This window comes from Papaver somniferum, chromosome 4, assembly GCF_003573695.1.
Source record: "Papaver somniferum cultivar HN1 chromosome 4, ASM357369v1, whole genome shotgun sequence".
In the NCBI taxonomy this organism is placed as follows: domain Eukaryota; kingdom Viridiplantae; phylum Streptophyta; class Magnoliopsida; order Ranunculales; family Papaveraceae; genus Papaver; species Papaver somniferum.
Genome location: NC_039361.1, coordinates 144,876,630 through 145,020,808, shown reverse-complemented (window position 1 = coordinate 145,020,808; position 144,179 = coordinate 144,876,630). Strand labels below are relative to the sequence as shown.

Genomic DNA, 144,179 nt, shown 5'->3' with positions numbered 1-144,179 from the left:
ATGCATTATTGAAATATTGGGGAATGCATTGAACTATTCGAGTGACAACTTGAACATATCAAGTGGATAGTGATAGTATGCGTGTATAAATATTGTCGGTAGACGATAACTACAATGCATTGTTATAAGTCATAGACTTAGGGTTTTGAATTTTACTAGATATCCATAAATTTGTATGTTAAAAACCCATAAACAAATAAATAAAAAATCAAATAAATAAATTAAACCAAAAAAAATGAAAAAACGTAGTAACAACGTTATTTAGACCCGTTGTAACCGTTTTCACAGCTGTAATTACCGTTACATAGGAAATTCAGATCAAAAATTATTTATTTTTCTTATTTAACCGTTATCACACCCGTTATTTTAAAAAAACGTCAAAAAAACGCGTTTTATTCCTATATAACGCGTTTTTGACCCAAAACGTGCTCACACCCGTCAAAACACGTTATAACGGTCACGCCTAGTACCTGTGACCTGGGCCGTGACCCGTTTTTCGAACCTTGCTTTCAAGTGCTACTCTTATTAGCTTGGATTAGTCAGTTTTAGCTGCTTTAGTGTGCTGGTGAGTATAGGCTAGAGACTATATTCACACCCTGTCCTGTAATTTCACTTTCAGTATTTCCCTTTCTGTAATTTTATTTTATGAAGTTCTTAGCTAAAGACTCAAGGACAGAGATTGGATTCTGCTTCAAGACTCGATCAAAGCTAAAGACTCAATTTGAAGTTATGGATCAAGCCGAAAAACAAAAGAGTAGACAGATATCACTCGAGAAGATCATTACAGCATCAAGATACAACAACACAACTAGCATCATTAATCAATTGCATCGAACACCTTTACCGCCAACTAAGTTCTCGTTGACACTGTCATATCTACCAAAAGTACAACTTTTCTTGTGGAAAGAATTGACCCAAGGCCTTTCGATCTTCGACTCTAACACCCGTTCCCGATACAACTCCGGTTCGAAACTGCTATTCTGCTCCACTATCATGTTATTGTTTCATGGCTTATCAATATAATTGTGATTGATGAATTTTGGGGTATTATATATTCTCATGTAACAATTTCCTAGTAGTTTAATAAATTCTATGCTTCAAACAAAAAAAAATATTATCCGAAAATCCAAAAAGTATTGGGTTGTCAAGGAAGAGCCGCGGGCGGTTGAAGCACAATCGCTTGCGGTAGAAGAAGGTCATAGCGGGAGCAAAATTGACAAACTTATGATTTGTTCATCCGATAAGAATTACCCTGACAAAGTCTGAGTCCATAATTTGTTCCTGAAAGTTACTAGGGAGCCTAATGAACAATTCGCGAATTATACGCGAATTATTCCATACCAGCCTGCCCCGAATAATTCGCCCGTCTAATTGCAACTCCGACTCCTATACGGCGATTTTATCAGGTTACCGAACTATGCGCGAATTCCACGTTCCGAACGAGAGTCGGCGAACTGAATCGGCCCATTGTGGTTCCGTGAAATGCTGACCCAGTTTCTATTGGGCTTTCTTAATAGCACACTCAGGGCCCAACTAACCATCCCGTTCTTTTTTCAAAAACTCTTCGCGAAGGAAGATTCGAACCAGTGATATATCACTCCTATAGTCGTCTCTCGACCACTGGTCTGACGCTTCTATTGTGCTAACTACCCATATGTCTTGCATATATGGATTTTATACACACATCACATTTTTTCTTCCATATTTCAACTTTTCTTCCTATTAGTACATGTCGAATCTTGCGTACCGAATTCATATCTCTAAAACGAATTATACACGTACGTATACCGTTCCGTATCACGAACCATTAACCGGATTCTCGACCAAATTTGACTTTTTATAAATCCGTATAATACCCGTACGTATCCCGTACCCCGAATTGCTAACTAGGCTAGGGAGAGTCTCAACAACTGCCACCCCATTTCAATGTCTTAAAGAAACAGTCAATTATGGGCCTTTTGGAGGAGACAGTATCCATCTTTTATGTATGATGATACATTTTGAACTATGTTATACCGTTTACTATGTTATACCATTTCAGACGAACTGGAGAGATACTTGGTTGTTGTACAAAAGGGTTCGAACTCCACTTATACCCGGTGATAGATTATTATTTTAGTTGCCAAGTTAGTTACATGGACTTGTAGGTAGCAGATCCCTACTTATAAAAGAGCATTTCATAAATAAAAAAGAATAAGTATATGGGACTCATCTTGGTATCTCTTTATTAATCAATAGAAAGTAACTCAGTACCATGGACATTCCTCTGAAGGGGCCAAAGAAATTTTTAGGTTTGAAAAATCCATATAAACTACATGTTAGCCCATTTACAATGTGACGCCCCAAATGCTGTTTAAATCGTAGGATTGACAATTTCTAGATGATCGATTTTAAAAATCATAATTACATTGAGTAATTTAAAAGCCAACCCAACTCTCTCAACTCTCTGATATTATATTAAAATGAAAATTTCTCGAGTGATTGAGTATATAAATGTGTTGTTTTACAGATAAAAAAATATTATATATACAAAAGATACACAACATCTCTAAATTCGATAAATCTTTAAGCTACGATTCCTGTATTCCCCGTATCACTTACCAATAGCCACCACGAAGAATCTAGAATTATCGGTCTCTCTCTTCCTGACAACTGCTAAAATAAAGAAGTGGCAACCACCTTCCCGGCGAAGCAGAAAACAATGGCGCGTAATTAGTAAGACTAGTTGCCTAGTAGAGTCATTTCATCCCGGATTTTGATCAATAAAGAATTCCTCAACCTCCTAAACTCAAACTCCAGTCCCGATGACTTCATGTATACCATCTCTTCTGAAAAACTGAAACCGAAGTGGAAACGAGTGAGTGCATTATCCCAAAGGAGTCCTCAGTGAAAACATGTAACTCTTAAGTAACCATTAACATGCTTCACAGTTTTTTTTTAAATAACAATAAATTAAAGCATTCTGAAATTCATGCATCATGAAGCAAGTATTACCTAATCTCGTCAAACTCATTGGAGAAGACGATGCAAGAATAACCCCAATCAATAGTTATAACAGCGTCCACATAAAGTTCTCCATCCAAATCATGATTCAAGATATATCACCATCAAGACCAAGTAGTTAGACAATCAAGCATAATATGCACACTAGTGACTCCCTCAAAATAAATAGTATATACAATATTTAACCGGAGTAACCGACATCCTACTAAATAATATGGACACGAGTTATTGACTTGTTGCTAGCAATCCTTCCACAGTTTTGTTTTGGTGTTGCTGACGAGGTGCGATTGTCATTCGGGATTTTTCATATAATCAACAACTTTAGTGCCCGCATCGCTCATTTGGGAATCTTGCGATGAGGGTGTAGCTGGTTAGCTTGGTTGAGAGGCCTATTTAGCGACTCTGGTCTTTCTAAGAGAGGCTTTTGGCTGACGTTTATCAATTGGAGTATTATGATTTCTGAATCCACCAAACAACGATCCAGGTACTGTAGTTTGATTGGTACTTTGAAGATATCCTTGTTGAAAAGATATACCGTAAGGGACATTAAAAGAGTTTGGAATTTGATTTGCAAATGGAATTTTAGCAAATTGGCTTGGAGATGGATTTTGAGAAGTTGGGGATTGACTAGAAAACATATTTGGGACATTACTAGGATTTTGACTTAACAGAGGACATGCATCCTGATCCATATCTTCATCTTCATCCTATACTGCATTTCTAATATTTTTAAGCATCTCAAACTGTTCATTGCGAGTAAAGGTTTTCTTGTATATAGTGAAATATTATGTTCTCGCCAATATATCCTACACCAATGTAAACGAACCATAGGATACACATAAATTAAATTATTCACGTACAAAATATACAACAAGTGTTGTGAAAATAACATACCCGGTTATTAGAATCTAAGCATGGATTAATTTCTTTGACTCTTGCAACACAATCAGAAAATTTATTGACTTTTGTCTTAATTATTTTAAACCTACTACGAACACTTTTTATAATACACTTATATGGATTTCAGCCACAAACTTCTACAAAGTTTTTAAAAAGTTTTCATAAAACATATTCTTATCCGGAAATCTCCCTTCATACTCTAGAGCACAAAACTTAGTAACAATATGATTGTCTTCCAAAAAAATTGAATCTCTTTCTGGGTTTTGATTTCTCTATTTGAGATTGCGACATTATTGTCTAAAATAAAAGAGAGAAAAAAGGAACAAACTTTTAAAGTTAAGAAGATGATTTAAGTGATTTTAGTGGAAAAAACAAGTTGTAGGAAGATGATTTGGAGCGTATTTGTAGACATTTTTCTCAAATATCCGTTGGGATCCGACGACGGAAAAAATAGAGCGGTCGAGAATGATAGATGGTTACGATCGAATGTAAGAGGAATGTAACCGGAAAAAAAGTCAAACATATAAATTTTACGAGCGGAAACTCATATTATGGAACGAAAACTCAGTTTCAGTTTCCGTAAAGTAAAAAAGCACACGAAAACTCAGTTTCCATGTGATTTCCCTTCGCTACAAGGCACATCAGATGTGATCAATTTTAAAGTGTAGCTAAGTGATAACGCTACATTTAAACAATATGGTTGAAATACACTATCGTTAGTTTATGCGTTTTCCAAGTTAAGTTTTTTTCCTTTAACAATAGAACAAATTTTTATTGTTGTTTGAGAAAAGGTTTAAATTTGTTTTGCGGGAGTGTTATGTATAATTACATATAGTTCTCACAACCAAAGCTTTCTGGCTCCGGCAATGACCATGGTTGTTGAATTTTGTTAAAATTAAGCTATAACGAAATAAAATTGTTCACCATTGTGCTTGGCCTCTCAATATCAACATCTTTCTTACTAAAAATGAATTGTAAACTTTTTTTATTATATTATTTAATTATATTACTCCATCTGTTTTTGAAAAAGAGATACTTTCACTTTTTTAATTTAGCCTAGAAAAAGTGAAAGTATCTTTTTTCCAGAAACGGAGGGAATAAAAGAAAATTACGTAACAATTTATCAAAGAGATGCGAATTACACACCAGGTTATATTAACCCTTTCTATCGGAAAAAAAAAATATTTACTTTAAAAATAAGAATCTTTGACCTATCACGTACACAAGCAAATCATGCTCGCTTACTAGAAAAGAGAATCGGCCCAAACAATTTGGCACGGCCTTTTTAGAATTTTAGCCAGCCATACCCAGAAAAATCCTGGGTCCCGTCCTGCTCAAGACTCGAGAGACTTTAAACTTCTGTGAGCATACAAGAAGGAAAACAGAAACATGTCTCAACTTCTATAGTGTCATAGACTATTTAAAGTAGATACAAGTACAACCAACAGAGCTTCCCATTTATGTAAGCTTTCAATTCCCGTCAATAAATCTAAAAAGGATGAAACAGAAGGTAAATCGGGTAGTAGAATAGTGGGCATCACTTAATTCCTAGTAAATGAATACCAACCCAACTTTTAAACTTGAAGTCATCACACTCTGCATGTAAGGTTAACATGGTGCACCTGACCGACTAGCGCTACTTTCCGTGCCGAGAAATGCCTTCTTCTGGTTGTATAGCAACATCCAAATCTTTCTGGAGAATGAATGATACGAAGGAAAATCCCACTTTATGACCTAATAGAATAATCCGCAAAGGCCATCCAAAAATAAGACGATAGCACCGTGTTTGATTTATTGTGGAGCATGGAGCCAAGGATGCAATGCTAATAACAGGTATCTTCAATTGTTTCAGTTGTCATGGAAATTCACCGTAATGATAGCGCAACCTATCCCCAAAGATATAACTATACTTTTTTTTTTTTAATTATATGTCAGTTATTAACTAGATTTGTGCTCGTGCTATGCACTGGGCATTGTGTGTGCACAGCTTCACCCTATACGTGGCGATGTATTTTTGATTTAGTGTACGCGGGACTTCTCCCCGCCCCATGACGATGTATGATTTGGTGTGTGCGAGGTTTCACCATCCCCATAACGATGCATTTTTTATTTTGTTTGCCAGGGTCGGAGCTAAGATTTCTAAGAAGGGGTGCAAAAAAATACTTTGGGTAGGTTAAAAGTTTTATGGGTGCAAAAAACAAAATTAGGCTTATAGATTGTTAAAAAAAAAATTGTTTTAGGCCCAAATTAGGCTTTGGAGCCGGCTGTGCTGGGGTGCAAGTGCACACCCCTGTACTGGGCTGGCTCCGTCCCTGGGATTCGCCCCTCCCGATGGAGATGTATTTTTGATTTGGTGTGTCAGGAAATATACATTAAATAGGCGGAAAATATATGCAGATTTTATTTATTTTTTTCCTTTTAATTTGGTGTCTGCGTGGCTTTGCCCCGCCCCGCGGCAATGCATTTTCGATTTAGTGTGCGTAGGGTTTTTCCGTGCCCCGTGGAGATGTAATTTTGATTTGGTGCGTCGGGAAAAATACATTAAATAAGTGGAAAATATATGCAGACTTTATTTATTTTTTTCCTCTTAGCTTTGTGTGCGCGTGGCTTCTCCCCGTCCCGTGGCACATTTTCGATTTGGCGTGCGTCGGGTTTTTCCCCGCCCCATGGAGATGTGTTTTTGATTTGGTGTGATAGGACAAATACATTAAATAGGTGGAGGTTCTGTGCAAATTTTATTTATTTTCTATTTTTATTTTCGCAGAAAATATAAGGATTTTTTTTTCCCTTTATATATTAATTTGAAGAAAAAAATAGTACTAATATAGTAATTATTCGGTTTCCAAATTGAATTTGAATTTGGACTTCCATAAAATTCCAAACAAGGCAACTTATGTTTTCCTTTTAGGTTTTTAATTTTTAAATCAATCATACGATTTCCAACTGTCCTCACCTAAATATTGTCACTTCATGAATTCCAAATTTAATTTGGTTCCCTTTTTTTAATCTTTTCCTATTCTTTTTAATCCAATCATACGTTGGCAAGTATCCTCACCAAAACGCTCGTTTCACAAAACTCAAAAAAGACCTATTTCGGCCAATAAAAAACGAGGATTTCCTCACCATTCAACGTGTGAGCTTTATTTGTCCAGATCTTTAAGTCTTTAGAATTGGACATGTCTTTTGAATAAATCTAAGAAGTTGAATATTTGGAACTTACAACTGGTTAGAAGTGTTAGAAAAGGTGACAAAACCATAAATCATTATGACAAAACTCCAAGTTCTTGTGGGGATATACCAAATATCATCCCTGATGTTCCAAAGGATGGCATGAAGAGGGGAATTTCAGCAAGCAACACGAGCCAAGTGCTCGGCGAGTTGATGGTCTTAACCTTTAAAAGGGACACCAACAATGATAATATGGAGTGAAACTGATTACCTAAATGGTCTTAACTATGTTAATACATTTAATACATAAGTCTGTTCTTTTGCCAAAAAAGAAAAAAAAAAAACAAAACTATATTTTTGATCAAAGAAACACAAACTTAGTTGGCTAATATAGTGTGAAGGGCTCTCGGCGATCACAGCACAACAACGATACAAAAGGTTATTAAAATTTCTGCTATGATACGAAAATTCTTGCTGATGACTCTTACAATCAAGGAGATAGCAGGCGGGAAGTTAATATGCCTTATTGTAAATTAGATATCTTAATTTAAATATTTTAACCTTTTGCCTAGTGTCTATGAAACTAAAAACAAAAAAAAAGGAGAAACAAAAGACTTCTGAACCAAAAACAAGATAGTTCTCTTCAAACAGTTTATGTTCTAAAACCGTTCCTAACCACAAGTTTCTCTTTTTGTGTGTATACAACTTATCAAACCATTTGCTTGAGTTGTACTTCAGGGCCGGCGGCCACCAGTTTTCTTAGCAACTGGAGGACCTGAGTCCTCATCATCCGATTCAACATGTCCGTAACACCAAATATTCAGCCTCTCTTTCTTTGCTTTTTCCTGGAATTCTTCCAACTGATCTAAGGCTGTCTGCCTTTCTCTTCTGTCCCACTTGTTCCTCTTCTCTAACCTAGCAAGTCCTTCCTGTATTCATACATTAAGGTAAACCTCAGTAAGAAATCATACAACGACGAGACAAAAGAAGACAAAAAGGTTAAAAATGTGAATATTTGAACCTGGAGCATAGCCGCATTGATGCTGGACTCTGTTTCCACATCAACTAAGGTAACAATAAGCACACTCCCGGTTCCTTGCCCTTTTAATTTCCCACCTGAAGTATCCCTATCTTCAATCATAGCCTTGAGCTTTTTGGAACTATTTATGGTCCAATCACTCAAATATTCGGCTGCTTCTTGACCATAGTCATCCTCTAGGCTTGGGACCTTGATGAAAGCAAGGCTGCATAATTGAGCAAGTCCAGGTGCAGCGGCCATTGATGGTTCAATAGTCCGTAACCGGCTGTAAGGAACAACTTCTTGATTACCATAGTCAATATAAAAGACCTCAAAGCTATCTGTGGGTGATTCAACAGGTCCTCGGGGAGTGTTGACGATCTAGATTTAAATTAAGCATGAAAGTTAGTGATCAAAATTGATGGTGAATAAATCGATTCAAAACTAAACAAACCTAAGCTGAAATTTCCTCGCAAAAAATACGTATTCAACCCTCGAAAGGTTTTACCCAAGAAATCAGCAATTATGAAAGCCTACATTTGGAAACTATAAACTTAAAAAAATGAACCTATGTTTTTTGTTTTGCCAAGTTTAGCTTGTGATTCTTACCATAGCACGATTCCAAGAATTGTCGGCACTGAACTGAGCAAGAACAATATCGCCCTTCTTTGGATTAAAAGAACCAATAAGAGGTGCTTCTTGAATGTTCAATGAAGCAAGCTTCTGTTGGATAGAGGACACCTTCTGATCCTTGGTTGCTTGAACATAAAACTTTCCACCGCCCAAAACTTCTGTGACTTCAACCTGAACACAGAAAAAGGCAGTTCTTGCTCAAAAAATAAAATTCATATGAAAGCAGTTGAACAATTATAAGATGTAGTTTGCCCAAGCACCTCAAGAACTTCCTGCTTTCTGTTTCCAGCAGTTGAACCATTCGCAACTTCTTGCCCCTCAACATAGTTCTCCCATATCTAGGAACAAAACAAAATAGAAAAAATATCAAAACTAAGTTCTTCGAGGATGGAAAATATACATAATTTTCAGGGATCTTTACATACTTTCAATTTCTGACTCTTTGCGGCCTGCTCAGCTCGTGTAAGGAGGTGGAAGTCTGGAATCCTGTCAGCACCGAAGGAAGATAGCTTTGCTAAACCAGCTTCTAGAAGTGCCACAGCCATGTTGGTCTTACCCTCCCATAAAGAACCCAAAAACGTTCCAGTTCTATCGCAAGTTTCTACTTCAACCTGCATTAATAGAACAAAAACAAAACTACGAGTTAGCTAGAGAAAGGTGTGTGAAAGAAGCTTTGAGTAAATGCAGGGAAAGGAAACAGCACATACCTCTACATCCCTTTGAAGAATCTTCCTTCTCATCAAGGCAATGGCCTCCTGTGAATAAGGCTCATCGCGACCAGGGCATCTAACTCCAGATAATGCAAACGCGATGCTACAAGTCTCCTTAGGAATGAGCAACTTAAACCGGTGCCCGCTAAGAACATAATCCACAACAGCAGGCAGCTTTCTACTTCTTTGCAAGAATGGTAAGAAATCTTTGGCTTTCTTTGCAGAAGTCTGAGAGGAAAATCAAAAATACTATGAGCAAGCAAACCATGATGATAAGAGAAAACATGGGGCAAAGGTGGATCAATATCTGACCGTCATCAAGTCTGTAATGTGCATCACTGGAGGATCCCTGGCAGAATGGATTCCTTTCTTCCCAGCAATGGCACGCGATTCAGCGGCCAATAGTGAGTCATAATAGTTTGACCTTTCCTCAAAGTCTCTGTGTCGGATAACAGTCCCAAAGCCACGAGCTATAACCAGTTCACCGATGTTAGTCCCTGCTGGTTGGTTGCCCGTAGCTGGAGCAGGGGATGCATCATCACTGTCAACCTTTGATGAAGACACCAGAAAGACCGATCCAAAATCCATTACCCTGGAGTCTGCTGCCGCAGCTGCTGGCACAGGTCCGTCAACCGTGCCAACCTTTCTAGAGTACTCCATAGAAACATTCACCTGAAAAGCCAATTAGCAAAGAATGAACCACTGTAAAAAATATCAAAATCTGATGCATAGAATAAATTTACCGAGCACCTAAAAAGTGGAATAAATTGGGAAGAATATTGCAACAAACCTGACGGCCGATAAGGCGAGTACGCAGGAATTCCCTAGCTTCACGGGCATAAGGAGCTGGTTTTTCATCCCGACGAGGATTGCCTAGCTTTGGAGATCTGATACTCGAGAGATTGACGCGCCGTTCTGCTAATGGGCTACCAAACGGTACAGCATCATCAGCTACTATGATACAGTCTCCGCTCACAACTTCTACCACCTGAAGACGCCAAATGATCAAAGGCACACGAGTATGAGACAATACAATGAGCAGGTAGTACTCTTCCTGAAAGCATTAGGTTGAACACTAACCTTTCCAGTGAAATTCTGGTCATGAATTGCTTTTGAATTTGTAACTGGTGGAATGTAGTTAGTCCAGATTCTTAAACGATCCTTCTTTGCTTTAAGTTCAGCAGTCTTCAATGTTCGCTTAGCATCCTCCTCCATCATATTGGCACTCCACTCCACAAATTTAGCCAAACCCTAGGTGGGGAGAAAAAATACAAGAGAACATTATTCAGTATGTATTCTTCATGCACGAGACTAAAAATACTGCCAGTATTAAAATGAATTCATTTGCAAATAGAGGATTAGCTCCATGCTAAGCAATGTTGCGAACGGAACTAACAGATATAAACACAAGGTGACAGAAACAAGTTACATGTTCTACAAGCTCCAAAGCCAAATCCTTTGCTGAATCACCATCAGGATAGTACACGGATCCAATTAGATTGCTGAACTTGTCAACACCCTCCAAGACAATACGCACCTGCAAGTCGAAACATAAAGATCAGACCAAAAAAGTAAATAAGACGCTGACACATAAGTCACAAAGATAATGAACTCACGTCTCTGTGCAAAACACGAGTCTCCGTAAAGTGCTTTGCTTCCCTTCCAAACGGATCTGGAGCTACTTCATTAGAAGAGGCTGAAGAGGCTGCAAGTCTTTGTGCTGTTGTTAGAGGTCGGGGTTCAGCAGAAGCATCTCCGTTTGCTTCATTAGTAGAAGCTGCTTCGGGTTCAGCAACCGTTTCTACTGGTGCTCGTCTTCCCATGGATGGTGACTGAAAACCAAAAAGATAAATTAAGTTAGCAGCGTAAGTGGTAAGAAACAACACCAGGATGAAAGCAGAGCAGAGCAGTATAGAGCTAGCGATTAAGCATGGTTAATACCTGAATTCCGGCAACAAAAACTTGAACAAACTGGAATTCTGGAAGCAAGTAAACACGGACAGTACTTCCATCACGAACTTGCTCCACAATTCCTTGCATAGGCTTTCCCTTGTTTGCAGCCAATAGGGCCATAGCATCCAAGTTACTAGGATCTCCAATAGCAGATGGAGGTAAGTCCCTAATTGCAGCCTCAGAGGCACCAGGTTCCTGCAGAGCAGATTACAGCAACTAATCAATATAATGTAGAAAATTAGACGCACACCCAATGCTCTCACATTAATCTTAATCTATTAGATAGTTGGCATACACACAGGGATAATTTAATATTACAAAAGTTATACGTCATCAAATGCTGGAAAGTGAATATGCATTATTGTATAAGGCTCTCAACACTATGGCAATGTCACTTTTTCTTTTACATTGATGTGTTGACAAAGAAAAAGAAGAAAAATAAAAATAGAAAATAAACTTGCCTTGCTCCAGCGACCTAAACCTTGCGTCTTAGCTTGCTCTTCAAGGCGAAGAAGTTCGGTCAAATAAGGGCTAGCTTCCCCTTTTTGGTTGTTGCCCTGTTCTCTAACCTTTGCCCATCCTTCGGCAACAACCAGCAATGCAAGATTCTTATCACCAAGGAAAACTGAACCAAATTCCCTCCCTATGGATGGTACAGTGTAATCCACTCTAAAGGTAACTTCCTGCATCAACCAATAAAGTATATAATTAGATTAGGATGGCAAGAAAACCAGGACGACAGTTCAAATCAACAGTTTGCAGTTAAACCAAGACACTACCTTTCCAATGCAGAGCTTCCTCAAAAACTCTCTGCTTTCCCATGCAAAAGGCTCGTCGACACCACCTCTTCGAGCCTAAAGTATGACGAAACAGAACGGAATCAGCTGTAAGCGCATGTATAATAGAACTGCAAGGAAAATTGTGCCAGAAACTTTGAACTATTTAAGAGCCTACACTAACTAGGTCAGTTATATTCCCATCAGTGATATGGTCTATACCCAGACCATTTATAAATAAAAGTGGTTCTGACAGTTTTCTAAAACCTATCAAATTCAACTATTTAAAAATACTTCCCAAAGTTTTTAACTTTTAAGCTATCCCAGCAAGCAAATTCTTATTGCATGTGATCTAATTTGTGTAGCAAAGCAGCCTCCAACAAATTACAATAGCCGTAATCATGTATTCACTACTAATGTAAAAGAAAACCCCAGAGTAATCATGCATCCATATTGCTACCACATATTCTAGCCAATGTTGGACATCACAATATGGGAAAGTAACTCACCAATCGTGGAGCCATGAGAGATGACAATGTGATAGTCTTTTCAGGTGGGATCTCCGCCTTAGTATTTCCCATAATGACCAAACAGTCACCAGAAGTAACAGCTTTGACTTTTCCTCTCAGCCATCCTGATGATGATGCAGCTGCTGTCGATGCCATGTTCAACAGCTAATAATAATAACACCAAAACTCTGCACGAAAATTGAAGATACAAATCCAATTAATTACGAAACTGTGCATACATTACTGCATTACTACTAACTCAATAAAAACATGAAGGATTAACAAAACAGAGCATTACTCTATCAGATCTCAAAGTCAAAGTCAATTTTACCAAAACAAAAAAAAAAACAGAGAGAATAAACAAAAGATAGTTCTCCGATTAATTAATATCATGAGCTAAAATCTTTAATCAAAGAGATGATTTCTGTACGAATACAAATCAAATATCCCTTGCGAAACACGAAAATCACGAAGAACAGTTTTGATAGACTAAACGAATTTAAATCAATCTCGAGATGAATCAATCTTCTTCCTTCTACGTAGAAAATATCAAATCAAAAACGTTAATTAATAGATCTAACCTTATTCAATCAATGAAGAAAAAGAAAATCAAAAAATCACATCAGAAAGCGATATCGAATGCAATCAATTCTTTTGACAGATCTGAGCTTCGATTTGTTAAAAAAACGATCAATCGAAATCAAAAAAAGAAAGAAAAACAGAGGAATCAGGAGATCTAACCTCGATCCGAATCAGAAACCTTGATCCGTGATGTTTTTTGTTCGTGGTAAAATTGACGAGAAACAGAGAGAGAAATCTAGGAACGTATCTGGGTGAAAACGAGAGCTGTATATCTAATGAGGTACAACGATAGAAAAGAGGGAGAGAGAATCTATCTACCTATGTCCTCTTCTTCTCTCTGTTCTCTATTGAGGATGTAAAATAAGTTACTGGTGAATGAATTTAAGATAGAGAAACGATCTTTTTTGGCTTTTTTAAGAAATATATAACGGGATCTTTAAATATCACCCTCTCTTTCAAAAATATTTACTCTTAATGGAATTTTATTTTGTACTTTCCGATTTTTACTCGAACTATGGTCGGGGAGGATAAGAACCTTGTTTGGTTTGGGTCATCCATGCAGTAAAGCCAAAGATGGCCGAGGTTTTGCAGAAAGGCAAGTTCAGTAGTAATTATTACGGATTGGCGGAGAAATTTAGGAAAGACAATCTTTCTGTATTTTTGTGCTAATTAATTTGCAACCACGTCAAACTTTGGTGAAATTTATTTTTTCCTTCAAAAATTTGTTTTTGTCAAAGGGGAGATGCTTGTATAAAATAATGCACGTATTGTGCACTTAAAATTATGGTGCATGGACTGAATTCGATACTGATTATTTATAATATACATGAACTAATAATCTATGCACGTATTATCCACTACAATGACCAGTCGTGGGATTTTACATAATACAGTATGAAATTCTTTAGGATCTTTGTCAACATCAAGACATGATTGATTAAGCTATATAGGACAATAGCTGGAAAATTAACATTTTAAGTGGAGAAACTACTGTATATATTAATGTGATTTTGAAATAAAATAGCATCCAAATTTGGAAATGAAAAATGTGAATCTTTCTTTTACCATGAAAAAGAATTAAATAAAGTACATACATAACTGTAATCTACTCCGTCGTATTACCACAAGACTAAAAAGTAAGAAATTGGTTTCTGACACACTCAAAGTTGCTTGTAAGACGAGATGGAAGGTGTACTTTTGAATTTTAACCCTGCCTGAACTACCAACCACCAAGCCACCTAGTTCTAACCCTGCCTAAACTACCAACTACCAAGCCACCTAATAAATGGTTAAAAAGCTGAACATAAGACCATCTGTAACTACCATAAGCATGCCCAAATGTTTCGACCCTGCTGCATACCCCGCCCATACGGCCATACCCTCAAATGTTCTTCTGGAGCATGGGTTTATTACGTGGCTAAATTGGGGCCTATTCCAATTAATTTGAGCCTCCACTACAGGACGAAGAAAAATCATTGAAAAGTAAGAAATCACACCCCTTATCCAATTATTTCTAAAAATGGTTTATTTATCCTTGATTAATTAGTTTAATCAAATTAAATTAGAAATGAACCAATCTTGATTCCTCATCAAAATGTGGTTTCTTTTTATTTTTTGAAAAAACTCGTCCAGAATCCGTGGATGTTCATGCTCACATAAATCGATTTTGGGGATGAACATCAACCACAATCGTTTTGTGTAGGTATACCATATCTACCGATTTTGGGGAACATCAATAACAACCGGTTTATGCGGACCCTTAAATAATCCGATTGTGGGCATGGCAGTTAAGAAATCAAAGGTTGTACAATCGGATTATGTGGACATACATGTAATCAGATTCTAGCCAAAAAAATATATAGAAAAAAATGGTTCTCTTCCATACCAGAATTGGGCTACGTGGACATTAACATAGACCGATTCTGGTTCAATATTTCCAACCAGAATACACATTCAGTATAATCGGTCTTTGTGGGCATGAACAAAATCCATTTCTAAATAATATCTGTTCATAAGTACATTGACGTAAACCGATTCTAATAGACTCAAAACACTTTGATTTAGAAAAAAATCGAATTTTGAGTGATTGCATGTTGCTAAAACCTAATTTAGGGGGTTGGGTTGCTAAAAAAAATACTTGATACGTGCCATTTCATCTGTTTCTATGATAATCGAAGATGGTTCGTATTGGGGGAGAAGAAGAGAAGAAGAATCGGTTGGAGATGGAGATGGAAATAAATTTGATTCTAATTTTGATTTAAGTTTTTAGTTTTATGATTTTGATTTTAGTTATGATTTTGATTTTAGTTTTTAGTTTTAGTTTTATTATTAGGATTTAATGGGGACACGTTTGTAGTATTAGTAATTGATGAAGGGTAATTTGGTAGTTTCATCTCTTAATAATCTTTCTTTTATCCTGTAACAAAGGCCCAAATTAATTGAAGTAGGCCCCAATTTAGCTATCGTTCATTAGTGTTAGATTGGGTCACTAATGCGATAACACGTCGCAGGGGCAAAACTTGGGGGCAACAATTTGGAGGTATAAAGTATTTTCGTAAAGGTTTATCTTTTGGGCTGGATCCTACTGTGAAGAGTATATTATCCATTTATCATGTCAGGTGGTCTAGCAAATTCACTGCGCTACTGTGAAAAGTTTATTGAACGACCAAGTCTCAATCGAGTAGTGGAGATTACGCCGCCAGTCATAGAGAGTTGACCTCTGGCGATAGAGATTCCATTGCTCGGTAGAAAATCTACCTCCAACTTCTCTTTTTATATTGCCTATAAATTTGTAAATTTCAAACTAAATCTTACACCACAAATTTTACAACCCAAATTTCAAAAAAATTAAATGGCTGAATGTACAACCTAACTTGAATTATCTTGGAGTACTACCTGAAGGTGATGTTAGCAAGATACGTGATAATTATAAAAAAATAGGTAAAAAGCAAAGAAATCTTCAAATTTTTGATATTAACCAAATTAGATCTGCAGCTAAAAGGCAAACAAGAATTCGAGACAATGCAAATTCAAAAGCTAACTAAAATACAAGTCACAAAAATTAAGAATACTCCAATCAGGAGTCAATTTACTGGAAGTTGCGTGAAATCAAGAGTATATAATTTGATAATTTTAATGAAGTCTTTATCCTTAGTTATTATTGTCTAGTTTATATCGTGTAAGATAAAGCACAATATTATAAATTAATTCGAAATTTAGAACTAATTAATAAGAAATAAAGTTGAAGATTATATTTTATTTTTAGTTTATCATTACTTAGACTTACATTTAATTAAACCTTATATTGAATTAAGTGAAATTGAGAATTAGAAAATTAAACTTAACTTAATTAAAAACAGGTAACAAGTGTGGATTATAATTTGGCAACACTACAATAATCAACTTTTTTGTTTGAAATCTTTTCCATTTTTGTGGCGCCAAATTACCACAACATTTTTTTTCCACATCAACATCGTTTTCGTTATTCGTTCGGCTTCGATTGCCTTCTATTATAACAAGAACTTACAAGGTTACTTCCAAATTGATTAAGACGAATTGACTATATTACTTATTTGTGTCACAATTATTGCAGTTCATTGTTTATTCTTGAAATTTCTAAAATGTGTTTTCCCACAAAGTGACTTGTTGTCGTGCAACATTGATATTATCCTGTGTAACAAAAATATAATTCCTGCAAAAGCTTTCATCTTCAACTAATGTAGATTTACAACCCTGAACTGTCATATTACATAAAATTAGAAAATAGTGAATTGTCAAGAAGTTGAGAGTGAAAATTGAAGATGTGTGTTTATGATTCTGTGAATGTTAACGGAATACGTATCTACACAAGATATCGATCCGATTACTAATTAAGTTCTATCTCTTGACTTAATCTAATTACTGATCTTTGTTGGTTGACTACTTAGTTTGTTGTTCAGTTAGGTTTATTAGGTACTCTATAGACAGTTAACACGATTGAATTCTAATGGAAAGTTAGAGAGACAACAGAGAAAAGATAATTGTTATTGATCAAGTTAGACTGAATAATACGTTTTAGTTTACAAGGTTAGCCTTCGTGGGCTTGTATACAGTTAATTAGCATGTGATTCACAGCGTTTCATGCTAAATACATGTATATTGAGGGAGCACTTGTGTTTAGTTGACGGTGACGTTATGACCCACTCAGACTAGACTTCGTTAGTAAGTTAATATATCGACCGTGATCTTTATTACCTCACAATTTTTAGGTCTTGACCTTGATAGCCTCGGTTTTTCTTCGCTCTTGAGTTTTTTCTCAATGTATGTCGCTCTGTTAATTTTATGCCTTTGGCACCTATTGAGCTTCCTTTTTCTCAAGCTAGATATGCCTCAAAGCTTGCTGCGATAATTATTATACCCTTCTTTATCGTCCTGTGGGGAGACATTTTAATGATTATATCTTTATTATCGTTTGTTATTTTTAAAGAATTTTTATTTTCTCCTATTTTTCTTTTTTTAGCTAATGAACGAGTTTAACAGTGACATTTTTGAAACAAAGATGACGAAGCTAAAGCTGCAATTCAGATACTGCAGGATTTGTCCACTCAAGTAAATAATGAGTTTGGATCTCGAGAAATCCCGTAATAATAAGCTTTCTAAGCAATTGAAAAGATCCAAGAAGATTCAAAAGCTTTCAACTCTAAGTGCAGGGAGATTGAAGCTAGTTAGAATTTTATTAAAGATGAACTATCTCTACTAAGCTCTCAACTCAAGAATGTTCAATAGCAGTTGGTGATTCAAGAGCGAGTCGCCCTATCCATGGCTTTGCCTTTTCACATGGAAAGTTTAGAACAGTGCTTTGCCTGTGTTAGAGCCCTAGAATTTCACTTGTTGATTTAGCTACTACAGATGGTTTAGAGGGAACTGATGATTCTGATGATAAAGATGAAGATTCTGACTAGACGTATCTAGTAGTTGACAACCTATAATGTTTCAATTTTTATTTGATATTAATGAAATTTTACTTTTCATTTCACAAATTTTAGGTTCTTATTTTGTATCAACATTTTGCATTCCTTTTGTTACTCTCCCTTTTTCCAAATTAGAGAAATTTAGAGCTTGATATTCTGGTTTTCGAAAATCATCTCAAAATTCATATATATATATATATATATATATATGTATATATTTTTATTTTTATTTTATTTATGATTTCTCTTTTTTGAGAATAGAGCCTTAATATTAAATCGAGCTTTAGCTGTAACTAGGCCTTTTGGGGTTCGCCTGGGATAACATTAGTCATCTCGATCTGTCAAAGGTATATGTTTAGTTTTTAGACTCTCATGAGTTTGACTTTAGTCTTCACGGCATGCTAAACATTAAATCTTTAGTTTAAATTGTTCGACCTTTTATTTTTCCTTGGTCCTAACAAAGTCGTGTTCCAGTCTTTCAGTCCATGTTGTTTGACTTTTTGGTCTCTTGATCTCGAATATTTTTCCTTGGTTTATCGACCTGATGAAGTTGTGTTCCAGTCTTTCAGTCCATGATGTTTGACTTTTTGGTCTATCGACCTCGAGTATTTTTACTTGGTCTATCGATCCGTGGAATAATAATCATTGTCATGAGTTATCCCTTAGGTCGATCTATGTTCTAGGTCTTAGACCTGTTTTTTTTTTTTTAGATTCTCGATCTTGATATTTCTAACTCGTTAAATATTTCAAGTTTTTATGGATGAGGTAGCTTAGTCAGCTTAGCCATCTTCAAATAGCTTAAATAGATTAGTCAGCTCAAATAATTTATCTCTAGATCACTTATTTTGAGTTTGCTTACACTTTCTCTTATTGCCATTAAGATAGTGTGTTTTATGAGTTGATTACCTAACTGCTTGTGAGATGTAAGTTGTATCACTATATCAGAAATTACAGGGTCTTATTTGAAGTTACCTGGCCAGACTACCCTTTTGAGCCGATCAAGATACTGGTCTGGAGCTTAAGTAGTTGGTCTTAATGTCGGCATGCTTTCTCACAGAGATAAGTCTTTTACCCTCTTTTTGATATATTATTCCTATGGATACCTTTAACCATACGACTATGAAACAATACGTCACTACAACCAACATTTCGAGAATAAAGATTTCAGAGCGCTTTGGGTGAGTCTTAATACTTCACCGGATTTTTTGACGTTATCCGTTCGAGATGCAAATATAAATAAAGTTATGAATTTAGAAGTTAAGGAAAATACTTCAGATAGTATTTCATATTTAAAGATAGTCATACAGATCAGAAGCTTTAAAGATTTTATTTTTATGCTCCTTGGAGGTTGTTGTTCAGTTACAGTTTTACTTATAAAATTCTTTTGAGGTGTGATACATTGTATGGGTATACAAGCTCTTCTTATAACACATTTTTAATCTATGAGATCCTCGACCTATATTGACATATATAACAAACGGTCCTTCCCAGGTTGCTGCAAGTTTTCCCGGTTTGAGATAACCAGGTTGGACTAGGTTAGAATTTGCTAGTTGAGTATCAGACATTACCCTTGAAGACTGAAGATCGACGAAGACATTTGGAGAACTTCTGTATCAGGTATGTGAATACTTAACCATTATATTTTACTCACTATATTACGATTATATATTTTTGAGACGATGTCGTGTGACTTCTAGTAGATTTACAAAGAAAAAGTTTTGAGCCAAGCTTATCTTGTTAAAAATCTCGAAATATGATTCCAAGCAAAGATGTTCAACGATCCTTAACAATATTAGTTCTAAAGAATTTATTGTGTGAATTAATTTGTGGTTCAATTGAAAATTTCCCATGAAAATGATTTCATCATGCGAGAATGTTCCATAAGAGAAAAATATTGAACTTTCTAATATTTCTACTCAGGGTAGGTTGGCGAACCAGTTCGCAAACCGCAAGTTCAGTCGGGGATTGTCACGAACCAGTGTGAACTGAAATTTGAAAGTTGGTATTAAATGATAGAAGTTGACAAACTCGGTTCAAGAACCGTGGTCAACTGAGTTCGGTAGTCTTATAGGGTTTACAGACCCGGTTCATGAACCGTTGCACCCTGACTCATGAACAAGTCTAACAGTTCACGAACCGTTGCACCAACTGTCCCAGTTTAATATTTTAGTATATGATCAAACACTTGTTTGTTAAATATGTTTAGCATTACTAGAACTATCTCAAACATTTCTAAGACTTTATTGATCACTCAAACACTTATGTATATGTATCATGATTAAATTTTTAAGTGTTTAAATGAACATAAAATTGCTTTAGTTCTTTGGAATACTTTCCAAAATGAACAATCATTTTACACGGTTCCAGAACGGGTTCCTAATTTTATTCTATTTTCAAGACCTAAAAGTGTTTGCTTGATTCTCAAGTTATTTTAGCTTGAATTCTAAGCAACCCCTGGTTCATAAAAATCTAAAAACAAAGATGATATTTCAACTGGGAAAATCAATACCTGACACTTTGTGTCCTAGTTGATTCTACAGTCGTCCTCTATAGACCTAGGTTTCCTTTGAGAAACATAATTAGGTCTACAACTAAAAGACTTCGCTTTGGGGGTTCGTGAAGCCAGGTTCGAGTATTTTTACCTTGATACTTCGTGTATCTTGATCTTGCTTTTCTATTATCGAGGTTTTTGTAATATCTTTCAAGCAAGATAGATAGCAATCACAAAGTTTTCTTCGTCCCAGATTTTGTGATTCCTCAAGATAGATAGCTCAAAATTTATCATAACTGATCTTTTGAAGATTGTTCTTCAGAGGTGGTTAAGAATCTAGGCTGCTATTCAGGAGTCGTAAGTTCCGGTTTTATGAGGTTTTCTAGCTTTGTGTATTGCAAACAAATTTATTCACCTTGATATTCTATGTAAACGAAAATCAAATAGGCTTACATGTTAGAGGCAGATAGGTATCAAAAGTCTTCACTTACGTTGAAGCAATTCTTAGGTTGTAAAGGATGTCAGCTAAGGGAATCAATTACGTAGAGCCTTGCGAGGTTCAAGAGACGTAAGGAGCGTGATTGTAATTGAATCGCTTGAACGGTGGACTCGGTCTCAACTACATTCCAGTCTGAAGTCTGATAGTAGGCTGGTGTCTGTACCGGCTTAATACATTTCAGTATTCAAATTTGGACGAGCTCCTGAGGTTTTTTAGATATTGCGGTTTCCTCATTGACAAAACTTTTGGTTTCTTGTGTTTTTCCTTTTAAGCATTATATCGTTTATCTTTATAATTGTATTTTCACAGGTTTGTACGTATTCAGTCTAAATAGATACGCCCGCTTAATTGTAATCAAATATGAGACTAGTTTCTTGTAAAATTCGTACTCTGCTTAATAATCAGGTTCACGGACTCTGTGTCTATATACATACTAATTTAGTGAGGTTAGAGATATAAACTTTATATACATATTATGAAGGATCATTCAGTTGGTCTACTTGCAATTGTATTCAGTTTTGTCCATACAGGTTGCCGAACGAAAAAGTTAGGTTATACTTGGTACCCCTGCGTTTTCATATTTTTATGCCAAAAGTTAGGGACACACGAGCTCTGTTAGTGGAATTTCGACAAGGGTCATTCTGTGGTATATGAGTATCAACACCTTTAAGTTAATGTTTTTTTTTTATGTTAAGAATAGGTTAGAGGAAACCAAATATGGTGATTTTTTATTTTATGAAATAAAAATAGCTTTTAATATAATAACTTTATAAATTCGCCTTTCTATTCGTGGGACATAGAGGAAGTAACAGTTAAAAAGTTGAACAAAGTCCATACGTTAGGATTTCTTTTATCATCACTCAAGATTCAACACTTAGCATTGGACACGTCAGCGTGAATCAAAATCCAAGCGCTGTCGTGGTTCAAGGTTGAATCAAGTTAGTGCCATATGATTTACCACCAAGCGCCTAATGTTTTGGTGCAAAAGTTTAGAGCTGTTAATGTTATAGCATAGCTCGGTTGAACCCACCAAGCGTTGGTATGTCAAGTTTGGTTTTCATATTTTAGTGAATCAAAACTCATCTAAGAGTCGCTTGATTATGTAACTAGAGACAACTTCGTATAGGTTAGACTAGAAATTCTAGGATTGTGAGACATACAAGTATTACTCGAAGACCTGAAGAATGTGAAGAAGTAACAAGCTAAAACGACGACATCATCCTTCCTCTTGAGGTTAGTAATATTGACTTGAACTGTTTCATTCCTAACATATTTTTCAAGTAGTGCTATATTGAAAACATAACTGCGAAGCTATGAATGATTATACTCTAGTAGTGAGACATGATCACATGATCATAGTGTTAAGGAATTAAAATACGAAGTATAACACTTATCTTTTGAACTTCGTATATATGACATCGACATAATCGTATGAACACTATTGTGATTATGTGTTGGGTAAAGGTGAAGATTTCATCCTAGGAAACAATATTTACATTTGTTTAAAGGAAGTACATTCATGAACTTGTTTTATGAATCGAAAGGGAAATCGCTAGGCTTATTGGTATTGTTATTCATTGCATATCTTTGGATTACCAATATGTGTAAGTTAGTAGAACCTATCATAAATTGTTATGTATCTTGGTATAACTAATCACAGTGCCTCGCTTATTATTTGGTATGACTTTATTAGTGTAATCGATCTTAAGTAATCACCTGAGATTGTATGATCGATATTTGTAATCGGTGCGACCGATCCTAATAATTGGTGTGACGGATCACAAAAGAATTGTGAAATCGATCATTGTAATTGGTGTAACCGGTCCTAGTAATTGGTGTAATCGATCCTGGTAATTGGTGTAAGCGATCCTAGTGACTTGTGTAACTGATTACAAGTAATACCATGGGTATATGGTAACCGGTCCTGGTAATTGACGTAACTGATCCTGCTAACTGACATAACCTATCCTGGTAACTTGTGTGTTTGATCACAAGCAAACCATATTGAGGTATAACCGATCCTTGTGTTTAGTAAAACCGTAAACCCATGATTAATGATTTGATATTGGATCAATCACATAGTTGTCTTGGAATACAAATGAACCAATTCTAAACTTGTTTGGAAGTGTGGTATAATCGATTCCAAGATTGTAATATGAAAGAGTATTTACAAAGAAAATATGTCAACATACTTTGAACATGAACAATAACTCTTATCTTTTATTGTTAAAAGATATTCCTTAATAACTCAAGGAGTTCCCGGTCCGAAATAAATTAACAATCTTTTAATTAAGGTTGTTAGTTTTATATGCTTTAATTACCAGCAATTTTGCATATCTCTAGAAAATAAAAATTGGTAATGTGCATTTACTAATTGGAGATTTTCTATTAAGAGATTTTGGAAAATATTGGACAATGGGAAAGGAGGCCGGCAAGAAGCAACATGGAGTATGACAAGCCGACCACAGATGACGCCTGCTGAAGCAAATCGGTCGGACAAGTTGAAAAAGCGTGGGTCTAACAACGCCACCCAATATTTCGCTTAGCAATCTATATGGACAAACTCGAATATATTTTTAAGAGAATCAACAAGACTCAATCAATTAAAAGTATATCAACGAGTTTATATCTCTCTCTTGATTTGATTTACTCAAGCAGGAACTGCGAGTTCTAATCAAATACAAAGAATAACTTGGATGGTACCAAAGACCGATATCCAAGGATCAATCAATGAAAATCAACAACCAAAGGTTGGATTATTCTAATTGATGATCTAAACGCACAACATGTATTATTTCAATTATAAAGATAAAACAATATAATGCGGAAATAGAAATAACACAGACACCATAAATTTTGTTAACAAGGAAACCGCAAATGCAGAAAAACCCCAGGACCTAGTCCAGATTGAACGCACATTGTATTAAGCCGCTACAAACACTAGCCTACTCCAATCTAACTTCGGACTGAACTGTAGTTGAACAACAATCAGTCTCCCACTGATCCAAGGTACAGTTGTACTCCCTACACCTCCGATCCCAGCAGGATATTGTGCACTTGATTCCCTTAGCTGATCTCACCCACAACTAAGAGTTGCTACGACCCAAATTCGGAGACTTGATAATAAACAAATCTGTCTCACACAGACAAGTCTATCAAAGGATTAATCTATCCCCCACAGATAAACCCTAAAAGGTTTTGTTCCGTCTTTTGATAATAATCAAGGTGAACATGAACCAATTGATACTCCGGTCTTATATTCCCGAAGAACAACCTAGAGTTATCAATCACCTCACAAGAATCTTAATCTTATGGTAGCGAAACAAGATGTTGGGGAATCACAAACAATGAGACGAAGATGTTTGTGATTATATTTTATATCTTGCCTATCGGAGATATCAATCTCAATCCAATAAATATGATTGTACTCGTACGATAGAAGATGCAAGATCAAATCACACAACTACGATAAAATTAGGATCGGTCTGGCTTCACAATCCCAATGAAGTCTTTAATTCGTTAACCTGGTTTTAGAAAAAGAAACCAAAGTTTAAAGGAGAAACGACTCTAACACGCAAACTAGTATCACACGTAAGGTGTGGGGATTAGTTTTGCACATATACTAGAGTTCCCCTTATATAGTCTTTCAAATCAGGGTTCGCAATCCAAGTTACCTTGGTAACAAAGCAATCAATATTCACTGTTATATGAAAACCTGATTTAGATTCAAGCTAATATTTCTCAACCGTTAGATCGAAAACTTAGCTTGTTACACACAAATGAAATGCACGCTTATAGGTTTGTGTAACCGTACCCAAACGTGTACATTGTTGGTTCAACAATAGTTAACCCAATGGTTATCCATATGAGCATTTCATACCAATCATGTTCTTCTTCACCATAACTAGTTCAAATGACTTCAAATGAACTAGTTAGAGAGTTGTTCAATTGCAAGGAAATCTCATGTACTACACAAGACACAATTGAAACAAAAATGATTTGATTCACTTGAATCGGTTCATGAACTTTTATAGCCACGGTTTGGAAACTGCATTCCTTAGTCTTTTTAAAGTTAAGTTCAGAAATCATCTATAAATGTATAACCTTCTCAAGTTCGCAGACTAGGTTCGCGGACTTAAGTTACCGGGCAGAGTTTACAAACTTCAGCAGAAATTCTCGGGTATGAGAAATTTTCCGGTTCGCGGACTTAGCTTCACGCAAATAGTTTGTCAACTCCAGCAGAAATTCTCGGGTTTGAGAACTTCGGCAGTTCGTGGACTTGGCTCATGCCATTATTCCGGTTCTCTTGATCAACAAAGTTCGTAAACTTTGGTTCAAGGAATAAGAATTATCCATAAACGTGTTTCCACAACAATGCTTATGTCTATCATTGGTTATGTAATCTAAACTCTCATTCCAATCATTGAAACATCCTTAGAGGATGTTATATAGTTGTTACACCATTTCTCGTCAAAGCAATTTTCAAAGCGATTGAAACATATCATGACTTTCTTCACTAGGTAAAGATAAACTTGGTTGAAGAGAAAAGCTTACCAACACATATTTCGAGATATAAAAGGCGAGGTATACTCGGCTCGAAATACCAAATGTGTATAATCAAAGTCTATATATAGCATACGACTTTTTGTCTCAAAGAGTAGGAGATAGAGTAGATATACTTTTGAGTGATAGATATGTTCAAGTCTCCACATACCTTTTTGTCGAGAAGTTCCACTGGTTCCTTGAGTAGTTCTTCGTCTTGTATTATGAATCACCATGAAGTCCTTGAGCTCAACTACACTTTCTATCCTAGTCCGAAACTTAACTATAGTAGACTAGAAATCAAGACTTATAGTTTTAATCACTAACATTTACAAACATGCTTGAGATAGCAACGCATGCGAGTTCGACCGAGCAATGCTCTAACAATATCCCCCTTTGTCAATTTTAGTGACAAAACTATCAATACATATGAAATACAAAAAAGATAAAGAAACTTTAGTAGCTCCTATTCCACATGTCTAATCTTCAACATTCCTCGAAATCTTCGTCACTTCCAAGTACTCCAATGATCCCAAAGGTTGTAAGTTTAGCATCACCGTTGTTGAAGATCCGTAGCTATAACAATGAGAAAACATAATTCTCGATCATTGTTATATAGTGTCATAGTATTATTACACAGTGTCAAAGTTCAATTGTATCACAACTTCAACAATAAATACTATGGTGATATGTATCACTCCCCCTTAGTCAATACTCCATCTCACATGGAAACCACTCCCCCTTACATAATGATCCGAAAACCATATGTATTTGTAGTGTGAACTACATGTTAATTCTCCCCCTTTTTTTCAATAAAATTGGCAAAGGTACAAGAACGAGATCATAATGAAATTTCCGAAAGAGACATTTCATGACTAAAAGAAAAAAATACATACCAACTAATTTAGATGCAATCATAAAGCCGAAGCTAAATGCATTCATCAAGGAGTTTAAAGATGCAAGATAACCCCTCTAAAATTCCACAGCCGCACACCCCTCAAGATATGACCATTAAGCACAAGTTCAAAAGAACTCTCCCCCATTTGATGTCATTCCCGAAAGAACAACAAGGGCGACCTTAGTTTCAAAAGAAAAGAATGATTTTTATTGGACACCATAAACCATAAGAATGATTTTCTATATCAAAAAACTCAATCAAATTAATCACAAGTAAACCCATGATTAATTTAATCGGAATACGCAATCAAATTAAACACAAAAAGCGATCAATTTAATTGATTATGCTCAACATAAGTAAACTTACGGAGCTATGACTAAGTTAACCATACGGAAATGACTAACTTAATCGTTCATATACTCAACACAAGAAAAACTTATGGAGTAATGCAGTATATACATAAAATATGGATCAGGGATGATCAATACTGCGGAATATACGAGGATTCATTCTATCTTCAATCATTATTTGCATAACAACAATCAATAGACATCATCCTTTTCACAAAAGATTTTAACATATCTTCCATCAAAGATTGAAAATATAAGCTTAATTGTATTTGCCAAAAGTTTCTTTAATCAATACATGAATACCGATCATGAACGACTTTACTTTTGACAAAGTATGGGACAAACATGGTTCACGGACGTAAACACCAGTATCCCATAAAAAATTGCAATATATAAAATCATAAAGATTAATACTTCAAAACATCATCCTCCAAATAGTTTTAGAATTTAAACCAATAAACCTAAAAAAGAACAAGAAGATGAAAAATAATAGCTATGTGTAGTCACAATCATTGCTATTCAAAGCACTAGTTATTCTTCCAACTAAACCAAAAAGAAGACATACTAGGCAACAATGTCTTTGAGAAATTCTTTATCATTCCCGAACTCCTTGTCGTCAACAACCATTGGGAACATAAGGTTCGTGGAGAAAGAAGTTAATATCAACAACCCGTCTTGGATGATGATGTCGAACCAGGGCTTTCTGAATTTCCAAAGATCTTAAAACGCAGGCATTTATTTCATGAATCTCCTTTCTTACTTCCTTCAACTCATCAAGAACATCAGAAAACTTCTGAGAGTTAGAAGGGACATCCATTGGCTTTCTTGTATTCCTCTTCTTTCTTTTTAAGGATGGAGTTACTGGAGATTTCTCTTTTTCCTTGATTGATGGCTTAACAATCATGCTGACATCTCTTCCATCCAAAGACATGATTCTTAGAGAACAATTATAAACAACTGGTTTTTGTGAGTGGAATTCACAATTTCATCAAGCAGTCTTAAGATATAAAGGATATCATAGAGGAAAAAGGAATGTAGGATTCGCAACCTTTAAACAGGTTCGTGGACGTCCAACTCTAAACTCTATAAAGAGTAGAATTGTCGATAAGAACCCTTTATTTTATTTGACAAACAGGAAAACAAATCTAAGAAAAAGAACTTTTCCTAAGACCTGAGCGGTAAACAATCTTATCTCTTTTGATCAGGCACATGAGACAAGATTTACCAAACAACACAATTAATTTGTGTTATGGTGAACTACAATTTGTCCACCATTTTCCTCTTGAGAGGAATCCTCTGACTTCTGTCTATCAAAGCGATTTGACCATACCTTCTTCTCTAATGGTCTTATTTTGTCTTTGGAAACCAACTTCTTAGACGAAGATAAAATCCTACATACCTCAGCAGTCTTCTGAGCAAGTTTAAGCTTCCTTGCCAATCGATTTGCTCTTAGTTGAAGTTTGTTGGCGTGCCTCACTTGATTTTTGTACTTGTAACATCTTGATAGTTCATGACCCTTGTGAGAACAAAACGAGCACGTCAATCTTGGATAGTATTCATGCATCTGTGGTGTGAAAGTATCTAGACACATAGTAGATCTTGAAATATTATAAACAGAGTTTCCAAAGGATGGGTCAATTGATTCTTCCATCTTGATTGGATTCTCTTCTTCACCGAAACCATCAAGGTTGATATATGTATTGCTACAATTATTAAAATCAATGTTTTCACATAGAAGACCGACACTTGATTTCCTATCTTCATCAGAATCATAGATCTCAGACATTTCATCAAGCGTTACAACAAGACCTTTGTTCCCAGTGTATTTTCTATGATTTGGGCACTTGTTTTCAAAATGACCAAAAACTTTACACTTAAAGCATCGTGTCATATCCTCGTCATCAGCCTCGTCAGCATCCCTGTTTTTAGGAGGAACGCGATTGTGAGGTTTATCTGACAACCTAGGTTTGTCTCTTGAAAACCGTTTACTTCTCTTCAATAGAAGATCCCTAAATTGTCTTGTGATCAAGGAGACTAATTTGTCAAGATCTTCATCCGAAAAATCACCCTCATACTGATCATCCTCATAGACATAAAAACTTATACTTTTATCAAGTAATTTAGTGTTCTTCCGTGCTTTAAAGGCAACATCCTTTCCGATTTTGGATGTATTCTCATGATCAAAGATCTTTAGATTTCCAACCAATGTATTTCTGGAAAGATTATCAAGGTTATTTCCCTCAACGATGGCATGCTTCTTAGACTCGTATCTAGATGGCAGTGATCTGAGAATTTTCATCACAATGTCCTTTTCAGGAATAGTCTTACCCCAATGTAAAAGATGCATTAACAATTTCAGACACTCTGTGATTAAATTCATCAAATGTATCTTCATCTACCATACAAAGGTTCTCCCAATAAGAATTAAGGTTTTGAAGCCTAGCTTCCTTTTCACTGGAGTTACCTTCAAATTCGGTTTCTAAGATATCCCAAGCATCTTTAGACCTAGTGCAATTTGACACATGGTGCTGAGGATTTGGGGTAATGGCATGTATGATGGCATTCAAACCATCGGAATTTTGCTTTGTAGCAAGTATCTCGGCAGGACTATGTTCACCAATATTCTTGGGAACGTTTACATCTCCAACTGCCACAACGGGAGCATCATAGCCATTAACAACATATACCCATGATTGAAATTCACGCGCTTGAAGAAAAGCTCGCATAGAAATTTTCCGCCATAAGTAATTAGAACCATCGAAGACTAGTGGTACGTTAATAGAGATAACACCTTTGTCCATAGAGTCAGATCGCTACAAACACAGACTTGTAAGGTCTTGCACGTGTTTGAATGCTCTTATACCGATTGAAAAGGCGGGGGTCTAACAACACCACCCAATATTTCGCTTAGCAATCTGTATGGACAAACTCGAGTATACTTTTAAGAGAAACAACAAGACTCAATCAGTTAAAAGTATATCAACGCGTTTATCCCTCTCTCTTGATTTGATTTACTCAAGCAGGAACTGCGAGTTCTAATCAAATACAAGGAATAACTTGGATGGTACCAAAGACCAATATCCAAGGATCAATCAATGAAAATCAACAACCAAAGGTTGGATTATTCTAATTGATGATCTAAACGCACAACCTGTATTATTTCAATTATAAAGATAAAACAATATAATGCGGAAATAGAAATAACACAGACACTAGAAATTTTGTTAACGAGGAAACCGTAAATGCATAAAAACCCCGGGACCTAGTCCAGATTGAACACACACTGTATTAACCCACTACAGACACTAGCATACTCCAAGTTATCTTAGGACTGGACTGTAGTTGAACCCCAATCAGTCTCCCACTGATCCAAGGTACAGTTGTACTCCCTACGCCTCTGACCCCAGCAGGATACTGCGCACTTGATTCCCTTAGCTGATCTCACCCACAACAAAGAGTTGCTACGACCCAAAGTCGAAGACTTGATAATAAACAAATCTGTCTCACACATACAAGTCTACCAAAGGATAAATATGTCTCCCACAGATAATCCCTAAAAGGTTTTGTTCCGTCTTTTAATAATAATAAAGGTGAACATGAACCAATTGGTAATCCGATCTTATATTCCCGAAGAACAGCCTAGAGTTATCAATCACCTCACGGTAATCTTAATCGTATGGTAGCGAAACAAGATATTGCGGAATCACAAACAATGAGACGAAGATGTTTGTGATTACTTTTTATATCTTGCCTATCAGAGATATCAATCTCAATCCAATCAATATGATTGTACTCATACGATAGAAGATGCAAGATCAGATCACACAACTACGATAAAAGTAGTATCGGTCTGGCTTCACAATCCCAATGAAGTCTTTTAGTCGTTAACCTGGTTTTAGAAGAAGAAAACCAAAGGTTAAAGGAGAAAATACTCTAACACTCAAACTAGTATCACATGTAAGGTGTGGGGATTAGTTTTGCACAGATACCAGATTTCCCTTTATATAGTCTTTCAAATCAGGGTTTGCAATCCAAGTTACCTTGGTAACAAAGCAATCGATATTCATCGTTAGATGAAAACCTGATTTAGATTCAAGATAATATTTCTCAACCGTTAGATCGAAAACTTAGCCTGTTACACACAAATGAAATGCACGCTTCTAGGTTTGTGTAACCGTACCCAAACGTGTACATTGTTGGTTCAACAATAGTTAACCAAATGGTTATCCATATGAGCATTTCATACCAACCATGTTTTTCTTCACCATAACTAGTTCAAATGACTTCAAATGAACTAGTTAGAGAGTTGTTCAATTGCAAGGAAATCTCATGTAATACACAATACACAATTGAAACAAAAATGATTTGATTCACTTGAATCGGTTCATGAACTTTTATAGCCACGGTTTGCAAACTACATTCCTTAGTCTTTTTAAGTTTAAGTTCAGAAATCATCTTTAGATATATAACCTTCTCAAGTTCGCAAACGAGGTTCGCGAGCTTAAGTTACTGGTAAGTTTGGGAAACCTACAATAATATACTGCAAGTACACAATGTCTAACTAGTAGAACAACGGCAAGTACAGGTCATTCCCACGAGGAGTGTGAAAATACTCTACCAACTAATACCAAAACTGAATAATCAACAAGATGATTTTTTTAAGGATTTTTCAGAAATTCAAACAAGATGAAATAAAAATAACAAAGACGTAACCAAGAAAATGAAAGGGTTATTAGGGTCTTCAATTTTCACCAATACAATCATATAAAACTTTACTAATCTCTATTTATTACTCAAGACAAATATCGAACTCAATCTCATGTCTCGAAAGATGGTATATTAAATTATAATATATATTCTCCGTTGTAATCTCCTTCGCTTCATGGGTAATGATTCTAAAGCATTACCAATCAATCCTAAAGCATATCACGTCAATGATTTTATCAAAGCACGAAATATCAATTGAAAAGCATAAATAATCAAGAAAATCACATGAGCAATTAAATGCCAAGCAATATGAAGAGAAAATCACTACTCAATCAAATCATTATTAGAAATATCATCATAGATAAATAAATTGGCTTCTATCTAAACCCTACATGGATCTAATTAGCCATGGCTTTCTCAAAAGCCAAAAACAAAATGGAAAAAATAAAAACAAAACTCCAAACCCATTTTTTTGTTGCGGCACTGTGGTCGGGTGCCCCTTCATTTTCATTTTGAAAAAACACATAAATATAGCCCACAGATGAATTCACGTCGTCGCCACATCAGCTCCCAAATAGAAGTCTGCCACAGGTCATGAAATACAATCCGCCCAATAATATTGTGCCGCGTGTCATAATATGACGAAACATTGTAAAGTATCAGCGAATCTCCACTTTCCATAGTATATGAAACCACTAAGGAAATGAATTAATTTCATTTAAAAAAGCATGATATTTTCTTGCATGTGTTGGGCCCACCTTAATTGTATTTGCACAAATGACGTCATTTGGTCTCAAACATTCCTTCATATTCTTTATATATATATATATAGCAAGAGAACTTATGTAAGGACAAGATATGTTAATATTTCCCTTTTCTTCATTTGCACTTCATTTGCACGTGGGCATGGAGGTCATATTTTTCCATTCTTATGCTAACAATAATAAAGTCACTCTTGACCAATCTTAGGTGGCATTAGTGTGATGACGTCGACTCGCTTCACCATGCATTAATTGAAGAGCAAATTAAAACTTGTCTGCCATTGTGATCTCGGCTATGAAATAATTCTATGTTGCTGATATATATAGAGATACCAGGCCAACATAATAAGTGTTGCTGATATATAGAAATACCATGCCAACATATTTGATTATTGTGGCTGCTGATACATGGAAATACCATGCCAACATATTTGATCATTGTGGTTGCTGATACATGGAAATACCAGGCCAACCCCATTTCATCATTGTGGTTGCTGATACATGAAAATACCAGGCCAACCACATTTCATCATTGTGATTGCTGATATATGGAAATACCAGGCCAACCACATTTCATCATTGTGGTTGCTGATATATGGAAATACCAGGCCAACCACATTTTGCAATTTTCGTCGCAAACACCATTAAGTCTCACATTTTGTCGTTTATTCGCTGGATGATCGAATTCACTTGTACTTTCTACAAAAACACTAAAATAGTATTAGCAACTAAAACATTGTATCCTAGCTAGTATAAATATGGGTATAAAATGTAGCTTTTACATGCTTATCAACACCCCCACACTTATATTTTGCTAGTCCTCGAGCAAAACAGAGATATTATGCAATAGATTATTTATTTATTTTTTTTTAAAAAAATTTTCTTATTTTATTTTTATTTTTATTTTTTTATAAGAAAAATCCTAACAAAAGCGCCACTCCCCCACACTTAAACATTACATTGTCCTCAATGTAATTGAGTCATCCAACGTAGAAATTAAGGTGGGAAATTCTAAAATACATATGCAAAAACTAAAGAACTAAAAAAAAAGATAGAGTACAGGGAACAAATGTGATGGGTTGACTCCCATGGAGCGAAATGTGTTTGTTTCCCGACTTTCCAGTAGCACGTTCTCAAACAATGTGGGGTTGGTACCCCAAGGTAAGATGCGAATTATATATATAAAGCCTGAAGAGTTTGGATCAACCCAACTAATCTGATTAGTTGAAAACATGAACCTACAGTAAGAAAGATTAGTACCCAGAGAGATAAAACTGAATTCAATCTTATTTAAAGCATAATTCGAACCTTGAATATGAAGTAAATCAGGTTCGCAGATGATTACTAAAGATTGTCTAAATAATTGAACAGTTATTGTACTCCATAAATCTGGTTCTAAGTCAGCGGAAATAACTTCCACGACTGATATTTTTTCAAATTCACTCGCTGAACAAGGCCTCAATGGAGCAATAATATCACGACTCTTAGACCCATTATAATCTAAAACGGTTTCATTATGAATATCATCAAGACGAAAAAATTCATAACTTAATGTCTTATGGGTCAAGGTAGGAGCATTCTCGACTGATGGAACTAGTCGAGAATTAGAAAAAAACTAAAGGTTCTAGTTTGGGCTTCCTTTTAATAGTGTCTAGCAGCGGTGTGGAGTCCAACAAAGTATTGACTTCACAAGTAACACTATCATCATCAAAATCATACCCAAAATGAGCTAAGCAAACCTCTAATGCATCTTCCAAGTCGCTCTTGTAAAAGATTTGCGAGTGCATACTTTCTTTTCCCCCACTACTGGTTTCAATTGCAGCACTTCAATCACTAAGGTACCTAAAAATAAATAAATCAAAGAAACTGCGTAAAAAGAAACTAAAGAAAATCTAAAAGAAAAATAAAAATAAATTATGTACAAAAACTAAAACTAAAATAAAAATAAACTATATACAATGATATCAAATAGAGAGTATTTTGCAACCACTCCCCGGCAGCGGCGCCAAAAACTTGGTAAGTTTGGAAAACCTACAATAATATACTGCAAGTGCACAGTGTCTAACTAGTAGAACAACGACAAGTACAGGTCATTTCCACGAGGAGTGTGAAAATACTCTACCAACTAATACCAAAACTGAGTAATCAACAAGATGATTTTTTAAGGATTTTTCAGAAATTCAAACAAGATGAAATAAAAATAACAAAGACGTAACCAAGAAAATGAAAGGGTTATTAGGGTCTTCGATTTCCACCAATTCAATCATATGAAATTCTACTAATCTCTATTTATTACTCAAGACAAATATCGAACTCAATCTCATGTCTCGGAAGATGGTATATTAAATTATAATATATAGTTTCTCCGCTGTAATTTCCTTCGCTTCATGGGTAGTGATTCTAAAGCATTACCTATCAATCCTAAAGCATATTACATCAATGATTTTATCAAAGCATGAAATATCAATTGAAAAGCATAAATAATCAAGAAAATCACATGAGCAATTAAACGCCAAGCTATATGAAGAGAAAATCACTATTCAATCAAATCATTATTAGAAATATCATCATAGAGTTCATATAAATAAATTGGATTCTATCTAAACTCTACATGAATCTAGTTAGCCATGGCTTTCTCAAAAGCCAAAAAAAAAATGGAAAAAATGAAAACAAAACTCCAAACCCATTTTTTTGTTACGGCACTGTGGTCGGGTGCCCCCCATTTTCATTTTGAAACAACACATAAATATAGCCCACAGATGAACTCACGGCATCGCCACATCAGCTCCCTATAGAAGTCTGCCACATGTCATGAAATACAATCCGCGCAATAATATTGTGCCGCGTGTCATAATATGACGAAACATTGTAAAGTATCAGCGAATCTCCACTTTCCATAGTATATGAAACCACCAAGGAAATGAATTAATTTCATTTAAAAAAACATGATATTTTCTTGCATGTACTGGGCCCACCTTAACTGTATTTGCACAAATGACGTCATTTGGTCTCAAACATTCCTTCATATTCTTTATATATATATATATAACAAGAGAACTTATGTAAGGACAAGATATGTTAATATTTCCTTTTTTATTCATTTGCACGTGGTCATGGAGGTGATATTTTTTCATTCTTATGCTAACAATAATAAAGTCACTCTTGACCAATCTTAGGTGGCATTAGTGTGATGACGTCGACTCGCTTCACCATTCATTAATTGAAGAGCAAATTAAAACTTGTCTGCCCATTGTGACCTCGGCTGTGAAATAATTCTATGCCGCTGATATATATGGAGATACCAGGCCAACATAATAAGTGTTGCTGATATATGGAAATACCAGGCCAGCATAATAAGTGCTGCTGATATATAGAAATACCAGGCCAACATAATAAGTTTTGCTGATATATAGAAATACCATGCCAACATATTTGATCATTGTGGATGCTGATACATGGAAATACCAGGCCAACCCCATTTCATCATTGTGGTTGCTGATATATGGAAATACCAGGCCAACCACATTTCATCATTATGATTGTTGATATATGGAAATACCAGGCCAACCACATTTTGCAATTTTCGTCGCAAACACCATTAAGTCTCACATTTTGTTGTTTATTCGCTGGATGATCGAATTCACTTGTACTTTATACAAAAGCACTAAAATAGTATTAGAAACTAAAATATTGTATCCTAGCTAATATTAATATGGGTATAAAATATAGCTTTTACATGCTTATCAGTTACCGGGCAGAGTTTACAAACTCCAGCAGAAATTCTCGGGTATGAGAACTTCGCTGGTTCGCGGACTTAGATTCACGCAAATAGTTTGTAAACTCCAGCAGAAATTCTCGGGTTTGAGAACTTCGGCATTTCGCGGACTTGGCTCACGCCATTCTTCCGGTTCTCTTGATCAACAAAGTTCCCAAACTTTGGTTCAAGGAATATGACTTGTACATAAATGTGTTTCCACAACAATGCTTATGTCCATCATTGGTTATGTAATCTAAACTCCCATTCCAATTATTGAAACATTCTTAGAGGACGTTATATAGTTGTTACACCATTTCTCGTCAAAGAAATTTTCAAAGTGATTGAAACATATCATGACTTTCGTCACTAGGTAAAGATAAACTTGGTTGAAGCTAAAAGCTTACCAACACATATTTCGAGATATAGATAGGCGAGGTATACTCGGATCGAAATACCAAATGTGTATAATCAAAGTCTATATATAGCATACGACTTTTTGTCTCAAAGAGTAGGAAATAGAGTAGATGGACTTTTGAGTGATAGATAAGTTCAAGTCTCCGCACACCTTTTTGTCGAGAAGTTCTGCCGGTTCCTTGAGTAGTTCTTCGTCTTGTATGATGAGTCACCATGAAGTCCTTGAGCTCAACTACACTTTCTATCCTAGTCCTAGACTTAGCTATAGTAGACCATAAATCAAGACTTATAGTTTTGATCACTAATATTGACAAACATGCTTGAGATAGCAACGCATGCGAGTTCGACCGAGCAATTCTCTAACACAAGTGGCGCGGTGACGCTTCCTTTTTCCGCTGTTCTTACTTGCCACAGTTCCTCTTTATTTATTGTTTTATGATTTTTTTTAAGATTTTGCTCCTACTAGCTCCATGATGGATCAATTTCCTAGTTTTCCTAGGTTTAGTTTCGACCAATAAGGTTCGAAATATTGCGCAAGGCGCAAAAAACCTAATTTCGTAAATTAATAAAATTAGGTTAGAAGGATTGGATTTTGTGAGCTGGCACAAAATCAATCAATGTCTGGTGAATTTTGTGTGTTCATACAAAATCACTAATTATGTTTCAGAGGGCAGCATAACTTTGCGTGCCTCTAATTGAATATTTTCATGCATATCTTAATCCTGATACTTCGGGAAATTCTTTCTACTCAGTTGCGAGCGAATATTAATTGTCATGTCATGTCATCATTAAGAGTTTGGCTGGAGAACATAGCACAGAATGAATACTTGGCAGGCTTTGCCATTAGTGAGTAGTGAAACTAGGAGCTTAAATACTCATTAGGATCTATACTAGTGAACAATTCATCTAGGAGCTTGAGTTTCAGTCTAATATGAAGAGAGACACAACCACTCATCAGATTCTGATATATTCTTCAAATTCCTTGCGGAACTACTACTTCTGATGCCGGGTCAGGTAGATAGAATTTTACAGTTATCGCCCTATACTAAAAACCACCATCAACACTAGTATGCGGGACGTTCTGAACATGAATAAAAATATTCAGTACTAACAAGCCAATGGAGCATAAAATAGAAACATGTTTTGAAGTGATTATCAAAAACAAGTTTTTAACTTTAGACAGTGTTTAGAGCATAGCTCAGTTGAAATCACCAAGCTTTGGTATGTCAAGTTTGGTTGTCATATATTAGTTAATCAAAACTCATTTAAAGAGTCTCTTGATTATATACTACAGTCAACTTCGTATAGGTTAGCTTGAAAGTGTTAGGATATGAGACTTACAAGTATTACATGAAGACTTGAAGAATGTATAGAAGTATGGAGCTACAACGACAACATCATCCTTCCTCTTGAGGTTAGTAATACTTTACTTGAACTGTTTCTTTCCCTAAAGTATATTTCAAGTCGTGCGTATTGAAAACATAAATGCGGAGCTGTGTATGATACTCTAGTTAGAAATAGTATTAAGGAATACAATACGAGGTTTATTGCTTAACCATTAAACTTTGTATATAAGACATCGACATGATCATATGAATGCTATTTTGATTATGTATGGGTATGACTGAAGATTTCATCCTAGGAAACAATGTTTTACATTCGTTTAAAGGAAGTAAGTTCATAAACTCGTTTTGTGAATCTAAAGGGAAATCACTAGGCTTATTGGTATTGTTATTCATTGCAAATATATTTTGAATTACCAATATGTGTGTTTATTATAACCGCTCATAAACTTGTTTACGTATCTTTCTAAACTATTCACAAGGCCTGACTTATGTATTGGTATGATTTTTATTAGTGAAACTGTCATGCACCTCATGTGGAAGCCCTTACTAATATCTCGTGTGCCCTTAACACCATTCACATGCATTGCGTGAATGTCTTTTGTTGCTTTATAATTCAGACTATTCCTTGGTTGTAAGCTAGATAAGAAATATTGTTTTTATCTGAAACTCTTTTTCCTCCACATATTCTTTCATCTCTCTGGTCTAGACTTCTTCTTCTTCCTTCCTTCTACTTCCATTGCTGTTCTAAGTTCTGATTTCTTCTCTTTTCACCATTAAAACACTTCTCTTATTCATTAAAACTTGTTTAAGCTGAACTTTTGTAGTGAATGCACTACAATTGGTATCATAGCACTCGATTCTACGACTGTTCCATGGATAACAAGGCAGTAATTGATGAAATAAACCGGAAAATTGATGAGTTAGCTAGATCTCAGAATAAGTTAACTAGATCTCAGAAAGAGTATAACCATAGACAAGATGAGCTTGCTATCAAACATGCAGATCTGCTCAATAAAGTAGATCACCACTATGACCAACCATCACCAAGGTATTTACAATCCATCAGAGAATTACTTCGAGAAGGCAAGGAAGAACAAGTTCGACTTCCTGCTGGTCATGTTCCAACACCAGAGAGCTTCAATGGAATTCTAGGACCATCTCCTGATGCAGGCCATATACCTAGAACTGGTGAGTCTAATGATTCAACTCAACATACTGTTAATTCACGTACTTATATTCATGACCATCAGCATCATCAACCGAAACCTAAAGTAGAATTTCCAAATTTCGATGGATCTAATCCTAGATCTCGGATTCGAAAATGTAAAAAACATTTTATTATACATACTGTTGAGAATGAGTAGAAGGTTCATCTAGCATCATTATTTTAGAAGGTAGAGCTGATGTGTGGTACCAAGATTATCAAGAAGGTAAGCCATATGTTACATGGGAAGAATTCATTACTGCTGTTAGTAACAAATTTTAAGAGTTAGGACATGATGATATTGTGGGTGAGTTTAACAAGTTGTCTTAGGTAGGTACTGTATTATAATATCAAGAAACATTTGAAGAGCTTAAGGCTCTGATGCTAGCCAAGAATCGTCACTTATCAGGAGATTACTTTACTTCTAGCTTCATAAGTGGTTTAAAAAAAGAATTACGTATGCATGTACTGATGTTTTCTCCAAAGAGCTTATCTTATGCCATCTACTTAGCACGGATGCAAGAAGCTTTACTAGATATTGCAGCAAAGAAAGGCAAAAGCTCAAATAGACCTTTACCCATTTATACTCCAAACTACAATACTCACAAAAACATTACTTCTCCTGTAACTAGCCCTAAATTACCAAAAGTTACTACAACCAGTTCATCCAGCTCACAAACATCAAATCCTCTCATTAGGAGATTATCATATGCTGACATGAAGGATAGAAGGGATAAAGGACTCTGCTATAACTGTGATGAAGTATTCTCTGATGGCCATAAATGTGTCAAACAACAAATATTCATGCTAGCTGCTGAGGAAGAAGATATGCATAGTTCATCTGAAGGTTCTCCCTCTGACACTTCTTTGTCTCAAGATGCTGAGGAAGGTGTTGACATATCTGTTCATGTCTTATCTGGAAACAATACCATCAAGATACAAGGGGTTAGTAAAAAGAGGAAACTGACAATACTCATTGATAGTGGAAGCACACATAGGTTTTTAGATCCTGAAGTTGCTAAGATATGTGAAGTTTATATTGAACCAGCTATAGCTTTGCAAGTTGCTGTAGCAGATGGTAATAAGCTAATCAGTGAAGCTAAGTGTCCTGCATTCAATTGGCAGATGCACGGACACAAATTTCATTTTGATATGAGGTTACTTAAGCTTGGTGGATGTGATATGGTCTTGGGTGTTGACTGGATGAAAGAAGTAAGTCCAGTGGTGTTTCATTTAAAAAAATGTCAGTTACTTTCACTAAAGAAGGGCAAGATCTGGTATTACAGGGTGCAAGTGAAGCAACCAAGGTAACACAAATTTATAGTTCAGCTCTAAATAAATTTCTCAAGAAGAATAAGCATGGTCTAGTTGGTCATCTCTTCTCTATAATAGCTACTAAGGTAGAGCCAGAAATACCTCCACCAAATTCTGAACTACTCAGTTCGTACCCAAAAATCTTCAAGGAACCCACAAGCTTGCCACCACCCAGAGCTCATGATCACCATATCCCCCTTAAACCATTGTATACTCCTCCAAACCAAAGACCATATAGAATACCTTATGTTCAAAAAAAAGTGGTTGAGAAACTGGTTCAATAAATGCTAACTGCAGGTGTAATACAGCCAAGCCACAGTCCATTTTTATCTCCTATAATACTAGTCAAAAAGAAAGATGACAGTTGGAGTTTTTTTGTGGACTATAGGAAGCTGAATGATCTTACTGTCAAAGATAAGTATCCAATACCAATCATTGAGGAGCTGTTAGATGAACTTAAAGGAGCTAAATTTTTTAGCAAGATTGATCTTAGAGCAGGTTATCATCAAATCAGAGTTTACCCAGCTGATGTGCACAAAACTGCTTTCAAGACCCATCAAGGACACTTTGAATTTCTGGTAATGCCCTTTGGATTAACTAATGCCCCTGCTTCTTTTCAAGCTCTCATGAATGATGTGTTTAATCCCTGTTTAAGGAAATTCATTCTAGTATTCTTTGATGATATTCTCATTTATATCCCTGACATGGATACCCATTTACAACATCTTAAAACCACCTTGTCACTACTAGAAAATCATTCACTCTTTGCTAAAATTAGCAAGTGCTCTTTTGGGAAACCACAAGTAGAGTACTTGGGGCACATCATTAATGAACAAGGAGTTGCAGTTGATCCATAAAAAATTGAATGCATGCTTAAATGGCCTTCTCCTAACAACATTAAAGAGTTGAGAGGATTTCTTGGGTTGACTGGATACTATAGAAAATTTGTACAACATTATGGGATAATCAGTAAGACACTCACTGAGTTGCTTAAAAAGAATAACTTCAAATGGAATGCAGCAGCACAATCAGCATTTGATCAACTCAAGCATGCCATGTCAACAACTCCAGTACTAGCACTTCTTGATTTCTCAAAACATTTTGAAGTAGAAACAGATGCCTCTGATGTTGGAGTAGGAGCAGTTCTTATGCAAAACAAACAACCAATAGCATACTTCAGCAAAAGCATGAGAGTCATATTTTTAGCTTATCCCACCTATGAAAATGAGTTATTAGTCATAGTCATGGAAATCACTAAATGGAGATCCTATCTGCAAGGTAACCACTTCAAAATTTATACCGATCATCAAAGTATTAAGTTTTTCATGGAGCAAAGGCTACACTCCATGTTACAACAGAAATGGTTATCAAAATTACTGGGATATGACTATGAGTTAGTGTACAAGAAGGGTTCAGAAAATAAAGATGTTGATGCGCTATCCAGAGTCTCTCAACAACAGTCTTCTATTTGCCATGCAATCTCTGAAGTTCATCCATCTTGGTTATCATAAATAATCTCTAGCTTTGTTAAGGATGACCATGCTCAAGGCATTATACAGAAATTACTCATAGCAGATGACAGTGTGCCACATTATGGTTACTCTTAGGGAATACTCAAGTATAAGGGAAGGACTTATCTAGGTAACACTAGAGATCTCAGACAACAAATTATGGTTGCCATCCATTCATCATCCATAGGGGGGCACTCAGGTACACTGGAAAGTTACCATATAGCTAAATCTTTTTTTTATTGGACCAATATGAAGAAAGAAATTTTCAAGTTTGTAGCAGAATGTGACATCTGTCAAAGGCATAAAGGGTTTAACACCTTACGAGGAGGATTACTACAACCATTACCAGTCCCTGAGCATGCTTGGCAGCACATAAGTATGGATTTCATTTCAGGTTTGCCTAAGTCAGAGGGTAGAGAAGTTATAATGGTCATAGCAGACAGATTCACTAAATACTGTCACTTTATTGCTTTAAGTCACCCCGATACAGCTCACTCTGTCTCTAAAATGTTCCTTGATAACATATACAAGTTACATGGTCTTCCTCAGACTATAGTCTCTGATAGAGACAGTGTGTTTTTGAGAAATTTTTGGCAGGAGTTATTCAAAAAACTGGCCACTACACTTCATCCCAGTACATCCTATCATCCTAGGACAGATGGCCAAACTGAGAGAGTTAATGCTTGATTGGAGATATATCTCAGATGTATGACAAGTTACAGGACAAGTAAATGGGTTAGCTGGTTATCTTTAGCATAATGGTGGTTTAATTCCACCTACCACTCCAGTCTACATCTTACTCCTTTTCAGGCTCTCTATGGCTACTCTCCACCACAGTTTGGATTGATTTCTTATCCTCCAGCCACTAATGCCAAGGTTGATGATTAATTACAGCAGAGTCAAGCTATGAGTGTTCTACTTAATTCTACCTTGGAGGAAGCACAACATAGGATGAAGCAACAACCTGGCAAAAACATAATTGAAAGAACATTTCAAGAGGGGGACTGGGTTTATCTCAGGCTTCAACCTTACATACAAACTTCAGTTCAGTTGAGAAGAAATCTCAAGCTTGCTGCTAGATTCTTTGGCCCTTATCAAATCATAGCTAAGGTTGGGGAGGTGGATTACAAGCTTCATTTACTAGCAACTTCAAGGATCCATCCTGTGTTTCATGTATCACAACTCAAACTCAAGGTAGGCCACGAGATTACTCCTCAAACCACTCTTCCAACTCTTGATGGTGAAGGATGCATGAAATTATCTCCACTTCAGATTCTTGGATCAAGATTAGTCAAGAGAAACAAACAGACTATTGCTCAAGTGTTGGTTCATTGGTCTCACTCTACTCCAGATGAAGCTACTTGGGAGGACAAGGCTCTTATTCTGCAGAACTTTCCTAAGGAAATTCTTGAGAACAAGAATTATTTGGAGCGGTGGGCAGTTTTCATGCACCTCATGTGGCTGCCCTTACTAATATCTCGTGTGCCCTTAACACCATTCACATGCATTACGTGAATGTCTTTTGTTGCTTTATAATTTAGACTATTCTGTGGTTGTAAGCTAGCTACGAAATATTGTTGTTATCTGAAACTCTTTTTCCTCCACATATTCTTTCATCTCTATGGTCTAGACTTCTTCTTCTTCTTTCTTCTACTTCCATTGTTGTTCTAAGCTCTGATTTCTTCTCTTTTCACCATTAAAACACTTCTCTGATTCATTAAAACTTGTTTAAGCTGAACTTTTATAGTGAGTGCACTACAGAAACCGATCTTAAGTAATTACTCAAGATGGTATGATCGATGCCTTGTAAATAAAAACTTTTATCTAGCCGCTGGGAAACCGATCCTAGTAAGAGATGCAACAAATTTACAAGAGGGAATTGATCCTTGTAAGAGGTGCAACACGTTTTTAGTAGATGGGGGAACCAATCCTATGAACATGTGCAACAAGTTTGTAGTTTTGGGGGAACTGATCCTATGGACATGTGCAGTCGAATACATGTAGTTACCATAAGTTTTGGGGAACCGATCATAGTACCTAGTCAACCGAATTTTGGTAACTAGCGTGACTATGCACAGTACTCAATGGAGGTAGAACCGAAATTATTTTGGTAGAACCGTGAAACCCATGACTGGTGATTTTATAATATAATTAATCACATAGTTCTTGGAATTCAGATGAACCGATTCTAAATTGTTTGGAAGTGTGGCAAATCGTTTCCAAGATTGTAAGTATGAAAAAGGACTTGCAAAGTAAAGATGTCGACATACTTTGAACATGTGCAGTAACTCTAACCATTAATTGTTTAAAGATATTCCTTAATAGCTAAAGGAGAATCCCAGGATCGAAATAAATTGAGAATCTTTTATATAAGGTTTCTTAGTTTTTATATGCTATTTAATCTCCAACAATTAAGTGCATATCTTTAGAAAATAATAATTAGTAGTGTGTATTTACTGATTATAGATTTTTCCATTGGGATTTCGGTCAATATTTGGACAGTGCATTTCCAGGAGTTATGAAAACCGATTTTGTGTTTATTGCATATCTTTGAGAATATTCGATTTTGGAAATTCCTTGGTGTCCAAACTTCCTTGTATATAATATTGAAGTTTGAATTTCTAGCAAACTAGTCCTCAGAGCCAGCAAAACTACCTCAGTTATGTTGTTACTGGTGGAGCCGCCTATCGGAGAGGAGACTACCCTAATTAGGAGAAATCTCTTATTATGGCCGCTCGGTTTAATGACTTCTTTGGGATTGAGAAGCTCTACTAGTACCGTTGGTGGGAAACTAGATAATTTCAGTTTATTATTAGTTTTCGATTGATTTGATTGACTAACGGTTGTTGAACTTTGATTTCACCTAGTTTGTTTATGCTTGAGAATCTTCTCTTCTGATATAAGATTCACTCAAACTAGATCGAAGTTTCGACGGGGATCTTTAGACTGTTTGTAGATCTAATGATGTCTTGTGATAATCTATTGTTAACAGACTTCATTCTGTGTGTGATTGATCACAAGAGATTCAAGTTGATTGTGTGCAGGTGTTTATTGAAGATCTAAGAAGATTTGAAGACAAAGAAGACTTTGAAGATTTCTGATTTTGGGTTCATAATCTTTAGTGTGCACAATACTTGTTTCGACTGGAAAGGGAACCAACTATAATCGGTTTATCTTTGTGACATATTGGATTGATTAGTTGAGTAGATCAACACCAATACACTTCTTTGTGATTAATAGTATTGATTGGATAGTCTAACAATTACTTCGATACTTGTTGAGAGATTGATCTAAGGACCTGACAAAGGAGTTTATTGGTTAAACGTAAGAGCCTTTGTCAGATTCATATCACGTTATTTGAAAAGAGTTGTTACCGAACGGATTTGTAGTTCCTTTACTGTTTGGAATACGAACCAAACGAATTGTTCCGGGTGCGTGACTTATTTAAAATTGGAGGCGCAGGGATACTAAGGGAACTAGGTGAACTATAGGTTTAGTTGCTTGGTCTCAACTATACGAAGTTGGTTTGATTTTGTATAGCGGCTTAATTCTGAGAGTATTCAATTCTGGACCAGGTCCCGGGGTTTTTCTGCATTTGCGGTTTCCTCGTTAACAAAATCTTGTTGTGTTTTTTACTTTTCTATTTCCGCAATTATAATTGTTTTATTATAATTAGAAGCAAAATACACAAACGCTAATTCCTATTTTACTTGATAGACAATCCTTAGGGTTTGGTTAAGTCCGAACCTATTATCAAGTAAACATACTTCATTGTTGTATTGTCTCGATATCGTATCCATAGACGATCACACGAAGTGTGAACCGATTAGTTGTATAGTCTCGACTCAGTCCATACACAATCACTTTCGGAAGAGGACTTATATGTGGAAAAGTTTTAGATTGAGGTATATTTGGGTACCCTCGTCTTTTCAGACAGAACATCTTATCTCAATAAATAAATTTAGAGCACAAGATGTTTATTTTTAGACAACAAATCAACTGCCTTTTTAGAAACTATTTGAAGAAAAGACTTATTGAAGCTTCCCATTGCTTGCAAAAAATAGTATTTTTTTAACAAAAAGTTATTGTTCATTAATATGTATAAATATTAATTGGAGAAAGGCTCCACAATAAGATGATCGTTTTATTTTTATATATACCGGGAGAAGAAAAAAAGCACGTACAACAAAGACCACTTTGTGAAGAAGAAGATGTCTTCTCGAGACCTGTGCATCCTCAGATGGTCTCAATAGAGGAGAAACAGTCAAGTTGTAAGATGATGAGCATTTTTCTCATCAAAGATGTTGACTTTCTGTTTCTTTATTTCTGGAGAACCATCAGAAAAGTCAATACAGTTAGTCTCAAGAAGATCAACAAGAAAAGGATAAGAGATACCTGAAGTTGTTGCCTTCTTAATGCTGCGCTTGAGTCTATTGATACTGGTCTTGAGTTCCGAAATACAATTATTCATGTGAATGTATTCAGGAACGAATGAGCCTTTCAATCCAAAGCTTTCTTCAACCATAAACGAAGAGTTTGAAAGATATTCCTTTTGCATAAATGTCTTTCTTCTTATTGGAACACGAGGCAGTCATCTTAACAAATTATACCTTTGATAATTGTTACAATTGTGAAAAGATATTGTATTACCTTTACAAACAAAGATTGGATCATCACGTACAACACTTTCTTTGTCTAAAAGTTGGACAATTATAACTAGTAATATGAGATACAATTTTAATCAATTCTTTAGACATCCAAACAAGAATGTTGTGAAGGTTCTCATTCCGTAGACTAAAACGACATCTTCTTCAAGGTGACCCTTGTTTCCACAGTAATGACAACTGAATGGAATGCTATTACCTGATCTCATGTGAGCTATTTTTGGAGGTTGACGAACTTTCTTCTTTGTAACATCAGTTGATGGAGCTAGAAAGAAACTAATCTTACTAAACCTTGGAGCGTCTATTCCTTTATAGCCCAAATATTGTGTATCACGATGCTTTTTACATGCTCCAAACATAGTGGATAAATTGGTTGAGCTAAATCTAAACCTTTTCAAGTCTTCTTCCAACAATTTAACCTTATCATGAGCAGAAGTTTAGCCAACCTCTAATTGTTTTTCTCGAGAGTGAAAAACGTTTTCTCTGTCAATGAAACAACTTTTTTTGAGAGATACACATTGCTTCTGATTCTGCAAGTTTTTCTTTCAACACAAAGAGATTTCGACGAAGATTCTCTCATTCAAATTTTTTTGAGCGCACATCGTCTTTTTGATTTTAAGAAGGGATTGTAGGAGATCATATCCACAATCATAACCCTAAAATATTTTTCTCATTTTCTTGTTTTCTTGACAGAGAGGAGTCAGAAATTCAATCGGACATGACGTTGACTTTTTTTTCTTTATGAGATGGTCAAACAACTTGATATATTATGAGACTTCCTCATCAACATCATTTTCAACATCTGAATTAGTATAATATGAAAGTTCATCAAAATGTTTCATCAGGCATGTTTTCCAGTTATACACAGTCTCAGGCAGGGATGTGAGATTTTCCTCAAGTGAATCCAAGCTTTGAACTAAGTCTGATCGTTTCTAAACTGGTGATATGTCGTCGGAGATAGCGCTCCTGTACATAGACTTTCAAGGTAAACCTGGTCACACCCAATATTAGTCACCTCACAATAACCTAGCTGATTAACACTTTAGAAGTTATTGCGGAATCACAAGAGTCTGAGACGAATAACTGTTGTGATTACTTTTTTATATCTTACCCATCAGAGATGATTCTCGAGTAAATCTTAGAGAAAATAAAACTCAATACGATAGAACAAGTACGATCAGAATACGCAACTACAGAGAAAATAGTTGGTTCTGGATTCACGAATCCCAAATGAAATCTTCAAGTTGTTAACCTAATAATGGTTTTGGAAAAACCTAGGCTAAAGGAGAATCGATTCTAGTTTACAACTAGGACACACGAGAGTGTTTGGATTAAGTTTCCCGTCTGCTAGATTTCTCCCTTATATAGTCTTTTGAATCAAGGTTGCTTACAATCAAATCTAAGAAAGCTTAGTAACAAAGCAATTGATATTCATCGTTAGATGAACTCCTGATTTAAGATTCAAGAAGTCTGCTTAGAAACTAAGCAATCAATTTCCACTGTTATATGGTATTAGCTTGATACACATAAATGAAATGTACTTATATTTAGATATGGATGAACTGTACTCAAACATCTATACCTTATTGGCTCAATAATAGTTAACCGAAGTTATCCATATTAACACTTATAACTTAGCCATATTCATCTAACAATTCTAGATCAAATATGCAAAGAACTGTAACCAAGAAAAACACATTTTATAGAATTTGGAGAAAGTTTATCTGTTCTAAGATGAGCTAAATAAGGATAACAGAGAACACCAATTTTTTTTGAAAAAGAATAATCAGTAGCAGATCCAAACAAAACTTCAAAAAGAGATTTGTAATTCAGAATTTTTGTGGGAGTTCTGTTAATCAAATATGTGGCAGTTAAAAAGGAATCATACCACATTTATTTAGGACAAAAAGCATTAAAAAAAAGAGTATTACCTATTTCAGTAATGTGTCTATGCTTTCTTTCAACTAGACCATTATGTTAAGGGGTTTTAGGACAAGAAATCCTAACAATAATACCACTCTGTTCAAGAATTATTTTGAATGGACCTTTAACTAACTCTGCATCACCATCACTTGAAAAGAAATAATTTTTGTAGAAAACTGATTCTCAGTATGAGTTTTGAAATGAGTAAAACATTTAGAAGCGTCTGACTTGAGTTCCATTGGATAAATCCAATTAAATATACTAAAGTCATCTATGAACACAATATAGTATCTATAACCATTCAAAGAAGGAATTGTGGGACCCCAAACATCACAATGTATCAAAGAGAGAGGTTTATTTTCATGAGAAATAGACAATTGAAAAGGCAACCTTTTACTTTTATCAAGTTGACATGGATCACATAAAGAAATAGAATGAGGAGTAGTTAAAACAATATGTTTTGAAGAATGTAATTTTTGGACAATACTGTTTGATGGATGACCTAATCTACTAAGCCAAGCAAGCATGTTTGCTGGCTGAGGATTTATTTGAGTTTTATGAGGGTAGGCCAGGATTTATTCCGTCTGTGGAATGGCCTGAAAGGTTTTATTATCGCTTCAAATAGGTTTTCCTGTGAATGGCCTCACGACTAGTCATTAGGGGAGCCTAGTCTCAGTCCCTGTATAGTTTTTCGCTTTTTTAATTTTATTTGACCGAGAAAAAAAAGACCTAATCTACTAAGCCAAACATTTGAAGGAGCTGAAATTGCAGTAGATAAAGCAAAACTAGAATTGGATGAAAAAATGGAATAATGAATGGGATAAAGATTATTAACTACAGTTCCTTGAGCAATCAAAGCATGTGTAGAAATATCTCTTATTTCATAAGTAGTTGGAGTGAGTTTGAAGTAGCAGTGATTATCTCTTGTAAACCTAGCTATAGAAAGTAGATTATGCTTCATTTCTGGAACCAATAAGACAGTGTTCAACCTAAAACTAGTTTTAGGTGTTTTAATACTAAAGATTCCAGTAGAAGTAATAACAAGAGACTTACCATTTATTACTTGTATATTCTCCTTGCCGTTGTAACTAGAAGTATGCTGAAGTAAGTTCTCATCACCAGTCATATGTGCAGTTGCACCAGAATCAGCAAGCCATTGTGGAGCTGCCGAAGTAGAAGCACAAGAACTGTTGAAAGCACCAGAATAACCCATGTCTTCACCCATTGATGTAAAATCTGATTGTTGTGCTATATTAACTGAACCATTTCCTGAACTTGAACCAGAAGCATTTGGTGGAGGATAATATCTGAAGTGACACCTACTAGCAAAATGTCCCTTTTTCCTACAAATTTGACACTCAACATGAGAATAATCTATCCTTCCATTTTCAATAGTAGAGCCACCATCATAAGACGTATTAGGCCTAAAAGTACCATTGCATGAGTTCTTGTTATTAAAATTTCCATTTCCTGAGTTCTTGTTGCCATAATTGCCATTCCCTGAAATCTTGTTTTTGTTTTACCATCCCATTACCAGAATGCATATTTCTTGAATAAATACCACTAGGATTATGAGCATCAAATGACAAGTTAGTGTCATGATTTTGATCAATGAGCCATTGCTCATGACTGAGCAATCTGGGTTTAACTCTGCAAATGTAAAAGGGACTTCTCTATTTTGTGCAGAAATAAAAAAATTATCGTACTCTCTCCCTAATCCATTCAAGACATGCATTACCAAATCAGATTCACTAACCCTTTCTCCAAAAGCTTCCAATGAATCAGCTATGGTCTTCAAATTTTGCAGATAAACTAATACAGTTAGATTTCCTATTCAAACTATACAACTGATTCCTTAGCATACTTTTTCTTGCCAAGAATTGATTTTGAAAACTAACTTTAAGAAAAGACCAAATTTCTTTTGCAGTTGACAAACCCAATACATCTCTAGAAACAGGCGGAGTGAAAGTTGCTTTCAAACAGCTCATAACAAAAGAATCAACCTTCTTCCAGCATACCCATCTTGGATTTAACACATAAACTCCATCAACAATATTATATTTAGAAGGTTCTCTTTCAGTACCAGTTCCATAACCATACAGATCAGTGGAAATTAAAATTGACTCAAATTGGTCTCGCCATAGAAGAAATTTGTTGAATCTAACTTTTATGAAACAAAATTTGAAATATTGGAGAAAGGTAACGAAAAATTTAGAGGATTACCATCTTGAGTTGTACCAGCGGAAGCCATATTTCTTCTTCTTTGATAAACGATTACTGACATTAATAATCTCGATCTAGAATTGTTGTTTATCAAGAAATCAAATTTGATTTTTGATACGAGTATTTAACCTAGAAGAAGATCATATTTGAATCTGTGAAGAATCTAAAAAAAATTGTTGTAAAAATATATGATTGATTCTTTGATCTGCCTGAATATTTTTTTGTTTGAAAGATTATTTACAGAAAAATTTAGTGTAGGATCGTTCCAAATGATACCATGAGAAACTAATGATCTGAATATTATTGAAAAAGATGATTATTACAAAAGCTATCATTGGCTATTAATATAGACAATATCAGTATGTGCAGTGTTATTACAGGCACACATGTAACTCACTCACTTACAACATAAAGATAAGTCAAGTCAACAAAGGTTGACTTGATAGTCATAGACATTATCTAATACAAATTGCTGAATTAATCGGCCCTATCATCACCCATTTGCTGCGAATTAGATAATCGAGCACATCAAACCAATGCACCACACTCTTGGTTGGTTAGTATGTACTCCGTTTATTCCATCTAAATAGTGAGCATTTTGGTATTTAAATAAGGAAACCACGAGAGAACTATTTTTAGTAATTTATTATTATACTCATGTGCTAAGATTTCGATTAATATATCTCACAAACTAAAGGGAAATTAGTTTTGAATATCAACGGCTAGAAATCATTTTATAGATATATGCAACGAATATAAACATGATTACTAGTTTCGAAAGTTCTAATATGAAATATTTTTCAAATTAGCATATACATACGAAAGAATCGCTTATTTTGGGAAACAATAAATAGGGAAAAGGCTCAGTTTTTGTAGAACGAATGGCTAATTCATTTTAATTACAAGATTATAAAAAAAATGTGGAACATTATTCCAATAATATGTGCTGAGTTAAGATACGTAGAACACAATAAAAACGAGTTGTGTATTTTCACATTTTTTCCAAACCATGAATAATTGGCTGGATTGTTGACCGTATTTACATCTTACCTGGCCGATTTAATAGTGAATTTTCACGTTTTCGCGGCTAGCACAATTGCTAAGCTACCAGTTGAAAATTTAGCTCTCATACTTGCAGATTCTAAGAAGCGTCCAGCTCTGCCAGCATGTGATGGGACTACCCTCGAAACATTATCCATCCCCCAATTTTGTGATATTTATACACCTCCGTACATAGCTTGCCCCTCAAATATCTAGTCTCGAAGTTAGATCACAGATTAAATATTCTAATGGCCAAGTTCAGCCCTCTTTCCGTTTCAAACCCCATACAGGAATCAACTTTTCGAAGATGACGCGGGCAATGACATATCATTCACTAAAAGTTCCAGAACCTGAAAATTCACTATAAAGGGTGGCTCACTCCCACACTACATAATCACAAATAATTTTCTTCTTGAGCAATGCTGTCCCGCACCATTTTGCGGGTAGCTATCCCGCTCAAGCGGCTTCTTTACCGTTAGATCACGCTAAAACTCAGATCTAACAGCCTTGAACCCTTTAGGGAAAATGGTGGGTCATTTCCTGAAAGTGGTGTGTCCTTTCCTGAATACGAATCTAACCGTTGATTTGATCATCTAACGGTAAAGAATCCCGCTTGAGCAGGATAGGTTCCCGCAAGCATTTGTCTTTCTTCTTTGCTTAATCTATTTTGTCCTCTTTACACATTTAAGCTCACATTATCAGTTTTGGAAAAGAGAATTTGTATTAAGAATGGCAGATGAAGTATTCCTCTTGAGTTTCTGGACAAGTATGTTTGGAAACAGAGTTAAGATAGCTTTAGCTCTTAAAGGTGTCGAATACGAATTCAAAGAAGAAAACCTGAGAGACAAAAGTCCATTGCTTTTGGAGATGTATCCAATCAATAAGACAATCCCTGTTTTGGTACATAACGGGAAACCCACTTGTGAATCACTTTTAATTGTTGAATACATTGATGAAGTCTGGAATCAGAAGTTTCCATTATTACCTACCGATCCTTATCAGAAATCTCAAGCTAAATTTGGGCTGACAACATTGACAAGAAGGTAATAAGTAGGGGTGCACATATACCCATATCCGCTATTTCTACCCTATTCGTCCCTGTTCTACCTGTATCCTATCCTAACCGTTGTTTGATGGGTAGGGTGATGGGTAAAAAGTTTCTTACCCGCCGTTAAACGGGTAGGGTGATGGGTAAAGCTCGAAATTAACCTACCCTACCCGTTAATTACGAAATGACTTAATTATCCTTGCGTTGTTTTTTTCTTTTTTTTCTTTTTTTGTTATTTCGAAACATATTGGGGGTAATAAATGAAGTTGTTTATTTTCGCTCTTCCTTATCTGTTTTCTCTTGTTTCTTGTTCTTCCCAACCATATCTAAGTTCGAACATAGAATAACCTTCTTCCCAAATCAAACTCATCCCTAATTCTAGAAGTGGAGAACTCATTCAGTTGGATCTTTTGAAGAAACCCTTTCTACTGTTCTTGCTCCATCTCCTTCTAAAGAGGAATTTCAAAAGGTAAATTCAGGTTTGATTATGTTGTGAGGATTTTGATTGATTTCATCCTCTGCATTTTTGATTTAGAAAAGGAAGACAAACTAGTCTGAATCATCAAGTCGCTCTCATGCTATGAAATCAAACCCTAATTTCTAAATAAATGAGATTTTATGAAAACTTAACATGCATGTTAACTGATTGATGAAAATTCTAAAAGGAATTTAGTTTTTCATATTATTGTTGTAAATATTGAGGGATGGCTTTCTGGATTTTCTTTTGTTAAAGGTAATGAAAATCAATTAACAATTGGGTCAAGCAATATGAAAAAAAAAAAAGAGTCATAAATCTGTTGTTGGTGTTGAATTGTACTTCATGATGCTTCTCCATGTTAAACCACTAGCTTCCAGGTAATTACTTCTATCAGTGATGACTTATAGTGATAAAATAAATATTTGTTGTTAGGGGTGTTTTCTATTATTTGGGTTTCAATTGAATTGCAAATTGTGCATTTTTAATTAGGATGGTTTATTTGAAGTATTCTAGTAAGTGGGTTTCAATTGAATTGCAAATTATTCATCTTTGAATTGCTATGTAGTCGATTAGGATGTATTTATTTGGTGTTCTCAAAAATGGGTTTCAATTGAATTGCAAGTTATTCACTCTTTATCAATAGCTATGCTACAGTACTTTGTTTGATTGTTTTAAGCAGTGTTGTTCGCATCTTAGCAAAATAAGTACCTGGGGATATTTATTGGTATCAATGGTATGCAAAGTGTGTTGTATTGTGTTACTAGTAATTAACTTTGTAATTTATTTGATGCAGATGTGAAGATACAAAGTGTTGTTGTAAATGTTGAAGAAAAATTGCCATGTCAAATGATGAATTTAGATGAAGATGTTGATATCGTTCTACCTAGACGTACCAGTAAGTCCTTTTAAGGTTTTCCATGGATTTTCGTATGTATATGTATCTCCTACATTGTTTGATCCCCAAACAGTGAATCGGAATATTGCTAAAGCTCTAGTTTTGGTGCACGACTGTCAAATTACTTGGAATGGTATTGATATTTTCTTTAAAACAAATTTCTTATATAGTACAGTGTGTGCAGGACAGTCGAATATTGTTAGAATGACTATCCAAGATAGTATCACATCATCAATTCCAAGTGTTGGACTGCAGGTAATGCATGGGTTACACTGATTCTTTGTAGTTGATTAATGCCTTAATTCTCTCACATATTTCTTCCTCTTAGGTGTGGAAAGCAGAACTTGTATTGGCTGGTTTCTTGTTGCATAGTATGTTCTCTTCATTTGACTTTGACGGAGTTGTTGCTGTAGAACTTGGTGCTGGAAATTATTTCTTGTTGCATAGTAATTTAATCAATAATGGAAAAAACACTGATTAGTAGATGATAATCATTGAAATTATTTCGTTGGACTACCATGTGATACATCTGACGGAGCATATTTAATAAGAATCAGTTGTTATTGTCCCACATTTTTTTAGGTGCTGTAAGTGAGCGCAAGTGGAATGGATCTCTGCTTATTGCAACCAGTGGAGAAATAAACCAACAAAGAGCGAAGGTAATTAAAGCTTTTCTATAATCGTGGATGACGAATGAAGACCAAGTTTACATGAAGAACATGGAATTATGTTGGGATTCGTCATAGCGTCAAGCCCCTGCGGAGAGCTTTAAACCTTTGGAGATTTTTTTGTGTTGTTAGTTGGGTTCTGCTTTACCCCCTACAGATTTTGAAAAGAACGGAACTTTTGTTTCTTGAGACTACAAATGGATTTGTGCCTACCAGGATGCTTTTGTTCATTTTTACTTAGATTGGCAGTACCGTTGGGTACTTATGTAGATAGACTAGCTTTTGTTTTTATGTGTATTTGAAAGATTTTGTATGCAAAGTCTAAAAGGTAGAAACCAGAATATCAAAAAAAGGGGAAAAAAAACGGTTATACCCGCCACCCTATCCTACCCCACCCGTCATTTATTGGGTCGGGTAGGGTCTTACCCGTTTAATGGTGGGTAGGGTGGCGGGTAAAAAATTTCTTACCCGCCATTCAGCGGGTAGGGTGGCGAAATAGGCCATATCCTACCCACCCTACACGTTGTGCAACCCTAGTAATAAGGTTCCTTTTTCATCTATTTCATTCATGCACTGTTTCCGTTTGTGTGTGTTTTTCTAATTAAATTCTCACTTGACAGCTTCCTGCAATTAGGAAAGAGATATGGAGTGCCTGTAAGAATATTTTTGTATGACTAGAAATATTCCCTTGGGCCGATGTAATAATCTTGGTAATATAGATTATTGCTATACTTATACCCGGTTTCTTTTACGGGATTATTCCTAATATCTCTTGTTTGATGGACGATCGAGATTTAATGCTACAACTAAATCCTAGGAACTTGGTCCTCCTTCTACCTATAAGAGGAACACAATAGTCATCGGTGTTGGGTTCGGAGAATTGATAACATAAGAGGTGAAGAAGGAGAAACCATGACCTCTACAAGGTATTATCGCTAACCTAAAGATGATCGAAGTAGTACAGATTAGCGCTATAAGGTATTCCATATAAACTAATCTTTGTGTATTTGATTATGTGATTATCATGAAGTTCAACGATCCTATTTAAGTATCTATTTAAAATAAATATTATAGTTGGCATCTAGAGCTTGTGTGTAGAACTCATGATCCTCTGCTAATTCGTATGCAATAATAAAATGTAATTGGGTTTGATTTTTTCCTGTGATTATAATCGTTCTTATGAAATTTCCTCCTTGCATATATGCCGGAGACATCGCCAGTGCTATGGGCTTTGGACTATGTAGATCCAAAATGTTGAATGTGATTGTGGCACGTCACTCGCCGCGTTACTTTTCGCATCTAACTATCATGACCCGTATCATGCTCACACTTCATTTTCCCGTGTGATTTTTCATTATCTCATCAAAATCCTGTGTGATTTTCCGTTATTTCATCAAAATCAAGTTAGTTGAAAATTATGGTATATTGTATAATTTAAGATCCTATGGCCATTATTATTTATAATTTTCACATTATCTCTCTTAATTTTGGAAGAAAATATATTTTAATACTAATGTCCTAATCTTTTTTATTAGGCATGTAACTAAATTAATGTTTTTGCCTAATGAGTTCAATGGTAAGAATCTTTTTAATAATGGTATATAATGAGCTTGTAAATCAAATAATTAGTGGACCTTTGCTAATTAATGAAATGAATCGGTCTTTAACAATACAACTAAATGAAATTAATTGTACCGTGTTTCATCTTTTTTGAATACCAAATTGAGTTAACTACATCTTACGAAGTTGACAAAAATGTTATCCGTTGACTTTAATTGTTTAATATTGGCGTGGTAAATTCAGTTGACCATGACAATGTCAAAACACTTTTTTATGTTAATTTTGATCTTGTCTTAACAGTTTTTTGAACTGAACCGTTTTAGGTCTTTTTGGTTTACATTTAATTGCAAATAGACTTGTTCACCGTGGAATCACTTTATGGATATAACCGGTCTATAATTAAAACCAATATGAATGATTAAGAAATTACGAAATGGTTTTACCTAAAGAATGTGCGATCCAATTAATGCGCTTCCGCTTTATCAAAAACTAATGTACAATCATAAAACTATCTTTTATCGAGTTTCATTATTAATTTTATGATCAAAACCATTTTTTGACACCATTAAATTTGTGTGTGCATTATGATATGGTTTGTGTGCTTGTGCGTTATGGTATAGTTTCTCCCACATTATTGTTTTTCTTTAAATTTTATGGGATAATACTTAAAATTATTATTGGACTCTTTAGTTATCATCACAATGATACTAGAGTGTTATATCTCAGTATAATCATAATGTCATTATAAGCATGAATTTGCAAACCGGAAAGTGTAGGTTTTGCAGTTATCGAGATCATGTGATAATGACATTATTTTAGTTGATTGGCTATCACCACAGTGATGTCAAATCACTTTTGGTCATGATCACAATTTTGTCAAATGCTTGTAATCTTATTTTTCTTACATATATCAGAACAAAATTTACTCATAGGAAATTGGAGTTTTGTATTTAAGAAAACATTGACTGATATGATTTTTGATCATACATTATGGATATGAACTGATTTGAATCTTGAGGGTGTCTTGTGTCATTATGTTTCACTTTTCTCCCAATGTTGATGATAATTTCAATTATACGTATAAAATTATTGTGCTTAAGATTCTTAGGTCATAATTCTTTAGCTATCACCACAATGATACTAGAGTGCTTTATCTTAGCAATAATAATAATTTTATTATAAGCACGAATACGCCAAGCCGTAAAGGCAAGGTTTAGTAGTTATTATCGCATTATTTTTGAGTTGTTTGGCTATCACCACAGTGATGTCAAATAATTTTTCCAGTCATAATCGTTATCATGTCAAGTGCTTATAATATTATTTTTCTTAAATGTATTAGAACAACAATTACCCACAAGTAATTTGAGTTCACATGTTTAAGATAACATTGAAGTGTACAATATCTGATCATACATTATGGTAATTAAATAATCGGCACATGATTTTACGTTATTTCTTAAAAGTGCATAAAAGAAAATTTACATAAATTAACTCATTATCGAGTTGAGCAACTTATTACGAATTTTTCTTATGTTGTCCAAACCTATTGCGTCCTCTATGAAATTGAGGTTTTATTTTTGATAAATTTCTCCATATTTCTGAAAATGATATTCATTGACTATTTAACAACTTTCATATTAATTCATCATATATCCGTTATTTATCACAATCTTTAAGCTTGTATCATATTTAAACGAGCGATGCATCAAAGAATTTTTTCTTCAACGAAATTTCATTATTGAATTATATTTATAGACTTGCTTCATGCTCGATTTTGGTTTAAGAAAAAGTTCATTATGTTTGGATATTTTTCGATTATAGGGTACTGATATTTTTCACAATTTATGTATGGCATGCTTTTGAATAAATGTTCGTGATTGATGTTTTAGGGTTACTCATTGTTGTTTATAAGCGACTAAATTTATGATCAGATCAAGTATGTCCATATCATTGAGTGGGACCATGCAACATCACAAGAAAAGTTAGTGTGATATTTGCATTTGCATTTGTACATGTTAATTGCTAGATTTTTTTAGTTATCCCCACAGTGATACTAAACTCTCTTATCTTTTAAGTGTTGTATATTTTACATCCTCTTAGTTTGTTTAACGATTAGAAAAACGCTGCTCACAAGTAGTTTTGATCCACACGTTGAAACAAGCATTAAGGTTATCTAAATGTTTCATTTACATGTGAAATAATAGCCACCCACAGGTGACTACAATTCATATTTTATTAGGTTGAACATTAGAATTATTTGAGTTTGTTAATACATTTTAGGACGTGAATTTCCCACAGGTGATTCTAGTTGTAGTATTTGACAGACACAATGTTGAATTATGAGAATGTAAAATATCCACATATATTTTTCATGTCTTACTTTGTTCCTTGATAAGGTTTTACCCACAGGAGAACCTTATTGAAGGTATGAAACTATTGTAAGCTTAATTGTCATTTATCTCTATTATAAATTTCAGCTTTTGTTCTTATTAGTTGTTGATTATGATTGTTTTGTAGACTTTTAATGGTCTATTTTTTGGAAGATAAAATTGTTTGTCACCCGATGATTTTCCGCTTTACTGTGTACATCTATCAACTGCATTATGAATCTCAATCCGTGGATGTTTTCTCGAACATTCAGTATTGAAATTCAGAGGCAATTATAGAGAAAGTGAAAATCATAAAGTCTGATAAAGGTGGTGAATATTGTGAAAGGTATGCCAAAACATGATAACATCCTAAATATTTTACGTAGTATCTCCAAAAGTTTGGATTTGTTGCTCGATACACAAGGCTAACTTATCCTTAGCATAATGATGTATAACAAAAGGCAAAATCATACTTTTATGAAAATGGTTAGAAGCATGATGAGTTATGCATAATGACCACATATAAGTGAATGTATGTTATTTCAACAACTGTGTAATTTAAATAGATTTCCGAGTAAAGCAGTTTCAAAGACACACTTTGGACTAGAATGGCTGGAAACCTAGTTTAAATCACCTTTAAGATATGGTTGTTCAGTTGGAGGTGAGGGCTTACATTCCAAATAATGAAAATTTAATTTGGAAACTATTACTGGTTAATTGGTTTTCCTAAATAATCCAAATGGTATTGTTTAACGTTCTAACCGTAGTATGAGACTTATTGAAACCAAAAATATAAATTCGTTAATGATGGCATAATCAGGGGGAGTGCGTGGATATATCTGTTTAAGAAATCATGATAATGATCCCTTTATTTAAGATTTCTACAGATATTGTGGATCTTCTCATTATCAGAATGTTAGATAATGAAAGACCACAAATTACTGATCCAATACTCCATAATATAACTACTTCCAATAAAGAAATATTTGATAACAACATGAACCAACATTAACAAGGTCTCAACAGAGATTGACAGAAAGTTATTCATGTTGTTTCAGTGATTTTCTTACAAGAATTTATTACATTTTGATATGGCATGGCAAAGACTCGGTTTTCGGTTCACAAATATTATGTGTAATAATTTTGATTAATGGATTGATGCTATGTGAGAAAAAATCATTGGTTGAAAGTCAAGTCTCGGATATTGTTTAATTGCTCGAAAGACACAAATCAGTTGTATGAAAGTGGGTCTTTCTGACCTAACACGACTACAATAACAATGTTAAACGGTATAAAGCAAGACTTATTGCCAAAGATTTTACTCTAAAACGATGCATTGATTATAAATAAGTTTTTCTCTCGTGTCAAAGAAAGACTTATTCAGAATTATCATAGTATTATTAGTAGCTCGGTATGACCGAAGAGTTGCATTAACTAAATGTGAAATGGCCTTTATTAATGATAAACTATAAAGAAAATTACGCGTGTTAATATGAAGGCCTCGCCTTATAAAGATAGGAACACGTAGTCTGCAAAACTGAAGAATCAAAGTATGAAATTAAGCAAACTTCTCGAATATTGTGTATCTAAAATTCAACAAGACCATTAACGTTATCTGGTTTTATATGAATTTATTATTGATCGATGCATATACCTCAAGATCAGTGGGAGAAGTTCATACTCTTGGTATTTTATGTTAAGACTTACTACCTACGAGTAGTGATCTTGATTTCATGCATATCTCTTATGATTCGAAATAAAGGATGTCAATGAAGCTTACCATGTGATAGTCACATATCGTATGGATTACTAAAGCCCTCATGTAAAGCGTATATCAAATATTCGAAGAATTTTTGAGATAATAACATACATAACAAATTTTGCTTCATATCGGAATGAATATATAAATTTAATCTTCATTATGTCTCTGAAATGAAACATATAACGAGTTGTTGGTATGTTAGCATATAGCTATGGAATCGAAGAACAAATTATGCCGAAGATATCAAGATTTTGAGATACTAATCTTGACTTATGTCTTACAATTAGTTACTCAACCCAATTAAAGTTGATTGGGTTTTCAAACTACAATTTTGCGGGATGTGCGGATTCTATAAAGGAAGAATCCCTTAAGATTAGCTCCACAATTGAGTTTGAATATGACTGCGAGACTTAGAGATTTAAGTTTGTCTCTATATTGCTGAAATTTATCGTCTTAACTTCGCAGCACTAAAGCACAATATGAATACAAAGGGAACAAAACACATGAACCTTGGGTATCCATACGTGAATTATGAATTTCAGAAAAATAAGTTGTTTATTTACCGTTAAGCACAATTATTTTTGCAAATGCTCTTATTGAACAAATACCATTTAAGAACTCCTAAGAAAAGATTAAAAATTTTAGGTTTGTGGGAGTAATTGATTACTGAATTCAGCTAATTTATGTGCTTGTTTTGGACACTTAATGAGCTCTTATTAATGTCATTCTGAAATATTTCTGTATCCATGTCTAGTATACACTTATGTGAATGGATGAATGTTAACAGAAATAGTCTTTCTTTTAAAGACATCATTGGACCATTATGATATCCCAATTTAAGGCCTAGTTAAGTAAGTTATTTGTGTTGTGGTACATGGAAGGGAACATGTTGATAACAAGACAACGTGCAACCGCTATGACTCGCATGGATAGCTTAGTTGACAAAGGTATTACGTTAACCATTAAATTTTGTTGGCAATTATTATGCGCGCCTTATGTTTTTCTATGATTAACCGTTAAATAGAATATCACATGGACCAGCGGAAAAATGTAAGAATATTTTTGTATGACTAGAAATATTCCCTTGGGCCCATGTAATAACTTGGTAATCTAGATTATTGCTATACTTATACCCGGTTTCCTTTACGGGATTATTCCTAATATCTCTTCTTTGATGGACGGTCGAGATTTAATGCTACAACTAAATCCTAGGAACTTGGTCCTCCTTCTACCTATAGGAACACAATAGCCATCGGTGTTGGGTTCGGAGAATTGACAATTCATAACGTAAGAGGTGAAGAAGGAGAAACCATGACCTCCACAAGGTATTATCGCTACCCTAAAGATGATCGACGTACTACGGATTAGCGCTATAAGGTATTCCATATAAACTAATCTTTGTCTATTTGATTATGTGATTATCATGAAGTTCAACGATCCTATTTAAGTATCTATTTAAAATAAAACTTATAGTACCAAAGGAGAAGAACAAGAGAATGCTAAGAAGAATCTCATTGAGATTTTGAAGGTTTTGGAAGGAGATCTTGGAGGGAAACCATACATTGGTGGTGATCAGTTTGGATTTGTGGACGTGGCTCTCATTCCTTTCTACAGCTGGTTTTACACATACGAGACTTTTGGGAATTTCAGCATAGAAGAAGAATGTCCAAAGATTGTGGCCTGGGCAAACAAGTGCATGGAGATAGAGAGCGTTGCACAATCACTTCCTGATCCAAAAAAGGTTTATGAATTTGTTTCAGTAATCATAGGGTGGCTCAGAATCAAATAGGTTTCGTCTCGAACACTGCTTAAAGTTTGATGTTGCTTGCTTGAAGAGATGCATATAGTAGTACGTTCTTGGAGACAAATAAAATAATATTGCTATCTCTTTTATTTTCAAGGTGTGTGTTTTCAAATGTTGTGGACTTTGGTCGAGAGGGAAATGTCTTGAATTTTCTGTTTGGATTTGCTGAGTTTATACTAGCAAATAAAATTCCACCGTCACATAATAATATTTGTGGAGTTTATTTATTGTCATGCCAAATATAGCTTAGATAATACTACTATTTATCTTTTTTCTTTTTTTCCATTTTAGCTTAAAAACAGGTAAAATTGAAAAAAAATGGTAGTAACTTTTTTCCAGTATGGCTTAAAATCGACTCAACTTGATTCTTGGAAGACATATCTGCAAGGGAAGTATTCTGTAAAAGGCAAATACACTACATAACTAAAAGGTAAATACACTTCATAGTGGTAAGGCGTTCACGCCGTTCTTTCATCGAAATGGCACAATGATGATGATGACCTTAGAGCCATTGCGTCATTGTGCTGTTACACCAAAAAAAATGGGAAATATATCGTTTGGTTCTTTTTTAGGTGGTCCCATGTCTGTTTAGTCTTTTGGGAAAACGCCTTTACTGTTTGGTCCATAATTATTTAAAAATATTAAATGGAAAAAAGTACCCTTCCGTGTTAATTTCTACTTATTTTTTTTTGTAGTAGTTCATTCTTCAAAATAAACTCCTGTTAATTTCTACTTATTTTTTCAGAAATCACCTAAAAAACCCAGAGTTCATTCCGGAAATGAACTCCATATAAAAAGCTAAAAAAACAGAGTTCATTCCAGAAATGAACTCCATATAAAAAGCTCAAAAAAACAGAGTTCATTTCAGAAATGAACTCCATATAAAAAGCTAAAAAAAATACAGTTCATTCCAGAAATGAACTCCATATAAAAAGCTAAAAAAAACAGAGTTCATTCCAGAAATGAACTCCATATAAAAACTCTTCCATCGTCTTCAACAGCAGCAACAAACATCATAGTCATCAAAACATCACCAACAATATCGTATTCATCATCTTCATCATCTTCAACAACAACATCAAACAGTATAGACGAAAAAAGAGACACAAAAACTACATCTTCTTCAAAAACTAAATCATCATCATCGTCTTTGGCATCAACAACATCATCTTCACCATCTTCATCGTGTTTATCATCTTCCTCATCTTCAATAACAGCAGAAAATCAACGAAATACGAAAAAGAAATGCAAAAACTTCATCATCATCATCTTCTTTATCGTCTTCATCATCATCATCAACAACAATAACATTAGCAGAGAAAAAATAGCCCCAAAAAATTGTCGTTCATCATCATCTTCTTCATCATGAGTGGAGAAAAAAAAAAGGGGAGAATAAAAAACTAGATCCGGAAATAAAGAAGAGAGAGAATGTAAATCTGAAAATGAAGAAGAGAGAGAAAATGAATATGAGAATAAGATATTTTCTTCTCTTTTTTTGTGTATATATGGACCCAAAAGGATATTTCTGCCACTACAAGATGACAATTACATCATCCATGACGTCACCCTAGGACCAAATCATTATTTTTAGGACCAAACTATAGCATATATTTCCAAAAAGGACCAAACAGACAATTGACTAGGTCAACTAGACTAGACTCCCTCTAATATATTATTTGTGGTATTTCCTACAAATTTCTTTTTTGGATGATTTGGTTAATTTAAGACAGGAATCGGGTGTTTTTTTTTTGTCTTCTACAAGGATTTTCATGAACAGTTTAAACTAAATCTTCAATGATCGATAATGCAAGCAGTGACAAAACCATCGTTATCCGGCCGAAGACCTTAAGAAATTTACAACCAAAAGCAAGTCTAAAAGAGTTGGAAAAAAAAGGTCAAAAAGATGCAGTATTCTAATGGGCTTTTGCTTGAGACAAATTTCCGTCACAAGATTATATCGGCAACTTCTCATTGTCGGGCAACCTACCTGCTGCTCTCCCTAAGTTCTGTGTCTAAAAGATTTTCGGGACAAATCCAATCCGATATATGCAATCCAACAGATGCATCGTTCATTTCGTAAATCAGCTAAGTTTACCCACAACTTAAAACTCCATTCCATGTTATACGTGCTTGATTGATGAGGATATGCATGTCAAAACTCTAAGACCATCACACTGGTATTTCAACTTTAATATGTAAAAATAGCCCCTATGAAAACAAGTTTCCAAAACTGCCACCCTTAAATGAAAATATACATATAACACCCTTTTTGGATTTTATAGACATTTATACCCTTATTTAGGAAAAGTCTGGACCTTCTTGATTGAGTCAGCTACCACCTCAGCAAAAAAATTGGCTGAGTCAGATACACCTCAGCATAGATTTGACCGACACAAATCTCTCATTCTTTCTGTCCTCTTGTTATTTCCGTCATTTTTCAGTTCTCTCCTTTCATCTGCTTTCCTATCCAACTCTTCCCTCATTATTCCTCTTCAGTTCTCTCTCAGAAGATAAAATCCTCTGAAAGATCGAATTTCATTGATTCCATCCCTAACCCTAGCTCTCCAACCCTTCCCTAATTTTATCTTACTTTTCTCTCAGTTTGTTATATCCGCTGCAAGATTGAACATTGCATTGATATGCAGGACAAACATGGACGATTCACAGCAAAACACCAACACCCTATAACAGAAAAACTCTATGTTTTACATACCCAATTTGCCATCTATGAAGAACTAATAAATACGGACAAAAAGTAGGTATCTGAAAGAAGAGATTAGGGAAGAAGATTTGGATAAAGGGAGAGCCAAGAGAGTGCAGGATAGAAAGATATAACCCCAACTTCAAAACCAGAAGAAGAAAAAAAAAGGGTATGATTTAAGGTTTGAAATTATTTGTCATCAATCTGAAATTAGGATTCAATTTTTTTAGATATGAAATGAAAGTCGGCAATTTTTGGTTAGGTGTTTAAGATTCTGAATGATTAGTGGTTTTCTGAAATTTTGAAGATGAGATTTTATCTTTAGATTTTTGGGGTTTGTGAAACTGAATCTTACAGGGGGTTAGTCGTGGGAGAGTTCGAGAGATTTTAATGTATTTGGGTTTTTTCCTGTTAGTCCTGAGGGAGTTTGAGGGAGTCTCTCCAAATCCCCGTTAGTCGTGGGGGAGTTTAGAGGAGTCTCCTAAACTCCCTAGAAAACACCTGTTAGTCGCTGGAGAGTTTAAAAAAAGCCCTTGAACTCCCTGTTAGTCATAAAACCCTACAATACTAGGGAGTTGGTTGCTTTGGGGAGTTCGAAGGAGTTTTTAGTGTATTTTGGTCTCACAACAAATCTCTCAAAAGAGTAGAGATTTTAGTGTATTTTGGTCTCACAACCAAATTTGGTTCAAAATCTTTCTTTTCAAATCATACGGATTTCTCAAATCTCACCAACAAAAATGTTGTTCCCAACATGATGAAATGATTGTCAGATGATGGCCATTATGATACGGTGAAACATTTCTAGGAAAATATTAGGATAGTGATCTAGAGTCCATGAAAACGTGTGGATATATAGATTTGTTTAGATCTACATATCCCGCAAGATGCACCAGCAAAAAAAAAATGTAGAAGTCTTCACAATTAGCGCTTCCCTGAGTTGAATTACATTACCACTTCTGCAACCACCGTCAAAACTATTTTCTCACCACTACCATCACCACCTATTACCAACCACTACTCCCTTAACCACCCCAAATAAGAACCCTAATTTTAGAAATAAATAAGATTCAATAAATGCTATAGCTCGGAGAAAAGATTTTGAACCAAATTTTAATTTCATCACAATACGTGACACATTTGGTCGCTCTCGGTGGACAGTTAGTAAAAACTTCAACAGGAAAATGTGGAAAAATGTTCGTGAACAAAGGGAGTTAGAATTGTATGGAGACCGTTAAATTGAAGGGAAAAAAAATTATCTCGTTGCACAAAATAACATACTATTGATACAGAGATATGATCATTTTCATTTTTTTTTTCTTTTGATTAAAGATCAATGTTATTTGCAAATGAGGGTTTATTGTTTCTTAAAAGAGAATGAGTTAGGAGTGAACTCTCTCAAACTCCCCCAAACTCCCTCTAATAAACTCTCTCAAACTCCCTACACTCCCCCAAACTCCCTGAACTCAAAAACACCAAACTCTCTCAAACTCTCTCAAACTCCCTACACTCTCTCAAGATCTCTCAAAATTCCTGAGATTTAAAATACACTCAACTCCCCAGAAATCACTCGAGGACTAACCCCCTGTTAGTTTGTTTATTTTTATGTTAGTGGTAGATCCGGTGCTTGTTATGGCAATTAGTAACAATCAACGGTATCGTGACTCTGCCTGAAGGAATAGAGCCTTTGGTGTTATGGCAATCTGAAGAATCCGGAGAGGAGTGTGTGACTTCTATCTTGATAGTGGTAGATCCGGTGCTTGTTCGTTTCCTCCGTCCTCATCAACGGTATCATCCCTTTCTGTTATTTTCTTACTTTACCAGTAAAGAGACTCTTTGGGAAAGCTAATTTTAGTCTATTGATGTGGTTGGAGTGTTGACTTGGGAAAACTATTGGGAGCTGATGATATGGGGTACTGAATTTACCTATTTCAGATGTTTTATCAGACATTGATGTTCTAGTCCATTGTCTTTTTATTCTCTTATCATGTTCTCAATGTGCTATTTTGGTTATCTTTTGCAGTTTGGGGAAGACTTTACAGTCAATCGCATTACTGTATACTCTTCTTCGGCAGGGATTTGATGGAGAGCCCATGGCTAAAAAGGCAATAATTGTCACTCCTACCAGCCTTGTAAGTAATTGGGAATCTGAAATTAAGAAATGGGTCGGAGATAGACTTCAACTTATTGCTCTTTGTGAGAGCACCAGGGATGATGTTGTTTCTGGATTAGACAGTTTCATTAGACCGCACAGTCCATATCAGGTAAGTCTAAGATTATCTGTCTTGATAAGCTATTACTTTTAGCATGGATACTGATTCATTCTATATTTTACAAGGTGCTAATTGTTTCCTATGAGACATTCCGAATGCATTCGTCAAAATTTGACAAAAGTGGATCCTGCGACCGCACAGTCCAGACACTAACAAATCGGATACAATTATCATATATCTTTCCTTGTATTATCATGGTATGTATAAAATACTGTTTGTCTATCCTTAACTCGAAGATGGTTGTTTTGAATTCAGGCATTAGCTGGTCTTTCATGCAACCGACGCATATTATTGTCAGGGACCCCGATGCAGGTAATAGTCCTTAATCTATGTCTCTCTGATAACATAGTTTTACCTATGTTGATTTGTTTATTAATGGCAGAATGATCTGGAAGAGTTCTTTGCGATGGTTAATTTTACCAATCCAGGAATCTTGGGGGATGCTGCATATTTTCGACGATACTATGAGGTGAGTGTATTGCCTTTGTTTTGTATTCATTGTTATTAATAATCTAGCTGATAGATGCTGGCAATGTAACGTTTCATCTATTTTTGAACTCATCAAATGAAGTCACAGATCATTTCTGGAAGAGAACCTACATCAACAGAAGAAGAGAGAAATCTTAGCGTTGAGCGATCTGCTGAATTAAGCACAAAAGTAAATCAGGTAATCTTGTTTCAGTGTGTGAAACGGTTAAACATCCCCCGAGCTTGTGATATTCTGTTTTTATTTGTCTGTTTCTACTATTGTGGTTTTCGAATAAGCAGCAGTTAACCTCGTCTTTTCTACTCTTGTGGATTTTCATTTCAGTTTATTTTGAGGAGGACCAATGCTTTGCTATCAAATCATCTACCACCAAAGGTAATTCAGCAATTTCAGTCTACTTGATGTGTTATGCAATGCCATTTCGCCTTTGATAGTTTTCAGTTTTGCGATGTTACAAGATATTTTCGATACAGTTTGCACCCATCTTCACCTTTATGAGTTTGTCCTTAACATTACGTAGGTGGAGTCAGTGTAGGTTAGACTTAGGGACACTATAAGAGTAAATAACCACCTGCATGACCCCAGCGAATCAGAAATAAGGTACAAATACACGCTTCGTGGATTGTACCAAGCAACATCATTGAGATATCAGTGTTTCTTTGATTATTAAAGGCTACGCTATCTGTTCCGGGAACATCACTGGAATGTGAACGTTAACATATGATACTTAATCCCTTATCTTAATCATCACTAGAAATTGGTCACTTAGTCAGTTAGTCCCTTATCTTAATCATCTCAAATTCTCAAGAGTGGCATTTGTTTGATAACACAGTAGTTCCTTGATCTGCTTGATACTAGTAGCCATAATGTATAAATTGCTTCATCTGAACTTGTACTACACCTGAAGTTTATTGCATTGAATTTGTCTGCAGATAGTTGAAGTTGTCTGTTGCAAGTTGAGTCCTCTTCAGTCAGAGTTATATAACCATTTTATACATTCCAAAAATGTAGGTCTTTTTTCTTTTCATTTGTCCATTTCAAATGGTTCAGAGAACCTTCTGGTAAATTAATGTAATTGATTTCTCTCTAATTAGTATCTTTTCTCGTTGGTCTCTTCTTTCAGGTTAAGCGAGCAATATCTGAAGAGGCGAAACAATCAAAATTTTTGGCATATATCACTGCTTTGAAAAAGCTTTGCAACCATCATAAGGTAGGGTATCAGTGGAGAGTGCTCTCTTTGTTAGCAGCTGGTATTTGTTGTGTGCTCTTACACTTATGCTTCTTCTGGGGATGCAAAATAAGCTCATGTACTCTTGTATTGGTTGTGGCGTATTTATCATTCTCTATGATGATCCACAGATGTCCAGCTTTACACCATTAGTAAGCATTATTGAGAAGCAAGGTGTAGTCAAGTAGAGGTCAATTTCAAAGCATGAAATGTAGTTTAGTGCAACATAAAACTGTATAACTAATTTATTGATTTTCCTTCATCAGATGAAGTGTTTTTTTTTTTGTTCCCATTTCAGATGATGGAAAACAAAGCTTAGAACTAATTAGTTTCCACTTCCTATCCTAATTTGTAGAAAATACTCCATTTGTTTGTTTCTCCAGCTATATTTATTCTTCAAGGCTTTTGTTTTTGCTTTAAAAGTATCATATATGTTATGTAATTATGTTACTCTGTTTTAGATTGTCTTTACTTCGATAATTAGTATTATGTTCACTTTAGACATCTTCTTTTCAGCTTATCTATAATACGATCAAAAGTGGGTCAGGAACGTCGGGATTTGAGGATTGCATTTGCTTTTTTCCTCCTGCAATGTTTTTTGGAAGGTATATATTCACCTTACTTTTTCTATCTCCTTCCATCTTCCGCGAAATATTTCTAATTTAAGTGTAAACACTGTAAATTTTTAGATCTGGAGCATGGACTGGTGGTGATGGGGTTTGGGTTGAACTTTCTGGGAAGATGCATGTTTTAGCTCGGTTGCTGGCCCAATTGCGTAGCAAAACTGATGACCGTATTGTTCTTGTTTCCAACTATACTCAGGTTTGTATTCATTCTAGCAACGTAACTTCTCCAATTATTGCATAAATTTTAGTTAACAGGAAGCCTCATTTTGCAGTAATTTGTCTTAATTGAAACCATCCTGCATTTACATACAACACATGCTTTTCTATTACTTTATGCAAGTAGTTTCCACTATTAATTTACATCACGTTTATAGCAAGAAATCAGGTGGGCAGAAGTTAGCTTCTTATGGGCCTCCTTAGAGATGATTCACTAATTTTGGTTTACTCACCATGGAATCATCCGCACCGGAGTTACCAATCTACAAAAAGCTGGGTGTTTATGAACCTCCTATTTCCATATATGTGGTGGCCGTTAAATCTTCAATTTGGTTTTAGTTATAATCGGCGTTTGTAGAGCATTGCATGAAGTAGAGAGGAGTTAAAGACATACTTGAAGAGTCCTCATCCGCTGGTTTTGGTAGGTTATTGGTTTGTTGGTTGCTTCGACGGCTTCTTTTTGAAGGAATTTTAGAAAAACATTTTTCCGAAACTCCATTGGCAGAAGTATCCACATTTGTTAAAGACATACTTGAAGAATCCTCATTAGCTGATTTTGGTAGGTTCATTGGTTTCTATATATATATATATATATGGAATTGTAGACTGGGTTAAGCATCTTCTTACCCCACTCATTTGCTTTGATTTTGAATTTGTTTATAATTTTCTTTTTCTTTGTTTTGATAAACTACTCACCCATTTGCTTTGAATTTTGAATAAGTATTTACTTCCCAAAAGAGGCAACAATTTGTCCCTTATTGGATCTTTTTCTGCACTCTATTTTAGTCAGAGAGGCAATAATTTGTCCCTTATTGGATCATTTTTCTGCACAATTTTTAATAGTGAGAGAGGCTTGGTTTGTCCCCTTATAAAGAAATTGGTTTTCACTTTTCAGGTACAGATGAGAGGATTTGAAGGGAATGTGGTCAATGTGTGTAAACATGGAAACATGCCAGTAATAATGGATTCCTTTGCAAAGGGTAATTCCCAAAAATATTAGGAAAAGAATACTTTTTGACTAATTACAATTAGTCGAAAGCAGCGGCAAGAAAATTACTATTAATTGGAAAATATGAAAACTCCTATGCTGAGGGTAATTCCCAAGAATAGGAAAAGAAGACTTTTTGACTAATTACAATTAGTCAAAAGCAGGAAAATGAATTCTTTTTTGTTTTCGGTTAAACATGAGAAGAGAGGTGAACATGGGACGGGCCAACTATATTTAGTTGGCATTTAATTCTATATATGTTTGCCAACATAAGTATAAATGAACAACATTTTCATCTTCGTTTGTGCTTAGGGTAAAGAAAATCACTGTTATTAGGTACTTTTGGTTAATAAATATCTCAAACCATCCGAAAAAATGGCAGGATCATCTCAACAGTCCAACGTAACTTCACTTAACTCAACTGCCCGAACAAGAAATCAATATACTACCATATATGGGAGGAATGGTGTTAAGGCGGATGGTGTTGAGTTTGTTGGCCATAAAAAACCATTTGCTAAGCGTGTAGTAACTAATTTCTACATAACAAAAAATGGCAAGCCACAAACCTTTTTGCCACAGCCCACCGTTCTTTGATTATATCCCGTGCATGTTTACTCAAAGGATCTTGCCAATCAAGAGCTAGTAGAACCATTCCATAAGGAGCCTTCGAATGTAATCGACTAAATGGCAGATTGGAAGACCTTTAACATCAGCTATTCTTGAATTGAAAGTTTCACATGCGTTTGCAGTCATGAGAGTAAAACGACCTGTTCTAGCCTTTACCCTGGCCCACATTTTCGGTCCAAAATCCACTACAGATTTTAAAGCAGCGGGGCTGGCTAAACCTAGGTCTCTCATAGCAAGTTCATACTCATCATTGCTAAATGCTTTGCATCTCTTGTAAATGCCACCGAAGCCGCGACGTTGTGGTAAGTTTGTTTGATGTTTTCTGCAAGGTCAAACATTACAGGACTGACCTATAAGTACAACATGAAGCATGCATATATATATGTCTGAAATGTATCATACAGAAGGGTGGACAACAAAACTTGTTTGGACTGTACATATATATGTGACCACTATTGTGTGTATATATCCTATATGGTACTACTCTAGTACATTATATGCAATATGATGCTATTTTCATTGATCTGAACTACGTATCTAATGATACAAGGGACCAGATGCTATTGTCATTGATCTGAACTACGTATCTAATGATACAAGGGACTAACTAACTTCATAACTCTGTCTAGATACGTACATATAAAGAGCTACAGTCTGATAAGCAACACTAAATACAAATCAAGGTTAACGTTATATCCATTCAGATAACTAACACCAAATCTATTTAAACAGAAAACTGGTGAATTTATAGTATATAAAGTCTTGTTAAATACTTGAAAGGTGGTGGATGCAATATACTTGATTAGCACAAGGAAATGCCAACCTTATGGCTCTACCGATCGATTGATGCCTGTCTGTTGCCACAACAACATCTTCATTCATAACATACTTATCGCCAAGTAGTTCGGCTAACTTTCTCATAAACTATTCCCAAGATTCATTATTCTCTGAATCAACAACAGCAAAAGCCATAGGATAGATCGACTCGTCGGGATCCATTCCAACGGCTGACAGTAAAACACCTTGGCGTGGCCCTGTAAGATGTGTACCATCAACCGCAAAAGCGGGTCTGAAACAGTTTTTGAATCCTTCAATACATACTCCAAAAGAAAAGAAATAATATAGAAAAAAATCATCCGAATCAGTTACAATCTCGGTAACAGTACCCTTGTTACGAAAACCAAGCATGTGACTATAACCAACGAGGTGTTGGTACGATTCATCGGGGCTACCTTTGATCAGCTCCATACCGCGCTTGCAAGCGTTGTATGCCTGCCGGTAATTGATAACCACTCCATGTTCCCTTTTTAAGTCCTTAATCAGTTTTTTTGGTGTATATGCCGCATCTAGTTCTTTGAATTTGTGCTTGAAAAGCTCTGCAATTCCAGCAGCGACCGCTTTGGTTCTCAATTCAGGATCAGTACTTTTGTTGCTTTCACAAGTATGCACATCGTTCGCAACTGTGAGTTTCCACCACCCACAAGAATCTAAGGGAACTGCTCGAAGACGCCACTGGCATGTCTTGTCTTTGCATTTGGAAATAAACCTTTGGCTGTCGGATTTAAAAGCTTTGTACTCAAAATTTCTTTCTACTTTGGCTATTGCAAGAATAAGTTTCAGCACCTCCTTTCTTTTGAAAGTGTTACCCACACGTAGATCATTATACTTCATTTCCATTGGGAGTTCATGAATATCTAGTATTGGCGCTGGAGTTGATGGCGCATCATGAAGACAGCAGAGTTTCTTGGCTGATGAAGTCATTACTGGTTCAAGACATCTCCTAGCCTTTGGACCACTAATACGCGCTGATAAAACAAAACATTCAACATTAGTGTGACAATTTGATCAGGACAAACATAATACAAAAATACAATACTAAGAGGGACAAATTAACGTGCCTTTAACACCACCATCTCCCTTGGCGGTTTCATTCTTGGACTGATAATCCTCACTGAAACTCGACGTCAGATTGTTAAGAGGGGTCAAGGGAGTGTGGGGAAGCATCTTGGATCCGCTGTCATCTCCAGTAGTTGTTTTGGGAGTTACGGGAGAAATATCTACTTTTACTTCTTCTCCATATTTGATTGTGTAAAAGCTTGGGACTCCACATGTCTGGCCAACATAAAAAATCAAAATTTCTTCGCTAACAATCTTAATCCTTTGCTTAAATGCGGTTTCCGGGACATCTATGAGGCCATACACATCAAAACAAGGTTGGTGCAAGAAACCTAGAACATCCATTGCTGCCTTCTTCACATCCTCAAAAGTGTACTTATCAGGTACCCCTGCAAGATGTGTCATACCTTTGTAGTTATCATTACCTTCTTTGTGCACCCATTCTCCATCGTAGTGGATGAGAACAACTTTGCTTATCATTATGGAGACGACAAATTAGTAACTGCATTTCACAAAACATAACATACTATCAGTTATAAGATCATCCTGTATCATGAACCCTACATAAATTAAGTAACCAAACCACAAAATTAAAGATAACCCATACCTTATTTCACTGTACATATTCAAGAACCGCAATACCTTATTTCACTGTATTGGATTCGAATCCCCAATACATATTCAAGAACCCTAACTTTGAGTTTGAAAGTAACCCAAATTTAATATCGAATTTGAAAGAGATAAAAGTCAAGCTCACCTATAGATCCTTCCTTCTCTATCTCAGTTGGATGATTAGCTTTCATGGTGTAGCAGCTGCCATGAAAAAGAAAAAAAAGATGAAAGAAGGAAGAAGAAGAAGATGAACCGCTAAAAAAAAGAATGAAGGTGGGTTATGTAAGGAAAAGAGGGGTGTAACGGGGGCGTAAGGAAGGTGAAGCGTTAGGGTCCCTTCAAATGGTAGGGTCCCGACTTAGAGAGTCTTGACCCTAGTAAAAATGTTATCACTTCGTTCATCCCTGTTGTCACCTACATTGCACCTACGTGGTCGACTTGAGAAAGGTCCTTAGCCAAGGGTCCCGACTTCTTAACTAAAGTCCTGACCCTGGTGCAAAAGGTCCTCACCTTGTTTCGTTCTACTTGTCATCTACATGGTACCTACATGGCGCTTAGGTGGTCAAGTTAAAAGGTCCTTAAACTAAGGTCCAGATGGTCCAGTACAGAGTCCCGACCTTCTTGAAGGGACCCTGCATACTTAAGTACATCAAAAAAAAAAAATTCTAATATTTTTTTAATATACGCCTAGGGTTCGGTAAAGAGTCCGGACCCTGTGTATAGGACCCTGGCACTAAAAAACCACATAAAAATAATTATTTTAATTTTTGAAAGTTGGAAATAATATCAAACAACTAAGGGTCCTGTATTATTAGGGACATAAATATCATATAGTGGCATTTTTGGTAGGTTGGGGTTAGGAGTGGCACTTTTGGAAACCCATTTACAAAAGTGGCATTTCCACCAATTGACTAGTATTTCAACACATGGGCGGCTATATATATAAAAAAAAAGGCGCTTATAGCCTTACAGGATAGGCAATCATTTACAAGACTGTAATTATTTTTTATTTCAACACAAAGAGGTTTGTTGTTATTCCTTGCAATTGCAAACGAAAAGATTAAACAACTGGACAGTAAAAAGTAAGAAAGATGAAATCAGAAATCATGGGCGTAGCATTTGCAGAAAATCAGGAATGGGTCATTGAAAAGGTTACTTTTGTGGAGAAAAGCTTATACAGTACAATTCAAAGATGAAAACGAGGTTCGATTGAAGGGAAAGTATGGGATTGCAATTACAAAAGGTAGGAAAGAATTTTGAAATAAAATCTAAAATCAGCTATCAGTAGTGAGGACAATAAGAGCAACCACAGTCACGACCAAATTTGGGTACTAAACCCAAATTTGGTCCCAGAAAGTATCGCAGTGGTGAGGAGTAAACCCAAATTTAGTCGCCAAATTTAGGGTTTGAGACCAAATATGGTCGTCGGCCCAGACTAAAAAAGATATAGTGGGACGGAAGTATTAGGAGCGTATGATACCAGGCGTAAGTTTAATCACCGTATACAATCAGGCGAGCATATAATCACCGTATGAGTCAGGCGCATGTATAAACTCCGCCCCCTTCAAACGCGTCAGACGATGTTAATACTTACGCCTGAAATGGGACGGATGTATAAAGGGCGTATGAATGAGGCGCAGTTATAAAAAACGTCTGGGTTGGGCGCATGTATTGTGAGCGTCTGTGTCTAGGCGTATCTTTAATGTACGTCTGGTATGGGCGTAACTTTAATGTACGTCTGGGTGAGGCGTAACTTTAATGTACGTCTGGGCGAGGCGTATCTTTAATGTACGTTTGTTAGCAGGCGTAACTTTTGTTAACGTCTGGTTTGGGCGCATTAACATTTAGAATCCGTCTAATAAGCTAGGTGACAAAGGGACAAAGAAACCCATTCTAATAAGCATTCTGCATTGAACAGGTTCTCAAATCCCATGTACCTTCTGATAAAATCTTGAGGAAAATGTTAGCTATACGGTACCACAGGCCTGTTTATTAAGATGCAAAATGAATTTTATTGCTTTTACATTCCTTTTTATAAGCTGAAACAACGGGAATATTCAGCACCAGCAAATAGAAGTAAAAAAAAGATTGAAAGTTATAAAAATAATAGAATTTAACCTAGGAAGATTGCACACTCAAAAAGACTGTTAATGCTAAAACTACTGTCAGACGGATTCTAAATATACGTCCGGCCCAGACGCACCTTCCTTCTCCGCCCAAACCATACGCAACTTCCATCTCCGCCCAGTCCATACGCAACTTCCATCTCCACCCGACACAGACGCAGTTTCTATCTGCGTTTGAATGAGACGCAATTTGTAACTCCGTCCCAGCAAACGCAATTACCATCTACGTCCCGTGCACGGCGTGAATAATACCTACGTCCCATTCAAGCGCGCATTATACCTCCGTTTCATTCAGACGCATATTATAAACACGCTCCATCAAGAAACGTGGATATAAGTTGCGTCCCGCATCAAACATGGGTATAAGTTACGCTTCACCAAATTTTGGTATTCTCCCACTGCGCTTGAACACACGGAAAACCAAATTTTTTTGATTTTTAGTCTGGCTTTTGGTATTTGGTCCGTCTCATGACTGTGGTTGCTCTAAGGCAGCAGAAGAATAATAACGGTGCCTAACTAATCTTTTATCTTTGACTGTGGAGGTTGATTTGTTTGGATATGTTTTTGGTGACAATATAGTAATATGCTCACTGGTGGAGCTGGCTAATAGACATGGTTTTGGTGTTGGAATATCAATTTTCCACACCAAAAACAGTTGGAAATACTTGAGAAAATTGCACAGAACAAAATTTTGCAAATGCAGAAAATTAAAATAAATACACTAAGAACTTTAAGCATGGATTTACTCACCACAAAAGTAAATGAAAATAGACTTTCAGGTTTTATCAGTATCTTTAAGAAAATAATAATGCAGGGAAACTATAAAGAGTCTGGAAGGTGAAACAAACCGGCATCACTACAAGTTGAATAAGTGTTTTTGGCAAAAATGGAACCAAGATAAAAGATGATTATTTATTTTAGAAACAAATTTATACCAAATTTATAGTTTACTACTCCCTCCGTTCTTTTTTAATAGGCCAGTTTCTATAAATAAAAGTTTCAAAAAAATAGGCCAGTTTCCTAATTGGGAAAGTCAAATGTTATTTTATTTTTTGGGACCACTTTTCTCTTAACTTCTTTTGATGACAAGTGTCATGTGGACCACTTCACTTTACTTCTTTTGCTAACAAGTGTCATGGGGACCATTTCACTTCACTTCTTTTATTGACAAGTGTCATGAGGACCACTTTCAATGATTAGTTCTCTTAATTTCCTTAAATTTCGCTAAAAACAAAACTGGCCTATTAAAAAAGAACGGAGGGAGTAACATACTGTAAGAAAAATAAAAAGATTTTTTCTACACGTTCATTGCAGAAGTTCACATATAACACAACACAGTAAATAAGAATGAGAAAGCTAAGCACTTCCAGCAATGAACTTGTATTTGATACACAAAAATGATGTCGCAAAGTTACACCCGGAGACATACACACTTATAAGAGCATAACATTATTTTTACCTCCCTCACCAATAGTCTCTTGCAGCATGGGTTGACTTGTTGCTGGTGACCGGTCTCTGCCAGCTATCATGCTTGTATCAGTTGAAGTGTCGATTTGGGTATTTGTAGTTTTTGATGCAAACGATAGTGAATCATCATCGTTAATAAAAGAGCTCATATCACTGAACTGCCAGTCTGTAATGTCAGGATTTTCTTATGGAATCACTGGCAACCGCGGAATAACGGATCTTGAGATATTATGATGAATAATAAGTAAACCAAGCACAAACAACTATAATAATACGAGAAAGATAAATCAACTTATAAGACACAAGATTTATAGTGGTTCGACCAATACATACAACTTGTATATATTGTCTACGTCCACTTTGAGCCGCACCAACTCAAATCCACTATGAAGAAAAACGATTACAACGTTGTGTGAATCCCATCAAACCCTTGGTTACACCGCAACAATTACCCGAGACGATAACCTTGTCTCTTGTTCCTCACCAACATGCTCTCACAACGAAACCCTAGCCTTTTTCCCTAAAAGCTATACAAGAAAGAACTCTCTTTTCTCTCTAAAACAATTTTCTTCATACAATTCTACAAGGCCTAATTACCTATTTATATAGGTTACAAACTTGTCCACCAAGAATTCTAGCCATTTTAGGAAAACCTTTTCCCAAAACAGTCACGGTAACTTAGGAAATAATTAGTCTTCAATCAACTAACAATCTTCCACTTTGAATACTCATTTATTGTCTTCAATTCTCCTTTTCTTCAACTTTGGATTTGACGGTGCTAAAACATCTTCATGTCAGTGCGGCTTCCCTCCCAGATCCTCATTTTGAGAGACCAACTAAAGCTTTGCTGAGCTTTAGCTTGTCTGATGTAACTCCCTTGGTAAACATATCCGCCGGATTCTTCGAACCAAGAATCTTCTCGAGCTTCAACTCCCCTTCTTCTAAGAGATCCAGAATGAAATGATAACGAATATCTATATGCTTCATCCTAGCATGATAGGATGATTTCTTGGCTAAATGTATAGAGTTTTGACTATCGCCAAACAGAACACTATCCCGTTGTTCCTTTCCCAACTCATCTAACAAATCTCGTAACCAAATCATCTCCTTGCTCGCTTCTGTTAATGCTACGTACCCTGCTTCCGTAATAGACAATGTCACCAAATTCTGTAAACATGAGTTCCAACATACTGCAGTTGACCCCATAGTATAAACATAACCTTTCGTACTTCTCCTTTTATCTACATTACCTGCGAAGTCTGCATCCACATAACCCCTCAAGATAGAACCACCTTTTCCATAACACAATGGTACGTTTGTGTTACCTCTCAAATACCTGAGAATCCACTTCACAGCTTCCCAATGTTTTTTTCCTGGGTTGCTTGCATATCTACTCACTACTCCCACTGCATGTGTAATATCCGGTCTCGTGCACACCAAAGCATACATTAGACTCCCAATAGCCGAAGAATATGGTACGTTAGCCATGTACTCCTTTTCTTCATTTGTCTTCGCACACTACATACTTGAAAAACGAATTTGACTTCCAAGTGGAGAACTAACTGGTTTTAACATTCTCCATATTGAACCTTTTCAACACTCGTTCAATATATTTAGCCCGACTAAGCATAAGTACACCCTTATCTCTGTCTCTTATGATCCTGTTAGAGCATTGCTCGGTCGAACTCGCATGCGTTATTATCTCAAACATGTTTGTCAATGTTAGTGATCAAAACTATAAGTCTTGATTTCTAGTCTATTATAGATAAGTCTCGGACTAGGATAGAAAGTGTAGTTGAGCTCAAGGACTTCATGGCGATACATCATACAAGTAAAAGAACTACTCAAGGAACCGGTGGAACTTCTCGACAAAAAGGTATGTGAAGACTTGAATTTATCTATCACTCAAAAGTATATCTACTCTATCTCCTACTCTTTGAGACAAGAAGTCATATGTTATATAATATATATATATATAGACTTTGATTATACACATTTGGTATTTCGATCCGAGTATATCTCGCCTATCTATATCTCGAAATAAGAGTTGGTAAGCTTTTCGCTTTAACCAAGTTTATCTTTACCATGTGATGAAAGTCATGATATGTTTCAATCATCTTGAAAATTGCTTTGACGAGAAATGGTGTAACAACTACATACCATCCTCAAAGAATGTTTCAATGATTGAACTGAGAGTTTTGATTACATAACCAATGGTGGACATAAGCATTGTTTTGGAAACACATTTATGTATAAGTTATTCCTTGAACCAAAGTTTGCGAACTTTGTTGATCAAGAGAACCGGAAGAATGGCATGAGCCAAGTCCGCGAACTGCCGAAGTTCTCAAACCCGAGAATTTTTACTAGAGTTGACAAACTACTTGCGTGAAACTAAGTCCGCGAACTGGCAAAGTTCTCATACTCGAGAATTTCTGCTGGATTTTGTAAACTCTGCCCGGTAACTTAAATCCGCGAACCTAGTCTGCGAACTTGAGAAGGTTATATATCTGAATATGATTTCTGAACTTAAAAATTAAAAAGACTAAGGAATTCAGTTTGCAAACTGTAGCTATAAAAGTTTATGAACCGATTCGAGTGAATCAAATCATCTTTGCTTCAATTGTGTCTTGTGCAGTACATGATATTTCCTTGCAATTGAACAACTCTCTAACTAGTTTATTTGAAGTCATTTGAACTAGTTATGGTGAAGAAGAATGTGGTTTATATGAAATGCTCATATGGCTAACCTTTTGGTTAACTATTGTTGAACCAACAAGTGCATAAGTTTGGGTAGGTTAACAAACCTAGAAGCGTGCATTGTCAAGTGTGTATAGCAAGATAAGTTTTCGATCTAACAGTTAAGAAATATTATCTTGAATCTAAATCAGGTTTTCATCTAACGGTGGATATTGATTGCTTTGTTACCAAGGTAACTTAATTGCAAACCCTGATTTGAAAGACTATATAAGGGGAACTCTAGAATCTATGCAAAACTAATCCCCACACCTCACGTATGATACTAGTTTGCATACTAGAGTCGGTTCTCCTTTAACCTTTGGTTTTCTTCTTCTAAAACCAGGTTAACGACTTAAAGACTTCACTGGGATTGTGAAGCCATACCGATACTACTTTCATCGTAGTTGTGTGATCTGATCTTGCATCTTCTATCGTACGAGTACAATCAGATTGATTGGATTGAGATTGATATCTCCGATAGGAAAGACATAAAAAGTAATCACAAATATCTTCGTCTCATTGTTTGTGATTCCGCAATATCTTGTTTCGCTACCATACGATTAAGATTGTTGTGAGGTGATTGATAACTCTAGGCTGTTCTTCGGGAATATAAGACCGGATTATCAATTGTTTCCTGTTCACCTTGATTATTATCAAAAGACGGAACAAAACCTTTTAGGGTTTATCTGTGGGAGACAGATTGATCCTTTGATAGACTTGTCTGTGTGAGACAGATTTCTTTATTGTCAAAGCCTGCGATTTTGGGTCGTAGCAAATCTTAGTTGTGGGTGAGATCAGCTAAAGGAATCAAGTGCGCAGGGAGTACAATTGTACCTTGGATCAGTGGGACACTGATTGGGGTTCAACTACAGTCCAGTCCGAAGTTAGCTTGGAGTAGGCTAGTCTCTGTAGCGGCTTAATACAGTGTGTGTTCAATCTGGACTAGGTCCCTGGGTTTTTCTGCATTTGCGATTTCCTCGTTAACAAAATTGCTGATGTCTGTGTTATTTCAATTTCCGCATTACATTGTTTTATCTTTATAATTGAAATAATACAGGTTGTGCGTTTAGATCATCAATTAGAGTAATCCACCTTTGGTTGTTGATTGCCATTGATTGATCCTTGGATATTGGTCTTTGGTACCATCCAAGTTATTCCTTGTATTTGAATAGAAATCGCAGTTCTTGCTTGAGTAAATCAAATCAAGAAGAGAGATATAAACTCGTTGATATACTTTTAATTGATTGAGTCTTGTTGATTCTCTTAAAAGTATATTCGAGTTTGTCAATACAAATTACTAAGCGAAATATTGGGTGGTGTTGTTAGACCCCACGCTTTTTCAATTGGTATCAGAGTAGGAAAACACGTTTAAGACCTTACAAGTCTGTGTTTGTAGCAATCTGACTCTATGAACATAGGTGTTATCTCTATTAACATACCACCAGTCTTCGATGGCTCTAATTACTTATGGTGAAAAATTTCTATGCGAGCTTTTCTTCAAGCGCGTGAATTTCAATCATGGGTATATGTTGTTAATGGCTATGATGCTCCCGTTGTGGCAGTTGGAGATGTAAACGTTCCCAACAATATTGGTGAACATAGTCCTGCCGAGATACTTGCTACAAAGCAAAATTCCGATGGTTTGAATGCCATCATACATGCCATTACCCCAAATCCTCAGCACCATGTGTCAAATTGCACTAGGTCTAAAGATGCTTGGGATATCTTAGAAACCGAATTTGACGGTAACTCCAGTGAAAAGGAAGCTAGGCTTCAAAACCTTAATTCTTATTGGGAGAACCTTTGTATGGTAGATGAAGATACATTTGATGAATTTAATCACAGAGTGTCTGAAATTGTTAATGCATCTTTTGCATTGGGTAAGACTATTCCTGAAAAGGACATTGTGATGAAAATTCTCAGATCGCTGCCATCTAGATACGAGTCTAAGAAGCATGCCATAGTTGAGGGAAATAACCTTGATAATCTTTCCACATTGTTTGGAAAGCTAAAGATCTTTTATCATGAGCATACATCCAAAATCGGAAAGGATGTTTCCTTTAAAGTACATAAGAACACTAAATTACTTGATAAAAGTAAAAGTGTTTATGTCTCTGAGGATGATCTGTCCGAGGGTGATTTTTCGGATGAAGATCTTGAAAAATCAGTCTCCTTGATCACAAAACAGTTTAGGGATCTTCTATTGAAGAGAAGTAAATGGTTTTTAAGAGACAAACCTAGGTCATCAGATAAACCTCACAATCGCGTTCCTCCTAAAAACAGGGATGCTGACGAGGCTGATGACGAGGATATGCCACAATGCTTTAAGTGTAAAGGTTTTTGTCATTTTCAAACGAGTTCCCAAATCGTAGAAAATACACTGGGAATAAAAGACTTGCTGTAACACTTGATGAGATGTCTGATATCTATGATTCTGATGAAGATAGGAAATCAAGTGTTGGTCTTCTATGTGAAAACATTGATTTTGATAATTGTAGCAATACATATATCAACCTTGATGGTTTCGGTGAAGAAGAGAATCCAATCAAGCTGGAAGAATCAATTGACCCATCCTTTGGAAACTCTGTCTGTAATGTTTCAGGATCTACTATGTGTCTAGCCGCTTTCACACCACAGATGGCTGAATACTATCCAAGATTGACGTGCTCGTTTTTTTCTCAGAAGGGTCATGAACTATCAAGATTTTACAAGTACAAACATCAAGTGAGGCACGCCAACAAACTTCAACGAAGAGCAAATCGATTGGCAAGGAAGCTTAAACTTGCTCAGAAGACTGCTGAGACATGTAAGATTTTATCTTCGTCTAAGAAGTTGGTTTCCAAAGACAAAATAAGACCATTAGAGAAGAAGGTATGGTCAAATCGCTTTGATAGACAGAAGTCAGAGGATTCCTCTAAAGAGGAAAATGGTGGACAAATTGTTGTTCACCACAGCAAAAATTAATTGTGTTGTTTGGTAAATCTTATCTCATGTGCCTGATCAAAAGAGATAAGATTGTGTACCGCTCAGGATTTAAGAAAAGTTTTTTTTCTTAGGTTTGTTTTCCTTGTATCAAATAAAATAAAGGGTTATTATCGACAATTCTACTCTTTATAGGGTTTAGAGTTGAACGTCCACGAACCTGTTTAAAGGTTGCGAACCCTACATTCCTTTTTCCTCTCTGATATCCTTTATGTCTTAAGACTGATTGATGAGATTGTGAATTCCACTCACAAAAACCAGTTGTTTATAACTGTTCTCTAAGCATCATGTCTTTGGATGGAAAATATGTCAACATGATTGTTAAGCCATCAATCAAGGAAAAATAGAATTCTCCAGCAACTCCGTCCTTGAAAAGAAAGAGGAGGAATACAAGAAAGCCAAGGGATGTCCCTTCTAACCCTCAGAAGTTTTCCGACGATCTTGATGAGTTGAAGGAAGTAAGAAAGGAGATTCGTGAAATAAAGGCTTGCGTTTTAAGATCTTTGGAAATTCAGAAAGCTCTGTTTCGACATCATCAGCCAAGACGGTTTGTCGATATTAACTCCTATCTCCACGAACCATATGTTACAATGGTTGTTGACGACAAGGAGTTCGGGAATGATAAAGAATTTCTCAAAGATTTTGTTGCCCAGTATGTCTTCTTTTTGAGTTAGTTGGAAGAATAACTAGTGCTTTGAATATCAATGATTTAGACTACACGTAGATATTATTTTTCATCTTCTTGTTCTTTTTTAGGTTTATTGGTTTAAATTCTAAAAACATTTTGGAGGATGTTTTTTTCCAGTATTAATCTTTATGATTTGTTATATTGCAATTTTCATGGGATATTGGTGTTTACGTCCGTAAACTATGTTTATCCCATCCTTTGTCAAAAGTAAAGTCGTTCGTGATCGGTATTCACGTACTGGTAAAATGATGAATGGACTTTTGACAAATACAAAAGTTAAGCCTATATTGTCAAATATTTGATGGAAGATAGGTTAAAATCTTTTGTTTTCAAGGATTATGTCTATAAATATCGTTATGCAAATAGTGATGGAAAATAGAATGAATCCTTGTGTATTCCGCAGTATTGATCATCCCTGATCCACATTTTATGTATTACTGTGAGGCTCTATAATGTATCTTATGTTGAGCACTATACAGCCAAGTTGATTTTTTTTAGCTTAGTTGGTGTTCCGTGAGATATGTTATGTCGAGCATATTGAACTAAATAAATAATCTTATTTGGTTATTTAGTTATTGCTCCGTAAGATTTCTTATGTCGAGAAAAACAAATGACAATTAAATTGATTACTTTTGTGATTAGTTTGGTTGTGTATTCCGATTAGATTAATTATAGGTTCTCTTGTAATTAATCTAGTTGAGTATTTTCGTGTCTCCATAAGTTCTCTTATGTTGAGCATAATCAATTGAATTGATCACTTTCTGTGCTTAATTTGGTTGCGTATTCCGATTAAATTAATCATGGGTTTACTTGTGATTAATTTAATTGAGTTTTTCGGATATAGAAAATCATTCTTATGGTTTTTGGTGTCCAATAAAAATCCTTCCTTTCCTTCGAAATTAAGGTCGCTCTTGTTTTTCCTTCGGGAATGACATCAAATGGGGGAGAGTTCTTTTGAACTTGTGCCTAATGGTCATATCTTGAGGGGTGTGCGGCTGTGGAATTTTAGAGGGGTTATCTTGTATCTTTAAACTTCTTGATGAATGCATTTAGCTTCGGATTTATGATTGCATCTAAATAAGTTGGTATGTATTTTTTCCTTTTATCATGAAATGTCTCTCTCGAAAATTTTGTTATGATACCGTTCTTGTACCTTTGCCAATTTTATTGACAAAAAGGTGGAGAATTAATATGTGGTTCACACTACAAATACATATGGTTTTCGGATCATTGTGTAAGGGGGAGTGGTTTCCATGTGAGATAGAGTATTGACTAAGGGGGAGTGATACATATCACCAAGTATTATTGTTGGAGTTGTAATACAATTGAACTTTGACACCGTGTAATAATACTATGACACTGTATAAAAATGATCGAGACCGATGCTTTCTCATTGTTATAGCAACGGATCTTCAACATCGGTGATGCTAAACTTACAACCTTTGGGATCATTAGAGTACTTGGAAGTGACGAAGATTTCAAGGAATGTTGAATATTAGACATGTGGAATAGGAGCTACTAAAGTTTATTTATCTTTTTGGTATTCCATATGTATTGATAGTTTTGTCACTAAAATTGACAAGGGGGGAGATTGTTAGAGCATTGCTCGGTCGAACTCGCATGCGTTGCTATCTCAAGCATGTTGGTCAATGTTAGTGATCAAAACTATAATCTTGATTTCTAGTCTATTATAGCTAAGTCTCGGTCTAGGATAGAAAGTGTAATTAAGCTCAAGGACTTCATGGCGATTCATCATACAAGTAGAAGAACTACTCAAGGAACCGGTAGAACTTCTCGACAAAAAGGTATGTGAAGACTTGAACTTATCTATCACTCAAAAGTCTATCTACTCTATCTCCTACTCTTTGAGACAAGAAGTCGTATGCTATATATATAGACTTTGATTATACACATTTGGTATTTCGAGCCGAGTATATATAGCCTATCTATATCTCGAAATATGAGTTGGTAAGCTTTTCTCTTTAACCAAGATTATCTTTACCATATGACGAAAGTCATGATATGTTTCAATCATCTTGAAAATTGCTTTGACGAGAAATGGTGTAACAACTGTATAACGTCCTCTAAGAGTGTTTCAATGATTGAAATGAGAATTTAGATTACATAACCGATGGTGGACATAAGCATTATTGTGGAAGCACATTTATGTATAAGTCTTATTCCTTGAATCAAAGTTTGCGAACTTTGTTGATCAAGAGAACCGGCAGAATGGCGTGAGCCAAGTCCGCAAACTCAGTCCGCGAACTTCCGAAGTTCTCAAACCCGAGAATTTATGCTAGAGTTGACAAACTACTTGCGTGAAACTAAGTTCGCGAACTAAGTCCGCGAACTGGCGAAGTTCTCATACCCGAGAATTTCTGCTGGAGTTTGTAAACTCTTCCCGGTAACTTAAGTCCGCGAACCTAGTCTGCGAACTTGAGAAGGTTATATATCTGAAGATAATTTCTGAACATAAAACTTAAAAAGACTAAGGAATGCAGTTTGCAAACTGTGGCTATAAAAGTTCATGAACCGATTCGAGTGAATCAAATCATCTTTGCTTCAATTGTGTCTTGTGTAGTACATGAGATTTCCTTGCAATTAAACAACTCTCTAACCAGTTTATTTGAAGTCATTTGAACTAGTTATGGTGAAGAAGAACGTGGTTGATATGAAATGCTCATATGGCTAACCTTTTGGTTAACTATTGTTGAACCAACAAGTGCATACGTTTGGGTACGATTAACAAACCTAGAAGCGTGCATTGTCAAGTGTGTATAACAAGATAAGTTTTCGATCTAACAATTATAAAATATTATCTTGAATCTAAATCAGGTTTTCATCTGACGGTGGATATTGATTTCTTTGTTACCAAGGTAACTTAAGTGCAAACCCTGATTTGAAAGACTATATAAGGGGAACTCTAGAATCTATGCAAAACTAATCCCCACACCTCACGTATGATACTAGTTTGCATACTAGAGTCGGTTCTCCTTTAAACTTTGGTTTTCTTCTTCTAAAACCAGGTTAACGACTTAAAGACTTCACTGGGATTGTGAAGCCATACCGATACTACTTTCATCGTAGTTGTGTGATCTGATCTTGCATCTTCTATCGTACGAGTACAATCAGATTGATTGACTTGAGATTGATATCTCCGATAAGAAAGATATAAAAAGTAATCACAAATATCTTCGTCTCATTGTTTGTGATTCCGCAATATCTTGTTTCGCTACCATACGATTAAGATTGTTGTGAGGTGATTGATAACTCTAGGCTGTTCTTCGGGAATATAAGACCGGATTATCAATTGTTTCCTGTTTACCTTGATTATTATCAAAATAAGGAACACAATCTTTTAGGGTTTATTTGTGGGAGACAGATTGATCCTTTGATAGACTTGTATGTGTGAGACAGATTTGTTTATTGTTAAAGCCTGCGATTTTGGGTCGTAGCAACTCTTAGTTGTGGGTGAGATCATTTAAGGGAATCAAGTGCGCAGTATCCTGCTGGGATCAGAGGCGTAGGGAGGACAACTATACCTTGGATCAGTGGGAGACTGATTGGGGTTCAACTACAGTCCAGTCCGAAGTTAATACAGTCCCTGGGTTTTTCGGCATTTGCGGTTTCCTCGTTAACAAAATTTCAGGTGTCTGTGTTATTTCAATTTCCGCATTATATTGTTTTATCTTTATAATTGAAATAATACAGGTTGTGCGTTTAGATCATCAATTAGAGTAATCCAACCTTTGGTTGTTGATTGTCATTGATTGATCCTTGGATATTGGTCTTTGGTACCATCCAAGTTATTCCTTGTGTTTAATTAGAACTCGCAGTTCTTGCTTGAGTAAATCAAATCAAGAAGAGAGATATAAACTCGTTGATATACTTTTAATTGATTGAGTCTTGTTGATTCTCTTAAAAGTATACTCGAGTTTGTCCATACAGATTACTAAGCGAAATATTGGGTGGTGTTGTTAGACCCCCGCTTTTTCAGATCCTCATACCAAGAATTTTCTTTGCTTCACCAAGATCTTTCATAGATAAACTCACTTGATAATTGTTTCTTCAAATTATCAACTTCTTGTAGAGATGTTCCGACAACCAACATATCATCCACATAAAGTAATAATATGATGTAGTCAGAACCACACCTTTTGAAGTAACAATAATGATCTGCATTACACCGTGAGTAACCACCTCTTTGCATGAAGTCATCAAACCTCTTGTACCACTGTCTCGGTGCTTGTTTTAAACCATACAAACTCTTCTTTAGCTTGCACACCATCTATTCCTTGCCTTTTACTATGAATCCTTCTGGATGCTTCATGTAAATTTCTTCATCTAGGTCACCATGAAGAAAAGCTGTCTTTACATCCAACTGTTCAAGGTAGAGATCTTCAGAAGCCACTAGACTTAACACTACTCGAATAGTAGTCATCTTCACAACTGGAGAAAATATCTCGTTGTAATAAACACCGGTTTTTGCTGGAAACCTTTCACAACCAACCTCGCCTTGTAGCGAATATCTTCATTTGCTTCAGACTTCATCCGATAAATCCACTTATTATGCAACGCCTTCTTACCTCTTGGTAATTTTACTAACACCCAAGTGTCATTCTCCTCAAGTGAATTCATCTCATCTTTGATAGCAAGTTGCCACTTGCCTGAATCATCAGCCGCTAGTGCTTCTTTAATATCTTCAGGTTCACCTCCATTCGTAAGTAATAGATAATTCAGAGCATACCTTGGGTTTGGTTTTGGAGTTCTTGATGATCTTCGTACTTCTTGTGGAACTATAGGAGTAACTCCCACTGCAGCAGAAGTCTCTTCACCTTGTACTTCTCTGCCATCAGCAACACCTTTCCCTTCTTGTACGACACTTTTTCCAGAAACATCATCAATATCGATATACAACTCTTTATCGACGTTGCTTGATTAGACATCTTCAACTTGTGTTTTATTCTTGTCCTTGTACAACTCATTCTCATTAAAAGTGGCGTCTCCACTTCTAATAACTTTGTGACCCTCGTAGTCCCAAAGTTTATACCCAAAAGCGTCATTTCCGTAACCAAGAAATATACACTTCTTTTCTTGAGCACCTATCTTAGACCTCTCACCGGGAATAAGATGAACATAACCAACACAACCAAAAACTTTCAAATATGAAAAATTCACCTTTTTTCCGGTCCAAACCTCCTATGGTATCTTCATATCTAATGGACTACTAGGTGTCATATTGATTAGATAAGCAGCCGTCTATGTTGCATGTGCCCAGAAGGTCTCGGGCAAACCAGACTGCAACCTCATGCACCTAGCACGTGTATTCAACGTCTAATTCATACGTTCTGATACTCCATTCTCCTGTGGCTTCCTTGGAACTGTCCTCTCCAAACGAATTCCATTTGTAGCACATAACTGTAAGAATTATGTTTTGTCATACTCATCACCGTTTTCTGACCTTAGACACTTCAACTTCAGACCAGTTTCTGTTTCAACCAAAGCTTTCCACTTCTTAAACACTTCATACACCTCGAACTTATTCTTCATGAATTAAAGCCACACCTTCCTTGAGTGATCATCAATAAAGGTGACATAATATTGGAACCCGCTGTGAGATGCAACATCAATTGGTCCCCATACATCAGTATGAACCAAATCAATTTTCTCACTTTTCAAGGCTCTGCCGCTTCTGTTGAAACTAACCCGTTTTTGCTTTCCAAGAACACAGTCTTCACAAAAACTCATATCAACAGACTTCACCTTAGGTATATATCCTCCCGAACATATAATCTTCATGTTATTCTCACTCATGTGCCCTAATCTTCTATGCCATAAGTTAGTGTCTTCACCACTACTAGCCACTGCTAAATTAGCTCCATCTGAAGTCCAGTGTAGAGTACCGACTCTAACTCTAGCTCCTTTCTTCACTTTCCGATTTTTTTTCGTAAGCACAACGTCACAGTCATCATCACAAACTTGGACCACAGACAACAAGTTCTTCTTCAAATTTGGAACGTGTCGTACATCCTTCAATTTCCATGTCGAACCGTAGACTTTCAAGATCACATCACCCAAACCAATGATGTCGCATGCTTCACCGTCACCTAAGAATACTTGGCCATAATATCCTTCTTTATAAAAGATCATAATACTCTTATCACCCGTTGCATGGAAAGAAGCTCCCGAGTCTATAATCCAAGACTCATCTTGCTTGTCCTCAGAGAGTAGTAGAAAACCTTCCATAATCACCTTCTTGTTATCAACAAGGACCTTCACCGGATCTGCAGCTGCAACTACGTTGACCTCTTCTTGATTACCTTTGTTTCCACCATTATTAGCACCTTTGTTTTCCGTATAATTGCGCTTGAAGTGTCCTATTTTCTTACACGCCCAACACTCAACGACACCTCTAGTCCGGGATTGAGATCTCCCCTAGACTTTCCTCTAGACTTCCATCTAGATTTGTTGTTGTTGTTCCGATTTGAACTCCTGCCTCTATCTTCTTCCTGCAAACTTAAGGCCGAGCTTGAAGTACTAGAACCATAACCTTTTTCTATTCTTCTTTCCTCTTCAGCAATTAACCTTTTGTTGCACATCATGAAGCTTCAACTTCTCGCTCCCTGTATAATTACTAATAATTGTTCTTGCGGTTTCGCAACTCTTTGGTAATGACGACAACAACCTTAAAGCTTGAGCTTCATTATCAAAAGTAATACTAATTTTTGAAAGCTGAGAAATAATTAATTTAAACTTCCCAAGATGTGTTGAAATCGCTTCGCCTTCTTGCATCTTCAGATTAAATAATTATTCACGTAGCATAATCTTCCCCGAGGCTGATGACTTTTGATACAACTTTTCAAGTTTATCCATAAGATCCTTCATACCAGTTTCCTCTTGTACGTTATTGTAGACTTCCTCTGTTAGACATCTACGGATCACGGCTACACACTTGCGATCAAGAGTTGCCTATTCATCGTCTTTGCGTGCTCCCTTTTTCGCAACTCCACCCAATGGATCAGCAAGGTTTTTCTCATATAGGTAGTCTTCCATCTGATACTTCCAAAACGCAAAGTTATTCCCATTAAAAACTTTAACCCTAGATACCGTACTTTCGTTATTATCACCCATAACTCCCACTCCAATCGTACTATGAACCCTAAAGCTCTAACCCGAGCTCTGATACCATTTGTCAGGATTTTTTTATGGAATCACTGACAATCGCGGAATAACGGATCTTGAGATATTATGATGAATAATAAGTAAACCAAGCACAAGCAACTATAATAATACGAGAAAGATAAATCAACTCACAAGACACAACATTTATAGTGGTTCGACCAATACATACAACTTGTGTATATTGTCTACGTCCACTTTGAGCCGCACCAACTCAAATCCACTATGAATAAAAACGATTACAACGTCGTGTGAATCCCAGCAAACCCTTGGTTACACCGCAACAATTACCCGAAACGATAACCTTGTTTCTTGTTCCTCACCAATATGCTCTCATAACGAAACCCTAGCTTTTTGCCCTACAAGCTATACAAGAAAGAACTCTCTTTTCTCTCTAAAACAATTTTATTCACACAATTATACAAGACCTAATTACCTATTTATATAGGTTACAAACTTGGCCACCAAGAATTCTAACCGTTTTAGGAAATCCTTCTCCAAAACAGTCACGGCTAACTTAAAAAATGATTAGTCTTCGGTTAACTAACATGTAATATAACTAGGTTTTGATGTAACGGTGCTTACTTCAATGTCACCTGAAAGCATACCCACCACACGAGACATTGCTGGCCGTAACCCTGGTGATGCTTGAGTGCACAAAAAGGCTACTCCAATCATACGCATAGCTTCTCCTTTGTCAAAATCAGCTAATGATGGGTCCACCAGTTCCAATGCACGATTCTTTTCACGTAGAATCCAAGCCTAAAAAGTTTTTAACATCACACATAACAATGAATTAGCTCTTGAACTAAAGTTGCTTCCAAAAATAAATATTGGATCTAGATGCATCATCCATGTACTTCACTCATGCAAACATAACACTTATTTTCACCACCTTATAGGAGGGTTCACAATTTCACATCAAGATTATTCGGGGAGCTTTTTTTAAAAAGAAATTTGTCTAGCAATAATGATTTTCTTCACCATGAATATAGATCCTCCTCAGTTCAGTGAATTTCTTCAACCAAAAGCATGTTCCTGATGCTTCCAACCAACTTTTGATTGGGACTATTTAATAGATTTTGAGGTGGCAACAAAAGTGATCCCATAGATACCCTTGAAAATATATAATATATAATTTTTAACTTGTGATCTTACCCATTCCAGAAGATATATTTTATCTTGGTCCAAGTCTGTGTCACAATTCGGTCGACCACTAAGAATCTCCAGCGCAACAACCCCAAATCCAAATACACCAGCTTTCTCTGTAAGATGTCCACGCATGGCATATTCTGGGGGAAGATATCCTCTTCAAGAGACAGAAAGATGGTTACTTCAGTATTGTTCAAATAAATATCACAGAATGGTATAGTGAAATTATATGTGAGAAAGCTTACATTGTTCCTGCCACTCGGGTACTAATATGGTTTTTTTTTTTTATCGTCATATAACTTCGCCAAACCAAAATCTGAAATTTTGGGGTTTAGATCAGTGTCGAGAAGAATATTACTGGCTTTGACATCTCTATGTACAATTCTTGGTCTCGACTCTTCATGAAGATAAGCTAGGGCTCTTGCTGCTCCCAAACAAATTTCATAGCGGGTTGGCCAACTGAGGTGTAATCCACTCTTTCCTGCGAGGTGATGGTTATTAGCAATCATGATCAAGACCACAGTATCCACATATATGAATGTAAGAATAACTTTATGCCATACCAAAGCGTGCTTGATCTAGGATTCTGTGTTCGAGATACTCATAAACCAGGAGACGATTTGCCCCCTCAATGCATCACCCATACAATTTCACAAGGTGGCGGTGATGTACAGAAGATATGGTAGAAATCTCTGCCACAAACTGGCTTTTTCCTTGATGAGAAGCTACAGAAAGTTGCTTAACAACAACTGCTCTTCCATCAGAAAGTGTGCCCTGCAGGTACCACAATCTAATAAATAACTGGACATTGTTGATAAGAATTTCATCAAAAATAGGAATTGTTGCTCACAGAGATACTACCCTATTCTTTGTTGTTTTCAACAGTCTTGTAAGTATCCAGTACATCATTTACTGCTCCATTCAATTTGACAATACAAAATAGTGCAAGCACTTTGTTTTATCAAGAAGCTCAAATTCACTTGATGTCCTTCAATAAATCTCAATGGGTCTTTGTGATTCCTATTTTCATACGTTAGTATTAGATCATTTATTCCAAACCTCTCTTTATGAATTTGAACCGTCCATTTATTGTGAACCATTTCTGGAAACTTCAGCTAACACTCGGTATCGTAACCTAGCCAAGTATGGGACTTCTAGAAATGATGGAGATGAAAAAAAGTACAATGTGCATGTGCTCTTTGAGGGACTCATTCTATCAAAATTTTGGCCTTTCCTTTAAATTAATTAAGCTAAGTGAAAAGCTTAACCTTAATTAGTTGATTACCTTGTAAACAGATCCAAATCCTCCCTCTCCAAGCTTGTTTGCAGAATTGAAGTCTTCTGTGGCATTTTTCAGTTCTGCATAAGTAAACGTATTTGGCCTGATCTCTATCCCTAGAAGCTCTGCAAAGCAATTTAACATTTGTAAGTACTGGCTCTCAACTTATAAAAAGTGGGATTCCATGTACTAATTTCTACCCTCTTAGCTTGCATCTTCTTAGTAATTATTAAGCATTTGTTACGGAACTGAATTTAAGATGACGCAAGAAAATGATTATATTGAACAAAGGTTTAGTAGCATATATACATACTGTTGGTAGGTCGGTCAAGGACTAGATTAGGAAATCTAGTTGGTTAAGGAAATCAAGTACTTGTGTCCTAAGTATAGAAGTTTAAGAGGTTTGTCTTTTAGAGATAAGTTAGGAAATCATATACTTGTAGGAAAGTAATCCTTGTTAAGGAATGTGTCAACTCCTATTGATGTGTATAAATAGCCATAGAGAGAACTAGAGAAAACACACCAGAATTAGAACGAGTTCTCTTCTTCTCTGTTTGAGCTTTGTATATTCCAACCTATACGGTGATATATAAAATTGCTATTCCTTCCCGAGGATTCAACCTCTTTAAATACTTGTTCTTCTTGTGTGTGTGATTGTGTTCTTGGCGATATTGAGCTACCTCGTACTAGTGCAAACCTAAAGGCTTCCGCAGGCTTCAGCGCAACAATTGGTATCAGAGCAAGGATATGCTCTTGGATACGGGTACTCGAATTGCAGTAGAAGTGAAGGTATTTTTTTTTCCTGAAGATTGCTTGAGGTAATACAAATCGCAAAGGTTCTGTTTTTTTTTATCTATATTTGGTTGTTTGTGAACAATGGTTGACGGGAACGAAGATCCGAAAAATCCTTTAGGAGAACATTCGGAGTCCACAAATAAAGATAAAGAAACAAAAGAAGAAAAACTTCATTCACATAGATCAAAACTCAAGGTAGAAAAGTTTACAGGAACCAATAACTTTGGTTTATGGAGAACGAACCTAATGGATGCTCTTCATCTTGACCTAGAAGAAGCTCTAGAAGGTCAGCCAGTGGAGATGTCTGAAAAGCAGTGGAACAAGATGAATAAATTATGTCTTGCTTCGATACGAGGGTGTTTAGCAACTACGGTAAGAGTTAATTATCAGCACGAGACTTCAGCTAAGGATCTCTGGTAAAAGCTAGAGAAGGAATACCTTGTGAAGAACGTGGCCAATAGGATACATCTTAAAAGGAATTTGTATCGCTATAACATGAAGAGAGGTGCAACCCTAACCGAGCACCTAGATTCATATAATAAACTTCTTGCTGAGTTGGTTAACTACGATGAGATAATCAACGACGAGGACTAAGCTTTGTGTCTGATAAACTCTCTTCCTGAAAAGTATGAACCCGTGATTAAAGCATTAATGCACGGCAATGATAAGATAACATACGCTGAGGTCACTACATCATTTCATAGTGAGGAGTTCAGGAAGATGGACCGTGAAGACCTTGCAAGTAAAGCTAATAATGATGTGCTTCTTGCAAGAGGTCGTTCAACAGACAGGAGAAGGAAGACTGGTGGTTATGGTAAAGGTATATGACGTTCTAAGAGTAGAACGCGACTGAGAAAAGATGAGTGTGCTTGGTGCCATGACTTTGGTCATTGGGCTAAGGATTGTACCAAGCGTAAGGTAAGAGAAGGAGATAATGGTAATACCGAGGTGAACATTGCTAAAGGTAATGAAGAATCAGATGATGCTTCTGATTTCTCGCTAACTGTGACACCATCAGCTTGTGCTATTACAGATGGTACATGGGTATTAGATACTGGAGCAACATATCATATATGTCCATATCGGGACTGGTTCTCAAGTTTTGAAGAGCTTGATGGAGAAGTACGTATGGGAAACAATCACACCTGCAGGGTGAATGGGATTGGTAGTGTTCGTATCAAGATGCATGATGGTATGGTTAGAGAGCTGAAGGAGGTAAGATTTGTACCTGCCATAAAGAAGAATCTGATTTCACTCGGAACTTTAGAAGCTAAGGGCTATAAGATAGTCGCTGAAAATGGTGTTCTAAAGGTAATATCTGGATCTATGGTAATCATGAAGGGCACACGTCATCATAACTTGTATTACTTGATTGGGAGTACAACAACAGGGGACGTGTCTATTTCTGAACATATCGAGAGAGCAGCTACCTAGAAGAGGAAGCTATGGCACATGAGACTTGCACATCCAGGTGAGAAGTCATTGCATAGGTTGATTCAACAAGACTTGTTGAAAGGTGTTATTGCCTGCAAGTTAGCATTTTGTGAACATTGTGTTAAGGGCAAGAAAACAAGAACAAGCTTTGGCACAGCTATCCACAATACTAGTGGATTTCTTGACTATGTTCACTCATATATTTGGGGTCCTTCCAAGAATGCATCATTGGGAGGGAAACATTGGTTTGTATCGTTCATTGATGATTATTCTAGGCGCATATAGGTGTACACCATGAGACATAAGGATGAAGTCCTAGAAATATTTGTGAGGTGGAAAAAGGCAACATAAACTCAAACTGGCAGAAAGATCAAAGTACTATGTTCGGACAATGGTGGAGAGTACAAGAGTGATCCGTTCTTGCAAGTATGTCAGGATGAGGGGATAAAGAGGAACTTCACAGTTAGGAAGACACCGCAACAGAATGGGGTAGATGAAAGCATGAATCGTACTTTGCTGGAGAAGGTACGATGTATGTTATCTAATGTTGGATTAGGTAAGGCGTTTTGGGCTGAGGCAGTTACATATGCGTGCTTCCTCATTAATAGGTTGCCATCAGCTGCATTAGAAGGTAAAACTCCTATGGAGAGGTGGTTTGGTAAACCAACTTATGATTATGACTCAATTCATATTTTTGGTTGTCCTGCGTGGTATCATGTTAGTGAAAACAAGCTTGATAACCGTGCTGTAAAAGGAATCTTTGTGGGAATGAAGAGTGGAGTAAAAGGGTTTAAGATTTGGAATCCAATTGAGAAGAAGATAGTCATGAGTAGAGATGTCACATTTGATGAGATGTCTATGGTAAAGTCTTGGGGTTCTCGGCAGGCGGGGGACAGAAGCACCAATACTAGTGAGCCTTTGCAGCAGGTGGAGATTGATGCAACTCCACCAATTCCAGTTAAGTATGTATATGTTCAGAATACTTCTGAAGACATTGGATTTACAAGAGAGGTAACTACTGAAGTTCCAAATGATAGTGACAATGTTGAGGAAGAGGAACAAGAGTCAGTAGAAGATACAGAAGCTACGGTCACGGAGACCATATCAACCAGCAAACCGAGAAGATCAACCAGGAAGCCTGGTTGGATGAATGGTTACATTGCTTATGCATTACCAGTTGTTGAACATGGTACTCCTACTTCCTATTTAGAAGTTGTATGCAGTGTAGAGTGTAAAGAGTGGGAAGGTGCAATGCAGGATGAGATGGAGTCTCTTTACAAGAATGGAACATGGATTCTTATGAAGCTTCCGAACGGTAAGAAGAACATAGGGTGCAAGTGGGTATATGCTAAGAAAGAAGGATCTTCGGTGAATCAAGTACGCTACAAGGCAAGGTTAGTTGCAAAAGGTTATGCCCAACGAGAAGGGATTGACTACAATGAGGTGTTCTCTCCGGTGGTAAAACACTCATCAATCCGTATTTTGTTGGCCTTGGTAGCACAATATGATTTAGACCTAGTTCAGCTAGATGTTAAGACGGCGTTCTTACATGGTGATCTAGAAGAGGATATCTATATGACTCAGCCGAGTGGGTTCAAGGTTGCTGGAAAAGAAGATTATGTATGCAAGCTGAAAAAATCGTTGTATGGGCTGAAGCAGTCTCCAAGACAGTGGTACAAGCGATTTGATCATTTTATGATTGGCCAGACATACACAAGAAGTCACTATGACCATTGTGTATACTTCAAGAAGCTACGTAATGGATATTTCATATATTTGCTCTTGTGTGTCGATGATATGCTGATTGCATCGAATAACAAGAAAGAGATTGATAATTTGAAGTGCAAGTTGTCATCTGAGTTTGATATGAAAGATATGGGAGAGGCTAAGAAGATTCTTGGTATGGAGATTCAACGTGACAGAGAGAAGGGTAAGGTTTGTTTGTCTCAGAAGGCATATTTGAAGAAAGTGTTACAGAAGTTTGGTGTCTACGAAGGAACTAAATCTGTAAGTACTCCCCTTGCTGCTCATTTTAAGTTGAATGCTTGTATGTCTCCCATTACTGAAGAAAAGCGAAAGTATATGGCCCAAGTCCCATATGCTGAGGTTGTTGGTAGCTTGATGTATACGATGGTATGTACAAGGCCGGACATTTCACATGCAGTTAGTATGGTCAGCCGTTATATGCATTTTCCTGGTAAGGGACATTGGCATGCTGTTAAATGGATTTTGAGGTATCTTTATGGTACAGTTGATGTTGGCTTGGAGTTTGTGAAGGATAGAAGTAACAATCATTTGTGTGTTGGGTATGTGGATTCTGACTATGCTGGTGATTTGGACAAGAGACGTTCAACTACAGGGTATGTATCTACTGTAGCAGTGGTACCATTAAGTTGGAGATCAATCTTGCAGTCTACTGTGGCGCTTTAAACTACGGATTCGGAGTATATGGAAGTGACTGAGGCATTTAAGGAGGCTATATGGTTACAAGGTTTACTAGATGACTTAGGAGTTGTACTAGACCAACTGCATGTGCATTGTGATAGTCTAAGTGCAATTTTATTTGGCTAAGAATCAAGTGCATCATGCTAGAACCAAACATATAGACGTACGATTTCACTTTGTGAGAGAAATTCTTGAAGAAGAAGACACTGCACTTGTGAAGATCGATACCAAAGACAATCCAGCTGATATGTTGACTAAAGTAGTATCTGGGATCAAGTTTCGACATTGTTCGAAATTGATCCACATCCTTCCGGTTTGGTGAAAGACCCTTTTGGGGTAGAGGTTCTTAGGAACCTGGTGGAGGTTTTCTAGCAAGGCCATTTAAGAGAACTACGGTGGGGTTTGATTCCTATTAAGGATACGTAGGCAGCCAGTGATGGTTCAATCGACGTTGGAAGATGGAGGTGATTTTATCTATTGATCGTATCATGCATGAATGCATGATCCGAGGTGGAGAATTGTTGGTAGGTCGGTCAAGGACTAGATTAGGAAATCTAGTTGGTTAAGGAAACCAAGTACGTGTGTCCTAAGTATAGAAGCTTAAGAGGTTTGTCTCTTAGAGATAAGTTAGGAAACCATATACTTGTAGGAAAGTAATCCTTGTTAAGGAATGTGTCCACTCCTATTGATGTGTATAAATAGCCGTAGGGAGAACTAGAGAAAACACACCAGAACTAGAAAGAGTTCTCTTCTTCTCTGCTTGAGCTTTGTATATTCCAACCTATATGGTGATATATAAAATTGCTATTCCTTCCCGAGGATTCAACCTCGTTAAATACTTGTTCTTCTTGTGTGTGGTTGTGTTCTTGGCGATATTGAGATACCTCGTAGTAGTGCAAACCTAAACGCCTCCGCGGGCTTTAGCGCAACACATACATAATTGAACTTCAAACCTTACTCCAGATAAGTATTATTTACCTTCTTCTTCATCGATATCTGACTTTTTACTTCTACAATAAAACGCCGCAAATATGGCAATACAGCTCAACACCGCAACAGAAACTACAATGCCGACAATTAAACCAGTCTTGCTCTTTTTGGGAGCAGCTGGAGGAAGGTTACTGACAGTTGGTTGAAAATCTGACCAGGAAATCAAGAATTAGCTGTGTTGCAACGATACGGATACGGTATCGGATACAAGATACCAATACGCTATTATGATACACCAACTTGAAAAACTAAAATACATCGATACGGCATACTCAATATTGATTAGTAGTTTAACATAAATATATTATATATAAGATGGAAACTTAATAAAATACATACATGTGTTTGCATGATTAAAATATAATCTGTATGATTAACCTCACTGAAGAGAGAAAAAGTCTGGATAAGAAGGAAGAAAGTCTAGAGCAAGATCAGTGGACAGATTCAGAACTAATATTTTGTCACTACAGTTAAAACTTCTCATAGAATCTAGTAAAATATCTAAATTTTCTAATATTTAGTCAAAAAATTTTAACTGAGTTGTATCTTGAAGTATTAGGAGTATTAGTACCCATGTAAATACGTATGGATATGGCTGATTATTTAACTGATATAATTCAATAATGTTGTTAGTTTACCTGGTGTAACATTAATTGCAGAAATGGATGGTCCGTAAGAACCTTGCTTAGGTATGCAGCAAGTCCCTTTCCCAGCCCAAAAAAGATGAATCTCAAGGTAGTTCTGAGATACCTGAACCTTGTAATTCTATTAGAGGCCCCACCTGCCTCCTTTCTTATATCAAAATCCTCCACACGCCTATTCCCCTGAAACAATAACAAATAGACAACAACAATGGGCATTATTGCTACACTGAGTACAGAAAATAATAGGAAGCTTAACCAAACCGTCACCAGAAGTATCTATTATCATTGATTAATCATATTCACAGTTATTGTTGGGCATGGACTTCTCCTAGTGTGCATGACTTATATAATACTTCGACAAATCATGCTCTATGAATTTTCTAGTACACACGCTTTGTAAGTTTCGACAACTCTTGCTTTATTTGAGCTTGAAGGAAACACTATGATCAAGTGCAAACAAACTTCAATCAGATGTAGTAACTAGTAAGATGATACTAAAATAAATTGCAAACATAAATTTGACTAGATAACAACAATTCTCCTTGAAGATAAATATGGAAAACACGTCTTCCAAGACTCTCCCATGTGAGTGTGCTGGGATCTTTATAATCTGTCTCCGGAAATCGTAGGTTGACTTTGTACGGTCCGTTCTCAAGACCAAGGCCGTAGTATCTTAGTGATCCTGATATCCTGGATGTCTGAAACAGCTCCGAGTCTAAAGTACCCGTAATCTGAGAAAGAGTATTCAAGTTATACTGAGCTCCTTCTCTTTCACCAAACAGACCGACATTGCTAACGTCCCATCTCCTAGTATTAGTAAGATGTAACGATGCTGGACCAAGAGTTGAGTTGTCTGCCTCAAAATCTATACCATCTGAAGATCTCATATTTGAGCCACCACACTTAATCGCGAAAGAGGAGTCTGCCGACGAAAAAAGTATAAAATAACGATTATAATTGGAATTCTAATGTTTAACATTGCAGTGTTCAAATGTCGAAGTACTTGGAAACAATTTATAATGGTTCAGACCGACTAGGAGTAGGTGGCAAGATCCTACAACTACAAAGTCCTGCTTATAGCCTGGAGATATGAAAGCTATATCTTTCATACTGATAAATAACACTTGCTAAACTTTGGCAAAAAGAAATGTGAACGTCTAATCTCATCTGTAGGTTTGTCCTTAAAATATAAGTCATGAATGTACTGTGAGATGATGATAATGATACTAGTTGTTTCTCTCTTGGATACTTTATCATATTCAAATGGTACATGCTGTTAGAATAATGTTAATAAGAAACTCTCAAATAGATTTGTAATGCCATTTTATTTTAGCAGTTGTGTATTAATGATATCAAATTGCTTGGCTGGTGCGCTCCCCTTCGAGTTCTCATGAATGAGCACCGCATGTTGGTAATGATCTACCTATGCAACCTACAGCTTATAATTATACTTCCATATTGCACTTGACAGGGGAATGCGGAATCGCATTACTAAATATCCATGGCTCATTTAGTTTCGAATCATATCTTGTATATGGTATTTTTCTCACAGAGAATATACGGTCACAGTTCAACCGTTCGCATCCTGATTAGCACTCAAGTTTAAATACAATCTCACTTGGTCGAGAAAAGCAGAACAAATCAATTCAAGAGTGGATAAATGCATCTAACTAACATCCAAGGTTGAAGAACTTGGCAAGAAAATCGAAGGTGACTTACAGCGAGGAGGATCTCTATTGCATGAAAAATTGCGTTGAAGGCAATTCAATCCTGAAGCTGGAACACTGAACAAACAAGAGATGCCACATAACTTAAAAAAAAATAAGATAAATAAATACGAGTACATAAAAATAATATCTAACTCGTAATCTGCTGCAGCTTCATTTGCTTAGCTCGCCTGTTTCTTAAGATATCGTCTGGAAAATTGTTTGCGACCAAATTCCTGCATAACACATCGTGCATTGAGATCAATTTTTTCCTTTGTTTCTATATGTTGCAGGTTCATACTAAATATATCAATCAGCATATTCAATAACATATATGTAGAACACTAGACGCTTCATTCGGTGAAGCGGTGCCCTGACACACAGACACGCATGATCAGTGTAATATTTTTGCAAAACCGGCTTTCTCCATAGCCTAGGTCGCAACTTCCAAATCCTGAGATGAGAGGCTAACTGTTACCACACACACCTTGGATAACGGCTCAGTTTTCAATCAAAGACTGATCTGCCTGACTTGGGTTCCCATATAACACCCATTTCAGTCATAATTTAGATAGTTAACTGCAATGCAGTTACTACCCTTCTTGTCCTTAACTTATTCCTGGCAGTTGGGAAGAAAATGGGAGAAGAAAAAGGGAACATAAAAAGATAGACATATATCATAAATGTATGTGTATGTATTCTTACGAGTGAAGATAACTCAAGTAAGATTAGTGCAGTTTTTTTCCCAGAACATTGGGTTTCTGCAATTCAATTAATATAAAGAAAATTTTCTGTTATTTCTGCGTTTTGTTTGCTTGAAAATTGTTTGTTTAAATTCCGAAAACAAGAAGGTCAGAAAGTTGATCAAGTTTTGGTATCAACGGCCTGTGTTTCGATTCTAGTATGAATGCAGGGGTTGAGGTCTAAAGGAGAAGTAGTAGTACCAATTGATCTCGACATTGGCAAGAAGAAAAGAGTGATGACAAACTCAGATGAAGAAGAATATACCCTATCAATGGAAAAGCTTGCAGAAGACGTGCAAGAGATGAGGAAGAACATGAAGATGATGATGGAAATGATGAAAGGAATGGTTCCACCATCAAAGGATTAAGACAACCGACATAAAATCATTGAAGAATAGGGATTCAACAGTCATTCTAATGCAAAAATCGATGTTGAAACACCTTTCAAACTACATGCAAACTTTCAAATACCCTCATATGATGGAGAAGTGGATCCTGAAAAGTTGGATGGTTGGCTAAAAACTTTGGAGGTCTACTTCAGGTGGGAAGCACTAACATGATTGAAGCTTGGAGGTCATGCACTAACATGGTGGGAAGCACACACTTCTGGGTTGGCAGCAAACAATGAACCTCCGGTAAGCTCTTGGTTACAATTTTCTACAGCCTTACGAAATCAGTTTTACCTTATTGGACATACAGAACGGCTTAAAGAGCGTTGGCAATTTATACGTCAAACTAAAGGGCAGACGGTATAAGAATATACTACTGAGTTTCGGAAGCAAGCAGTGGCATTGGGTGTTAACTTAACAAATGCAGAAGTGTTAGACAAGTACAGAGCAGGTTTGTTCTTTCACTTGCGAACAGAACTAACACTTTTTGGAGTTACTGACATTGATGATGCTTGTAAAAAGGCCATGTACATAGAAATAAAAAGTCGTTCTTCTGGAAACAAGGCTGAATTTTCGAAGAAAAGTTCCAACCAAGAAAATGGGTTTCGAAAAGGTGACACAAAGAAGAACCATGTAGTGGCTAACAAGGGAAGATCATATTGTGATCATTGCAAAACGGATAGACATTCCAAGGAGAAATGTTGGAAGTTGCACCCTGATTTACAACCTTCATGGTGGAAGGATAAATGTAAAAAGGTTGCTAATGTGTGTATCGAAGATGAAGTGATTGAGGGCTCATCGCAGCCAAACGAGAAGTTGGCGTGTATAACAGGCAAGATGGGTGTTGTTTTTGAAGAAACTAAAGAAGAGTTGTTTTGGGTATATTCCCAGATTTGGATGACTCCAGCTATCACTTTGTTCGATAGTGGTTCTCAACGGAATTTAATTTTTGAACAGTTGGTGAAGGAATTGATGTTGAGTACTTTTCCACATCCTCAACCGTATCCATTGGGGTGGCTACAGAATGATGTAGAGCTAAAAGTGAAGACGCAGTGCAAGTTTAAGTTCGCTATAAATGAGAAGTTTAAGGACGAAATTACTTATGATTTAGTACCATTGGATGTATGTCAAATTATTTTTGGCAGTCCATATTTGTGGGATAGAGATGGTGTTTTCTACAGAAGAGAAAATGTATGGAGATTGGTTAAAGATGGAAACGGATTTCGCATCTTAGCTTCGAAGGAGAAGAAGAAGTTACAACTTATAACAGCCCAGCAAACCAAGCATTTAGTGAACGTCAGCAGAAAATTTGTATTGGTTATACTAAGACCATTAGTTGAAGATGGTGTTCAAGAACAAACTGGTGCACTTGGTGACTGTAGTGGAAGGAAAAAAAAAGAATTGGAGTGGCTCATTAGTAACTTCAAAGAAATCACAGAGGAACCAAAAGGTATACCACCGAAGATAGAAGTAGAACATGAAATCCAGCTTTTACCTGAATCTCCTGTGCCAAATGTTGGATTTTATAGGCAGTCCATTGAAGAGTCAGATGAAGTTAAAAACCAAGTAGAAGAACTACTGGAGAAAGGGTTGATCAAGCCTAGTTCGTCACCAGCAGGTTCAGCAATTGTTTTGGTGCCTAATAAGGGTGGAGAATGGCGAATGTGGATCGACTATAGGGCTCTAAACAAAATCACTGTGAAAAACAGGTATCCTCTTCCTCGAATTGATGATTTATTTGATCAACTTAAGCATGCTAAATATTTTAGTAAGTTAGATTTAAATTCTGGGTATCATCAATTAAGAATGAAAGAAGAAGATGTATGGAAAACAACATTTAAAATGAAACAAGGGTTGTTTGAGTGGTTAGTCATGCCTTTCGGGTTAACTAATGCTCCAACCACATTTATGCGGTTGATGAATCAGGTGATGCGGCCTGTTTTAGATAAATTTGTTGTTGTTTTCTTGGATGATATTCTGGTTTACAGTCCATCATGGAAAGATCACTTGTTGCACTTAGAAGATGTGTTTAAAATACTGAATTCGGAAAAGCTCAAGCTGAATATGAAGAAATGTGAGTTTGTTAAGAAGTCAGTTAATTATTTGGATCATGTCGTGGGCAATGGAAAAATTGGTGTCGATACAAGTAAAGTTGCAACTATTCAAGATTGGCCAAGACCTTCAACACAGACAGAATTGAGGAGTTTTATCGGAGCAACACAATATTTACGGAAGTTTATATGGAACTACTCAGACATTGCAGCACCGTTATTACGCTTATTATCAAAGGATAAGAGTATAGATTGGGGTGAAGAGCAAGAGAAGGTGTTCCAGACTTTGAAGGAGAAAATTTGTAATGCACCGGTCCTAGCCTTGCCAGATATGCGAAAGCCATTTGAAGTAGAGACGGATACGTCAGGACATGCAATGGGGGATGTTTTGTTACAGGGAGGTAAGCCTGTTTGTTACCAATCAGAGTTGTTTTCGGGAGCAGTTCTGAATTATCCAACCTATGATAAAGAACTGTATGTGATTATTCAAGCTATAAAGAAATGGCGGCACTATTTGTGGGGTAAGGAGACGATTATACATGCGGATCATGAACCATTGAAGTATTTGCAGTCACAAAGTAAATTTCAACAGACTAGGCATTTCAAATGGATGGGTTATCTGCAACAATTCAAGTTGGTGATAAAGTATAAGAAGGGTGTCACTAATAAGCTTGTTGATTTTCTGTCCATAGCTCCTCTAAAAATTGCTGCAGTAGTGATGCAAGTGGAACCAACTTCGTTTGATATGTACAAGGATCCGTACGTAAAAGAAGATTTGAAGAAGGGGTATCACTTAGAAGATGGATTATTGTTTAAGGAGAACAAGTTGTGCATTCCACCAGAGCTTCGACTCTCTTTAATTCATGAAGCTCATACTTCGTTAGTTGCTGGACATTTTGGGGTCAAGAAGACGTTGGAAAATTTAAAACGTTATGTGTATTCGCCTGGTATGATTCGGGAGGTAGAGAGGTTTATAAAGGGTTGTGCAATCTGTTGTAGAAGTAAGCCGAGTAACCGGAAGATGGGGCTGTATACACCATTACTAGTTCCGAGTAGACCTTGGGAGAGTATCTCGATGGATTTCCTGGGTGGTTTAAACACTACCAAAATAGGAAATGATTACATCTTTGTCATAGTTGATCGTTTCAGTAAAATGGCGTTGATGATTCCTTGTAAGAAGACGGTGACAACAGAAGGAGCAGCAAATTTGTTCTTTAAACATATCTTTATTCACTTTGGATTACCTCGCAGTATCATTAGTGATAGAGACAACAGATTTTTGAGTTTATTTTAGAAGAGTTTGTGGTGTACGATGGATACAAAACTCAAAAAATCGACTTCATTCCACCCGCAAACAGATGGGCAGGCGGAGGTCGTAAACCGCACCATAGTTCATTTGTTGCGAGCTTATAATAAGCAAAGACCGAGAAGTTGGGACGAGAACTTGCCTTATATTCAGTATTGTTACAATTGAGCTGTACACGGTTCTTCAGGCAAGTCTCCTTTTGAGGTTTGTTATAGTTTTATTCCAAACTCTCCTTTCGACATTGTGCTTTTTGGAAGTGCATTAGGTAATAATTCAAAATCCGAAGAAGTCACTGCAGAGAAGTTTATTCATCGTATACAACAGATTCATGAGAATTTGGAAAAAGCCCAAGCAAAGTACAAGGAGCGACATGATAAACATCGAACGCAACACACATTTCAGGTTGGAGATTTGGTGTGGTTATATCTTGGAAAGGCACGGTTGCAAGGTCCTAATAAGAAGTTGAATCCATTGAGGTATGGTCCTTTTAAAATCTTGGAGCAGTACGGTACTAATGCATTCAAGCTGGATTTACCAGGTTACATGATAATATATTCAGTTACCAATGCGGAAAATCTGAAGCTTTTTGAGCCATCGTTATTGGATGAACGAGAGGAATCACCATTTTTGCCGACGATGCACGATTTGGTACCAAGTGAGGCTGCTATAGAAGACTACTTGTTTGGGAAGAAGACTAGAACAACACGAAATGGTGAACAAGAATTCTTTTGGGTGTGCGCTAAGGGATAGTATCCGAATATAGCTAAATGGTACTCCTTGGAACAAGTTCAGAAGAGTTTTCCTCATCTGCTTCCTTAAGCTTTTGAGGACCAAAAGCCTTCATATGGGGGAGGTTTGATATGCCTGACTTGGGTTCCCATATAACACCCATTTCAGTCATAATTTAGATAGTTAACTGCAATGCAATTACTATCCTTCTTGTCCTTAACTTATTCCTGGAAATGGGAGAAGAAAAAGGGAACATAAAAAGATAGACATCTATCAGAAATGTATGTGTATGTATTCTTATGAGTAGAGATAACTCAAGTAAGATTGGTGCAGTTTTTTTTCCCGGAACATTGGGTTTCTGCAATTCAATTAATATAAAGAAAATTTTGTGTTATTTATGTGTTTTGTTTGCTTGAAAATTGTTTGTTTAAATTCCGCAAACAAGAAGGTCAGAAAGTTGATCAAAGACACATGATATTTGTTAATGAAATTTGTTTTTATTTCTCGGTCTCCTATGAGGAATAAAAGAGAAGCACAATTCTATGAAGTTTAGATTTAAAAACCATCCCCTCTCAGCTAGCCTTTATTAAACTAACAATGTGCCCCTATTTAGCATAATAAAACAAATGACTCAAACCCCCTCTACCCTCCACCAATGCAATTATTTTGAAAGAATCTGCGATCAATGTTTCCACAAAGGCCGCATAACAGCTGTTAAATTATACGGTCCTAACACTCCAAAAAGGCCCCATGATAGTTGTTAAAGTCTATGGGCCTAACTTATCTTGAAAACCTCCTTACAAGGTTAGAATTGCCCAAGGCATATTCACAAAACCAGGGAATCTAGGAGATGTGGGACTATACTCAACAACAATAGCAAAAGATTGTAGAAAAGCACCATTAGCTTAATAGATCCCACAAACATTCCTGATCACCTTAGACCCAATAGGATCAGAAACAATAGCAAAAACAAGAAGGAATAGTAGAATTAAGCAATTGCTCAATAGAGATATAAATTTTATTCAATTTAAGATGACTTTTCAACGTTACCTTCAAGGTGTTCTATCTCTCCTCTATTTTTTCTCTCTGAATTCTTCTTCTAGTATTCTCCCTGCCTCTTGTTCTTCACTCTGAATTCCCTTCTAGAAAAATCTATCCTCCCTCTATATGTAATAACTAGCACACTTAAGCCTTACTAAATTGGAGAATTCTAATACAGGTAACACTGTTGTTTTTCAGAATCCTAAACCGACCAAAGGCATAGAATCCTATATCTAAGAAGAAATATAAAATAAATATCCCTACAAAATCCTAGGTATTGGGTAACTGAAAACGGGTCAATTTCTATTATCTTTTTGGATCCCAGAAAATACATGTTGATCTTACAATTAAATATCCACCAAAAAGTAAGAACTAAACTTTAAGAAAAATATTTAAGTCCTATTTGCTCTCTTTGAAACAGGTAACACCTTAAAATATACATGTCAAAAGCTTTCGATAGGGTTGAACGGAACTTCCTAATCAGAATTATGGAGCAAATGGGCTTCTGCAAAAACTGGATCGACCTCACCCTTCAATGTGTAGGTACCACCACCAGTGCGGTTCTTGTTAATAGGTCCCCCATAGGTTTCTTTAAACCTACTCGTGGGCTTAGACAAGGAGACCCACTCTCTCCCTACCTTTTCATTATTTGTATGGAAGCCTTTTCAAGGGTGTTGCAAGAAGCGGAAAACCAAAAACTAATTAGTGGAGTAAAATTCGGCTCGCCTGCTCCCGCCATCTCGCACCTTCTTTTCGCGGATGATTGTCTCATTTTCGCTAAAATAGGGAAGAAAGAGTGCAAAAACCTTGTCCATATCCTAGATGTTTTTAGCATGGGGTCTGGCCAACAAATCAACTACAATAAATCCGGTGCTTTCTTCAGTAACTCTGTCTCCAGTGGAGAAATTAGATAAATCCTAGATATCCTCAAAGTAAGAAGAATAAAACTGGATGACAAGTATTTAGGGGTTCCACTCTTTACCCATCAATCCAAGATTAAATGCTTCATACCAATCCTAGAAAAATTAAAGGCTCGTCTCAAATGATGGAGTAGCAAACTCCTATCCCCTGCGGGCAGGAGAGTTTGTATCAAGCATGTGGCCGATACCATGGCGACATACCACATGTCTTTTTTTGTAATACCAAAGGAGATAACCAAGAAAATGGATACCTTAAACAGAAATTTCTGGTGGGGCCACTCATCAGACAACAATAGGGGTTGGTGCCCCAAAGCTTGGGACTCTATTTGCACCCCCATTGAAAATGGGGGATTAGGGCTCAAACAATCCGAACAATTCAACCTAGCCATGATCACCAAAACTTCCTGGAGGATGATACACAAACCAGATTCCCTTACCACGAGAGTGCTCAAAGCAAAATATTTTAGGAACGGTACCCCTCTACAGCTGACCAAACCGAAACAAAATATCTCTTGGTTTTGGAAAGGCTTATGGAAGGGCATTCAACTCATTAAAGAAGAAGTTGTCTGGAAAATTGGAGATGGAAAGAATATTCACCTTTCGATTGATAATTGGATCCCCCTCACCCACCCCAACATCATTTCCAGAAATGAAATCAAACCAACTATAACAAACACCCTGACCAAGGTAAGTGATATCCTGTCCATAGATACCAAAAATTGGAATGAAAAATTCCTAAATCAAGTCCTACCCAAAAATGTCATGCAGAACATTCTTGCAATTGATCTGAGACAACATACTACCACCAAAGACACCATATTCTGGCCGCACTCTAGTAAAGGAACACTGATGGTAAAATCAGTGTATGCGCATCTGATAAGAGACAAAGCCATCCAAACGTCCATCCACCTCTCCCTCCACCAAACCCAATATGGAAGAGAATTTGGTCTCTTGATGTCCTCCCTCGTATCCGTGTTTTTGTCTGGAAATGCTATAGTGGCATTCTCCCAGTCAACAGTAAAATAGGAAGATGTGTCACCACAATAGACAAAACCTGTACAATGTGTGGCTTCCCATCCGAAACTGATGCACATACCCTTTTTAGATGCCCGTTTAGTCGAGCCGTCTGGTTTGGAATACATTGTAGAGTAGATACAAATATTGCAAATGTTCAAGAATGGATTTAATCTTGCATTACAAACACTCAACCCAGTCTGTTCTTAGGAGTTCAATGGAATCAGTTGTATGCACTTACAGCCTGGTATATCTGGAAATCTAGGTGATTAAATGCTTCACAACAACAAACATCTGCGGTTACTATTCACCAGATAGAAAACCATTTTCAGTTACGGAAAACCAACCCCAGTGAGATATATTTCAACAGAACCCCAACCTTGGCCCAACTAGATCAAATTCAAATCATGATACAAGTTCCAAAACTAACAATGAAGTGTTTCAGTAGCTGTCATGTCCACCCTCACACGACTATTGTGATTAATGTTTTGATAGATGAACGCAGAACAACCAAAGGAAGATGGGCATGCCTCTGCGCAGTGAGCTCACTACAACAAAGCGCGGCTGTGGGAGTTATTGAAGCAATGAAGTGGCATCAACACAACAATCTCAGGATATGCAACATTTAAATGGATGACAGCAAGCTGATGAAGATCTTGAAGACAAAATGGAGTCTTCCTCAACAAACTACTCACGTTTCCCTATTTGAAAACAATGTTGAACTCTTCTCTTATTTTCGCAAATTAAACTGTAATTCTCTAAGGAAATATTGGAAGACCACAATCCAATCCATGGTCAAAGATTATGCCCCATCCTCTGGAGATGGGGCATATTTCTCTATGTTTGATTGTAATATGTATGTCCCAAACAATGCTTCTCAGTCCTTTCTGGGAGCTAGTCTCTGCTATTCTATGTCCAGTTTCAAAAAACAAAAAAAAATACGGGATTTCATTTTTGCCGATATGGCTATATAATTGTGAAGATATGGACAGCACCTTGTCCCCTGTAAGAAACTATATCAACAAGAGATGTACGTTCAAAGAGGAAAGGACCGTTGTACGAAACAAAATTGTCGAGAACTAGACAAAAGAATAAAACTAAACTAGTACTCTGTTTCTGCATACATACAGTGATGTATTTTGCTGGGTTACCCAAAAAGGAAGACTTCCTGACAGTTCATTGTATGAAAAATCTCTGTATGATATGAAACATAAGCGCAGTCATTATCAATGTTATTAAGAAGTATAATAAACAAGAAGAAACAGATTTCGGTAATTATACAGGTATGAGATAAAATACACCACAAGTTGGATGACAAAAAAGAAGGTCTGGTGGGCGAAAAACAATGCGATATTTGATTCTGGCACAATTTGGTCAATATCTTATGTCCTTAAAAAAATACACATAGCAAAAAGGATAACCAATATATCCCCAAAACAACTCCCAACTCCTATATCGGCACAGCACGACACGTCAGGGAAGTAGAATCTTCCCCCACCTTAGAAGTTGTAACAATTACAGTTAATGGAGTGGCTGGAGTGCAGTTTTAACATAGGATAGAGTGTGAGAGCATACACAGTGAGAAGTCTTGAACTTTTGGGGGAGGAAGGATACCAGACAGGCTATTGTTCCCCAGAAACCTGCAAATTGAAGCAAGCGATGGTCAAACTACATCATTATCCAATTTCTAATTAAGGGTGTATATAACTAGACTGAATTGATCAAAAATAAAGAAAAAAAAGTGGTAATTGAATTATTGTCCCTACTTTTGATGGTCTATACAAATATCCTTATCACACAATAAATATATCCCTACTTTCTTTAAAAGAAATCAATTTTAATTATCCATACCAACTTTACCCTCATATACTGTCAATCTCACCAACCGTTTCTTTCATTTTTCCAGATTCAGTTCTAAACACTCTCTCCTCTTCCACTTCCACAAACATCAACCACCTTCTTCTTCGTCACCACCACCATGCCAGCACCACCTGCGACCACTTTCTTTTTCATCGCCATCACCTCTTATCACCATCAGTATCACCGCGTACTTCTAAAGAATTGATTTATATCGATTTCCTCTTTGTTCAGATACAAATCTCAAATCTGGTGATTGTTCAACGAGTAACAATGATGGTATGTACTTGATTCGCATTCCCTTCTCGAACCCTAGTTTTTTATTTCATTCTTCTTTAAATCGATAACAGATTCAGGTAAAAATGATAAAATTGATGTTGGAGATTATAAGTTTGTTACTTGATTTTTCAGTTTAATTTATGATGATGGAGATATCGGTGGAATTGATGATGCAGATTTTGCAACGGTTCTGGTTGTATTTGATGATGTATATGGAAGAAGGTTAAAACGATGTAATTGATGATGGAGATTTTGGTGGTTCTGGTTGGAATGATGGTTGTGGCGAGGTTAGAGTATTGGAATTTTTGATGAAGATAGTGGTGGTATTGGTTTTTGTGATGGTGGCGGTGGATATTATGTGTGATTGTTGGTGTTGTTTGTGTTTAGCTTCAGATGGAGACCTTGGTCTTGAAATTGTTGTTATTTATGAAGCCACATGTGATGATAAATTGTTGGTGTTTATATGTTTTTACGGGATCAATTGTTGTTGTTGATCCAATTTTTTATGGGATCGACAACTGTTGTTGATCCATTTATGGGATCAACTCCAGTTGTTGATCCAATTTTTTAATGGATCAACTACTGTTGTTGATCCTTTCAACAACATTTTCTTGTATTAGTATAATCATGCTTGTAGTTTAAATCATGTAAATTTCTTCCAATGTTGAACTTGTGGTGCAATGGTAGCATGACTGACTCCATGTCAGATGATGCGTGTTCGACTCACGCCAAGTTCACTCCATTTACATGGATCAACTTTCATTGTTGATCCAATTTAGGGGATCGACAATGGTAGATGATCCCCTAAATTGGATCAACTTCTACTGTTGATCCTTTTTTTTTTGGTCAACTACCGTTGTTGATCCCCTAAATTGGATCAACTTCTACTGTTGGTTCTATTTTTATTTGGATCAACTATTGTTGTTGATACAAAAATATCTGAATCAGTGGTGGCGGCAGCGAAAGGTGGCGGTGGTGGCAACGAACTAGTGGTGGTGGCGGCGACAGACTAGTGGTGGTGTAATGGTGGTGGTGAAGGAGTGGTGGTGGAATATTAGTAGTGGCGGCGGTTGGTAGATGGTGGTTGTTGAACGTTGGTGGTGGAATGGTAGTTGACTGTTAGTGATGGTGGTGGTGGTGAAGTGGTAGAGGAATAAATTTGTTCCATTTTGAAATTAAGAAAATATTATATGGGTGAGGTATTAAAGTAATCTAATTTTAAAGAGATAAGGTTATTAAAAAGTAGGGACATATTTATTGTTGTATAAGGATATATTTATTGGGTGTCAAAAGTAGGGACATATAAATAATGTACCCAGAAAAAAATATCAACTGACTGAAAGATTAACATAGTTTCTTACAAGGTAAAAAGAGAACTCAAATTGAAGAGAAACCCTGGAATGCGTCCAGTTAAATTGTTAAAGCTCAGGTCACTAGAGGTAAGCAGCCAAAAACAAGAATATAAATGAAATTTGTTGATATAGGCGGAATAATAGTAACATAAAGTTTAATTTGTTGATATCAGGTAAAAATGATAAAATTGATGTTGGAGATTATAAGTTTGTTACTTGATTTTTCAGTTTAATTTATGATGATGGAGATATCGGTGGAATTGATGATGTAGATTTTGCAACGGTTCTGGTTGTATTTGATGATGTATATGGAAGAAGGTTAAAACGATGTAATTGATGATGGAGATTTTGGTGGTTCTGGTTGGAATGATGGTTGTGGCGAGGTTAGAGTATTGGAATTTTTGATGAAGATAGTGGTGGTATTGGTTTTTGTGATGGTGGCGGTGGATATTATGTGTGATTGTTGGTGTTGTTTGTGTTTAGCTTCAGATGGAGACCTTGGTCTTGAAATTGTTGTTATTTATGAAGCCACATGTGATGATAAATTGTTGGTGTTTATATGTTTTTACGGGATCAATTGTTGTTGTTGATCCAATTTTTTATGGGATCGACAACTGTTGTTGATCCAATTTTTTAATGGATCAACTACTGTTGTTGATCCTTTCAACAACATTTTCTTGTATTAGTATAATCATGCTTGTAGTTTAAATCATGTAAATTTCTTCCAATGTTGAACTTGTGGTGCAATGGTAGCATGACTGACTCCATGTCAGATGATGCGTGTTCGACTCACGCCAAGTTCACTCCATTTACATGGATCAACTTTCATTGTTGATCCAATTTAGGGGATCAACAATGGTAGATGATCCCCTAAATTGGATCAACTTCTACTGTTGATCCTTTTTTTTTGGTCAACTACCGTTGTTGATCCCCTAAATTGGATCAACTTCTACTGTTGGTTCTATTTTTATTTGGATCAACTATTGTTGTTGATACAAAAATATCTGAATCAGTGGTGGCGGCAGCGAAAGGTGGCGGTGGTGGCGACGAACTAGTGGTGGTGGCGGCGACAGACTAGTGGTGGTGTAATGATGGTGGTGAAGGAGTGGTGGTGGAATATTAGTAGTGGCGGCGGTTGGTAGATGGTGGTTGTTGAACGTTGGTGGTGGAATGGTAGTTGACTGTTAGTGATGGTGGTGGTGGTGAAGTGGTAGAGGAATAAATTTGTTCCATTTTGAAATTAAGAAAATATTATATGGGTGAGGTATTAAAGTAATCTAATTTTAAAGAGATAAGGTTATTAAAAAGTAGGGACATATTTATTGTTGTATAAGGATATATTTATTGGGTGTCAAAAGTAGGGACATATAAATAATGTACCCAGAAAAAAATATCAACTGACTGAAAGATTAACATAGTTTCTTACAAGGTAAAAAGAGAACTCAAATTGAAGAGAAACCCTGGAATGCGTCCAGTTAAATTGTTAAAGCTCAGGTCACTAGAGGTAAGCAGCCAAAAACAAGAATATAAATGAAATTTGTTGATATAGGCGCAATAATAGTAACATAAAGTTCATGGAGACTTAAACAAGAAATTGACAACTTACAGCCTTTGTAACTCTCCATACTCTCCCACGTTGGATGGAATACCACCAGAAATCAAATTGTTTCTCAAAACTCTAACAATGGAAGGAACATATAGATAAGTAAGGTGAATTTTCGGAATTGAGGTATTGAGTAGAATTATTGCCTCAGAGAATATCTTACAAGACGGTTAATTTCTTCATGCCCTTGATAAAATCCAATGATGAGCTTATGTTAGACAAGTCACTAATTCTCCTACAATAATACAAAGTCAGGTATCTTGCATGTGAAAGCATTGTATGAAGCCCACCTGAAACCCAAAAACGCTTTTGCTTGTAAGATGACATGAGTTTTATGCACTGAAGCAAAATATATAGTTAACTAGATGAGAATTTCAGAACACAATTCATACATGGTTTTGATGTTTACTAGGCTACAAATGTCTGAGGTATCTCTCCACCCACTCCAGAACTGTCGATGTAACTGCGAAGTTCGATGATACAACAAAATCAGTTCATCGATTTTTGTTATTTCTCCGAAATAAGAAGCTTCGGTTTAAAAATGCACATATAACCGCTTCAAACATGTCATCTTGGGAGTTGTGAAAAGAAAAAGAAGTTATACCCTGCCACTTGTCATTGGTTCGATCACAACTGTTTTTGAAAGCAGCTATACATGATCATTTCATTTTACGGAAGTGTGTGTGTCAAGGGTCAAGCTTGACTTTATCCAAGATTACTAGCCCAAGCTTTCTAATCATTATATACTATAGTAGAGCATCCACAATCGGTGTGCTAATATGGTACATTTACCTTATTGATATAGGCAATGATACTGTAAACTGGTATTGATGCCACCATATATGGTAAATATACCATATATGTATAACAATTCCCAAGTATAACTTACAGTGTTTGAAACTGGGGGCATAGCTGCATAGTTTTAATGTCCACTCAAAATGTAGCATGTTTATGCAACCTCCCTTGAAACTTATGATGGGTTTGAAACTATGCTTGGTGTTTTAAAGGTGGGACCTACCTTTAATTTTGGATGTTGGCAGAGTTGTAAACTCAAACATCAGATGATTTATTTGAACCATTCACCCACTGTAGTGAATCATTATATATATATATATATTACTATGCTATGTTTTACCATAGCAATTTAACATACGTGATTGTGGATACTCTTAGGCATTCTCATCAAGATTGGTTAATGACCCCAGCTGAGGAGGGAGTGACCAGATAAGTTATTTCAACCAAAAATCCTGTAAAAAAAGAAGTAGTAAACGAGTCAGCATTTTCAATTTCATTATAATACATTCAACTCCAAAATGCACACCTTTTACGGCGTGAAGTTAAAAGAAAATTATGTTGATCAAACTAGTTCAATAATGGAAATCTAAACATCAGAAAATTGTTTGTCAGTAAAAAAAAGTCTTATAGTAATTTTAATTTCTGCAGTTTTCCAAGCTCCTTGGATACAGTTCCTGATAGGGAAATAATACCCAGTGACTTGATAGAGATTTGAAGTAGGAAAATATGTTAGCATCCTGACAAATATCAACGGCTATTAGTGAAAAAAACATGAATCTCTTGTTTCTTTATTTCATGATGTTTCTGGAAGAAACCACAAAATGAACTTACAACGTTTCTAGCGAAGATAAATTTCAAGTTGTAGGAGGAGAAGATATGCAAGTTTGGACTGGTGATTTGAAAGGGGAATTCTCAGTTTCAGTTGCAGTGAATAAACTAAGGCACAAAGAACAGCCAGGGAATTGGTATAGATATATATGGAAGAACTTTCTTCATCCTTCCATGGCTAGCAACATCTAGAAATTGATTCAAGGAGTGTACACTGATGATCAAACAATGATAAAGAATGGGTATGACATGGTTTCAAGATAGTATGTTTCACTTGTTTTGGGAGTGCAAATTTAGCACTGAAATCTGGAGGTGGATTTGCTCTATATTCAAATTTCAAATACCAAATTCCTTTGATGATGTGTGGAAGAGAGCAACTAATGTAAGCCCTTTGGTTAAACAAGTATGGATATGTGCAACTTGTATCATTCTTAAAGAGCTGTGGTTTCAGAAGAACAAAATTTCTTTTGAAGACATAAAGCCTAATATGCAGAGATTCAAGTGCAGAATTTTAAAGCTGGTTCATGAAAGTGGATTGAGAATCAAAGGAACTAAATGGTGTCAGAATTATGATCAGCGGATCATTACTGTTTTTGATTTGGGAATTAGGCATTCCAAATTTCAGTGCATCAAAAAATGTTGTTGGGATCCTCCTGAGCTAGGTGTGGTTATTTTTTGTTGTGATGGCTCATCCTTTGGTAATCCAGGCTCTGCAGGTTTTGGTGTTGTTACTAGAGACTCAAATTGTCAGGTAATTGGTACTCTCACTGGTGGTATTGGAGTAGCTACAAACTACTTAGCAGAATCTTATGGTGACATGAATGCTTTAGAGTCGGAAGTTGAATAGAAATTGCAGAATATCATTATTGTTTCAGATTCAAAAACAGTTCTTGCAGAATTTTCTCAGGGGAAGGTTCCTTGGTTTCTGAAAGGAAGATAGAAAATGGCACAAGGAAAGGTGGAAAAAATAAGGTATCATTACTGCTACAGAGAAGTAAATTTCTCAGCAAATAGCATTGCCAAAAAAGGTGCTTCTTTAGCAGCAGGGGAAAGATTATTACACATGGGAAAACCTCCTTATCTACCAAGGATTGAAATGCCATATGTGGACTACTTCAGATTTTGCTAGGAAGAGCATCTAGATTCAGTTTGAGTTTTAGTCATTTTTCATATGTCAATTTTTCTCTCTTGTAATTGAACTGCAACAATTTTGAAATTTTAATTAATCTTATGTGATTCAGAAAAAAAAAATAGTCAAGATAAATTACCAAGAAATGCAGGTATAGGGCCTGTTAGGAAATTTTGATCCAACTTCCTGAAAGTAAAGATATAAGACTTGGTACTAGAGTACACTTTTGCACGCAAACTGTGTCCATGTGCTAAATTTGGTTTCAACTGATGCAAAAACTTTAAGCTAAATTGATATGGAACATGCTTACAGTGTTGCAAACTATCCCTAATTCTTTGTCTACCAAGAGTAGTAAGCTTTTGAATGCTAGGATTTGGAAAACAAAAAACACACATAATATTTACAATGTATAAACAACACTCTGGTGATGCCAAGTGATAGTCCAACCACAAAAAGCAGATTAGTAGTAAGCAGAAAAGATGGATGGTCAAAGTAGCTTGCATTAATCTGTCAATGGATACTGATAGCTACCATGTTACTTTAAAGGAAGTTTTATTTTCTTTCTACACTGTTCTCTACTTATGTTTTTCTCCTTCACACAAGCTATTGCTGCCAAATTTCATGTTGTCCCATTCTCAGTCCTACTCTGGAGATTAAATTCCATAAATGTTTCTTGAAATTTTACCTACTTATAAATTTCAATGGCGAAAAATAGTAAGCCATGTTAACTGAGTATCCAACTATGCACTATCTAATAAATAGTTCTCTAGCATACAGTCTCAAGTAAGGTTTTAAGAAGCTTCGCAAAGCCTCAGAATAATGGCACATTAGTGGAAAGAAAGATTTTTATAACGCCATTCTTATTAAATATTTAACCCTGTTTTGACATCATCCATTGAAATAAGCAGCAAGTCATGGAAGAAAAACATAAAAATGAACAAAAGAAGTAATTCCGTACAGATATGTGAGAAAAGTCAAATTTGCGAGCTCTTCTGGAATCACACCTTTTATGTTTGCTGCATACACTCTCCCGAGGACACCAAAACAATCAGATTGCATCAAGAAAACATTGAACAATTATGTTAACAGTTCTAAGCAAAAACTAAAAATTGTCAGCCAATTTTGGATAATATGAATATCTGACTGCAGGGTTGGGCAAGTAAATTGATTAATCAAGTTGGTAAAACTACACAACTAAATTCAGTTCTAAGCACAATGGGTATGTATCATATGCAGGTCCTCAAGTTACCAGATGCCACAATTCAGCAAATGGATCAAATTCAAAGGAATTACTGGTGGGGTAAGTATAAGGTATGTTTGCCGAAACGCCATGGAGGTTTAGGTCTAAAGCATTTATCTCGTTATAATTCTGCTTTTCTAGCCAAGTTAGCATGGGATATGATACATTCTTCTACAAAATTATGGGTCCAACTCCTTAACAGTAAATATTTCCCTTTATATGATTTGAAGCATGAGCCACCTCCTCTTTGTGAAAACACTAGTTGGATATGGCAAAGTATTCTACATGGGTTGCATATTATATATAGATTTGGTAAATGGAAAATAGGTAATGACACTACTGTTAATATTTGGAAACATATTTGGATACCATGTGAACAAGAACCTTTATACAAGTGGAATGATATAAACATAAATGAACTTCAATGGGTTTCTGATCTTATACATTCTGAGACAGGAGAATGGAATGTTACACTTTTGAGAAAAATGTTCTCTCCTCAACAGGTAGATTCTATTTTAACTATTCCTCTGATGTTACATACTCAAGACACTCTCATCTGGCCACTTACATCAACTGGAATTTTCACAGTAAAGTTAACTTATAATCATCTTTGTGAAATTGATTTGCATGACACCAATTTATCCTCCTTCAGTACAACTTTTTGGTTGAAGTTCTGGAAGCTCAAGATACCTTATAAGCTGTTGATTTTTTTGTGGAAAATAATTCATGATGCTCTTCCTGTTAGAAGCAACTTGAGACATGTTCCTTACATAACTGATTTCTCTTTCCCACTTTGCAATACATGCCACATAGAAGATAACAATCATCTCTTTTTTACCTGCCTTTTTGCTACTGCCATTTGGAAAGCTTCTCTTCCTCAGCATTTTCATCTTCTACAACAGTATAATACTCTTTCTGATTGGATTTATACTTGGTCCTCCACTAATGTTGTGATCAATTTTGATTCAGATTCTCCTTCTATACATGGGATTGTTGCAACAATGTGGCATATATGGAGATATAGATGTCAAGTTATCTTTCAACAGGCAGGGATTAATATAAACTTTGTTTTACTTCCTCTGTTCAAGCATCTTACTAATATTGCTTCATCATTAGTGTCTCATCAGCATGCTTGCCATCCTAGACAGATTGTTAGACATTCACATCATTGGACCCCTCCTCCACCAGACACTTTAAAAATGAATGTTGATGCTTCATATCATAAAAGTTTTTATCTATCTGGTATTGTTGTGATAGTTAGAACTTCTGCAGGACAACATGTTGCTTCCAGAGGAGTACTTCAAAGAGTAGCAAATGCTTTTCAAGCCGAAACATGGGCTTTATTAGAAGCAATGTTAACAGTGTTACTCACAACTAAAAGGTACTTGCAGCTCATGCTGCTTATTCATAGAACCGTTTCTTTAATGCAACAATAATTTACTACATTTCACTATCCATAGACTAAAGGATTAAAACATTTTGGAAAGCAAATGCAAGAGTCTTTTAATCAAGAACAGTCTTTTAAGCGAAAACAGATAAATGAGTTCAATCCTTGTACGAGTAGATTTTGGTTGAGAGTAATGAAATTAAACATGCAAAACTAAAATGTGGACAGCCCATAACTGGGACATGACAGAACCCCTGTTAGAAACTTTGCATCAGGAGTTGTCAATTTTCTATCAAGCTTTACACATGCAGGGGGTCAAAGGATTCTCCCATAGATCATAGTTAGGGAAGGTTTCTTCAGGTAAACCAGTTCTTGTTTGGTGCGTGATAACAACATCTTCGACAAAGGTTGCCCATCCCATGTAAGGATCACCGAAGGACTTGGACATTAGCCCCTTGTCTGGCTTTATTGATTTTTGCCGGTGACCCAAATACCTCCGTGCCCCAATGATAAGCTTAGCAAAGTTGCCTCCATGAGTCATTACAAACACATCTGACTTCAAGCACACCAAGAAATCGAGGGCTGCAAGGCTGGTAACATGCTTACGGAATCCATCCAATTCTTCTTTGCTAGTTAAGTCTTCCTTAGACACCTACATTATACGATTACATGTTATGGGCTCCACAGAAATAAACAAGGAGAAAGTCATAAACTTATCGGGTATATTTGTGCACTTTGGAAACTGTAGTGAAGTTGGCAAAATGTTCTGGTCATGGAAAAGGCAGCACAAGAACTAAAAGAGCTGTTTTACCAGATTGGGGAACATGTTTCTAAGTGGGGCCATTCGATTGTGTCCACCATAAACCTGTCCAGAAGCGACATAAATTTGAGTTTCTTTAGGGTATCCCATCGCTCGAAGAATTACAGCAACTTCCCCTGGCTCAAGGGGGCATCGTCCTTCCTTCCTCTTCTGCAGGGCCAGCTGCCAAAGATGGGATCCATTCTGCAGGCAAACACCAAGTTAGAAATAGAACACCGATATGTTAGACATGTCTTTCATATGAAAGATAATCTCAGAAATGCCGAAGAAAATTCATTTCGTGTACCTTGACCCGCCGTGGCCACTCCTTCCGTCTGTATTTTGCCATCTTAACCTTTTCATCTCTTGTCCCTACGAAATCGCAGAAAGATAGTCCAACCATTCCTTTCTCAAATCTCAAATGAAGAGCCCTGTAAAAGAGGAGGTTGGATTATCAATACACCAAAGTGAACTATAGGCCCATGCAGAGGTAACCGACATTTTAACTAAGACTTACATGTAAGGATTTGAACCACCAGTGCGGTTCCTCATCCTTGAGGCTAATCTGTCAGCCATTTGTTCGATCTCAGGAAGGAATTTCAGGGCATGGTAGTTCACCCGGCACCTAAGCCTGTTGATTTCCTGGGGAACATTATCATACCTGAGCAGTTGGAACAGGTAAACATTCATCAATCAAAACAAAATGTCCACAACTAAAAACTACGTTGATGAGGATCAGTATAGGAAATATAATATAAATCGATGAATTACCCCAGTCGATCTACGAAAGGTTTAAGAGACATTATCTTCTTCTCCTTGATCCTTGGGAGTACATTATCAATGTAGAACTGTGCTGAAGCATACTTTGGAATGTTTTTCACAGTGCGTCTGCACAGGAATTACAAATGTCAACTACTAATAATTTGCTGAAATAAACACCTACATGAGAATAAAGTATGTGGTTTACATTTTCTAATATCCAAACTAGTGGTTGCAATTCTATGGATTGGTAGAGATACACAGAGAAATGAATCAGAATAAGAATTGAAAAAAACTGAGTTCTGAGTGTAAGCTACAAGGATGTAACAAACATACCACTGACTACTGATGCTTATCTTGCGGTTTGCTTTTAACTATGTATGGGAACTTCTCTAACTCATATTATACCACATAAACAAGATATTGTCAAACCTTATACTTGTGAATAGCTCTGCTTTGTCAGGAAACCAGTCTGGAATGTCGCGTACAATTCTAACATCATCCTTCAAGTAGTCAATGAAATGATCCACGTCAAAGATGTCTTGAAATTTTCTGCACATGAACAAGTAATTGACAAGAATACAAATTATCACAAAAAGAAAAAAGGTTTGTATAACAAAAGGTAGAAGTGGGATCCATAAACCAATACAACAGAAAATCACAAAGCCCTACACTAAGGATTTTGTACGAGTGATGTAAAGTCAAGCTCAATAATCATCAAATCTTGAGAGAAAAGAGGGCAATATCAAACAACATGAATTTATGAATGTAACTGCTAATTAGTATGAATGTAACTGCTAATTAGTGATATCTTACGTTTCATCTTTCCAAATCTGGTCCTGCTTCAACATTGGCAAAATAAGAGTGGCGTTCATTATCTTGGCCACAGCCACAGCATTACAAATCTGCAAAACGTGTGTGCATTAACGTACAAATTTTCGAGGTATTTTCTGTAGTGAAATGGAACTATTGTTCTTAGAATAACAACCGGTGCGAAAGTTACATGTTAGCAGAACATACAGCTATTCTTTGTTGATTTAAACCACCTTCAGCCTGAATCAACACATAACCACTTGTATCATTCTCTGAAGGAAGATCTGCATGAGTAAAGGACAATTAACTCAGTATAAAACATCGCTTGAGATCAACGACCAACCTAAAATATGTTCTCTCTAATGAGGTTTTCTCAAACCACTCAGAAATTAATATATTTTCTAGCCGCGCATACTTAACCCCTCTAATGAGAAACCTAACCACTTCACAGCTAGCCAACAGTGTGTTACGAAATTTGAACACAGCCCTAGTTACATATCTATCAAGCATGTGAATTTCTATAGAAAACGTAAAGAAAACGTAAATAAAGATCAGAGTTAACAACATTCTATGTAAGCACTCAAAAAGCAGGTCCATATCACACTACCAGTCTTACCTAATAGTCGTTCCATGATGATAAAACCGTAAAATCTTGATGATAAAACCGTATTTAGTAGAAACGAACAGTGAGATCTTAGTCAATAAAATGAGAGACAAACCTGAGAATCCATCACGACGCTCCGCACAAGGCTTCCAAGATGTCGTTGCAGAGTACGGATTCTCCCATAGGGAAGGTGACTCCTTTACCTATAACAAAAACACCAAGGTAAATCAAACCCTAGTCACTCAGAAACCAAATACTTAACTAAAACAACAAAATGAACTTACACGAGGACACTGTAACACGATTCCGTCTTTCTTGCACAGGTAAGGAGCATTCTACAAGAAAATCAAAAAGTTAACAACTTTGAAACAAATCACAACCCCCCTCAATTTTCAATAAAGTTGACGCCTTTATTGGAAATAGACACTAAACGAAGAAACCCCCCAAATCACAGAAATGATTAAATTTAAAAAATCTCCCCAATTCTTTAGGAACACCCAGGAAAGTAAAAACAGGTAAATTGGATCTAAATGGCACTTACTAAGCGATTCCAGATGGTGGGGATACAGATCAGAGCACCAATAAATACAAATAAGAGAAGAGAAAGTGAGATCTTAGAGTTATACAGAGAAGTTGAAGAAACCCTAGTTTCATCAGGACATAAGAAATAATTAGGCATCCAAAAAGGTCTACTACTGTAATCTCTAATAGAGTGTCTATTATCATCATCATCATGAGGAGATTGATTATCAGGTGATATTAATGGTGTTATATCTGGGTCTCCTCCTTCTCTTTTTAATGGTGATGATGAAGCTCTACTACCTAATGAACTTGATGAATGTCTTAACTCTGCCGTTGCTCTCTTTGGACTGAAACTAGCCATTGCTCTATCTCTCACACACACTAGTTTCTCTCTCTACTGAATAACTTTTTCTTCTTCTACTACTTCAGATCGAAGAAAATTCCTATTTCTCTCTTTCTCTGCGAAAAGAGTGCAACTAACTAGAACACCGCTGCCACAGTGGGGAGGGCCGACCGAAGAAAATGAAACACCGCTTCCAGTGACATCAAAATGACATTCACCTGCAATAAGATCTCATTTAGTAAAGTAACAAATATATGTAGATGCTATGATATATGAGCACTTGTACAAGCAAATAAATCAGAAATATAATTAGACTGCATATAACAAATTACACTTTCAGAAATTGTTCCCTGGATCTACTCAACTATTTCCAGTAAAAATTCAAATCTAAAATCAGACTCAGAGACTCAGATCATTTGATTACCCTAAAGTTCAACAATCAAAATTGAAACCTGCAAAGTTGTCTTAAGTAAAAAAATAAAGAATTCCAAAGTAATTGGCCGACCTAAAGGGAGGCTTTCTATGTGATGATAAATCTGCACTTTGTCAGTCACAAAGTTTGTGCAGGAAAAAAAATCAGTTTCCAATTTCATGAATTGGAGATTCAAATAGTTACAATCAAACAAATTGATCATAAATTCCATTCACATACAATAAAACAAATAGATTTCCTGTAACACTTTTTTTAAAAACTCATTAAAATCGATCGCATGATTCGGCCCTGATGAACTCTGAAAAATATGAACTTTCGGGTCAAGAAGACAAACAAAGTTCGGACTCGGGTAAACCCATACCCATCAAAAGAGAAAAAAAACAGAGCAACAGTGAAGAACAAAGCAAACCCATACCCTGAATCTTTTCAATTAAGATCGACTTCTTCCCAATACAATGATTAACTTTCACCAATTTTAAAAAATTGATCAATTACAACAATAAGTTGCAGATTTACACTAGATGACCGCTGCCACGGTGGGAAGAAATCGGCGCAAAAGTATCATCTTTCCTGGCACGGCGCAAAAGTATCATCTTTCGTGACACGTCGCGAAAGTATCATTTTTCCTAATATGGGGGGAAAGTATCATAATCATCATCAGTTTAACACTAAGACAAAGTATTTCATTTCCAGACTGTGTATATGTAATCAGAAGCACCACTACTAACATTGGCATTTTCCAAATTGGGTACTGAATCCAAATTGGCATTTTCCAACAGCTCATTCGTAATCGTAAGCATTGAAACTTAACACTAAGACAAAGTATTTCATTTACAGACCGTGTATATGTAATCAGAAGCACCACTACTAACATTAATATGAAATCCTTAGTATAACCAATCTAATCAGTGACACATTTAGGATATTGGCGTTAGACGTGGTGACTTAGATTGGATACTTTTTTTGCCCAAGGTGGTTGCCCGAGTCGCTAAATCTGAATCGTCCTCCTCAACAATGGTTAGAGATTGTTTGAGAAGTGGCTGGAGTTTAAGAGTAACCTGCGTAAAACGCGAATTTTAGGGAAAAACATCATATGGACTTGTAATTTCCCAAAATAGAAAATCAAGGTCTGAAATCTGAATGCAAGTCAATTCCTAAATCCCAAATTCATAAAACATAAGTACTCTGAAATGAACACAGGAAATCTTTATAGCCTGAATTCCGAGTCCTCACTATAGGCAAGCTAGTGCTATTTGGATTTAACAGATGAATATTCTCCTATACAAACATGATGACCAGGGAGATCTACAGTTTGGCCTTGGCCCAGGATGCAGAAAACTTTGTAAAGTAGAATTCGTCACTATTGCGGAGCTTTCCATTTAGAAGTACTTCCATCATTTACCTCACGTCACTAATGTAAGGTTTTTATTAAATATTTCACTCCAACTCTTTGAAACTCCTCTCAGCTTTTTGCTATCCCGATGACTGGGGAAGGAAGGGTACCATGCCTATTGTCCAAGTAGTAAAGTAAAACTTGCTACTTGCAACAGAATGCAGTTCATCCTTGGACTGCCCAAATGAGTAAAATTCAAAAACTACCTACTTAAGCTTCGGAAATGCTAGTAAATGGCAAATGAGCAGCAGGGTATCAATTAGCTGTCAGTGTGAAGTCTACTTGCCTAAATCCGCATTCTAGTCAAACATAGATTGGATATTGCCAGGCAGTTCCCTGCAGACAACATGTAACAGCAATGCGAAAAATGACTCCTGAAATTGTTTCATAACCTTAAAAGGTTGGATGCATAAGAACCGGATACGAATTTCATGCCAAAAAAGTTAAGCAGAACTGTACATAGGAAATTGTTTTGCTCTAAACTGGATGTAAAACACAGTTTTCAACCCCATTACATAGTTTAAAAAGATTAAATGAATTTTGCTGGAAATACTGTGAAGTGGCTGTTGCTACTATGACATTTCCAATTTTTCTGTATATCTAACCATGAATATTTCAAAATTCCAATTTCCCCGACATAAATTGTAAAACATTGTAACCACTGATGAACATAAATTGAACAAAACCCCTAAATTAATAGAACCCTAGACAAAAATGCTACATTTATACAGGGCCGGCTTATACACAAGGCAGTATAGGCAGCTGCCTAGGGCCCAATTTGCTAGGGGGCCCAAAAAGGTTGGGTCATACTACCTATACATACGTCAAAGGAAAAAAAAAAATTCTTTAATTTCACGAGGAGTCGAGGACAACAGGCACAACTTCCTTCCTCTTCTTTATCTTTCAGAAACACTAAATCAGATCTTATCATCTCGATCAAAAAATTCACAACCAACATCATCCATCATCTATGATCTATTTGTGTCTCATAAGGTAATATTAACTTACTCTTGCAAATTTAGAATTTTGAATGATTAATGATTGAGTAATTTTGTTAGGGTTTGAGAGTTGTGAACCAAAATTTGGGGTATTTATAAATTTTGATTGTAAAAAGGAGGTTAAGGAACAACCAACAGTTAACAATCGTGGGTTTAGGCGTTAATTAGAATTTTGACATGAATTTATCTTGAATTGTGTTGTTAATTAGAAATTTAGAATTTTGATATGAATTTATCTTGCATTTAGGAAATTGCTAAGCCTGTTAGGATTCTCTGCAGTGTACTTTTTCTACATGAAGTGGGATTTTGCCTTTTGCCAATTTTAATACTTCTATCATGCGAAAAGGTAGTATTGACTATGATAGTATTATAAATGAGTTCGCATCCGTAAATGCGAAAAGGTCGATCTTTACGTCCATTACTAGTATTGTATCTTCTTGAACAAAATGATAAATGTTTGGTAATATTATACTCATATCATCATGTGTTATCAGGTACGTCTTTTGTGCTATCAGGTAAATATTTTTGTGTAATGCATCGGTTATTCGGTAGTCCAAAAAAGGCCCAATTTTTATTTGTCGCCTAAGGTACCCAAATACTGTAAGACGGCCCTGCATTTATATATCAATTAGTGTGATTATTGAACAGAAAACCATTGTAAACCACTGATGAACATAAATTGAACAAAACCCCTAAATTAATAGAACCCTAGAATTACAGAATACAGTAGAAACCGATTTTAGTTTTAAGAGATGTGCCTACCTGATCGAAGAAGAGAGAACAATCCAATGTTTCTTCACTAAAGATTAGCAGATGATGAAACCCTGAAGTTTCCAAAAAAACTGATGATGATTATGAAAGACTTACGTAGATCGAAACCCTAAACTCGATAAGTAGATGATTGAACATCGATTATGACTAACAGCTGATCATTTCTGCTGTTGTGAAGAAATGATCGATTGGAGATTCTGCGAATTTGTTTTTGAGAGAAGAAGGAAAAAAGAAAAAAAAAGAAATGTGAATATTGTGGGTTCACTCGGGTTCGATCCCAAATCCTTTGGTTTCCTATTTCACGATTTTACAGATATAGCCTTGCTATGTTAGTATTGATAGCTCTCATGTTGAAGGATAGTTTGGAAATTTCGGGGTGTCACACCAAATTAAATCTTTGTTGTTAAATTGGGTAAAAATGTCATGTACCATTTGACATAAAGTCACCGTATATGTAACCTGTTATAGGGGTGGTATGGTTTTTTAGAGGGGCGGCAGTGTGATAGTAATGTCCCTCTAGTTGGTTAAGGGATGTCCTATAGAGGATGTAAATTAACTAGATTACCCTCCCCATTTTTTAACCTAAATGAAAGCTAAATTGAAAATTTGTTTCTTTTCTTCTTTTCTTCTCCTCCTCCCATCAACCGTAACCTCCATTAAAACTCAAAATTTCATCGTCTTCGATTAATCGACGATTCAAAAATTAATCAAGTGTAGTGTAATGACTTGTATGAGGTATGTTTTGAAAACCCAGTTACGATTTGGTTTATTTTGTTCGATTTAAGTTTAATTTCTATCGAAAATTAGGGTTTTAGATGAAAATTGAAATTAAAATTTCTGGGTTTATGTGAGTTACGGTTGATTTTAACTCAATTACTAACCGTAACTGGATATTTTGATGTTGTTACGGTTGGTAATAGTTCAATTACCAACCATATATTCTTATATCTGAGAATTTTCTTCAGTTACGGTTGGTAACAATTTTAGTTTACGAACCGTAACTCAGTTACGGTTGGTATCGAGCATTTGGTTACGAACCGTAACTCAGTTACGATTGATATCGAGCATTTGGTTACCAACCGTAACTGAGTTACGGTTCGTATCGAGCATTTAGTTACCAACCGTAACTGGTTTTACGATTGGGTTTTCTTCAAATTTAACCAGTTACGGTTGGTAGTTCATCTTTTACGAATCGTAACTTCGATTTACGGTTGGTTATGAGCAGCATTCCAACCGTAATTAGCTCTGAAAATGTAAAAAAAATTGAATTTTTTACTTACTTTAGATAACTGTGAGCAACAAAAAGCTAGTTGTGACTAATTTAGAAGTATACCCGGTCATTTTCAGGTCCTGGTTCTTCATTTTGTTGGTTAATTTCTTCAATTAATTGAGATTGACTTTCTCCTCTAAACTTTTTTTCTTCTTAACTCTAAAAATCTGATTTTGGTTTTGATTTTGAGTTAATATAAGTGAAATTAATCATTAACACTAAACTTGATTATCACCACTAAATTAGGTTATCAATTATGAGGGTTAATTTGTCATTTTCAGTATTTTTTTATAAGGGACACCTTGAATGATCATGTAATGACCCTTTTTGTTATATTAGAATGCCGCCCTCTAATAAACCATGCTGCTCCATATACGGAGTCCTCCCTCGCTTCGCTCGGTCGGCTTAATTACCGATGAATCTGTTGTAGAAGATGAACAAACAAAAAAAGTTACAGAATCAAGTAACGTGAAAAAATGAAATGAAACTTACCTTACAAATTAGATGAACATACACATTCAACACTAAAATAACAGCATCAACACGACCACCATTAAAAATTTATTAGATGCAGATAACGACTTCTGTCGAAATTTCTTGTCTTCACTTAATACCTTGTTGTTTAGCTTCTTATAAAATAATTAAGACCAAACCCGATCCATTTAAGATTTGATCGATTTATGGTTTCTACTGTCTTTGTGGCTAAAGAAAACAAAATGAGCGTCGCCTTTGAACTGATTACTGAGAGAAAAAAAAAACGGAGACAGATGAAGTTGTACAAGGTTTTTCTTTACGGATTGTAGAATACTAGAAATAACCCGTGCCGTAACGGCACGGCATGAGTCCGAATAATTTTTGGTCATAATAATTTAAATAAATACTACAAACTATGATAAGATTTATCTTGATCCATGAGAATTCATGGCTATGAAAATTTAAGATATTTATCATCCAAACAATTATGAATTCAGTATACTTGTAATTGATTAAAATAATAATTTCTGATAAAATGTCAAGTAAATTATTTTATTTTGTCATAAAGTAATAAGTTTTTAGTTGATCTCCAAAGATTGGTAGTCTTGGATACTGTTTTTTGTTGTATCCGGACCATTATGTTGAATCTTCATCGACATTTGCAACCGTTTCTGGTTGAAAATATAACATCACTCTGCACTTTTTCTATATTCTTGTGACACCATATCAGGAGTTACGAAGATGGATGTGAATTATGATAATATAGAAGGACTTGGTGATACTGATGGGTCGGTAATGGAAGGTTTAGATGACGATGTTCAATCATGTCGTTGTGGAGGAAAATACATTCAGGATCAGGAAAATAAAAAATAATAATATTAAATATGAAAAAGGAAACCACCCAAAAAGTCAAGAAGGTTTATGAAAAGATTGAGGTTTCAGTGTCAGTGTATATAGCTTTTGAAAAGAATACGATTCCAAGCTAGATTGTTTTCCCATTTGCAAGGATGAAAAGAATCCAAACTTCCGAGTGTACATGTCATATTTAGGTCAATTATAAGTTTTAATATAACATTTCTTTTTCATTAAAATTAAAATTAGGCCTATGATCGAAGTGAAAAGTTTTGGTGATTTATTATTTGGATATATCTCAATTATATGTATCTATTTTTATTTTTCGATTATTTCCCCAAAAAAATACGTAGTTAAATGAAAATGAATTTTTCGTATTTTTAACATAATATGTTCTTTTTTCTTGGCAAGTTGATTAAGGACAATTAGTTTATTTCAAGGCAGAAATAAAAGTTTTACATGTTGTAGCCGCAAATGTTTAAATGTTATTATTTTTTTGTAGGTTGATGAAGGCGGCAAATTCGATTTTAAAAAGATATGATTCTAAGAAAAAAAATGAATACAGATTATGAGTTTTACATAGTTGTAGCGTTTAATTGGTAAGGATTTTTTTGTTGACATGTTAATTTTTAATTAATGAGCAACTAATTAAATAGTATTTATATAATAAGTGAATAAAAATAGCAAAATACTACAAAAAAATTTAGTGAGCAACTAATTATGAGGGTTATCAATGAATATATATATATATATATCCATGATTGAAGGAGGTTACAAATCTTACATCCGTCGTAAGTCTTTGTTTAGGATGCATCTGGGGTAGTCGGATGCAACGTTTGTCTCTCAAAATATTATCTGACCGCGTCGTGACGACACTGGCTTAATCTGACTGTTGTACTTTTTTCTTCCAGCGTTTTAATTGTTCAATTCCCGTATTTTTTATATTTTCCTTTGATATAAAATAATGTTCATACATACATAAATAAAATTATCCATATATATATCAAAATATAACAAACAAATTATTTAAGTAATGTATAGTCCACATATGTATATCACTTTCCATCAAATTTACCTTGCAACGACTAAATATAGTTAATTTTTTTCTTGAAGCAACAAATCTAGTTAATGCATATATGTTTTCACTGACTATCTTACATAAAATGAGTAAATGTGTTAGAGCATTGCTCGGTCGAACTCGCATGCGTTGCTATCTCAAGCATGTTTGTCAATATTAGTGATCAAAACTATAAGTCTTCATTTCTAGTCTATTATAGCTAAGTCTCGGACTAGGATAGAAAGTGTAGTTGAGCTCAAGGACTTCATGGCGATTCATCATCCAAGAAGAAGAACTACTCAAGGAACCGGTGGAACTTCTCGACAAAAAGGTATGTGAAGACTTGAATTTATCTGTCACTCAAAAGTCTATCTACTCTATCTCCTACTCTTTGAGACAAGAAGTCGTATGCTATATATATATACTTGGATTATACACATTTGGTATTTCGAGCCGAGTATACCTCGCCTATCTATATCTCGAAATATGTGTTGGTAAGCTTTTCGCTTCGATCAAGTTTATCTTTACCTAGTGACGAAACTTATGATATGTTTCAATCACTTTGAAAATTGCTTTGACGAGAAATAGTGTAACAACTATATAACGTTCTCTAAGAATGTTTCAATGATTGAAATGAGAGTTTAGATTACATAACCAATGGTGGACATAAGCATTGTTGTGGAAACACATTTATGTATAAGTCTTATTCCTTGAACCAAAGTTTGCGAACTTTGTTGATCAAGAGAACCGGAAGAATGGCATAAGCCAAGTCCACGAACTCAGTCCGCGAACTTCCGAAGTTCTCAAATACGAAAATTTCTGTTGGAGTTGACAAACTACTTGCGTGAAGCTAAGTCCGCGAACTCAGTCCGCGAACCGGCGAAGTTCTCAAACTCGAGAATTTCTGCTGGAGTTTGTAAACTCTGCCCGGTAACTTAAGCCTGCGAACTTGAGAAGGTTATATATCTGAAGATGATTTGTGAACTTAAACTTTAAAAGACTAAGGAATGCAGTTTGCAAACTGTGGCTATAAAAGTTCATGAACCGATTCAAGTGAATCAAATAATATTTCTTCAATTATGTCTTGTGTAGTACATGAGATTTCCTTTCAATTGAACAACTCTCTAACTAGTTCATTTGAAGTCATTTGAACTAATTATGGTGATGAAGAACATGGTTGATATTAAATGCTCATATGGCTAACCTTTTGGTTATTGTTGAACCAACAAGTGCAGACGTTTGGGTACGGTTAACAAACCTAGAAGCGTGCATTGTCAAGTGTGTGTAACAAGCTAAGTTTTCGATCTAACGGTTGAGAAATATTAGCTTGAATCTAAATCAGGTTTTCATCGAACGATGAATATTGAATGCTTTGTTACTAAGCTAACATTGATTGCAAACCCTGATTTGAAAGACTATATAAAGGAGCCATCTAGTATTGTGCAAAACTAATCCCCGCACCTTACGTGTGATACTAGTTTGCGTGCTAGAGTTGATTCTCCTTTAACCTTTGGTTTTCTTCTTCTAAAACCAGGTTAACGACTTAAAGACTTCATTGGGATTGTGAAGCCAGACCGATACTACTTTTATCGTAGTTGTGTGATCTGATCTTGCATCTTCTATCGTACGAGTACAATCATATTGATTGGCTTGAGATTGATATCTACGATAAGCAAGATATAAAAAGTAATCACAAACATCTTCGTCTCATTCTTTGTGATTCCGCAACATCTTGTTTCGCTACCATGCGATTAAGATTGTTGTGAGGTGATTGATAACTCTAGGCTGTTCTTCGGGAATATAAGACCGGATTATCAATTGGTTCCTGTTCACCTTGATTATTATCAAAATACGGAATAAAACTTTTAGGGTTTATCTGTGGGAGACAGATTTATCCTTTGATAGACTTGTCTGTGAGAGACAGATTTGTTTATTTTCAAAGCCTGCGATTTTGGGTCGTAGCAACTCTTAGTTGTGGGTGAGATTAGCTAAGGGAATCAAGTTCGCAGTATCCTGCTGGGATCAGAGGCGTAGGAGCATAATTGTACCTTGGATCAGTGGGATATTGATTGGGGTTCAACTACAGTCCATTCCGAAGTTAGCTTGGAGTAGGCTAGTGTCTGTAGCGGCTTAATACAGTGTGTGTTCAATCTGGACTAGGTCCCGGGGTTTTTCTGCATTTGCGGTTTCCTCGTTAACAAAATTATGGTGTCTGTGTTATTTCTATTTCTGAATTATATTGTTTATCTTTATAATTGAAATAATACAGGTTGTGTGTTAGATCATCAATTAGAATATCCAACCTTTGGTTGTTGATTTAAATTGATTGATCCTTGGATATTGGTCTTTGGTACCATCCAAGTTATTCCTTGTATTTGATTAGAACTCGCAGTTCTTGCTTAAGTAAATCAAATAAAGAAGAGAGATATAAACTCGTTGATATACTTTTAATTGATTGAGCCTTGTTGATTCTCTTAAAAGTATATTCGAGTTTGTCCATACATATTTCTAAGCGAAATATTGGGTGGTGGTGTTAGACCCCCGCTTTTTCAATTGGTATCAGAGCAGGCAAACACGCTTAATACCTTACAAGTCTGTGTTTGTAGCGATCTGACTCTATGGACGATAAAATTTCTATGAGTGCCTCACCAGGAATAAAACACAATTTCAGCGAATGTTCTAAAACCCCTGTCCTTTTCAAATGGAATATTGATAAAAATCTGAGACATCCCTTATGGGAAAATGCAATGCATGAAGAGTTAACTCAGTTCCAAGGACAAGAAGTATGAAATCTTGTATCTTTTCCTCCAAATGAAAAGGTAAAAATTCTTGATCATAATTCTGTTCAAACCTTTGCATTCAATGTTGTTTCCGACACAAGTGAAACTTCTAGCTTGTCTTGGGCTGATGAATGTTTCTCTAATGGTGATTGGTTTGACAAACCATTAATGACATAAAGAATCAAAGAATTTGTGAAAAGAAGCCTTAGATGTGACATACATCTTTGTCAGCATTTACCGCTAATGATTCTGTAAAGGAAAAATCTTTAAGTGTCAACGAGTTGAATACGTCTGATGGATGTGATGAACCCTCAGCTCTTGCAACCGAAACATCCTCATACTCGAGTCCTGATTCAGAATTTGAGTCTGACACAAAGATTTCTGAATTCTTGAACAGAGAGGTTCTTCAAGAAAATCTTCAATTAAAAGCTCCATTGAAGAAACTAGAATAATTAATCTAGGTGAAAACTCTTGAGATAGATCGTCTCAATGATGAACTCACCAGAACCATTGCTCTAAAGGAAAAAGAGATTAACACTCTTAAAGATGATCTACAAAGATTGTCTGGAAGCTCTGACAAAATTTCAACAATGTTATTTGATCAGAAGTCCTTTGGAAACACAAATGGTTTAGGATTTAAAGACAAAACTGCTGGCATTGTCCACCCTATTGCTTCTATTAATCATGGATTGAAGGTTGACAGTTGTGATAAACAGAAGGTTCTTCGACAATACAAAGGATCTCTGATGTGTTTGTTTTGTGGAAGTGCAAATCATGTTCAAAGCACGTGCTGGAGATTCAAAAAAGCAATAAGAAAATCACCAAACTGCAGAAGAACATGGAAGGTAGGAAATCTGTTTACACAACAAACCTTGGTAAAACACTATGTGAAAAACAAGGGGAGTGTTTGGCTCATAACGTCTCTGTCTAGTTCCAGAGATGTTCGCATCCTCATCTTTAACTTGAGAAAACGGGGTGTTGCGTCTTTTTGGCTCAAGTATTGTATTTGTTTTTGTTAAGAAAAATATTCTTCTAACAATATAGATAATGGATCACTAAACTACAGAAGACTTGTTCTTCTAGGGTTTGGACGTTCATAAGTCTTTCTTTGTTCTTTTGTAGACCTTCTTCCTCCTAAAAATACAGTTTCATGGATCCTGTAACTAGAGGTACTACAAGCAGGGATGCAATCGAGGCAGCAAAAGTGTATTTGTGTAAAGGAATTTCCTCCTCAAGGGTGAAGAAAGTGAAGGCTACAAACATTGGAGAAGGTTCTTCATCTAACTGTCTCTTATCTATTTGTCATTCTGATAATGATGTTAGAGGCATGGTGAAAGTTTTTATCAACAAGAGAAATAATTTAAAATCTCAAATTGTTTCCTCTTTGGAAAAAATAACTCACTACGAACAAGTGTTGTCACTAACCAAGAACACCTTGCATGATCTAAAAAGAGAACTCAGTGAGTTAACTGATATTTCTGAAGACTTAGAGGAATGATCCCATAATCAACGGGTTCTTTAATAATGAGAAGGAATTCTCAGTAGAGGCCTTGAGAAAGCTCTATGTTTCCTAGTATGTATTCTTTTTGGTTTAGTTGGATGAATAACTAGTGCTTGAATAGCAATGATTGTGACTACACATAGCTACTATTTTTCATCTTTTTTTTTTAGGTTTATTGGTATTAAATTTTAAAAATATTTGGAGGATGATACTTTTGCAGTATTAATCTTTATGATTTGATATCTTGCAATTTGTTATGGGATATTGGTGTTTACGTCCGTGAACTATGTTTGTCCCATACTTTGTCAAAATTAAAGTCGTTCGTGTTCGGTATTCACGTACTGGTAAAATAATGAATGGACTTTTGGTAAATACAAAAGTTAAGCCTATATTTTCAATTATTTGGTGGAAGATAGGTTAAAATATTTTGTTTTCAAGGATTATGTCTATTATTGTCGTTATGCAAATAGTGATTGAAGATAGAATGAATCCTTGTGTATTCCGCAGTATTGATCATCCCTGCTCCATATTTTATGTATTACTGTGAGGCTCCGTAATGTATCTTACGTTGAGCATTATACAACTAAGTTGATTTTCTTAGCTTAGTTGTTGCTCCGTGATATATGTTATGTCGAGCATATTAAACTAAATTAATCATCTTGTTTGGTTATTTAGTTATTGCTCCGTAAGTATTCTTATGTCGAGCAAAACAAATGGCAATTAAATTGATTACTTTTGTAATTAGTTTGGTTGTGTATTCCAATTAGATTAATTATGGGTTTTCTTGTAATTAATCTAGTTGAGTATTTTTGTGACTCCACAAGGTTTTCTCGTGTTGAGTATTTGAACGGTTAAGCTAATCATTTTCTTATGGTTAACTAAGTCGTAGCTCCGTAAGTTATCTTATGTTGAGCGCAATCAATTGAATTGATCATTTTTGTGTTTAATTTGATTGCGGATTCTGATTAAATTAATCATGGGTTTACTTGTGATTAATTTGATTGAGTTTTTGGATATAAAATATCATTCTCATGGTTTTTGGTGTCCAATAAAAATCCTTCTTTCATTTGAAATTAAGGTCGCTCGTTGTTGTTCTTTTGGGAATGACATCAAATGGGGGAGAGTTCTTTTGAAGTTGTGCTTAATGGTCATATCTTGAGGGGTGTGCGGCTGTGGAATTTTAGAGGGGTTATCTTGTATCTTTAAACTCCTTGATGAGTATGTATTTTTTTATTTTAGTCATGAAATGTCTCTTTCGGAAATTTCATTATGATCTCGTTCTTGTACCTTTACCAATTTTATTGACAAAAAGGGGGAGAATTAATATGTAGTTCACACTACAAATACATATGGTTTTCGGATCATTGTGTAAGGAGGAGTGGTTCCCATGTGAGATGGAGTATTGACTAAGGGAGAGTGATACATATCACCATAGTATTATTGTTGAAGATGTGATACAATTGGACTTTGACACTGTGTAATAATACTATGAAACTGTATAACAATGATCGAGACCGATGCTTTCTCATTGTTATAGCTACGGATCTTCAACAACGGTGATGCTAAACTTACAACCTTTGGGATCATTGGAGTACTTGGAAGTGACGAAGATTTCGAGGAATGTTGAAAATTAGACATGTGAAATAGGAGCCACTAAAGTTTCTTTATCTTTTTTGTATTCCATATGTATTGATAGTTTTGTCACTAAAATTGACAAAGGGGGAGATTGTTAGAGCATTGCTCGGTCGAACTCGAATGCGTTGCTATCTCAAGCATGTTTTTCAATGTTAATGATCAAAACTATAGGTCTTGATTTCTAGTCTATTATAGCTAAGTAGCGGACTAGGATAGAAAGTGTAGTTGAGCTCAAGGACTTCATGGAGATTCATCATCCAAGAAGAAGAACTACTCAAGGAACCGGTGAAACTTCTCGACAAAAAGGTATGTGAAGACTTGAACTTATCTGTCACTCAAAAGTCTATTTACTCTATCTCATACTCTTTGAGACAAGAAGTCGTATGCTATATATATATAGACTTGGATTATACACATTTGGTATTTTGAGCCGAGTATACCTCACCTATCTATATCCCGAAATATGTGTTGGTAAGATTTTCGCTTCGATCAAGTTTATCTTTACCTAGTGACGAAAGTCAAGATATGTTTCAATCAATTTGAAAATTGCTTTGACGAGAAATAGTGTAACAACTATATAACATCCTCTAAGAATGTTTCAATGATTGAAATGAGAGTTTAGATTACATAACCAATGGTGGACATAAGCATTGTTGTGGAAACACATTTACGTATAAGTCCTATTCCTTAAACCAAAGTTTGTGAACTTTGTTGATCAAGAGAACCGGAAGAATGGCGTGAGCCAAGTCCGCGAACTCAGTCCGCGAACTGCCGAAGTTCTCAAACCCGAGAATTTCTGTTGGAGATGACAAACTACTTGCGTGAATCTGAGTCCGCGAACTCAGTCCACGAACCCAGTCTACGAACCGGCGAAGTTCTCAAACCCGAGAATTTCTGCTGGAGTTTGTAAACTCTGCCCGGTAACTTAAGTCCGCGAACCTAGTCTGCGAACTTGAGAAGGTTATATATATGAAGATGATTTCTGAACTTAAACTTTAAAAAGACTAAGGAATGCAGTTTGCAAACCGTGGCTATAAAAGTTCATGAACCAATTCAAGTGAATCAAATCATCTTTGCTTCAATCGTGTCTTGTGTAGTACATGAGATTTCCTTGCAATTGAACAACGATCTAACTAGTTCATTTGAAGTCATTTGAACTAGTTATGGTGAAGAAGAACATGGTTAATATGAAATGCTCATATGTCTAACCTTTTGGTTAACTATTGTTGAACCAACAAGTGCATACGTTTGGGTACGGTTAACAAACCTAGAAGCGTGCATTGTCAAGTGTGTGTAACAAGCTAAGTTTTCGATCTAACGGTTGAGAAATATTAACTTGAATCTAAATCAGGTTTTCATCTAACGATGAATATTGAATGCTTTGTTACTAAGCTAATTGCAAACCCTGAGTTGAAAGACTATATAAATGAGACATCTAGTATTGTGCAAAACTAATCCCCGCACCTTACGTGTGATACTAGTTTGCGTGCTAGATTCGATTCTCCTTTAACCTTTGGTTTTCTTCTTCTAAAACCAGTTTAACGACTTAAAGACTTCATTGGGATTGTTAAGCCAGACCGATACTACTTTTATCGTAGTTGTGTGATCTGATCTTGCATCTTCTATCGTACGAGTACAATCAGATTGATTGTCTTGAGATTGATATATCCTATAGGAAAGATATAAAAAGTAATCACAAACATCTTCATCTCATTGTTTGTGATTCCGCAACATCTTATTTGGCTACCATACGATTAACATTGTTGTGAGGTGATTGATAACTCTAGGTTGTTCTTCTGGAATATAAGACTGGATTATCAATTGGTACATGTTCACCTTGATTATTATCAAAAGACGGAACAAAACTTTTAGGGGTTACCTGTGGGAGACAGATTGATCCTTTGATAGACTTGTCTATGGGAGACAAATTTGTTTATTATGAAAGCCTGCGATTTTGGGTCGTAGCAACTCTTAGTTGCGGGTGAGATCAGCTAAGGAAATCAAGTGCGCAGTATCCTGATGGGATCAGAGGCGTAGGAGAATAATTGTACCTTGGATCAGTGGGAGATTGATTGGGGTTCAACTGCAGTCCAGTCCGAAGTTAGCTTGGAGTAGGCTAGTGTCTGCAGCGGCTTAATACAGTGTGTGTTCAATCTGGACCAGGTCCGGGGGTTTTCTGCATTTGTTGTTTCCTCGTTAACAAAATTCTGGTGTCTGTGTTATTTCATTTTCGCATTATATTGTTTATCTTTATAATTGAAAAAATACAGGTTGTGCGTTAGATCATCAATTAGAATATCCAACCTTTGGTTATTGATTTAAATTGATTGATCCTTGGATATTGGTCTTTGGTACCATCCAAGTTATTCCTTGTGTTTGATTAGAACTCGCAGTTCTTGCTTGAGTAAATCAAATCAAGAAGAGAGATATAAACTCGTTGATATACTTTTAATTGATTGAGTCTTGTTGATTCTCTTAAAAGTATATTCGCGTTTTTCCATACAGATTGCTAAGCGAAATATTGGGTGGTGTTGTTAGACCCCCGCTTTTTCGAAATGTATGGTTAGGCATCCTAATCGCGATTTTACGTTTAATCCGATCCAAAATTATCTTATTATCGTGTTTGTAACCGTAATATATATGGCATAAGCATTTTTTGTTTGCTTCTACATTTAATATTTTAATTAATATCTTGATTTATTTTATCCATTTTCCATTAATTAATATCTTGAGTTATGTTATCCATTAATTAATATCTTGAGTTATATGATCCATTAATTAAAGATCAATAAATTAAGGTTCATAATGAAAGAGGTAACAAACACCACGATCGTCGGATGTCTATTGCTAGGATGAGATCGGGATGGTTGGATCACCCGTTTGTCTCTAAAAATGTTATCTAGCCGTCGGTGCTTAAAAACCCATTCTGTTTTGTATTATAGATCATGACGAAAATGCCCTTGGTTCCTTGCGAACAACCTGTGTCGCCAAAGTTGCATGCAACTCTTTAGGTGCCAGTTACGTAAAGAAACTTAGCTTTATTTTCATTATTTTTTATTGATTCATTGTTAAAAAATGAAATAAAAGAAGGCAAATCTTATAGATACAAAGATCCGACGAAATTCAAACTCAAGTGAGGAGGATGTAAGATTTTTTTATTTTGTGCCAATCCCATTTTTTGTCATCAGTTTTCCATAACAAACTTCAATTTCTTCGGATCCAAATCAAACTTCAATTTGTTCGGAAGGATAATCTAGCTGGAATTGTTTGGAGTAGATGTAGATGAATAAGATAAAGTATTTTGGATTTCCTGGTCGGCCTCCCCACCGCATTGCGGTCATCTAGTGTAGAAATGAGAGTGTCATATCTATCACTAGTAACAATGGATCTTTAAGATTTTTTTTTCCGTTTGAATTCACACTAATTACAAATAAAAGGAATCCCAAATAAGAACCTATCCTACGTATTAATACCAAACTGCAGTTTTCTTCTTGTGAATCAAGTTGATTGCAAAATTAAAATTCTAAGAGGTATAAGTGATCCCATTTGGACTGAATCTAATAAAACTCAAACTGAAAGGAATGATCTAAACATGTTATTCCCCGACAAAGAACTGAAATTAATAGTTCAATCGGTTTACCTGGAGAAGAAAAATTAAAACCCCCAATTTCAACTGTTATCTCAAACATCAATTCGACCTCCGCCGATGATTGGGTAACTTTGTGAACGGAGATTCGACTAAAGTTGAAGAAGATTGAAGGTTAGATTTAATCAAACTCCAACAGAAAACTCCAAATCGTGAAAATCCTCAATTTCTTCTCGAACCCTAACTTTGTAAAATTTTTAATTCAATCATCAACTTCTTCTTTACAACAGATTCAGAAACATCTTCATCTGCTCTTGTTTCTTCTTCGATCTCTCATAGCACCAGATTCTCAAATCCTAGATGCAAACTCGTAACAAATCTTCCCAAGTCACCAACAGCAACACTGTAAACCTAATTCGAAGAAGAATCGAGAGAAATGTAAGTTTCTGTGTGAATTTTGTTATATATATTTTTAACTTTAGGTCCTTATAAATTTAGTTAATTTAGTATAAACCCTCATAATATCTTATATAATGTACCGAAATCCTTTATAGATAACGGCTCACATCAAATACGTGTTTCAATCCAATGAACAACATCAAATTTACACACAGAATTCCCTTATCAGATGAACGACTTGCATCAATTCCTTGTTTTTAAGTTAGTGACCCAACGGACTATATTGAAATTGCACACATAATTTTTTCCACTTGACAAAAAAGTGGTCATAAAATGGACTCCCTCCCTATGGGATCTTCGAGCCTTCCGGTCGGTTGGCCCAATTAGAGCGGATCTCATGAATATTCGTTATTCTGCGGAAAGGTGCAGGGATAGTTGAACTCGTCAACAAGCAAACAACAATATGCGAGTCAAGACTCAGTTGACCCACTGAGTTAACAGTTTCGGTTCCTACCAAATATACCCTTCCTAATCGGTCAGGTATAGTTCTCTGGTAAGTTTAGGTCATCATGGGTCTTATATAATGTACCGAAATCCTTTATAGATAACGGCTCACATCAAATACGTGTTTCAATCCAATGAACAACATCAAATTTACACACAGAATTCCCTTATCAGATGAACGACTTGCATCAATTCCTTGTTTTTAAGTTAGTGACCCAACGGACTATATTGAAATTGCACACATAATTTTTTCCACTTGACAAAAAAGTGGTCATAAAATGGACTCCCTCCCTATGGGATCTTCGAGCCTTCCGGTCGGTTGGCCCAATTAGAGCGGATCTCATGAATATTCGTTATTCTGCGGAAAGGTGCAGGGATAGTTGAACTCGTCAACAAGCAAACAACAATATGCGAGTCAAGACTCAGTTGACCCACTGAGTTAACAGTTTCGGTTCCTACCAAATATACCCTTCCTAATCGGTCAGGTATAGTTCTCTGGTAAGTTTAGGTCATCATGGGTTTTACAGTACTAGGAAAACAAGAACAATGATTTCTCCCTTTCTGTTAAATTTCCCTATAATCTCCGCTTTCTTCAAATTTATATTATTGGCACGGGTTTCTTCCAAATTTGATGCTATGGACTAAAACCCAACTCGGCAAATGTGTCTTCCACTGATGGAGCTAAAAAGGTCTTGGAAATTTTGTACTTCGTTGAACGAAATTCGCCTAAAGAGCTATGAAATTCGGGGAACAAGATCATTTGGAGAAGAGGAAGATTTATTGGGTTGGTTTGTTTTCCTTTTCTCTCCATGATAAAATTCATTTTATTGGGTTTGTTTGTAATTCTGGGTTTTGTTTAAAATTTTTTCTCGTGGGATTATCTTGGTTGAGATTTGGGGTTTAGGTTTGATGTTTGAGCTGATTAAATTACCTGAAAGTTTTTAAGTTGATGAAAATGTTTGAGCTATAATGTCTGTTTTTGGGACTTAGAATCGCATGAGAGGATGTAAGCAGTTGGTGATCATTCAACTACATTCGCCTAATGTTTTATGTTTACAAGAGGTTACACAAGAAATGTACCAGATATTCCACCTGGTGGTGGGAAGCATATCAATGTTCGGCTTCATATGATTTTGAGAATGTAAAACCTTATTTCTGTATGCAGGTAGTATATGATTCACATCTGTTTTCCCTATTTGGTAATCTTTTCGATATTCAATTGAATGACTTTCATATTTATTTCTCGATTGACTTGTTATACTTGGAAGTTGAGTAAATTAATAGTAAAATTTTATATAGTTGTAAACCCTTCAGCAACTCTAAAATTTGGTAAGTACATTCTTTAGAAAGCCTTAGTAATCTTGAACCGATTACAGTGTTTATCGACCGACGCAGGAATCTTTCATCAAACAGCTATAAAGGTCTGATACTTATTGAGATATCTTGAATCTGTAATTTGGATACCCTGTAAGTGCAAACCTTTTTGAAAAATTAGGTTGTGCCACAGTGCTACTATTTTATCTTCAGGTTTATAACATTTGTGTTTCTCCGGGGACCTTTCGAACAACAAGATACCTGGTCCTACACCTTCTTCGATTGATGGCTTGGAACATATCCTTACACTGTTAGTTTTCATGCTCAGAGTTTAAGTTTCTTCAAGTTACATTTGTATTGCTCCATTTATCCTTCCTCTTTACACTTTGGTTTTTCGTGATAGAAATTTAAGCAAGAACCGTTTAACTGAAGGGATTCCTTCAGAGTTTGGAAATCTAGGAGTGTGATTGAGACAATATATTTATTCATTTTGTTATATTGATACTTACTAACTGCTTCACTTTTATAAGCAAAATGATGCATATTTTCTTTCAAACGGTCCTATAAAATAAATAGAGTACTTCGCCAACACGGTTGTATAAACTTTAATGGGTACCTTGTCTTTCACAGTACTATAAATTATGATGGTTAATTGTCTTTAAGGGTCGTATGAATTAAACTAAGTACCCAATCCAGTCGGTAGTATAAAAAAAATTGAGTGAATTCTGCATTTTGTTATAAGGGTACTTACTAACTCTTGCTATAATCTGGAGAGTAACTATATTCATTGTAAATTCTACATTTTTTTATTACTTTGTTATATATGTGGAGAATGATGTTAGTTGTTTTTTTTAGTTCAGAGATGGGGAATTTGTTGTTTCATGGATGATGGGGACCTTTTTAATGGTATTTGTGATTCCTCCGGTCCTTCGTGGCCCATGGAGTTTGGAAACGACTATATCTCTTTTATCATATGTGCTTCAATGGGTTTCTTCTGCTTACCTG

General features: G+C 35.9%; 4 protein-coding genes and 1 pseudogene across 13 annotated transcripts; 2 read left to right on the top strand and 3 right to left on the bottom strand.

The window, feature by feature from the left end:
* Nucleotides 1-7,486: 7,486 nt before the first annotated feature.
* LOC113271478 (ribonuclease TUDOR 1-like) lies at nucleotides 7,487-13,646 on the bottom strand. The gene is made up of 16 exons (XM_026521358.1): nucleotides 13,412-13,646; nucleotides 12,671-12,858; nucleotides 12,165-12,239; nucleotides 11,847-12,068; nucleotides 11,374-11,580; nucleotides 11,049-11,264; nucleotides 10,862-10,969; nucleotides 10,513-10,683; nucleotides 10,223-10,420; nucleotides 9,745-10,104; nucleotides 9,430-9,660; nucleotides 9,148-9,333; nucleotides 8,983-9,060; nucleotides 8,699-8,893; nucleotides 8,093-8,470; nucleotides 7,487-8,000 (listed from the first exon to the last, which is right to left on the bottom strand). Exons 2-16 carry the CDS (start codon nucleotides 12,824-12,826, stop codon nucleotides 7,806-7,808), a joined length of 2,976 nt encoding a protein of 991 aa, XP_026377143.1. The 5' UTR covers nucleotides 12,827-12,858; nucleotides 13,412-13,646; the 3' UTR covers nucleotides 7,487-7,805.
* Nucleotides 13,647-66,637: 52,991 nt separating this feature from the next.
* On the top strand, nucleotides 66,638-71,220 carry LOC113271477 (protein CHROMATIN REMODELING 25-like). 8 transcript variants are annotated; one of them, XM_026521352.1, is made up of 12 exons: nucleotides 66,639-66,916; nucleotides 67,003-67,041; nucleotides 67,152-67,392; nucleotides 67,657-67,713; nucleotides 67,784-67,870; nucleotides 67,973-68,068; nucleotides 68,213-68,263; nucleotides 68,821-68,895; nucleotides 69,012-69,098; nucleotides 69,633-69,721; nucleotides 69,806-69,938; nucleotides 70,854-71,025. In XM_026521352.1, the coding sequence occupies exons 2-12, from the start codon at nucleotides 67,037-67,039 to the stop codon at nucleotides 70,956-70,958; spliced, it is 1,026 nt and encodes a 341-aa protein (XP_026377137.1). In that variant the 5' UTR covers nucleotides 66,639-66,916; nucleotides 67,003-67,036; the 3' UTR covers nucleotides 70,959-71,025. The 8 variants fall into 8 exon arrangements, 7 of the variants coding, with proteins under 7 accessions (XP_026377142.1, XP_026377138.1, XP_026377137.1 ...); XR_003322172.1 differs by adding an exon at nucleotides 70,117-70,517 and having other exon boundaries at nucleotides 66,643-67,041; nucleotides 70,854-71,220; XM_026521357.1 differs by having other exon boundaries at nucleotides 66,638-67,041; nucleotides 67,152-67,260.
* A 6,355-nt stretch (nucleotides 71,221-77,575) lies between these two features.
* LOC113273244 lies at nucleotides 77,576-115,315 on the bottom strand (annotated as a pseudogene).
* A 1,534-nt stretch (nucleotides 115,316-116,849) lies between these two features.
* On the top strand, nucleotides 116,850-117,458 carry LOC113273243. The gene has a single exon (XM_026522993.1). It carries the CDS (start codon nucleotides 116,850-116,852, stop codon nucleotides 117,456-117,458), a length of 609 nt encoding a protein of 202 aa, XP_026378778.1.
* A 3,065-nt stretch (nucleotides 117,459-120,523) lies between these two features.
* On the bottom strand, nucleotides 120,524-124,908 carry LOC113271476 (protein PECTIC ARABINOGALACTAN SYNTHESIS-RELATED-like). Of its 3 annotated transcripts, none has more exons than XM_026521349.1 (12): nucleotides 124,632-124,908; nucleotides 123,884-124,425; nucleotides 123,627-123,677; nucleotides 123,458-123,545; nucleotides 122,946-123,022; nucleotides 122,742-122,830; nucleotides 122,358-122,477; nucleotides 121,938-122,054; nucleotides 121,684-121,827; nucleotides 121,474-121,597; nucleotides 121,179-121,370; nucleotides 120,660-121,019 (listed from the first exon to the last, which is right to left on the bottom strand). In XM_026521349.1, the coding sequence occupies exons 2-12, from the start codon at nucleotides 124,223-124,225 to the stop codon at nucleotides 120,660-120,662; spliced, it is 1,704 nt and encodes a 567-aa protein (XP_026377134.1). In that variant the 5' UTR covers nucleotides 124,226-124,425; nucleotides 124,632-124,908. The 3 variants fall into 3 exon arrangements, with proteins under 3 accessions (XP_026377133.1, XP_026377134.1, XP_026377135.1); XM_026521350.1 differs by having other exon boundaries at nucleotides 124,713-124,908; XM_026521348.1 differs by having other exon boundaries at nucleotides 120,524-121,019; nucleotides 123,884-124,908.
* Between the last annotated feature and the right edge of the window lie 19,271 nt (nucleotides 124,909-144,179).

Bases quoted from the DNA above. Each gene is read 5' to 3' on its own strand.
- LOC113271478 (XM_026521358.1), bottom strand. From the start codon at position 12,826: ATGGCATCGACAGCAGCTGCATCATCATCAGGATGGCTGAGAGGAAAA. The intron at 11,265-11,373 runs GTATTAACCATG...TTTGGTTTTCAG, and splicing joins TTTTTGTTGCCGGAATTCAG to TCACCATCCATGGGAAGACG. The intron at 10,970-11,048 runs GTGAGTTCATTA...TTCGACTTGCAG, and splicing joins CTCGTGTTTTGCACAGAGAC to GTGCGTATTGTCTTGGAGGG.
- LOC113273243 (XM_026522993.1), top strand. From the start codon at position 116,850: ATGGGTATGACATGGTTTCAAGATAGTATGTTTCACTTGTTTTGGGAG.
- LOC113271477 (XM_026521352.1), top strand. The intron at 67,714-67,783 runs GTAATAGTCCTT...TATTAATGGCAG, and splicing joins TGTCAGGGACCCCGATGCAG to AATGATCTGGAAGAGTTCTT. The intron at 69,939-70,853 runs GTTTGTATTCAT...TTCACTTTTCAG, and splicing joins TTGTTTCCAACTATACTCAG to GTACAGATGAGAGGATTTGA.
- LOC113271476 (XM_026521348.1), bottom strand. From the start codon at position 124,225: ATGGCTAGTTTCAGTCCAAAGAGAGCAACGGCAGAGTTAAGACATTCA. The intron at 121,828-121,937 runs GTAATTCATCGA...CCAACTGCTCAG, and splicing joins CCTTTCGTAGATCGACTGGG to GTATGATAATGTTCCCCAGG. The intron at 121,598-121,683 runs GTAAGTCTTAGT...CCTCTTTTACAG, and splicing joins GGTGGTTCAAATCCTTACAT to GGCTCTTCATTTGAGATTTG.